General features: G+C 41.8%; 8 protein-coding genes across 8 annotated transcripts in view; 4 read left to right on the top strand and 4 right to left on the bottom strand.

The window, feature by feature from the left end:
- LOC310952004 (uncharacterized protein) overlaps positions 1 to 291 on the bottom strand; it is a gene marked incomplete at both ends in the record, with an annotated part of 1,077 nt that extends 786 nt beyond the window's left edge. Inside the window, one exon of the mRNA XM_083920491.1 lies at positions 1 to 291. This exon is cut by the window's left edge and continues 169 nt beyond it. Within this exon, the coding sequence (XP_083776617.1) occupies positions 1 to 291 (291 nt within the window).
- Positions 190 to 7,396, bottom strand: iqsec2b (IQ motif and Sec7 domain ArfGEF 2b). Its single transcript, XM_083920848.1, has 13 exons — positions 6,798 to 7,396; positions 6,324 to 6,621; positions 5,854 to 6,177; positions 4,536 to 5,578; positions 4,267 to 4,428; positions 3,754 to 3,876; positions 3,471 to 3,637; positions 1,907 to 2,046; positions 1,700 to 1,825; positions 1,508 to 1,607; positions 1,253 to 1,414; positions 893 to 1,084; positions 190 to 309 (listed from the first exon to the last, which is right to left on the bottom strand). Exons 1-13 carry the CDS (start codon positions 6,848 to 6,850, stop codon positions 296 to 298), a joined length of 2,904 nt encoding a protein of 967 aa, XP_083776974.1. The 5' UTR covers positions 6,851 to 7,396; the 3' UTR covers positions 190 to 295.
- Positions 7,397 to 33,231: 25,835 nt separating this feature from the next.
- On the bottom strand, positions 33,232 to 77,582 carry magixb (MAGI family member, X-linked b; the record flags this gene model as incomplete). Its single annotated transcript, XM_083920490.1, has 17 exons — positions 33,232 to 34,519; positions 35,488 to 35,626; positions 38,272 to 38,418; positions 38,548 to 38,624; positions 38,709 to 38,909; positions 44,903 to 45,313; positions 45,395 to 45,458; positions 45,796 to 46,372; positions 47,574 to 48,099; positions 49,934 to 50,095; positions 51,213 to 51,283; positions 52,227 to 52,425; positions 55,284 to 55,457; positions 56,668 to 56,787; positions 63,953 to 64,069; positions 66,870 to 67,159; positions 77,500 to 77,582. 17 exons carry the CDS (start codon positions 77,580 to 77,582, stop codon positions 33,351 to 33,353), a joined length of 4,527 nt encoding a protein of 1,508 aa, XP_083776616.1. The 3' UTR covers positions 33,232 to 33,350.
- A 1,799-nt stretch (positions 77,583 to 79,381) lies between these two features.
- On the top strand, positions 79,382 to 86,565 carry gpkow (G patch domain and KOW motifs). Its single transcript, XM_083919683.1, has 11 exons — positions 79,382 to 79,578; positions 81,088 to 81,266; positions 81,374 to 81,519; positions 83,246 to 83,352; positions 83,938 to 84,142; positions 84,272 to 84,404; positions 85,194 to 85,353; positions 85,467 to 85,587; positions 85,806 to 85,875; positions 86,203 to 86,288; positions 86,373 to 86,565. Exons 1-11 carry the CDS (start codon positions 79,385 to 79,387, stop codon positions 86,499 to 86,501), a joined length of 1,530 nt encoding a protein of 509 aa, XP_083775809.1. The 5' UTR covers positions 79,382 to 79,384; the 3' UTR covers positions 86,502 to 86,565.
- Positions 86,566 to 86,721: 156 nt separating this feature from the next.
- Positions 86,722 to 93,067, bottom strand: pqbp1 (polyglutamine binding protein 1). Its single transcript, XM_083919944.1, has 7 exons — positions 92,989 to 93,067; positions 90,735 to 90,802; positions 90,522 to 90,633; positions 89,737 to 89,837; positions 89,380 to 89,556; positions 89,240 to 89,297; positions 86,722 to 87,094 (listed from the first exon to the last, which is right to left on the bottom strand). The coding sequence occupies exons 2-7, from the start codon at positions 90,799 to 90,801 to the stop codon at positions 86,944 to 86,946; spliced, it is 666 nt and encodes a 221-aa protein (XP_083776070.1). The 5' UTR covers position 90,802; positions 92,989 to 93,067; the 3' UTR covers positions 86,722 to 86,943.
- Positions 93,068 to 93,112: 45 nt separating this feature from the next.
- timm17b (translocase of inner mitochondrial membrane 17 homolog B (yeast)) lies at positions 93,113 to 96,533 on the top strand (the record flags this gene model as incomplete). The annotated part of the gene is made up of 6 exons (XM_083919890.1): positions 93,113 to 93,138; positions 94,509 to 94,608; positions 94,709 to 94,772; positions 95,099 to 95,227; positions 95,311 to 95,421; positions 96,433 to 96,533. The coding sequence occupies 6 exons, from the start codon at positions 93,113 to 93,115 to the stop codon at positions 96,519 to 96,521; spliced, it is 519 nt and encodes a 172-aa protein (XP_083776016.1). The 3' UTR covers positions 96,522 to 96,533.
- A 3,203-nt stretch (positions 96,534 to 99,736) lies between these two features.
- cacna1fa (calcium channel, voltage-dependent, L type, alpha 1F subunit a) lies at positions 99,737 to 123,949 on the top strand (the record flags this gene model as incomplete). Its single annotated transcript, XM_083920489.1, has 47 exons — positions 99,737 to 99,755; positions 100,452 to 100,642; positions 100,786 to 100,890; positions 102,763 to 102,902; positions 102,997 to 103,142; positions 103,227 to 103,379; positions 103,469 to 103,665; positions 103,763 to 103,866; positions 103,957 to 104,099; positions 104,443 to 104,511; positions 104,592 to 104,658; positions 104,759 to 104,785; positions 104,895 to 105,055; positions 105,165 to 105,390; positions 105,511 to 105,718; positions 105,818 to 105,938; positions 106,058 to 106,130; positions 106,575 to 106,638; positions 106,729 to 106,786; positions 106,881 to 106,977; positions 107,083 to 107,212; positions 107,951 to 108,010; positions 108,110 to 108,216; positions 108,395 to 108,482; positions 108,661 to 108,768; positions 110,135 to 110,187; positions 110,292 to 110,438; positions 110,675 to 110,876; positions 111,867 to 112,025; positions 112,112 to 112,222; positions 112,318 to 112,401; positions 114,368 to 114,388; positions 114,490 to 114,618; positions 114,725 to 114,790; positions 114,993 to 115,084; positions 116,010 to 116,169; positions 117,308 to 117,435; positions 117,541 to 117,637; positions 117,728 to 117,830; positions 117,960 to 118,061; positions 118,242 to 118,366; positions 119,803 to 120,149; positions 120,249 to 120,464; positions 120,888 to 121,267; positions 122,471 to 122,583; positions 122,670 to 123,002; positions 123,743 to 123,949. 47 exons carry the CDS (start codon positions 99,737 to 99,739, stop codon positions 123,947 to 123,949), a joined length of 6,237 nt encoding a protein of 2,078 aa, XP_083776615.1.
- A 2,214-nt stretch (positions 123,950 to 126,163) lies between these two features.
- Positions 126,164 to 140,996, top strand: sypb (synaptophysin b). The gene is made up of 7 exons (XM_083919286.1): positions 126,164 to 126,185; positions 128,253 to 128,318; positions 136,371 to 136,495; positions 137,516 to 137,714; positions 137,822 to 138,013; positions 138,103 to 138,414; positions 140,882 to 140,996. Exons 1-6 carry the CDS (start codon positions 126,168 to 126,170, stop codon positions 138,382 to 138,384), a joined length of 882 nt encoding a protein of 293 aa, XP_083775412.1. The 5' UTR covers positions 126,164 to 126,167; the 3' UTR covers positions 138,385 to 138,414; positions 140,882 to 140,996.
- The last annotated feature ends 3,183 nt before the right edge of the window (positions 140,997 to 144,179 follow it).

Below are 144,179 nucleotides of genomic sequence, written 5' to 3'. Positions count from 1 at the left end.
TCCCGGTGGAATAAGGGGCCCTGGTGGTTTGGCGCGTTTGCTGCCGAATAGGGAGCCCAGGAAGGAGCCGCTGTTGTTGCTGCTGCTCCCCCCAGGGCCGCTCCCCGCTCCTGGTCTCTCTACACTGCTGGAGACTCCCCCAACTCCTGTCCCAGCAGTGGTATGTTGCTGCCCCGGCCCACCCCCCACCCCCGATCCGGGGCTCAGGATGGGGCGATGAGGCCGGAAGTCTTCTGTGCTGTAGCAGCCAGGTACCACGCCTGGCACTGTGTAGCGCTGGTGAGGCTGTGGGCTGCTAATGATGGAGCCCTGCGAGGATAAAGCATCATCATGGGTTAGAAAAGCACTCAAGGGATGCAATAATGACCCTGTTCCCACTTACATCATCACACACAGGACATATCTGTATCTGGAAGACATGACGCACACAGCCATGCAGAGGTTGTCAGTGCAAGACAGGTACATGTAGACACTAACATGCATGTATATGCGCACACCATCAATACGCACACTGTACACACACTGAGCGTGCTCGGGAAGATGAAGCACCAATGAGGGGAAACGTAGGTCTATCAAAGGTTACAGGTCAACATCTAGTCTTTGAGACTTACTTCCATGGTACTGTCCAGAGAACCAACACTGTTCCTGCGACCACGTTTCCCTGCACCCCACCAGGAAGAATGAGGTTAGCAAAGAGTGGAAGATTGGAAAGTTTGTTCACATGTGATTTTGAAAAAAAAAAAAAAGATAAGAACTGCATAAGCTGGAGGAACAGGGTGTAGTAATAGAGACAGAAAAGAAAATCACTTTAAAAGCTGTGCTACTCAGTTCACCCCCAGCTGACAGGAAGGAGATTGAATTGAAGCCCGTCATTGAGGTGCTGTTTCCTCACCTGCGTCTGATAGGTCCCTGAGAGAGGAGCTGAGCGCCGTGCGTTTGAGACCCTCACCCACTGAGCAGTTGTCATCGAAACTTGTCCTTCCCATGGTGCCATTCACAACATCGCTCTTCACACCTACGCCTCCAACCACACCTCCTGTGAGCAAGCTGGGCCGCATCACACCTTTCTGTTTCTCCAACTCCGCTGTAAATAAACATAAAGGCCACTAAAGAATTTAGTGACTGCAAGGAGAAGAAAAACAGGCATATAGCGGTACCGCCAGTACTCCATTTCTTTATCAAATGTGGCGTACAATTTTCTCACCCACTAAAGTTATAGTTCACAGTATTGGCCAGTAGATGGGGTACTTACATTCAACTCTGTATTTCTCCATCTCTTGCACCTCAGCAATACTCTCCCTGAGGTCGCTAACAAAGCGGGTGCGATCTTGCTGACTTGGTGCCATGAAGACGATAAGAACTTTCCTTTCCCCGCCCAGGACTGCTGAGGTCAGGCGGATACCATGAGGGTAGTCTAAGAGGTGCAAACAGAGAGAAATACTCAATAACCATATAGGGTAATTCAGAATAGCTGAAACGTACAAAAGGTAAAACAATGTCTTCTCACATGAGTTCTGGAACATGTGCACTTGCATCTCAACCAAAGGAAACGATTGTCTGAAACTATAAGTCACTGAGGTTTTCTTCTTCTGGAAGATTTTGGTCACCTGATGGGACAGATAGATTGGATTAAAAAAAAGAAAGAAAATGAAACAGATTTCTTATTTTTTATTTCCATGTCATAAAAAGTGTATCTTACCACGAGAAGGTCATTAAAGAGGAAGACCTCTCGTTGATGCACTCCTGTCCTCTGAGGTCTGTTGGGGTCAGGGACCTCATAGAGCTGGCAGCAACACACCAGCCTACGATGGGGAAGGGACAGCACCTATACAGACAAATACAGTACAAATGAATAAACCTTTAACAGGTAGTGACAAAATCTTACATAGTCCTGTATTTTGCTCACAGGCTTCTTGCCCACAATGACTCTCTCCACTGCCTGCACTTGGGACACGTGGTCATCGTTGGTCCGTAGCTCCCATTTCTGTATCCGCTGGTAGATCCCAACCAGCAGGTCCCTGGGTATATCCTGACCATTGTCTACGCCTTGAGTGGAGACAGGGAAAGGGAGGGTTTTAGGAAATGAGGTCACAAAAGTATAAAGTACAAAATGTCACACACACAAGAGGTATAGCAGGATGTATTTTTAAAGCTGACAAAAAAACTATAGAGTCCAACTGAAATGGAACTTTGTCAGCCATGTTTGTAGTCAGAGTGAGGACATAATCTTGACAACACTCTTTTTCATCTCGGCCAACAGATGGGGCGTATTGTTAGCTGTTTGTTGAGTGTTGATGTTGATACAAAGTAAATAAATGTACACTAGTGCCTACGTGTCGTATTCCTCGGTCAACATGGAAGACTTTGGTGTTAGGGCTCCAAAGCCTTTGGAATAGCATATCTAAGGAACTTTGTGAAGCACTTTGTAATGGTAGTTTTTAAAGTTGATAAATAAAGCCATTATTATTTTCATTACAGTCCTACAGTGTGTTGTTCTTGATATTGAAGAGAAAGGACCACAGCAGACCAGTCTGAGCATGCTGTTTAAAGGTGCTGTACTGGAAATATTGGAGAAAAAGTTGCCTTTCCAACCATTCCCACACACAGAGGAAGAGTGACTTAATTTTCTGCTCAGGACGCCATTGCTCCACTATATTTTTACACAGCAGATGATTGTTTGCTGCTACATTAATGTTATGAATATCGCGTACAGCCCCTTTAATGTGCTGCTGCTGAGCAGTTAATTAGCTATCTAGCGTGCACTTTTCAACAGCGAATGCTTGTTTGGAAGTCCTTCAACAAGCTAATGTGCAGGACAAGACGTGTGTTTATGATTCAATGGTTTTAACTCACACGTAATATGCATGTGTCTGTTTTAATTGTGTTTACTTATGATCTTTTTATTCACATAGTGTTTTTGGCTGATATGGTAGCTTATGCGTTCTGCAGCACATTGTGACTCTACCTGGAATGATATGTGTTATATAAATTAAGTTTTGCTTGTACCATATTTGTTACATCAGAACGAGACTGTAGCAGAAACAAGCTAATGGGGTTTGTTGTTCTGAGTCTGTGGCTCTCGTGTTGTGAAGCAAGCTGCTGTCTGGCTCAGCGTGACCGTCTGCTCTGCCTGGGAGTTCGCTGATGTTACTGCCTTATATGCAAGATTTGATTGGCTGTACCAAAACGAGGAATCCATCTCTGTAGATGGACACCGGATCTTTGAACATTCCGTCAAATTAATGCAAAATTAGTGGGCGCCATCATGAAAGAATCATTTGGGTTTTTTTTGGAAAAAACTGATTGCATTTCACTTCAGTTGGACTTTAAACACTTCTCACTAATTCATACTAACATGTTTAAAAGCTCCATTACATGGGTGCATAGTTGCTCGTAGTGTCCATAAAGACAACATGTTAAAAAGATGCCACTGCCTAATATGTGTTTTGGTCTTTTCTGTCGGGTAGCACCTCTTAAATTCTTGATGAAATCCTCCAGTTTCATCTTCCTTTCAGCTTTGACGTTGGGACTGTACATGTCGGTGTTGAGGAGGATGATGGCAAAGGCCAAGATGAAGATTGTGTCCGGGTTCTGGAACTGCCGAACCAGCGTTGGATTACACACACAGTATCTCTGACTGCATGAGAGACACACAAAAAACATTCAAATTCTGATAGCCACAGCTATTTAAATTGTGTGTATCGCACAGGCCTTCATGTATTGTAAAACCTGTTGTATCCAACACAGACAAACCTAAAAGCCTCTATGAGCCGCTCCACTTTTTGAGCTTCTCCTTGAACTTTAATCTGAGCTTGGAACTTCCTGAGAGCGTCATCCAGGTCCATTCCTGAGAAGTCCATCTCATCCACCACACAGCTGAAACACACAGCAAAGGTCACAGTCTAACCTCTCCTACTTTCATCATCATGTCATGTCACATTTTATAACACATTGTGTGTGTGTGTGTGTGTGTGTGTGTGTGTGTGTGTGTGTGTGTGTGTGTGTGTGTGTGTGTGTGTGTGTGTGTGTGTGTGTGTGTGTGTGTATGGGGAGGGGGTTTGGGTTTTTCCTCAAGGTTGCATCCACTCAGACTTGACAAGAAATATGTGAGCTGAAATATGCTGTGTACATTCTCCTGATCTGTGTTTGAACTAACTTTATTTTGTTCTCCCTTCTGAAGATACATATAAATATTCATTTTCTGATCTATTACAACTGTCCCTCTGAAAAAAAAACCTCATCTGTGCTTTCTATTCCCATACTCACTCTAAAACATCTTTGTTGAATTGTTTCTGTCGGTTTCCCAGGAACTCTCCAATCATCTGCCTGCTGAGGCCCTTCCTCTCCAGGATGAAGCGAGCAATCCCAACTGGAGTGTCCGATACAAAACCTCTCTCTATCAGGTACTGGATCCCTTTCTCTGGCTTCCTATAGTAAATGAAAAAGAACTTTCTCACTACAACTTCACCAGTTTATTCGCTAAAGAAATGTTCTCTTGTAGGCACTTCTGTATATTAGTACTACAAGCATCTTACTTGTTGAAGAGGTTGAGCCCTATGCGGTACTGGCGTCTCTGCACCACATCGCTATTAAAGGGTGGGGAGTCCCAGCTATGGCGACATTCCCTCTGGTAGGTCTGCTTCCCCAGAGGTGGTAGAGGCTCCCGCAGGCTGTCCTGAGACGAGGAGCCGGAGCTGCAGTTGACCGTCTCGTTGGAGTTGGTGGTGGAATTGAGTGAGTCATTGTCTCCGTCCGAGCAGCACGGCTGCTCAAGACCGCCAGGGGGCAGAGCTGTAGAGGAGGAGGAGGACAGCGGGGTGGTAGGGGGCTGCTGGGGGGAGGAGGAGGACGACGGTGTGTCAGGGTACTGATGGTGGTGGATAGGGTGGTGGTGATGGTGGTGGTGTGCCGCCACCTGGTGAGGGATGTGTGTGGGGATGGGTCTGCCAGGGGCCCGGGTCTGACCCTGGGCAGCTGCTGTGGAGGACGGGCGGGTGCCTGTGTTGGTGGAGTGTTTGAGGGTTCCCTGAGGGGAGCCAGCCCCTACCCCAGGCTCCTGCTCATAGACCAGCTGTCTGCTCAGAGACCCACGATCTGAGCGGTCACTCATGTCCACTGAGCTGTCACTGGGCGGCTCAATAGTGAGAAGAGGCAGATGTGCGCCCCTTAGACGATAGTCCCTGCACTCAGTACATGGGGTGCTGCGCCGACTGTTACTGCTGCCCCCTCCCTCAGTGTCCCTGCTGTCCTCACGCCCTCCGACACCACCACCGGGGCCCCAGTATTCTGTATCTGTGCTGCTGGGCGCCCGATCCAGGGACAGCGGGGATGACGGCATGCCATCATCCATGTAAAGGGTGACGTCACTGTATGAGGTGGCAGTACTGTCTCCATGCATACTGAGTCCTCCTCCGGCACCCCTGGCTCGTTCGCCCAAACCTCTTTGTGAGGAGGGGTTGCTGCTGCTGCTCCACACACATTCTCCAAAGTCTCCACCCTCCCTGCTGCCCTCCTGGGAGTCATCGCGACCCGCGCGGCAGGTAAGAGCATCGTCTATGGAGTCAGCTAAGGACTTGACCTGGAGAGGACACAACATGGGGTCGTTCAACATCCCTTATGTCAGAAAGTAAAACTTGTTATTATAGTACATTTTTTACCCGTCTTAAACATAAAACTCAGCATATACAGCATGCTTTGAGGGTCTGGTGGTGCCGAGTATGCCGAGCAAGATTAGATAAGTTTGCCATTTAGTTTTGAGTTTAGCTTTTCTTTCTATACCTTCCTCCTTTGTGTGTAAAGACCTTTGAGACTTTCATGTCATAAAGAGTAATATCAATAAATGAACACTGTTACCTGCTTGGAGAAGGAGTCCTCTAAGTGGGTGTAGTCTCCTGGGCGGTCTGGGTCGGGTGAATGAGGAGGCCCTATGGCCACATTGTGGGTGAAGTTGGTCTGTGTCTGGGCCTGCTGCTGCGGCTGCGGCTGTCGCTCATCAAATGAATACTGCAGTCTCATGTTGGACAGGATGATGCGGCGTGTCATGCGGCTCTCTGATGCGGAACTTCTGAGGCGCTCAAAGTTCTTGTTCATGCGATACTGTCTGAAGGCCGTCTGGATGGTCCTAGCTGCTCTGCGACTTACAAAGGAGCCACCATACTTTCTCTCCAGCATCTCCACCTGGCAAAACATGGGAGAAAAGAAGACAGATTACTGAAAAAGGAATCCAGTATCGGCATAATGCTCACAATTGCTCTTCATGGCTTCTACCGAAGAACAAAAACATTTGCAATACCTCTGACCAACCATATTCTCAGCATTGATACCTTTTTATCCTGCAGATCCGTTGAGAGTTCATAGCTGTCTGAAAGCGCCTTGCATCGCTTGTTCTCCTCTTCCTCTTGCTTGCGAAGGGCAAGACTCGCAGGTTGGTGGCGTGTTCGCAGTGCCCAGGCGAGGCTGGCTGAACTGGAGGCAGACACACATGAAGTGTCCCTGGATCCGCAGGGTGCACTGCTGCTGCTGCTGTCAATGAAGCGCTCTGAGCCGCGCAGGTAAGGTGCCTGGCTGAATGAGCTGTCTTTGTGGGTGCCCGTCTCTGGACACTGGGAATCCCCTTCCACACTACAGGAGAAAATGAGCGAGAAGCTTTTAGAATGAGTCATAAGTAGCTTGACAAAACATTACACCAAACACTTTGTGTGTCAAGTGCAAATTAGAGACTGAATGAATGATTGAATAAGCTTAGAGCCACTCAATTATACAGAATAGTACTGAAGAGCTCACTTAAAAAGACTTACATGTAAAGTTTAGAGCGGCGAGGAGATAACCATCTCTTAGAGGAACTCATCATAAATATCACTTGTATCCAAAAGCCTGAGATCGGACAACGTTCCTTGTCTACATTGTGAGTTGATGATCCAGTAGACTAAAAGGTCTCTGCCCTCTATCTCTTTCCTTTATTGGGTCAGGAGGACGAGTTAATAAACTACTATGTTAAGCCAAGCCTACTAGTGATTATGCATGGCCTTTGTCTGCTTCTCACTTTCTTTTTTCTCTTCTGTCTCTAAGTGAATCCTCGCCTGACAAACACAACGTAGCACATTTTGAAGAGTCATCAACCACCAAAACACACTCCTTCACTGTCACATACCAGCAACACCTACTACTGACAGGAAAGACCAGGTTGTTACGTTAGCAGCAGGTATAAAGCAGGCACTTTAGCTCCCCACGAGATGTCGTGAGACCAAACACACCTCCTCCCAGAGTCTAATACACAGAGGTAACAACAAGCAGTTAAGTTTTGCAACCAAATCACAAACAAAGTTTAGCTTGATTCAATTATAAACAATCCTATTCGCAGTCAGCAAAAATAACCAGAAAACTTATCAGGATTCAAGTCCAGAGATCCTCCGGGTTCCTGTTGTGCATGTTTGGTCAGACAAAAATCCGCCCCAAGTCAATTAGTCAGTCTGTGTTTGGGAGAACAACCACATTTCCTGCTTGAGTTAGCCGCACCCCCTTCTGTCAGCTGTCCCATAACAAGGCAGCAAGTAGAGAACCAGGGTCAGGGATGTGTTGAGCGTTACATTCTGCACATGAAATGAAAACACATGCTTGTGTGGTTTCTTGTTACCTAGTTTAGGCTCTGTATCACACATGAATGCAGATTACAAAAAAGGACTGAAATGGTGCCTTGTTGACTGCATTTTTGCTTTGAGAGGGTCAGCTAATCTCCTCCCTCCCTCATTGTGTTGTCACTGTTCCGCTGGATTGCAGAGACTTCCTGTGTTAGTGTTGGTAAAAACAGGACAAGAATGAAAGGGCTTCTGGGGGGGAGATAACTTGTAGGTATTTTCATTTGTTAGTTTTGATCTTGTAGGTGATGCTGGAATACAAACGTACACATGTCAGTTCCTATACCAAGACTCTTTGGAGCTGCAAGAGGGGAACATGTTGTACAGTGCAGCTGGGTCTTTCAGAAGGACATCCTGTGCCTTCAAGTGACACATGACCTGGCTAAATTAATGTTGAATCTAAAGCAAGAAACAGAGGACAACTCCATTATATTGCATAACACACGAGTCATACAAAGGCCCACAGAAACAATTCTGAGGCAATTCTGACATCTGCAGGAAAGCTCCTATCACCACAGCTAAGATGTAAATATTCAACAGCAACTCCACATATTTATATTGATAGTAAACAGAATAATTTGTCCCAACTGTCTAAAAAGTTGTGAGCAATTAGTCCATAAAGTTGCTGTTTTTTAATGTGAAATCATCCCAGATTTAAATGTATAAAGTAATCGCCACCTTGTTTCAACATGAAAGAACTACTATTGCTATTATCAGTGCATTAAAATCGCGAAGGAATACATTACAACTAAATTAAATGAAAACAAATGGATTAATGTAGGATTTGGATATTGGCCTAAACTGGAAATCATAAAAATCTTTGGGTGTAATTTTTGCCCCTCGATCAGATGTTTTCGAGGCATTCTGAGATTTCTTGGGGCATCTCTACCCGCTTAAGTTCTGACACTGAATTCATCACAACATTAACTCTGAGCCACAAGTTGTCCTCCTAAAAATGTTTTTTTCTCTCATTCTCTGTGCAGCATCATTTATCATTCCTCCTCCTCTGCTCCTTAAATAGAGAAACTGAGAAGCGGGAGGGGGTTGCCTGGTGACGGTTGCTCTGGGACCATTGTGGGCGGCGAGGCAGTTGTTAGGATGAGAAGCGTAGTTGCCATGACAATGTATTGACTGTAATCACCACTGAGGTGGGTGTTGAAGATGCTCCACAGGTTGTGAATGACAGTCTGTATAATAATTGTCTTGTAAACAGATACAATGAGAGAATGCATCAGTGCAGAGTGAAACATGCAGATACAGCATTGTCTAAACTTGTTAGTTTATTAAAAAATGGAAGCCTGAATTCATCATCTACCTTTAATACCTGTTTGCACATTGTCTAAACTGTGTGAACAGAAAATCCTTTAGAGCTGCTTAAAACTGCTCCTTTTAAGGAATGGAAACTAGCCACATGAGTGCCTGTGCACTGTGCCAACAGGTAGACACACTCAACTTCACTGTAACTTCCTGCCATGCACATCAGCAGCAGCAGATGGTATTTTTGTTCAACTGAGTCACAGAAACCTAAAATACATGCAACAGGGAGTCACAAGCCTGCTTATAAATTTTTCTCTGAATAATCACAGCTGTTCCTTGGATTGAGTTTATCCATCTTACAAACTTCAGCAGTCATCTGTTCACATCTCATAAAGAAGGAAATTAATACTTCAGATAGGAGTGATATATTCTGCTCTACTATCACTGAAGAAATCCACTGTACGGATTTTGTAACAGTATTCACCGTAGTGTCTATCAGATTTGAATTTCTTCCTCATGAGTTTATGGGTTGAAGGTTTAAAGTTGGGATGCGCCTTTTAAAACTCTCCAAGACTGGTGAAACATTTTAATTAAAATTAATTCTGTGTCAGCATTGATTTTTTTTTTCCTAATGCGAGGCCTTGCAAGCGTGCATGCATTAAACAAGGCTATCTATTGGTTTTGCCTGCAGCTAGAGCCAGGCGGGTAATATGCAGTGAGAGAAAAGACGAGGATGATATACGAGTAAAAAGTTTTGTTGTATAAAACATGAGTGTGGCCATATCGCAGCTGGCATCTGCACCTCATTACTTATGTAAGAAACCCTGTATTCCTGTTACAGTGCCAGGGGGAGGTTCTCTCCAGAGGCTCCCTCATAAAGACCAGCCCAGAGTTTCACTACCTACAACCGTTTAATTGGAGCAGAAGCAGATGGTTGAAATCTAATAAACAGGAAAGCAATCGCTGATAGTTTTATGAGAATAAAAAGAGGTGGGCAGAAATTGATAAGAGCTTCGGTGAGACAAATGGAAAAGTGAACGACGACAGTTAAATGCAATGTCAACTTCATGCACACCCCAGCCTCCTGTCCCTTGCTCATATAATATTGATGTGCTGACGGTGCGTGTGTGCGTGGGAGAGAGCGGCAGTAGGTGGTCTGACTGTGCCATCGAACCCGCAACAGGATAAGGAGGCTTGGGGGATTAACCTCTCCTGCTGCCTGCCATTGAGGAGCCAATATTTGCATCGATCGGTGTGTTGACCCATTTCCACTTGAGCATTGACTCAGTGTCGTTATCTCATAGTCTGTCTAATCTCTTCACCACCAACTTTTGTGTCAATTTTAGCAGTGTATCAGGTAATATAAGTAACACAAATGACTGAAGGAGCAGAAAGGCCCGCAGCAAGTTCTCGGCTAATTACCTATGGTATTTACCATCAATGTTCGGACTTAATGGTCTTATATTGTGAAAAGTGAGTTTTCCATGTCTATATTGAATTATAAAGCAGGTTGAGGTGCTATATTCATGTAAATACTGTAGTATCACAATGCTCAATCTACAGAAAAGTTCACAGAAATTCTGAAAATATCCCTTTAAATGAGCTGTCAGGAATTCTGTTCAGTTGTGAGGTAACAACGTTACGCTATATATATATAGGTAGAAAGTGACGCTACAGTCATTCCCTGGCTGCAATGACGGTGCAGAGACACTGAGAGCGCAGATGCAGAAGACCTGAAAATGTTGACCAATCAGAGCAGCCTGGGCTTTCAGGAGGGGGTCTCACACTGTCCATTCGTTCTGTGCCCCGTGCTTTAGGGTGATTTCGCCCCCCTTCCTTCCATCCACATTGCTCTGGGTCGCGGCTCGATTGCTCCTTGCTTATAAGTCACCCCCCCTCGGAAATGTAGTTTTGTGTGACTGTTTTTGAATATTTTCATCTGACCAAATCTGCAGTAAACAGTCCACCTCAGCATTAAACCACGGCAAACTGTTCGGTGGCGTCTTTTTAAAAGTAATTTGTGAATAGACATCAGGGCCGCCTACAATGCTTGCGTTTGTGCTCACATGTGCACGCTCGTGCCCGTACATTTGCATCCGTGCTTTACTAAAGCCCACCCCTCTTAACCGGCTGAGGCCGGCAAGCGTGCCGGGCCTGGGCGCAGTACAGTTGTACTCACACCGGTCAGACAAATTAGACTTTAGCCATGAAGCGTGTTTGGGCACGGTACGAATGAACAGTGTGAGAGAAAGGTGCTAAAACTAAGCATTTCAGACAGAAGGTGAATACAGGTATATTCAGTATTCAGACAGTATGAGGAAAAATAATGTGTTTTTTAAACATTAAAGCATGTAAACATGTTCCAGTAGAAACTCAAAATACAAGTATGAACCTGAAAATGAGCACAATATGGGACCTTTAAAGAGATTAAAACACAGTGTTTGTAATGTTTCTCGTCATGAAAATAAATTTAGCACAAGAACAATCTGTATTCTCTTTCTCACATGTGATCCCATTCTTTCAAACTGAAAAGAAACAATCAAATCATTCATGGGTCGGATCGGAGCATTCCTCCAACGCCAACACTGTCTCGCACACACACACACACACACACACACACACACACACACACACACACACACACACACACACACACACACACACACACACACACACACACACACACACACACACACACACACACACACACACACACACACACACACACACACACACACACACACACACACACACACACACACACACACACACATTTCTTTGAACAGACATTTCTGTGACACAGACCCTCCAGTTCAAAGCTCAAACAGGCTCAGTGGTTTTGTCAGTGGAGGATATCCCTTCATGTTGAATCCAGGTTGTGAATTAAGAGGCACAAAAAATCTTGTACAGCTGTATTGTTTGCAGAGTGATGCAGGAGGAAATTGACAGTGTTTCATAAGCATAAATGTATCAGATAATCTCTGGCAGATGAAACAAGAAAGAGTGAGGAGATAAGGCTTGTATAGACAGGCGGGTAGATGCAATTATGTAAACCTTCACTCGAAAATTACTTCTATTATCTCAGGGCACAGGTAGTTTGTCCGTATTCGACATCCACTATTTTAGGGAGTGTTCCCACTGCATAATTTTGATATTAAGCCAATTGGGAGCTTGAATGCAGACCTCTATTGTAGTTTATAAATCCTGCTAATAGACTATGACAACTCAAGAAGCAATTATGGTATTATGTCCAACTTCTGTACATGCATTAGAGTGACAGCTAAGACAGCCTGGACGATTATCCAGACTTTGTAAGACATCTGATCTGTCATCTGAACGACATGTACGCTCTGTCACACAGGTTATGAGTCAGTTTCTTCCCAAAACATTGCTTTCTTTTAAAAACATGACATGTTGTAGAAACCACCTTCATTAATCGTTAGTACCCAACAGACATTATTTACTGACTTTTGTAATAATATGTTTGTTGCTGTTCTTTGTCTTTACCTTCACAGACCGTTGATCTACAGCACAAACTGCATATCACAGGCACTACATGACTGCAGCGAAGCCCACCGTACAAACACACACTGGTGCCACGCTAAATGTCCTTTTGTGACTTTCACAAGTGAAATAAAAGTGGGGAAAAAACAGCTGAGTTCTTACCATGCTGCTACTGTCAGAGAAAGGTCCCACACTAACTGGAGCAGCGTAAATACAGTCCCTCTCTCTCTCTCTTTCTCTCTCTCATACACGAACACACACTTTCACGTTGGCTCTTGCTCGCCCTGCAAAGCTGTACAGGCTACATTCTTGACAGTCTTTTGACAGCTATGAGCTTCCCTCCACCCTGCCAGACTTTTTCCCCCTCCACCCCTCCTCCCTGCGCCAGATCACTGACACATGGCCAGTCACTCTATTACATAATAACACGGAACAAAAACACAGACCAAGAGACACATAGAAGAAGTGCATTCGTTTATTGAAAATAAGGGGGAAGGAGGAATATAAGAAATGTTTGGTCTTTTTGCTTTTATATCCCACTAGACTGTGACACATCAGTGGTTACCTTGATGTCTGTGCTGTCTGTACATGATTGCAGGTGAAAGCAAGAACTCATGGTGACACACGCGTGGGTGCTTTTCATTATGCTGAGTTGTGCTCCACTCGCCCTCTCTCTTCCTGTGACCCAGAAATGTCTCTCTTTCCCTCCGCCATCATGGAGGATCTTCCCGTTTTCAGGTTCATTCTTGTGTTTTGGATTTCTGTTAGAACATGTTTACATGCTTTAATGTTAAAAAAAACATATCATTTTTCTCATACTGTCCGTCTGTATACACCTTCTGTCTGAAACGCTCCGTTTTAGCACCTGTCTCTGAAAGCCCCCCTCCTGAGAAAGCCCAGTCTGCTCTGATTGGTCAGCGTTTTCAGGTCTTCTGCACCTGAGCTCTTGTGTCTCCACAGCGTCTTTGCAGCTGGGGAATGACTGTAACAGCACTGTAGCGCACTTTCAACCTATATATAGTATAGCTGTGACATCACAACCGTAAAGAAGCTCCGGCTCCTCCGTCCTCGGTGGGAGGAGCTAAGCCGTGAGTGAGGGAAGCGAGGACAGACGTTTGCATAATGAAAAGCACCCATAGTGTTGGAAAGCAGGTAAGATGGACGACACAGCTTTTAGTCTGAAAATGAGACATAATCAATGTGCAGGAAATCGCCTATGCAAGAAAATATTGTCAGATAAGATTTTTTTGGTAAAATTAAATGTTACAAAGTTAGTTATCATTAACTCTAGATGTAAGTGAATTATGAATATGGCTGCAGTGTACACAGATAATAAATGTCCTGAGAAACGACTACAAAAAGGTTTCATGATTTGCCTTCAAATACACACACAGACACGCACAAACACACTCCTGCACTATACTTTTAGAAATTGGTAAACCTTTTGGCTAAAAATACAATTTCCGGTTTTCATCCACTATAGCAATATGCTAATCCAGTTACAAACAATGATGTGGAACATACTGAGTGTTCTGCAGAGGAAAGCATTATCATTCAAGGACTGCGCACCAAACAATCAATATACAACTGAAAATAGAATTTCTATAATTCATTTTTGCCTGCAAACGAGCCCATTGTGCTCGAGGTGGAGATGAGTGAGTTGGGTGTGTGTATGAACAGCATTCCAGCATGACTGAAACAACAGCAATAACAGCAACAAATATTTCAACTTCAGGCATTTTGAAGGTCAAAAAATGAAGTGTCTTCAGGAACTAGATGTCTTTATTTTGTTCAGAATTAAACTAACAAGATAAATCTCTTCATGAATAAATATGAGAGTAGACAAGACACTTAGTAACAGTGATTATCAGATGTGTAGGAACAAACTGCATACAATTAATGTCTTCACATCACATAGGAGGCTAGCTTCTCTGACATTGTATAATGGGAGGTGACAGGACTTTAACGCTATTTGCACAGATAACAAATGGTGACTACTGAGCACATCCAAACTGACATGACTCAACTAGTGGATCCGAGATAAGCATGAGTGCAACAGTAATGAGCAGAAAATGGTAATGCGTACTGACAGCTTGTTATTGCTTCAAGAAAAGAAAAAGAACACAGAGCGAAGACAACATCAAGATTCCTTATAAATGTAGATTAATGCACAAACCAAAAGATAGCACATATACTGTCACAGTAACTACAAGTTGCATGCATTTTTATTTTGTCCTGCTAAAATGCAGCAGGACTTTGCCTTTTTTTGATGCACAGTGAGGTCTCCGTTTTCTGGCAGCATGAACTGTAATAGTCTTTTGACGGGTAAATGGGCGAATGAGTCGTTGTGCCGTCAGTCACACCTCAGCTCAGCGAGAGGAGGGGCTACTGCAGCCTGAGGCAGCACAACAGAACTGATGGGCACCCTCATCCTCAACCTCCTCTCTTGGAAAGAAACACGGGACGAGTCAAACACAGAAAGAAACACAAGGAAGGCGGACAGACAAGACAGAGAAAGAGAGAAAGAAAGAGGAGGACAGGGTGAAAAACAGCATGAGACATAAAAAAGCAGAAAGCAGGAACAGAAAAGTCTGAAGCAGGCTGCATTTGCATCTAAAACAGGGACATAATGTTAAAAACGGTGTTTACCATACACTGAGTATGTGCAGATCACAGCTGTGTAATGCCATTAGATGGCAGTGTTAGATCATCATGTGCTAATGTTTCTGAGAACAGCATCAGGTGGAGGAGAAATGAGGGGAAGGAGAGAAAAGAGGGTGAGAATTCACCACTTGTGACTCGGTCCACATCTGTGCCATAGCGTATCCCTTTAATGATCTCGCACATTTTTTTATTCACTATAGCGTATTGAAAAATGTGTTGAACCATCTCTACGGTTCAGTTAGGTATGTTATGCTAAAGAAATCCACTAGATGTTGCTGTGTCTTTGAAAAATCTTCAGCCAACCGGACCATCATCTGTTCTAACGCGTCTTTCTGTTAGTTTGAGGGTCAGTTTGATGCATCTCCAGCATTACTACAGAGCGGCGCCATTGCACCTACACATCCGTCAAGAATCAATGAAAAGGGGCACTTATTTCTATTTATATCTATTCATCATTCTATGGCCAATAAATATTCAAACAACAAGACTTGTGTGTACTTGCATGTCGTTGCGGTCAGGCGGAGACCTTGTATGTCCAAAACCATCATTTTTCAGGAATGCGAGGTTTTACTGACAGTTTGATGATCCAATGGTGTTACAGGATATAGTCACAAGCTCTTTTTAATACTGTTCATTAGTTAAAACGTCATAAAACCCCACACATACACGCAAAAAGTGACCAATAGCACTGATTTATGAAGAAACCTTTTGGAGATACAAGGTTTCCACCGGACAGCGATGATATTAAACACAGCCTTGAAGGTCAGACAGCGTCATACATGCTAATATGACTTCTTTCACCAGCAGCTCACATTTTAGCTTACTTGTTTTTTTATTACACAAATCCTGTCATATTCACTACTGTATACCACAGTGAAATGTCAGGACGGTATGTAAGTATGATAAAATTGATACCCCCCAAGCCTATCTAGTTCCATTTTATATTTAATCTAGAATCAATACGTGGAAATAACCCTAGTACTGGTAATACTACTAATTCCATGGTAACAACATTATACATTATTCATTATAACAGTACATGGTTTATACCTTTATGTCTACAAATGCCATAAAGCGACATCTCAACTGTTTGGTCGAAGCCTATATATTAAAAAAAAAACATGAATTGTTGTTATTTTTGCTTCATTGCTATTTTCTAAATGAGGACATAACTGATGATGTCCGCTATCCTCTCGTTCTCTGTGAGGAGCAGTTTGTTTTTAGAGCTGGGGCCTAATTCCAGCTGTTAGTCACTCCTGGGTGTGGTAGAGAGAAAGGGGTGGTGGTAGAAAGGTAAAGCAGGAAAGGATGGTGGATAGAAATTGAAGGTGACTTGGTGAGGGTTGGATCTGGAACTTGTTGCAGGTGACTTGCAAGGCGTCTTATGGAGGTTGAAGGTATTCTTTTTTTTAATTCTTATTGTGCCGTACTCACTGTACTCAGGCCCTTTGGTGGCCCTTACCTGTCCTCCTGCTGTAAGCTTTGGTCAGTGGAGGGGCAGCAGTACTGATGGAGACTGACGAAGCTGTGAACGGTCAGACTGGTGGGAAACTGAGCAGCATAGGCAGCACCGCCCGCTGCCGTGGGGGTGGTGGGGGCCGAGATGGGCTGCCCTGAGATAGACTGCGGCCGGACACTTGACAGGAAGGACCAGAGACGGACGACACACACATAGAGACACGGAGAAAGCAGAGAAACAGACACACAAACAGTCAGCGGCAAAGCAGAACGAGAGACAGAACAAGTGAGAGAAAAAGATTTGAAGCAGCACATTGACGGTGACAAATCGTACAGCGTTAATGGTAGTACGATGAATGACACATTTAAAAAGGACAAAAAAAGAGAGGTAGATGTGGGACAGACACCAAGGTGAGGAACATCATCATAACAGGTTTTGGTAAGATCAACTCCTGGCAGAAAGCCTACAGTTGTCTCATAGGATGAAGAATAGAGTACGAGGCTGAAGAAGGAAACATATAAAACTTCTCACAGCCTTAGTTATCAAACAAGACTTCTGTGAGAGAAACTTCCAACCACTCTGATGGATTATATAAAGCACCGGTCTACTGCGGGGTTCTTCTGAGGATCATCTTGTACGGAAATTGGAAACCACTTTCTGTAATGCATGCAAAAGTGCACATATAACACAAAAGCCTCTCTGCTACTGCTCTACTCTGGCAGGAATTAGAGATGCTTGTGAGCGAGCAGCTGAAGAGTGAGCAGTGGTTGAGATTAACATGTAAATGGTTGGTTTCTCACTGGGGCCAGCTGCTGTCAAGGACACGCAGTCCCTCTCATTTTAGCATGGAAACACTCAGAGACAAGATGCAGCAGAAGAGAGTGAGAGAGGAAGTGAGATACTGCAATACTTAAGCAGTCCGCCAGCTTGTTCCATGCCCAGCTGTGTAAGATGAGGCAACCAACTGAATTTCAGAATATGGTCTCCACTTGAAAAACAACAGATGCATCAAAGAATTGTATCAGAAGCTACAAGCAATGATGTTAAAAGGTAGGTTTGTTAAAATGCAAATGTCAAGACAAACCATCAGTCAATTTATCCTACTAACAAGTGCTGCCTGTCGAGCCAAAGTCCCCCGCAACTCACTTCCCTCTGTGCCAGAGGTCCATTGATGTCCAAAAACCATTTCACGCATATCAATGATCAAACTGGTAACATGTTGTTTCATCACTATGAACTTGGGCACTGTAGTTTATTTCGAGTCAAACCCACACACACCCTCCTGCTGACTTAAACACGCGCTAGTGCACCAAATCCACAGCTGAAAACAGCCCCCATCACAGTATTTACTCCAGTTTGAGTAACAACTGCTAGAAACTACAGTGCCCACCTTTTTACAGAAATGACTGAGCCTTTTTAAACTTAAAATATTTAAATTACTTATACTTCCACAAGAGCTACAAAGCAGCAATAGCGGTTGTTTCTGTCATGGAAAGAAACACTGTGTGTCTCTCGTGCAAGTAACGCAAATAAACACAAATTATCTCAATATGGTCCTGCAGAACAGGTGAACACACCATTACTGTTTCGGTTCACTCCCACCACTCTCAAAGTCATTTTCAGACTTAGCAGGCAGCTGTTTTCAGTGAAAAAGCTAAAACCAAACACTTTACATTTCCCGCTTAGCAACAGACAGACAGTCAGCAACTAATTAGTGAACACAGTGGAGCATTTAGCAGCTAAAGAGCCATATTAAAATAAATGATAATGTTGTGTTCAGCTGCCCCCAAGTCTGGCTGAAAGGTTAGTGTAGGTTTAAAGAAGACACAGGTCTGACAAACTGTTAAACTCTTGCTAACAAGAGTTTCTAAACAGTGGTAAAATGAGAGTGTAACGGTGTAATCATGTAGGCAGAGCGCTCGTTTGTTTAGCACAAATGATTAAAAAAAAAGTTCCAATTAAATGAGAATTAGCTGTCAGGGGCTATTTTAACTGCAGAGTGTGGAACAAGTGCACCCTGTTCGTTCCTATTTATAAAGATTGCACAGAGTAAGTTTCAGGCTTAATTTACAAGCACAGATTTTATATTGCTGTTTTATATTGCTGAATATCTGCAACACAGAGAAATGAAATATTCTGAAACAACTGAACCCGGTGACCCGCTAGGCTTTGGATGGAGATGTAAAGAAAGGCAGAGGCGCTGTTATGTGAGCCTGAGCCATGCTTGTACACACTGCGTTGTCTTGTACTGCCAAGATGTGTATTTTACTAGCGGTAACTACTGCCTCCTGTTAGAGTCTCCTTCCCCAGTGTGGAGAGTGTGGACAGGCTGATCCAAGATCTGATTTCTGCCTCATGAGAAGTTATGCCTGAATCCCTGAGTGCCATAAAAAAAAAAAACAGACACAATGTCCAAATTGCCCTCCTCCTACTTCTTCTGCTCCTCCATAGAAAAACAAAACTCACATACAACCCACACACACTCATGCATGCATACACCTCTCTTTCATGTCATTAGCATACAGCTAATAAGGAGAATGTATGATGTCAGGGAGGACACAAGAAGTCAAGGCCGAAAGAAAACAGTGGTACATTAGGAGAACGTTTGAGGTGGCGTGTATTTAAAGCTGGCAGGCTGGAGGCAGGAAGAAGAGTGGGAGGAGAGCGAGCTACGTGAGAGCGGGAGAGGTTGAATACGGAGGAGGGCAAGGGTGAAAATAATCAAGTGAGGTGGAACGGAGAGGGAAGTAGAACGGAGAGGAGAAGAAGAGGGGAGGAGGAACATGGAATGGAAACATGATGGGAGTGATGGCTGTTGCTGCAATCAGTGTTTCCTCGAACCTGTGCAGCGACATGGATGGGGGTGTCAGTGCGTAGGTGAGGTCTATGTATAGACGAGCGAGGAGAGTGGGAGCACGGCTCCCATGCTGCGATCACAGGGAGGCATCAGCTGCCCTGTCGTGGCAGGGTTTTTCTGTACGGTTACACACCACAACAAGTGTTTCGTAAAGCAGCCCGCAGTCAAGAGAGGATGACAGCCACGTGGCTTTTCTGGGGTATAATTTGAAAACATGTACATCTAATTCAGACATGGTACTACCCACTTCAAACTGTGCCTTCACCGTTTTTGTTTTTTTTGCCATAGTCTATGAAATAAGAGTGTGGGAGCGCACTGCGTCATCCCACCTCCAGCGCGTGACCCGCCTGACTCCTGCTGACAGAGACGTTTGATAACCACACATGCTGCGTTTGTAGCCTAAAGTTAAGTGTGTTTTTATACACCTCACCGTCCTTCTCCCCCTTCCCTTCAACTGTGAGCTTGAGTCTCCTGCTGCTTGGCAACAGTGTGGACTGCCTGTGTGGGCGTTTGGCGTTGAGCTCCAGGCGAAAGCACTGACGAGGAGGGGCGCAGTTACAGTTACGACTCGGCTACGCACGTCAGGCACCTGCTGAGCACTGTGTGTTGTATATGTGTGTTTGATTTCAGTTGGATATGATTCATCCAATGAAGAACAATTAGACTTAATTCAAATGTGGGATGGGAGACACAGAGTAACAGGAGTAATTCAAGAAAACGATACTGAAGTCTGAAACAGCTCTTGACCATAAAGCATAAATAACGGTCTGTGGTTGCAGGCCAGAGGACACACATCCCAACTTTTCAATGAAAGACCCCCTGTAACACGTAATAAATAAAACGCCGCAGCACTCATCTGTCTTCAATATGTCTCATCCATCGCCATCAAGCCGTCATTCAATCCTACTTCTGTCTTTCACCCTGCTCCCACTCCTACCCTCTCTCTTCTCTTCACTTCTCTCTCCATCTCTCTCTATTCTGTGTCTCTCGCCCACAGAGTTCTTCACAGAAGAGCTCACAGCGTTCCCACGGTAACCAGTCTCCCTATTCTGCTCCACCAGAACGTGCGCGTGAGTGTTTGACAAACATCCCGCCGCAAAAGTGCCACTTATCTGCATTTGAACCGGAAAGACAATAAATAAAAGTCGAAAGAGCTGGGAGAAGATGATGCAAACGCATCTGTGTTGATCAAATACTGTCTGCTAGAGGGAGCGTTACGATGTGGACACCTGGATTAGATCCACACGGATGTTTGACACACTGATGGTGGACAGAAGGCTTAGTGGACAGAACAGCCGTGGTACGTTAGCGCATAGATTAGCGGTCTTGCTTTGTTATTAGCGATAATAACAAAGCAAGACCGCTAATCTCTGCGCTAACGTACCACGGCTGTTGTTCGGACACAACTGTTATCTGTCCACAGCTGCCATTTTTAACAAAGCAAAAGATGGAGGGCAAAAGGGAAAAGGGGAAAGGGAGGGTGTCAGGATATTTAGTAGCTCCCCCTCACCCCCAAAAAACTGGATAGGTAAGTCGGAGGTGGAGGGGATGGAGGGTGGATGGAATTGCAATTTTGTGACTGCTGTGAGGGCAGCTTTACGGTTTCCACAGCAACTACACCTCTCCAATAATATTTCCACTTCCAGTGAATAACTTTACATCACAGCTATTCACTCTCCATACCACATCAAGAAAGTCTGATGTGATGGTATAGATGAAAGGGTGAAGTGAAAATAATTGTAGACTGGGAGGTATGGAAGATGAATGGCAGAGGCAAGGGCATGTAAAAATATGCGACCTGAGACTCTTAAGTTCCTATTGTAGGAGGTAAACCATACGTTTCTATTCTCAAAGAGCCCGTCTGTGTCTGCTGATGTAATATCTGCCACTGCTGTTGCCACAGTGATTTCTGTATAATGACGTACTGTATATGCTGCCATGAAGCGGTTCAAATAAGATTAAACATGACACCGATGTAGCATGTGAAATCCAACTGTAAAGCCTGAGAATCCTTCTGCCTTTACATGTAATATGTATGTTAATAAACGAAAATAGAATTTGGAAATCCTGTGCGCCTCATTGTGATGAATATGACCATCTGCAGGGAGAGCTGAGGCCATTGGTCAGTCTGGGGATGAGAGAGGCCGTTTCATATCTCCATAAGGATAGATATCACAATATAGCATGCTCTCTTGCAATTCAATAAAAAAAAGTCTACATGAAATAACCACATGGTAAAGCCTATTTTTCTTCTGTGTGAACCTCTTTTTTTTCATTGGACCACTGATAGTTGAAAATATGTATCCTCCAAGCCCCCACCACAGCCACTTCCTGGTTGATCCAATACGGAAGTGCCACAAACTGCAGTTCTCAGAGTGTCCAGTAAGAGTAGTGTGAAGAATAGAGCAGTTTCCATGTTAAACAGGCCGTTTTCACAGCATAATTAAACCTACTTAGGACTTTACAAAAAAACATTATAGTCTGTATGTTTAGGTCATATCTCCATGACAACACTGGGGGGGGGGGGGGGGGGGGGTGAATGGGAATGGTTTTCTCTTTGATCTGTACAACTGTACAAATAGATGGTTTAGGAACACAACATCAGCAGCACTTGCACCATGACTTGCAGTTCAGCCTGCTATCTATGGCACATACACTTGATGTTAATCTGGAGCACCGGGAGGATTCGGGCCGTGAGGGTCATTACACCCTGGTCCCGGAAATAAATCTCAACACTGACTTCCACTCCTGTTTATCTAGTAACGTGTTGTGTTAGCCTAGCTTCCGGGTGGTGGTACTAATGTTGCTAATTCAGTTAACGTCAGCCAGATGGATGGATCTCCCTCCCCCCATCAGCACATCAATGCCCTTTTTTGGTAAGAGGAAATAAGGCGGAGTCAAAGTCTGACAAGATGGCGGCTTCCAGAGGCGAATATGATTGGATCAAGTTACACAGCATGTTGAATTAAAGAACGCTTAAGGTGAGGCTGGGACCAAAACCACACAAATGACGTTACTTGGTAGTTGTTACTGGGTTATACCTTCAAGGTATCGAATATCGGTACACAGCCTTAATCCCCATGAAACCTGTGGAGCATGTGATTAAATATGATTTTTTTTTTCATTTGCACACACTGTTTGAAGCCATGAACACTCACTGCACTCAACAAGGAGAAGGCAAAAAAACACCACCCACGTACAGTTGCCTCCCACACACACATCCATCACTTAAATTAACATGAAGCTACACTCACTGCATCACAGTAATTATTATTATATACTGTTAGCGATACTCTAATTCTGGCCAAAATGAAACAATGTTTAATCTACTACGTATCCTGAAATAGAAAGTATGAAAAAAGGAGGGAAAGAGATCAGGTTCTTAAGAAAATGGCAGCTGCAGCTTTACTGTATTTCTTCTAGAAAGTCCTGGTGAGTGCAGAGAGGATGGATCCAATCACATCACACACTGTGATGTTCGGAGCAGGTCAGTACAGCTGAGCTTACCCACACACTTGCCTGGGGCCAGTATATCTCTAAAAAAGTTGCTTCTGCGCTATCTTAGCGACTATAGGAGGTTAACTGCTCGTTGAAATGAACACATATCTGGAGCTCTTTATTAACATGAATAAAGGAATATTCAATCAAGAACAGCGACTGCGCTTCAGTTGGCAGGAATAAGAGCGGGTGAGCAAGAGAAAGAGAAGAGCACAAAAGTAATTTCTGCAGCTTCTCTGAGTCATATCTGCAGCAGTGGGAAACAGAAACAGCGAGGGGGAGAGAGTGAGTGTGTGTACGTGGGTATGTGAGAGAGAGAGAGAGAGAGAGAGAGAGAGAGAGAGAGAAAGAGAGAGAGAGAGAGAGAGAGAGAAGGATGGGAGTGGGGGTTTCAAGGGTAATGGGGTTTTGTGTAGTAGAGCTACACAAAATTAGCAAATGAAGCCTCTACTCAAACATCTTCCATATTCCCCAAACAGAATTAATGTCAATTTCAGAGAGAAAGAGATGAGTCCACAATGCCCTGCGTGGAGAGGGAGGTGGATGGGGGGATGAGAGATGCACAAGCACCTTCATAGAGCTCTATGGAGCTTCTGAACACTCCCATTGTGACAGCGAGAGTGATGTGAAGAAGGGAAAAGATAGCCGGGGCCCTCTTCGGCATTATATGATAACACCACTCTGAGTATCAGCACCACGGGTGCTGTCACCAAGACCTCTAGCTGCCCCCGCCTCTCATCCGATGAGGACAGCTGCACGGACGTAGCACATAGTGACGGATACAATTTCTCTCCCATACAGCAAGGATTGTCACATCATTGCAACATGACTGCAGGATCACATTGGCTGTCTAATAACGGACATCCCAGGTGATGTCCTACAGTGCACTCACAATAAAAAAAGACACCGAAAGCGTGCTTAAATACACGGAGCAGTAATTATCACCGCCGGGGCCGTGGTAATTATACTCTGGTCACACTAATTAATCTCTCATGCACTCTGTGTGTTCCTCCCACCCTCGTTCACACATTATTGCACAAGCATATACATTATATAAAAGACACACAGGCTCATCCAAGAGATGCATCTTCCATGACCTCTCCGAAAATAACAGCAACAACAAAAAAAACATCTGCCGCGCTGCGATGCCCTCAACCCTGCTGCGTCTTGGAGGAGGGACTTGACTTTAAAAAAACAATCATTTCACCCAAAGGCCTTCTGACTCCACATTGTTCACACTGCCATTAACAGGAGGAGAGGAAAGAAGTAGGGTAGCATTTGGGACAGATGTTTACGGCGTGCCGCTGGGAGAAAGAAAAAGAGGAGGGGAGGGACTTTGTTTTGATGCAGTTGCTGCACGCATTGCTAAAAAAAAACAAAAAAAATGGGGACAGTTTCGTTGTCCGGAATGAAAATTGTGGGTTATTCGAGGAACGGAGAGCACAGGGGCAGAGATGAAGACTCCTGCTGGACGAACAGAAACTAATTGGACAGAAACAAAGGCAGCTCTCTGAGCCTTGCCTTCTCTGGCCCAGACTCCCCTCTCCTCTCTCCTCTCTCTCCAACGCACCCTGTTGACAGATGGCAAATCAGTGTGTGTGTTCCACCTTTTCTCTTTTAGACTGAGGCCCACTGAGTAAGGTCTCTCAGTCACTTTCCTCCCCCCGTCCCTCTCCCACATCTTCCTTCTGTCTCTCCCTCTAATCTGAGCCATATTTAGAGCGTCACAGGGCCTGATGATGAAGAAATTCGTGTTCGGATCTAATCTGTTATCACAGGAGAGGGTTATTGTCGCTGACCTAAGCTAATAGGCCAGTTTTTGGGTTAGGCCGAGTCACAGCCAGACAGGGACAATATGGCTCTGCTGTGCCGGTGACTCTTCAATAAATGTGACAGTACATATGATACGCTTGTCTGAGTCTGAATCCAAAGTACTACAGGCAGTTAATAACAAGGGAGGATCAGCCAGATCTACATTTACAATTCCTCCTTGCATTTAACACCTACATAAATAACTAATATGTACTTCTGTGTAATGACTAAGTCACCCCCTGGGATGATGGGAGGGGGCCGCGGAGGCAGACGGCTGAGGAACTGGAGTCGATAAGGGATTTGGTCAAGACTGAATCAATCAGACTAGAGGATTGGAGACCATAAGAAAACAGAGATCCAGTAATAATTGCCTGTAGAGAAGTGTTACCATTTGCACAGTGGTTTCTGTTGCTGAAGACTGATACAATATATTTCACTGAGCACTTTTTTCACATGAATTGCTGCCTACTCACAAAGCTTAATGCTTCCGGAAAAAGAGCGGACTCTTATCTGTGTGTATGTGTGTGCGTGTGTGCGTGTGTGTGTGTGTGTGTGTGTGTGTGTGTGTGTGTGTGTGTGTGTGTGTGTGTGTGTTTGCGTGGTTAAGTAAAAGCAAGGACAGATGCACTTGCTGTTTGCCAAAGCTGTGTTTGCAGCACTCTAACTTCAGGTTAGCCTTCACTCGGTGTGTGTGTGTGTGTGCGTGTGTGTGTGTGTGTGTGTGTGGGGGGGGGGGGGGCTCTCTTTTTAAAACCAATCAGCTTACAGTTCAGAGTGAAGAGGGAAAGAAGAAAGACAATTTTTTTTACAAATGGTGGGTGGATTTCTTTAAACAGAAGGTCTTGACTGGTCCAGAAAGTTCAGATCGCCATAAAAAAAAAGACCTACAAAACCTAATCGAGTTTTTTCTAAGCATACTACAATGCAACTCCTACGCACCTCACATAATAAGGCTGTGATCATTACACAAATCAAACCCTCTGCAGGGAAGAAAACGTAGCACTCTACCCATAATCCTCCAGCATATTTCCTCATGATGGTGTGCATTTAAAAAAATCCCTTCTTAGGTTTAGACCCATTACTGTGAGGATTATCTCTGATGTATAGAAAGGCTGCATGTTATTATGTGAGCATACACATGTTGTGCAGAGACACAGAATCAAAAGATCCCCTGACATTCCTGCAGCCACTCATCGATCATTTGTGGGAGACCAAACCAACCAGAGGAGACTTTGGTGTTAGAAAAAGAACTTACTTTCTCCGTATGGTGGAGCTGTTGTTGGTGTCTGTGCTGTCGGTTCGCTCGAGCCCGGCTCTCTCGGTGGTGGAGGAGCCACAGGAGAGACCTCGGGTCAGCCTGGTGTGGGTCCTCCTCTCCCTGCTGGGCCCTGGAGTTGTGGTTGATGCAGCTGTCGCCTGAGCCGTCGAGGTGCTACAGTTCCCGCTGCTGTTACCGCCGCCACCACCACTTTGATGGATGGTGAGAGACAAAGGCTGGCTGTTGTTGTGGTTCTGCTCAGGAGTGTCCGAACCAGGCGTCCGCGGGCTGCGATCCTGCCTCAGGTCCTGGTTCTCTTGACTGACTCGGTCCAGCTGGCCCTCCAGCTCCTCGATGCGCCGGCGCTGGGTCTCCAGGAGCTTGGACTGGCTCTCAATGATGTTGTTGAGCTCCAGGAGGTACTCCACTGCCCGGTTGGGGCTCTCTGGGCTGGTCTCCATGGTGGAAGGCCTGCCTCTGGGGGTATGACCACCACAGTTTCGACCCCTTGGGGGCCGAGATCCACCCCCCCCACCAGCCCCTGATGAGTGGGGGGGAGGGAGGGACAGACGAAAGGCTCTAGTGAAGATTAACCGATGGCTTTAGATGTTCAGAAAACAGGAAGTCACAGAGATTAAGAGGTTGAGGATTTCAGAACGACTACATATCCCCAAATCTGAGGGCAAAAATTAGCATTTAAAGCATCTTAGAAGCCTTCAAGAATATCGCAATGCAGAGAAGAGAGTTCAAAGGTCAAAAAGACGCCGCTGGATGTCTTCTTTCCTGAAGTCACAGTCATTTCGAAAGACCATGAAGCAGCATGGAGCGGGTCAGGAGTTTGGAGCGTCATGTTGAATATTAACTCAAAATATTTCAAAACATATTGGATGGGAGGGGGGGGGGGCAGTGACACAGGTAGGTATTGTCTAAACGAGGCTGATGAAATATCTAGAATGAAATCGCTTTAATTCAAAATAAAAGTACAGAGAGGAATAAGCAGAATATCTTCTTATCCACTCACCTGGAAGTTTAAGAGCAGCTCTTTATAAAGCATCTCACACACATCAAGCACTCTTCAGCCTCCTTGACAAACAGAGGAAATGGGGGATAGGGGGTAATGGAGGGGGGTGATGTTGTTTATGATCTAATACTAATTATGAGGCACTGTCAATCATTACATAACACAGAAAATGCTGCTCCCTCCCACGTTGAATATCCCCGCAGTCTATCATGGTCGCTTTCAACCCATGGCTCGATGTGTCTTTATGGCACAGAAAGTAAGCAGCGGTGGCTTACGGAGTTCATTCATTCCAGGTCCAGATCCTCCCCAGCTGGTCCGACAAAAACTACATCCTAGTGCTTTAAATTCAGATTAGTTCCCAAAAAGTCCACGAATAATGCAGAGTTTACGTCCACGTCACGCATTCATAGACGAGGTTAAAGATAATTCTATGATAATATTATTGACTGCACGAAAGTCTCTAAAGGTTGTGCCAACATCTTTGAGCTGTACTCTGGTGTTTGCCGGTCTTAAACGCACAGGTCGAGTTGTTTCCTACTTATCTGAGGCGAGTTTCAGCTGCAGCAGGTCGGTTAATCCACGCACGCGTCCAGCGGGGAATCTTCTTTGCGGCGGAGGCGCAGAAACACGCACAGAGGTTTCGCTCCTCGAGCGTCTGGACTGCAGAGATGCGTGCGTCTTTTTTCCTCCGAGCTCATTACTCCTGTCAAGGAAGTCACGGTGATTCATCAGACATCCGGCCAAGAGTTTCAAAATAAAAGCGTAAAACGGCACGCGTTGTTATGTAGCGTTGACTGCAGGTGAAAAAGAAAGAATGCATTTTACAGGAAGGAAGATCAGTCAACACCCAGATAGCGAATTAATTGATGAATAAATAGGTTTAAGTATTTTATTATGCATATAGCTTGCATTGTCTTACCACAATTGTTGTCAATTGTTCTTTTTATATTTGCTCCCCCACCCCTGAGGACATCATTTCGTGTCCTTCCATCTACCAACATGATCTGGCAATGACTATAAAACTTTTAGAATCTTGAATCTTGAACAATTTCATATCTTACCTACCCAGACCCAGAGTTACTGCTAATGCAGTGTATAATTGAAACAATATTTCTCCGCAACAAGAAGTACTTTAACAAGTAAAAAAAAACAAAAACTGTTCGCTCATGATATATACCACATTTATTTAATTTTTATTAGCACCAGGGGGAACTGGGTTTTGTTTTACCACCACAACAAAATCACTTATGTTGTGCCTCTGCTACACACACACTGCAGCGGCCCCTCAGCCAGCCTTAACCCCAGCAACGAGAGTCTTATCCCGGACCACCCGTGTCCATTTCCCTGTCCAGAGGCGCTGCATGCCAGCAGGAAAGGCAGGCGACTGCTTGGGGTCCCAGAGGGCTGACAACCTTTAAGTTACAGCAGTGACAATGCCCAAAGTTTGCAATGACAGTAAGAGACTGGCCCTAAGGACGTCCCACCTGACTCCACCCACTCCAGTTGCAAGTTTTTATTTTTGTTTTTACTCCCGTTGCAAGTTGCAAATTCCAAGTTGAATGATTCAGTTTAGACAAGCCTATAATGGTGATGTACAGTGGTTCGAGGGGCCTCCTGTGAATTTTTGCCTAGGGCCCTAACAGACTCTAGATTTGCCTCTGTCGGTCGGAGCAGCAAAGTAGTTACTGCCATTACCACACATAACAGAAACCTTAGGTCCATCTCCGGGCCACCGCTGCAGAATGCATAACGGAAAAACAGCATGCGGACTCTGCAGGTTATTTGTTGACAGTAGTGGACTTACAGTTGGCTGTAGAAGAGCTGAAGGGACTAACAAGCGCACAAAACATCACATCCTTTGCAGTTTCCGTCTCAAAAGCGTTTACATAGAAGTCGGTCCACCTCCACAGGTTGTTATAGACAACGAGACAATGAGAAAGTCAGTGAAGGTCTCAAATTGTAAGTTATATAACAGCCTTTTCACCCATTGGCAATAAAAAAGATGATTAGTAAAACATTACGCACAGGGCCTTTAAGATTTTTGTTGTTTTTATGTAGGCCACTGGTGCAAGAAAAGACAATAAAGTGCTATCCAGGGTGCCCTTCCAGAAGAAGAAACTTTAGGGATATCCTTCAACAAGTTAATTTTCATCCAAATTATTGGAGGTGGGGATTACTCTGTAGAATTAAGACTTTATGGTCGAGTCAATTCAATTAAATTTTATTTATAGTGCCAAATCATGCCAGGGGTTCCTGGTTTGAAACCAGTGCCCTGTGATAGACTTGCGTCCTACGTGTACCCCTCACGCCCAATGTCAGCTGGGATCAGCTCCAGCCCCCCACGAAGTTGTTAAAGAGTATGGATGGATGGTGCCAAATCATAACAAAGGTTACCTCAAGACACTTTAGAGCAGGTCAAGACCACACTCTATGACTTAGCTATTCATAATCAACAGAGAAGTCCACCATTCATTTTATTTTGAAGGACCAATCAGTGTCATTACGCATCTTTTGTTTGGGACTTTGCACACTTCAGGGACTCTGTTGAGCGCCTGAAACCGGAGTGCACATGTAAAAAACAATAATAAGTGCACACATTATGCTCCGTGCGACATCTCTCGATAATGTAGGCCCATATTAAAACCTTGAATTGAAGTCGTTTGAATAGTTGAGGAATACTTCTTTAATCTCTTCCTTGACTGACACCATTCACGTTAGTGCAGCTGAACTGGGAGCAGCGCTGTTATTACTGCGGTTTTTGAGCTTACATGAACAGAAGGATGCGGCTTAGGACAACACGGGAGAAAGGCAGCGCCTCGGAGCGATGGTATTTTTAGTGGCAGTACTTAAGTGCTCATATGTGAACTGAGACTATGAATTCACCCGCTTCTCTCTCTCTCTCTCTCTCTCTCTCTCTCTCTCTGTATAATAATAATAATGATAGCTCACACAGGTGAGGCTGCTCTGCTTGTACAGTATAGAAAACTAATATTAGACTGAGTGGTGAGCGTGCATGGGAAATGTAAAATCCATGTTCTCGCAAAAAGCAGGTTTAATAATTGATCTGTGGAAAATTGATCAGATTTGCTTTTTTTTTTACAAGGACATGGTTTTCAGTTTTTAATGTCTTGTTCTCAGGCAAACATCTCACAGCCTGTCTCGCACGCACGCACACACACACACACACACACACACACACACACACACACACACACACACACACACACACACACACACACACACACACACACACACACACACACACACACACACACACACACACACACACACACACACACACACACACACACACACACACACACACACACACACACACACACACACACACACACACACACACACACACACAATCTCCTAAATATACTAGCCTGTCATTTTGCTGCCATCTGCTGTCAGCTACTGTTTCTCTTCAGCTGAAGAAGCACTGAAAGAAAAAAGACATCCATGACCACCAAGGAAATGAGTTCAGCAGTTTATTTGCAGTTTTATTAGAATGTGTTTACAGTTCGGCCATATAATCCCCTTTAGGAAATGAAAGTCTAAAAAAAGAACATTAGCAAATGTTATAAAATAAGTCTTACATATAGGCTACCAAGCTATTCTGTATGTTCACTGGTTGGGGGATTACAGTATGTTGGTTCGCTCACTGTCCTACCATTTTCTGTGCAGCACAGCAATGCAAACACAGGGGTAGGGCACACTAAGTAATTCAGTTCAGTTCAGTGGTTTGGGTACAAATGACGGACTTCACTTATAGCATTAAACTTAATATAATTATGGGCTGGTGATAAACATCTGTAACAGTCTGCGTCTCCTAAATGCTGCCTTCCAACATAACATTTGAAGAATATGAATCCACTCCTTCTCTCTCTGTCATGGAAATGGTGCGAAGTCACTTTGTAGCTTTTTTTTCCTAATGGCTTATCTATAGAGCAACGTATCTGGAAAAAACCTGAGTATTTCAAAAAAGATAATTTCATAGAAAAATAACATCTCAAAGTATCCATTCAGTTTTTCTTCTTCTTCTTCTTCTTTTCCATAACATAATTTTTTTCATTTTAAAAAACGAGAGCAAAACAAAATGATGTGCGATTTTGCCATCTTAGAGCTCAGATTCTGCAGAGGTGGATGATTCTTATTCATTTGTGGATTTACACTAAGGGCCTTTTTTTGGCATGACTGAAATTACTCTACTTATTAGAGGTGTCAGAGCAAGGGTTTCACAGTAAGAAAAATCAGTGGTTAGGATAAAGTGGTTATGTTACCAAGGCAACTGTACGTGGCACAATGGGCACAGCACTCTCTAGTATCTAGATTGTGTTTTTTGTTCTGACCCCACATACACAATATTAACAGTACTTGAAATATGCACACCTGATGCATATTTTTGGCATCTTTGCTGACTTCTGAAGTAGGGTACAACATAGAGTATCCTAATTCACACTCAAGCAGTGTATTACAAAACATTCATTTATGATTAGGGCAGATAGAATATAATCTGTTTACATTTTGAGCCACCACAAAAGCTATATACCAATTTTCACGTAATTTCATCACACAATAATAAATATTATAGTAGCTGTTGTATGTAATATATAGATATACTGCATATATTTATATATAGACTTGATGTATTACAATACAGTAATACGACTCAGGGCCTGGCTCCAGTTAATATAGTATTAACAATAGGTTCTGCCATTTATTTCTCTATAAATATTTACAGAATATAGATTTCACACCTGCTGTCAAAAGGGATTTGCATTGTCACAATCAAATATTCAGTTATATGGAACAACATTACAAGTCGAGTCAAGTTTCCACACACAGAGAGGATGCAAACATCCCGCGCTGTTTCCTCTCCGACCAGATCGACGTGGTGCAGTGGGGATAGATGACTGACATCTCGACAGTCGCATTATTATTGCTCAGTGTCTTCATGAGGTATAAGTGAATGTCTATGCAGTGTTTGTACAGTAGGGGGAGTGAATTCAGAGAGGATTACTCTGGTAAAGTAGCGTGACAACAGAGATGCAGAGAGGTGAGTGAGAGATGGGAAGTAGGTTAAACCAATGGTTCCCAACCTTTTTTCCTTAAGGGACCCCTTTTCTATCATTGAGTAAACTGATGATCCATGGCTAAGTGACATATTTTATGGATATTTCATATCATATGCAATGCGTAACAATAACAGTACAGAACAACTGTTAAAGATGTACTCCGTTTTCATCTATTTAATTGTCTATTAAGTTACTATATATCAAAGAGCGAGTTAAAACAATGGTGATTGCATTCATTTGTAATAGGAAATTGGAAACTTCCAACTTCTGAGTCAGGCTTTTATTAAGGACAGAAGTATAATAGGAACATGTGTGTGTGCCAGAGGAAAAGACACTATAAAGCAGTCCATTTGGATGTGTGTGTGTGTGTGTGTGTGTGTGTGTGTGTGTATTTAAGAAGGTAACATGTATGTCAATAAAGTTTAAAGTTTACAAAAGAGCAGAAAAAAAAAGAAATTAAAAAAAATAGTCAACATACATAGTGACCATGAACGTGACGGAAAAAACAGGCTCGCCTGCAGTTACATAAGCCTGTGAATGTTCTCATTTGTCCAGGTCATCGTTATCCTCAAAGCAATTTCAGTCAAAAGCAACAAAAAACCAAGTCCAGTTGCTATTGACTGAAATTGCTTTGAGGGCTGCAGTAACATCTTACCACCACAGAGGCTGCTATAAACAATGTATCGCAATTTTTAAGGAGTACAACTTTAAATTGTACAGTTAACTTAAGGATGTTTGAGTAAAAGGAGCGATTTGGAGGATTTTTGTGTAGATTATTTCCTGTGAATATTGCACCAGAGAGGGAATATAGCTTGTGTTAAGGTCTTTATCATGCTCTTATAATTAAAGTTTATAAAATAATTCAATAAATGGGTCAACTATATATATATATATATATATATATATATATATAAGCCTTGCGACTCCTGTGGAGCTTTGGTCACCCCTGGTCGGGGTCAGGACACCCAGGTTGGGAACCAGTAGATTAAACCAATGTGTGAACGTAAAGAGTAGGGAAGCATAATGAGGGCAACGGTGCCTCAGAAAAAAGATTATGTTGATTCACCAGCAGAACAGACATGACTTTACCACGTTGGTGTCATTTACAAGTTGTGATAGACATTTAACATCAGCCAGAGGTCATCTGTAAAAGGCACAAAGAATATGACTTCACACTACTGTAGATATATAAGTGACTGAGAGAAGATGTTGGTAGTGTGGGTAGCTGCTGCAGAAAAACAAGTCACGGTCTAACGGTGTGAGACTGACAGAATCTGATACTGTATCATTCAGCGGCTGCATGCTCTACTTCCTGTTAAAAGTCAAGAGACGGTGCTTCTCCCTCCTCCCTGCACTGTCCGCTTCCCCGGGGCTCCTCTTCCCCTCCATGGCTTGAGCCACCCTCTGCTGGCTGGGTGTGAGCCAAGGACCCGGGAGCACCTTGACCCTGCGCCCGACCAGAGAGAGGCCTGAGATGCTGGCAGCAGAGACACTGCTGTCAGATTGGCTGCCTCCAGACTCTGACTCATTGTCCCCCAGCTGCTCTAAGGACAGTGTAGAGGTGAGGAAGGAGAAGGGCTTTCTCTGTGACACCGGATCTATCACAGCGTCGCTTGGTAAAGGCCTCTCAACGCGCCAGCTCTGTGCATCGTCGTCTTTCTGAACCTCATTCGGGTCTGTCTCTCTACTTTCACCCCTGTCATCATCCCAACGTCCGTCCTGCTCTTGATCCTGCTCCTCCTCTTTCCTCAGTTCCCTGTACTCTGCTGCCATGTCCCAGTTTTCATTGTACTCCACCTCCCAGTTTTGTTTGGGTCTGGGAAGCTTTTGGGTGGGACTTGGAATGGGTAAGATAACATCCTCTTCACTCTCTTCTCTCTCTAAACTGACTCTCTCCTCCACCCTTTCTTCCACGTTTTCCTCAACAGCAGGTACCTCTTGCTGTACTTCTACCACCTCAGGCTCTTCACCTTCTGCGTTCATTGCCCTCTCCTCACTTCTATTTTTCCTCTCTCTGCTTTCCACTGCCTCCTCAGGCTCTTCACCCTCTGACTTCTTCACCCTCTCCTCACTTCTGCTTTTCCTCTTCCTGCTTTTGCTCCTCCCTCTCTCCCTTTTCCTTCCTCTCACTGTCCCCATTTCTGTGTCACTATCATAATTCCTGAGGGCATCTCTGGGTAAACTCTGAGATTCTTTTTTTCTCCTCCTCCTCCTCTTCTTGTCCCTGGTTTCCCGAGACCTCTCTCCACGCTCAGAGATGGGGCTTTGTAAACCAGAGCGCCCCCCATACGAGCCATGTCTTCTTCTGCTTCTTCTCGTCTCTTTCTCTTTCTCTGTCTCGCGACCATCAGCAGACCTGCTTCTCCTCTTTTGCTTGGAGCCGTGCCCCTTCCGCCCGGTGGACTCTACTGCAGCCAAACCCTGCTCCTTGGGGTGATGCAGGAGGGAGGGGGGGATTTTTCTGTGCTCACGGCCTGGACACAAGTTACATGGAGAGAGGGAGGTGGAGAGAGAAGGAGAAAAACAGATTGAATAGGCAGGTAAAAGAGAGGAAAAGCAATCTCATGCAGAGAGCATTATTTAATCTTTTATCAAAGAGCTCTGGAATTCAGAAAGTGTTTCTCTTCTGTTATTTTTGTTAGTGCGTTAGATCAGCTTGTGTAGCAACAGCTGCTTTTTCTATTTCGTGCAATCATCAGATAACCCTTCAATAGAAATACAACACACATCTGATTAGAAATATACTCCAAAATAGTGTGTACCATTCTTTCTGTTAAATAATGCAGGGTGTTGACAAACAGCCTGTTCAGAAGTAGTTTCATGGAGAAACTACACTGAGCAAGAAATCAGTTTAATATTGTAAATGTCTACACCATTACTTAAGATGATAATAAAGATGATCTTATAATGGGAAGGTCCGACACACAGGCTGTAAGGTATCAGCAGTGGTGACTACGTAGAAGAATGTAGAGAGACAGAAAATGGGAGAACTAACAGGAACCATTACCAACCGCGTATTCTCTGTCCGTCCAATGACATAGAAGCAAGGCTCGCCTAGCTTGGAGTTGGTCATACATAGAGACAAACTGGAGAGCTCCACTGAGAGAGAGAAGGAACGAAGGGAGGTGAAGGAGAAAGGAGAGATGTTTGGAAGAAAAGGAAAACCAAATCCAGTGGGAAACATTCAAATTAAAAGGGATTTGATGGGTTAAAAGGTGGGAAACACCAAAATGGAAAAAAGAGTAAAAAGGTAGAAAGTATGTTAGTTAGAATCAGTCCCACAGGTAAAGAATAAGAAACACACCTGAGACAAATTCATCACATGCAAAAGACACGACATTGCACGTTTTTCAATTTCTTATATTCTAAGTCTCATATATTTCCATGTTGATCATTTTCCCTGTGAAGAAAACATCCCTGAAATATTCCTAAATCCTCTCACCATAGTCAGGCACGTAGCCGTTTCCCCTCTTGAGGACCAGGTGGATGCGGTGACCTCCTCTGCGGATCTGTTCCACCGCCTGGCTGTGGGTCATCCCCGCCGTACTGTCCCCGTTTATCTCCACAAGCTGATCACTGACCTGCAGCCACAAACACAACATCCACAACGTTACTTTTAACACCACATCTGTTATCTCATTAAAATAACAGAACATTCTGCGATTTAAATTAGGAAAAAGTAGCTGAGCTACAGCAAACAGTTTAACTTATCATGGCAGGAAAGCCAAAGGTGTTATTAATAACATTAACACCCCCATGACAGTGTGAGCCAGCATGCACAACACCGGGACCCTGAAACTGAGGCAGTACACTTGTAGATTGTGGTAAAATGAGATGGGAGCCATGTGAAGTAGAGCTTTGAGTCTCTCCCCAAACCCGATTGGGGCCTGACCTTACCTGCAGGGGGCAGGGTTTTTGAAAGAACTACTTATGGGCAAGAAAGCTTGCAAAATTGGCCAATTAATTTATGCCATTTTGAGATAATCAGTACCGTCTGATACCTGTGCTCACAAGGCTGATCAACAAAAAGCGCCTGCAGACTCTTCTGCATATATCAGCCATTAAAAAACCCATATTGGTCGACCACTAAGTGTTCAAACTTAAACAATACTTTTTGAAAATGATGAATAGAAATAGTCAACAGATGTTTTGGGTAAACCAAAATTAAATGATTGTCTGATTGTCGACACTTCCAATCAATTGCAGACGAGAATAGAAAATGTCACTTGTGTGATCTGGGAGAAGTCTAAACTATTACCGTTCTGTTGTTCAGTTTATTACAATATTAGACACAGGCTTTTCCTTCAAATGTCTGCAGGATGTCCTATTTATTTTCTGTTTCTATTTCTCTATGTTTTCTTGTATGAAGTAGTCGGGGAGCCAATGTCTCAAAAGCTGGATAAAATGGGTTGAACCAGACATAGTCTGCCATATTTTTTTATTTGTGTTTTTTCTGTTAAATTTGACCCTAAGAACCAATAAATGGAGGGTCTACTCTGCCAGAAATATTGTGGGAAAAAAGAATTGTGGCCGTAGTGTATGCACCCTTTATTTTTCTTAATCAGAAAATACTTTTTTCCTCAAATTGTCTGTGGGTTGGGTAGGCTGTCAATAACTGCATTCCAGACAACATTCACTGAAAAAACAACTCTTAAAAACACATTTCTACATGATTTTGCATTAATTTAATGCAAAATAAAGGTGCTTTCTTACTTTTTTCAAATAATATCATCTTTACTTAATTGGCAATCAACCCCCTTTTTTGAAAAAACTGGCATGGAGTACAGACAAAGTCAGTTTGTGTTGGATGCCTACATTAGCGTAGGAGGGCGCTTCATGTTTGATGTGTTAAAGGAACAGTCTGTGCTTCAGATGTGTTATGTTCTATAATGCTGAAGGAGGAGGACTCTGTTTATATTTGCTTTGAAATCGTTTGACTTTGTTTGACATACATGGAGGCCAGTTGGAGCTGCTGGTCTTTCATAAATGTGTTTGTTTATTTATATGTAAATTTCTACCCTTCATTCTTTTTCGAGAAAATGATCTGTGACCTTGTTTTCCAGGGGCTTGACCAGTGTCCTCTCAATGGCCAGCAGAGCTAGGCTGCTTAAACGGCCTTGGCCCAGCTGGAGCTGCTGCGCCAGGCTACCGTGAAGTGTGACCGCCTTTGATTGTGAGTGTGAGTGTGAGTGATGGGGGGAGAAGCTCCGCAGCTGCCACTGACAGAACAGAGTCTCCAAACAAGACAAAGTCTCTGGGGATCTGTAAAGTCTCCGGATCAGTCAGAACAACGGAATGAAAAACTGAAAATGCTACGGTGGATGTTTATTCTTCAAGATCGCTGATTCGTTCATTTAGCTGTCAATCAAAAAAGGATTCCGCCTCAGACAGCTCATCCAATCGTCATGCAGAAGCCAAGCGTCCGGGCCAGCCCACTGCCCCATAGACCCCCAGAGGCGCTGAGCGTCCGATGGGCGGGACAAAGCCCGGCATTTATCCAATGAGCGTCTAGTTTGGCTGCAGTAGAACAACCCCCTCTACTCTTCCCCACTAAAGTCAGTAGAAGCTGAGCTTCCCTTGCAGTCTTAGAGCAATCGCCGTTGAGGCATACTATATTTATTTCTTACATTCTCACCATGTTGTTCTTCTTTGTTATGTTTGTCGTGAGCAGCTTTTGGTGCATGATGCTTTAAGAAATAAATGACCAACTTATTAACTAAGACCTGTGCTCTTCCTACTGTGATATAGCCGACTGTATTGTGGTTACTTATGTAAATTACTTGATGTCATGCTGTGAGGCTGCACTAAATGTTAAATGCTCACACTAGCATGGCCCTATGATCATAATTACAATGCTAACATGCTGATGTTCAGCAGATATAATTTCGCCTCTGCTGCAAAGTCACTGTCGATATGATCAAACCACCATATGTAATGTTAGTGAGCAAAAGGTTTTCAGGGATTTCTGTTTTTTTCATAGTTTTGGTATTTTCTATAGTATTTACTATAAAATGTGAATATCGTATCATTTTAAACGTGCTATTGAGGAAGTATCAAAGTTTCGATACTTTTGACAACCTTAGTGCAAATAATAGTAAAAATAATAATAATAATAATAATATCGAGAAGATGGTACACTCAAAGAGACAGGATAGCAGTTAAAGAATAGAAAGAGTTTTATACACATGTAGACAAATCTTGAAACGTACACAGCAATCAGACACACCTGCATTTTCAGGCTCCGTGAAGCCGGCCCCCCCTCCATCAGTCCCAGCACATAGAGGCCCATGTTGTACTCGCTGCCCCCTCGGAGGCTGAAGCCGAAGCCTGAGTGGCCACGGTCAAGGTCTACGCTGTAATACCTGGAGTCACGCTGGGAGACGAGTGCAGGCAGAGCAGAGAGGGAGGACAGATTATCATCACAGCAGGGAATAATATACACAAGATGGGCCACAGCAAATGTCCCGTCAATTCACGTTATTAATCATGGTGCTGCCCTCACCTTTGGACGCGACCTCTGACCCTTTCTGCTTCTGTGACCGGGGTCATACTCAGTGGTTTCTGAAAGGCTTGAAGAATCTGAAAAAAGATGATGATTGAAGTTAGATGAGTCAAGAACCTGGCTGTAGGTTATATCCTGGATACTATAGTGTCTGTGCTCACAGGTGCTGGGACGGGGGACAATGGTGAGACGCAGAGTGTTTCCCGCTCGACGAAGGATCTGAGCAAGCTCCCGATGAGGCAGAGTCACCACCGATCGTCCCTCTACTGCCTCTAATCGATCTCCTGGCCGGATCTGACCACTCTTGGCTGCCGGGCTGCCTCGGCGGACCGTCACAAACCGGTGAGGGAGAAGTGAAGCCGCTGAAGGGAGGACAAAAAACATCACAGTTTCTACTCACTTACATGACTTTGTCGTTGCTTGAGGTTACAGTTGAAACACCATCAAAACTTTCCTTTTAACAGAAGGCGGTGAATAATAATAAGTGGGGTCAAATGTAGTTAAATTTAAAAGCAGGAAGATTTATTTCACCGCTGCATTTGCCAGAATTCCTAAAACAAGCCGTAATTAAGCTTTGGATCCGTTTTGGCAGGGGTGAACTTTATAAATGACTTCCCACAGAAGGCGTCCTTTACACCTCCCCCACTGTCTCCTTGAAACATTCTCCTCTGCTCCCTCATCTTCCCATCTATCAACCCATCTCTCCATCCGCTGACACACCAGGAACTGTGTTTCTCTGCTCAATGATTTGTCTTCCTCGTCAAGAACAAACTGTGATGGAGCACAAGCTTTCCAGCAATATTTTTTTATGTCCTGAATCTGTCAAACCGCTCATAACAACAGACTTTAGATATTTACACTTCGGTTTATAGAGCATCAGGGATCCTCAGCTCTTCTCAGATCCACAAGCTTGCAGTCTGTCTGCATTGATATGCCTCTGACATACAAAACGCATAAAAACAAACGCAGCAATATTTCGTTCTTTCAGCTGGTCTTTCTCCTCTGTGGGGGAAAACTCTGGCCTCTGTCTTGCAGTCCCTACGCTGCTCAAACTCACCACACAGGACTCCTGGAGAGTATTATACACAGGAGAGTGTAGCCGTGGTCGCATGGATTCAACTGAACCTCTGATTTAACGTAAACGTACAATGTGAGGAGGGACAATTAGCTGCATGTATCAGGAACTCAATTATTCTTATCTTCCGTACAAAGAGATCACTCCCAATTAAGCTCAACTCCGGTCAGCGTCTGAGGTTCATGAGAAAACTATTGAGCAGCTTGAAAATAAATTTGCTTTCATTAATCTCCTGCACTAACTAAAAAGCTTCTTACAGTTTTTATCTGGACTGTCCGTCTCTGTCTGCTAACTTCTAATTCTATCTTTCAGTATCGCGGTATTGCTCCCTCCCTGACCCCACTGTGAGGTTATGCTGCGCTTTGGTGACAGCTGGCACCTCTGGAGTCTTGCCAGTGGCCTTATGTAACCCATCAGGCAGCATAAACATTTTGAGAATCTCATTCAAGTGCATAACCACAGCCTTCGTCTACTAGGAATCTGGTATGAAGTGTATGTCACATTCGACCTACACTTGGATCCTGCTAAAAGGTACAGCCTATAATTCAGTCCAGTCCAGGGACACATCTCCAATCTGGGCCTAATCTGGGTGACCCAGGCAGAAACAGCAAATCAGGTCAAATCAAAGCCCAGGCAGCTTTGCAAATAGTCTTCTTATCGTGCATAATACATCGGTCCAACATCAGCCGTCGCCAAATGCATGAATACACATGCAACAGCCCCACGCTCACACACATACAGAGTGACTCACACTCTGAGGGATTGGGACAGATGTACACGTACACACACACACACACACACACACACACACACACACACACACACACACACACACACACACACACACACACACACACACACACACACACACACACACACACACACACACACACACACACACACACACACACACACACACACACACACACACACACACACACACACACACACACACACACACACACACACACACACACACACACACACACACACACACACACAGCTTTATAGTGTCTTTTCCTCTGGCTCTCTGTGTTCTCCTGTCCAGAGTAATCCCACTGCAGTATACCCAGCAGCCAGCCTCTGACGCTCTGCACTGATCACTGCTCAGGAGTGGGAGCAGCCCCCACCTCCCCGCCATCGTAAAAGTCCCCCTCTGCAGCTCAGATGCATCAGCCCGGTGCAGACATCCCCACAGCAGCCTGCAGATGCCCAGTAAACACCGGGAAACCGAGGAGAGCGCTGTTGATCTTTAGCAGCATCATTCATACAAGTAGTGTGTGTCTACAGGGGGGTTAATGGTGAACTCAGCACTGCTAATACCATCCGTTAAATCCAGTCATTTTGCTGTCCCTGTAGCTCACTAATGGCTCTAATGCACAGACCGTTACCGCATCACATCACATCATGCGCTGCTTTAAGCCTGGCTGGGTTAAAAAAACTGTAAATTCCCTTTTCATCTGTTGCGTCTGCTGCAATCATCATCTGTAAAATAACCACAATACATACTGCAACAGCATCAGTTTCATCAACTATCTAACATCCAGAACATGTGAGCCTGTGAATCTAACTTTCACACTGCCAAAGTCAACATCTGACGGTGCAAACTTTAGCGTGCAACACAGAATTATAACCTCTAGCTCTTGTACACAGCTGAATGTGAAACACTGCACCAAACCCTCCCTTTTTTCCTCTGAAGTAAACATGACAACAAGAAGTGGAGCGAATAATTACGTTTAGACTCCTTCACAGTTTTCAAAGCAGACTGTAGTCTCTCCAGCATGGCTCTTTGATTAGCATGCGCAGAAAACAAAAACAAACAAAAAAAATCCTAAATTCCTTGTTAGGCAGCTTGGAGGGGTTGAGATTCACATGTAACGGTCAACTAAGACACAGGTGTGATGTCCCCCTCTGTTGCTCCTCTGCGAGGGAAGTGTTCAGTGTGGCATTACTCTTGAGCATTCAGAGAGCGGAGGTGGGAGGAGGAGGGAGAGATAGATAGAGAGGAGGGGGGAGTTTTAATCTTTTGAAATACCAGACTGGACGCTTTTACTGCAGAGTAAAGGGGTGTGAGAGGGAGAGAGAGGGAGAGAGTGGGCGGGAGCCTATGAGGGAGATACAAACGATGGAGAGAAAGAGTAAGAGGAAGGAGGAAGAGAGAGATGGGAAGAGGAAATGATAGAGGATACAGTCAGCTTTGGAGAGACAGAGGGGACTTCTTTCTGTGACAGGAGTGAGAATGTGGACGCTGTGGAGGTTGAGGAGGGAGGGAGGGTCTCTATGCTGCAGAGACAGGTGCACCTGCAACCTTTATCTCACCATGAAAACATAAATGCGTTCGCTCGGGCCATAAAGCAAATTGAACTGCACCAAACCGGAACACAGGGCAGCAAACGCAACACAAGAGGAGAGCAAGGGTAATACATCATGGTGATGCTTCAGTTAACCATTTATTCATAAAGCACTATTCTAAAAGCTAATCATGGCAGGATATGTCCGCTGCAGACTGAACATACACAAGCCTCAATGTCCTGTCAGGTCACAGCAGATAGAGAAACACTGAGTGGGACACTAGTGAGGTGATACTTTTAACAAAAGGTCGTTTTGCTGCAGACAATTGAATTAGAAAGAGCACTGCTATCTGTAAATGTAAATAACCTGGTATCTTCTTAAGTGGGGACACGCTATTTTGCTAAAGTCCTTCATCAGACTAGTGGAAAGAAAACAACTAAAATGCATGGTGTTTATTTAACTAAACTTCTTCTATGTGGGTCTGTATGTTTCTCTGAAATTCATCTAAAGTTATCATTATATAATGCCTTAGTTGCACATTTAAACACAAACTGAACCTTGAATCTTTGAATCCTTGAACATTTCAGAAAACTTGTATCACAAAAATTATTTGTCTTAACGTAAGTAATGAACTGGGCAAGTTTCATGGTGAATACATATCTTTAAAATCATGAGTTTTTTCTCACTCTTGTGCCAGAAATATAAACTTCAGCAGCACTTACATAAACCAAACTTTCTGCTTATCTTTTATCCACAGAGGGGTTTGTTCATATATTATTCATAACCTGATTTATACAACATTTTAACCCTAAAACTTGACAAAAATTTATTTTTTTAAAAGGCTGTTGCCAGCATTTTCTGATTTATGGAGTGATATAAAGAGATATCCAAAATACCCCTCTGTAAAACCTGTTTCTGCCTCATTTGAATATATAAACATAGTTTTTCAGAAAACGTGTAATACAAAAGACATGTGTCATATGCCTAGTAATAACCTGGGGAAGTTTCATGGTGATATCTATTAGTTTAAAATGTTACCCTAATCACCTGTAGCGTCTACCCTTTAGGGAATCATTTTGACATTTGGGGAAATAAGCTTATTCAAGTTCTTGCTGACAGTTAGGTGAGTAGATCAATGTTAAAATGACAGATTGTAGTTTCATAGGGGGTTATGTGCTGGACTTTTTTCTTTTTTTGCCAGGAACATTGATTTTCTGGATTCTTGTTATACCGTGAGGTTACCAGGCAACAAGCTAAGACTTCAGGAAGGGACTGCCAAGTACATAACCCCCTGTAAAAATACCTAACATTTGCATTAAACTTTTCATGAAAATAGACAGAAAATACACACTTGAGTAATTATGTTTTCTGCTAGCTAGTGTATTGGCAGGTTTTAACCATAGACTATATAAAATATGGACGCAGCCTCTCGGCCTGGGTTGGTTCTCTCCACTTCGATCCAATCGTACTCGCCTACAGGAGTCGCCATCTTGTCAGACTTTGACTCTACCTAATTTCCGCTTACCAAAAAAGGGCATTGATGTGATGTTGGGGGGACAACGGACATAGGTCCATTTGGCTGACGTAATCCTCTGATGGGAAGTGAGGGCCAGCGGCTAACTGTCACTCAAGAGGCCACGCCCCTAATTATTCATAAACTTTAACCTCCAATAAAATGAAAACTAGACTGGTCCAAAAAAATTCACCCCCCTCAGTATTGTCATGGAGATATGACATAAACATACAGACTAGAATGTTTTTTTGTACCAGGCCTTAAACAGGTTTAATTATGCTGTGAAAACGGCCTGTTTAACACGGGGCTCAATGAGAAACTGCTCTATATTGGATCAACCAGGAAATCGCTGTAGCTGGGGTTTGGTTTTAACCTTTTAAGTTATTCAGCATCCTCTTTCCATGTGAAAGTGTTTAACTGCAGCTTTCCTGCTGTTGATGATGTTATTAGAAGCAAAGATGTGAGATTCAGCCTTTAACTCTTGATTCTCAGAACACAGAGGCATAGAGAGAATCTCTAGACATGAGGTTGAACATTGGCAGACGAAACACTGCAATTAAAATACACTTGCAAATGGTGAGAAGAAGGGATGTGTTATGACGCATGTAACTTCATGTACAATTCATAATCAATGAGTCATCTTTCTTTAGCCTAGCAAGCAGCGGGAAACGCATTTGCAGATGTAAAAGCTGTAAATTGCCAGATATTTTCTGTCAAGTCATGTTTTATATTTTATCAGGCTAAGAGGAAAGTTTCCACAACTTTAGCCAAAAAAGAACTTCAGTGATAAACCAGTCTGTGACAATAGTGGATGCCAAAACGGATTTCCTTCAACAATGCAAATAAGACGAAACCTGGGGAAAAAATACTTTAGATGAAAAGGGTTGTTGAAGCATCGTGACTCATCTGGTGGCATGTGGCCATGGTGACCAGTGTTTAATCTGTAATTACCTAATGGTGCATCTGTCCACAAGGGCATCCAAAATAAGTCTGTTTCCCCGGGCAGGTAACCAAATGTTTCTACTGGGCCAGAAAAGTCAGACTAAGGCTGCATAATGCCCGTCTACTTCTACTTCTTTATACAAAAAATACAGTTTTACAAACCAAAACATGTATTATCCTTAAAGGTAGAGTTCAGATCGTTTCAAGTGGGGTTGTATGAGGTACTTCTCCATAGTTAGTGTGTTGTGTTGTTAGATAAGTTCTTAACATCGCGTACACTTAAACATTTTTTTAGGTGTATGTATACAATTAACTGCTGCCCCCATCCACAACAGTACAATTCTTAGCTTCTGTGCCTCTCTTCCTGTCTGCCTCTCCAAACTGGGGCCTTCCACACAGCCAACTACAGCAGGAAATACACTGACTGTGGATAAGTAACTCATACAATCCCACTTGAAAAAATCTGAACTATCCCATTGAGCTTGATTTATATGATGCACAATATGATTTGTCACTATGTAGTTGGCTCTCACCTTTGCCGTTCTCCACATCCTGAGAGGCGATGACGAACCCGAAGCCCTCTCCTGGCTTTCTCCTCAGCTCCACATCGAACCCTCGGAGCGGCCGAGTTTGTTCCCCACCCTGCCCATCCAGACCCGAGTTGGGCCCCGTGACACCGTCTGCCTCATCCTCCAGGCCCGTGTTGATCCAGTCTTTGGGTTCCATGGTCAGGGTCACTGGAATCGACTCCAGGAAACTGGTGCTCTGGACCAGCGAGGAGCGCATCTGGGCTGGGGAGGGAGGGGTGCTGATGGAGGTACGGGGCACAGGCAGAGCTTCTGGGAGCACGGAGGAGTTGTCCGAACCAACAGGTGGTGGAGGGGGACGCAGCAGAGGCGGAGGGAGTCTCCGGGAGCCGGGAGAGATGGTTGAATGATAGATGCCTGATAATAAGAGAGAAAATGTGGGGTGAATTCAACCACAGTGAATATTTGTTGCTAAAATCACTGATGTGAAACATTTACCTCCTCTGTAAATCAACAAGATGACTTCTGCCTGTTTGGTGTGTTCCTGGAGAACTGTTTGTACCTGTCAACAAACATATTAATATATTATGACTTGCTCATTGGGCAGAGTCCACACCTTTTAAGGCGGTGTTCATCTCTTAGTCTGATTGATTCTTAAGTGGTCCTCAACGTAAGGACAGAGGGATGAATTATTATGAAGGAAATAAGAATAAAAGGAACTATTTTACTCAAAACTGTAATTATTTAATATGTAATTACCATCTGAGAGGGGGAAATCATGTTTTGAGTGAACTGATTACACCTCATGCACCCCATAACAAGAGGCAGGAAGCAGAAATTACTTTGTAGAAATCACTGTTTTAAGCCATCAGTTTTGAATGGTCTTTAGTTCACATTACCTGTGCAAAACTAAGACTCTGTACATCTGCTCCGTTGATTTTGACAATAGCATCCCCTGGCTGCAGGGAGTTGCACTGCTTCCTGTCCCAGACTCTTTTCACTATAGTCATCCTGCCTCCCGGGCCGCCAGCTGTCACGCTGAAGCCGAGTCCTCGCTCTCCTTCGGTCTGGGCCAAGGCCACCGGAACCAACTCCCCTCCGCTGAAGCTACCGAGTCCACTGCCTACACTCATCGCTCCAGGAGAGGACATGCTGCTGGGACTCGCAGTGGGGCTGGTGTTGCTATGGAAACCATTGAGGCCACGTTGGTTGTGGTGATGGTGGTGGTGGTTGGGGCTGTCAGGGCTGGGAGGAAATCTGAGGTGTTTGGGTTGTGGTCTGAAGAGGTGGGAGTGAGCGCTGTGGGGCCCGCCGGGGGAAGACGAGGGCCTCCTCGGTGACTGAGGCAGAGGCAGCCGAGACCCTGACAACGTGCAGGTGGAGAGGTCACTCTCAGACGATTTGGACGTGCCGTAATGATAAGGATGAGGGGGCGTTGAGAGGGAGTTATTGTTGTGGTTACGGATCATTGATGCCCTGAGGGAAAGGAATGTAAGGAGTCAAAATCAACGTAGGTCTTTGTTTAGACACATATTCTGGTTCTGAAATGTTCCGCACTGCAACTAATGATATTTCAATCATCAATAAATAGGCCAGTTACTTTCTTGATGAGTGGTTTTATTCCACAGGTTTTCTAACTGTTGCAGGTTAGTGAATAGAAGTGAGAATTATTACATTAGTTATCAAAGAAGATCACATAAAATTGCCTAAATGTCTGTGATTTAGTTAAAAAGATTCAGAGGTAGTTTAGGGGGAAATTTACTGTTTTTTTCCCTCCACTTTCCAAGCGTTAAAAACTAAGAAATACCTTAGGACAGACATTTTTTTTAAATGTATGAGGTGTCATCTAAAGTATGTCAAACAGTAGTATTAGGCTATCTTTGCTCAATTGTTAAGTGTCTGTGGGATCAGAGGACATAATCATGATCTCAGAGGCATCTAGGAATTGAGTGAAAATGTAAGTAAACACCCTTTTCCAAGCTTTCCCTAGGGGGGAAGCCCAATATGTCAAAAAAAAGGAAGATATTTCATTGATTATTGACTGACCAGAGGCAGGGTTAGGGCATGGCTACTTGGGCTCAAGCCCCGGATGTTTTTGCCAAAGCACAGTGATCATGATCAGTGATCAGTTTTAACACCTATTTTCTGTATCAGCAATACATTTTTTTAAAGAAAACAGAACTTTGCGCATTCGTCTTTCCTCCCTCTGGGCTAAGCATTGGATCTCCCATAATCCTAGATCCCCCCCTGTACACGACATAAAAGCATCACATCCTTACATCCTCACAAACGATTCATTAGTTATCAACATAACTAATAACTAATAAATTACTGTTGCAGGTCTAGAAAGGTTAAATTAATGGATGAACGTTCAAGCTTGATTAGATTCTTATGTACTTGACTTGCTACAACCACAGAAACCTTCAGTTGCTATTGTGTTAAATCTAATTTGAGTCTCAGAGCTCATTTCCTACACCCCTGGACCTCAGATAGATCCGTCTTACTTGGAAAAACTGAATTTGAAATTATAGGCATACATTTAAATTACACTTAAATTCAGTACCGTTCAAAATCTCTTTCAAATCACTACAATCAACAATCAATGAATCTCTTTAAAAAGGTGTTACAAATCCAAATGAATGCACTTCAAAAGTACAATCCCTGTGCAGATGTGTACCTGTGTGAACCGATGGCAGAAACAACTTCGCTATCACTCTGGCTGGCGAGCGTTGGGTCGAACGACTGCAGCCGGGCTAAACTTCTCAGTGAACGGGGAGGACGCACAGGAGGGGGAGAGGCAGCGTTGCTCATGCTGGAGCGCCTGTATGAGGGTGGCTGTCTGGTAGTGAAAGACATGGCGTTTCCATTGGCGTCTAGAGTCGCCCCTGGTTCCATGTAGCTCCCGTCACTGAGGACCCCGTTATAGTTAAAGTGCTGGGTGTGGGGAGGGGGTTTCTGGAGACGAGGTAGTTGGTGAAGAGGCTGAGGCTGGGTGGTGGTTGGTGGTAAGATGGGGTCCTCGCTGTCCAGTGGCCTTGGCGGGGGCTGCTTGGGACAACCGTCAGGGTTGTAGAGCATTGGATACCCTCTACTAACCTCAACATCCACACTGTGGCCCACAGGCACCGACTTGAGCATCTCTACCACCTCTTTGTGAGACACCCCCAACACACAGACGTCATTGATGTACACCAGGATGTCCGCTAATAAAGCACAAAAACAAAACATAGAGATATCATTATAATAGTTGCCTTTTTAATCACCTGCAGCCAAATCACACACATCTGTTTTTATGTTCCACTGCTTCAACTTTTCTTTTTCTTTTTTTTTACCATTTTCATATGCTTGAGTGTGCAGATAAATGTAGTAGTGCCAATGAAGCACTGTCTGTGTGTTTTGTGTGGGTGTGGACTAATCCAACCAACTAATCCCTCTAAACCTATTAACAGATATGAACTAGATCAGCCCCTGCTGAGGCAGCTTGTGCTGTGGCTTCCAAGAGTGGTAATATCTGCCTGTATGGACATTTGTGAGTGTGTTTGTGAAGTTAATGCGTATCGTTGCATATGCGTGTGTTATGATAGCTTGATTATTGTGTGCTAGCCCTGAGGATTAAGGACTGATTGTGGTATACACTTGCTCTGGGAGATCAGAGAATTCCAGAGGTATAATCCCAAAGAGTGTAGACGGAGAACTAGAGAGATGTTCTAACACGTCACTGATTCAAATATTTTCTGTTTCCACTCTTTGCAAGATTTCAGCAACCACAGTTACAGCTCTCAGTCTGCAGATATGTTGTACAAGGCAGACCGAGGATGGTTGTAACGGTTGTTGTCTCAGTACTTATAACTCGCAGATTTTTTGTGTTAGAGCTCTCAAATTGTTGACGCAAAGTGCCCGCATTTGTCTATACAAATAGCAATGTTTCCAACGTCTTCAGCTATATCACAAACTTCATTAATTGATGCCAAATACAAGGAGGTCGATTCTTACAACCTGCCCCACTAACAGTTACAGTAAGTTGTAACAATGACAGTAAATCATTAAAAATGGCACAATTACATCAAATACACATAAAAAGAAACACAATCTAAAATACAAGTCTGCAAGTTAAGTAACTAGTCAAGACACCTTCCTGCTGCGTATTAAAGACTTTTTGACTGCTTTGATGGCCCATGGAGGGCATTTCTTGCAGTATCTGCTCAACATCACATGACAGTGAGATTATTATTATTAAGTATCAATGCTTTGATACTTTCCAATTCTATGTGTTTCAAAATGATACAATATCCACATTTGATAGTATCAGATCAGTAGTAGATAGCATCAGACCTTCAATCCAAAGGCTGCACAGATGAAATAATGGGAAAGAAAATCTACTGTGTGATCAGTGACTTTTTCTGAACCAGCGCTGTTTGCAGGTTGTTAATAAAATAAGAAACAAATTTTGTTTAACCTATTTTGCATACCTAGTCCCTTTTTCATTTTGCCGTGGTATTAAAAGAGGTACGAGTATGGGTTTTTTATTAGCATTATACCAAATTTTTTAATTGTGGTATTGTGACAACCCTTGTTGGGGGACAGACCAGACTGTCTCTCCCTGTCTCGTCTCATATGATGCCGATTTTTGTACGTGTGTAACGCACTCCTATCTGTGTTTATCACCAACTGTCTTGGCATGCTGAACAAAGGAATAATAAAGATAGAATCCTCAACCTTGTCAGCCATTGTTCAGCTAGCTGTTGTATGGTGTTTTGAAATGAGCATTGATGAAATGCCTCACATTTTACCTGAGACTCTACATGCTCTATACAAGTTACATAATTCAAGCTTCAACAGCATCAGTCAATCTACTTATCAAAACATAGATTTTGGTTCTGCATGATTCTTCAAACAGCTTTGAAATTTCACATCCAAAATCAGGAAGGAAGTGGTCGCACAAGAAACGTAATCATCTCAGTCTCCTCTACTATTGCTTACATAATATGAATGTAGGTATTGTGTGCAGTAATCTTCCCTGGTTCATTGTATTTTTACCTGTCTTGAGTGCTGAGGGTCCACTTGCAGTCACACTGTAGACCTGGAGGAACTCTCTTGGCCTGCTGCCGCCGACAATATTGAAACCAAACCCTCTGGAGCCCTTGGTCAAGTGTGTGTGAACCGGGAAACCCCGGAGCTCCTCAGGCTGGTCCGTGAACCCTGGTAGCCACCAAAAATATACAGCGACAGAAAGACAGGATGAGATAATGATGATGCTTAGATCTAAGTCGTAAAAGTCTTCAAGGCAGCAAGGATAAAAAAATAAAAATAAAAATACCACCAGAGTAAAATCAGAGAAAGAGAGGAGTGATAACAGTTTCAGTCCTGTGTGTTTATACGATTAAATGGTTCAAACTGACAGGTTTTAGGAATGAGGGAAAAGAGAGGGAGAGACCTTGCACACCAATCGCCAGATGGCTTTTAACAAAAAATACTTATAAATAAATAGAATTGCATGCAAACTAAAGTGTTTTGTGGAAAGATTGCATTAAAAGCAGAATCCATTACAGTCTACCTCCTTAAAATCAGACATATAATCCATTAGACTGACTCAACTCAGCAGCACTGCAATCTGGGTCTTTTTATGTACTCTCACTTTGCATCAGTAAATTTACTACAGGTTTTATTTTTTTTCCTTCTTATTTTTAGCCCTTAGTGTAGCAGAAATCTTTTGCATAAATGTAAACACCCTAGTACATTATGACAGTGTCAGTTTGGATTCCATTTGTACCAGATTTTACAATAATCCTTTCACATGCAGGTAATTCTGGGTAATTCTGGCCATAGTGGAGATTATATCACCTTCTGCTGGTGATAGAAGTGTACTGCACTTTACTAGGACAAGCTGGAATCACAGCGCTATAACAGATGGCTCCCTTACAGCTTGCAATCAGCCGTGTCAGACAGACAGAAAAACAAGGACATAATCTACGTTTTGATAACAGTGAATCATGTGACCAAATTATGAAATTAAGTTGCCAGTCACATGCCATCCACGTGTCGACCCTGCCAGCCACAGCAGCGAGTCTGGCTCTTTGCCAGCATCCCCGAGCTTTAGGCCTTAATCACTTGCATGTCTCCGTTCAACTAAAATGCTCATTCCATCTCATTTAACTCAAACAAGCTGCCTCTGTCTGTTACTTCCGCTCTTGACAATTATGTATCTTCATTTAGGCGGTTCATCAGTTAAATGTATCACAAGTGTCGCAATAATTGCATCCAGAGAAGGAGAGCAAGAGAGAGACAGGAAGGGAAGGGAAGAAACAAAGAGGCTCACATTCATTTTTGTAGACCGTTTCCCTGCTTGAGGTTCGAGAGCTCTGCCAGTTAGTCCGCTTTGGGGTGCGACTTGGAGAGACAAAGCAAAAGAAAAGATTTCCTCTTCAGAAACATAATAGTGCTGGATATAATATGACCGCATGTGCATTGGATACACTCAGAACAGCAATGTCTACCATTGACAGACTTTGCATAGTGGCTTTGCTGTATTCAGAGAGTGTTTTAATGAATAGTTTAACATTTTGGGAAGCACACACATTCACTTTCCTGCAGACAGTTAGATGAGAGGATGGACACCACTCTCATAGTTATTAAAAATGAAGAGACAGTTAGATTAGCTTAGCATCTAGCCTGGGAGAGAGAGAGAGAGAGAGAGAGAGAGAGAGAGAGAGAGAGAGAGAGAGAGAGATGATTCAGTTGCGAAAATCCTGCAGAAAAAAAATTCTTGCTATTGCAGCAACAACTACCTATACTGCAAAAAAAGGAAGATGGACTTTTCAAAAAGTTAAATAAATGCAAAGAAAAGTGAGTCAATATTGGTGAAGCATTTTTTTCAAGTCACTTCTTAAAACTAATTTCTTAGACTTTCTTTTTATCATTTAATCTCATTGCTCTTTTTTCTTTGTAAGCACCTGAAATTGATTAACTAATAAGCTAATAATAATTTCCTTTGTCCTCTCATGCTGCTCCATCTCCCCCTTTTTTCTATACAATGATGTGTAAATATGGTTATGTTGTACCTTATTGTATTTTACTATTCTGATTATTTGTTTTGTTTATACTGTATATATGTGCGTATTGATATCCATATAACGGCATCAGGATAATTTAAATGAATGACTTGCACAGGTTACTGTATGAAGCAAGTGCCAGTGCTGGTCTGGTGGGAGGGGCTTATGACGGAGCAGGGAGAGCTGCAGGAGGAGGGCAGCTGCCCCCCCACCCCTCCCCCCACCCAGAAAACTGCCTACCTCAGCTTAAACAGGTTTGGAAAGAACAGGCAGACACTCACTCTGTGTAGTGAGACTCTCCGGGGTCACTGAAGGCCTGCTCCCAGTGGTCGGGCATCACGCCTCTCACCCTGGCGCCGCTTCTGCTGCCGATGATCCCGTTCTCTATGGTGCGACCATCCCCACCGCTGCTAGATGCTCGGGGCCGCCCGGGGGACCTATGGCTGGGAGGGACACTGCTGCTGACACCTGCAGAGCCTCCTGTAATTATAGAAAGAGTGTTAAAAATCTAAATTGAACTGTGATATATTATTTAGACAGGAGGTGAGAAAGTTTCTCCTGCAAACTGTAACGACCTGATGCTGGCAAAAAGACCTGATGTCAGCATCTCTCCCAGGAGGCAGTGTGTGTGTGTGACCATGCATGCTATACTACCCGCAGAAGAAAAATAAGCATATTTCTTTTTGCCTAGCTGTCCTTGTAGCTGTCCTTCAGCTGTGAGCCCCAGCGTGGATCTGAGAGATGTAGGACATGACATGGGGTGTCCTGAGTCCCGCTGTACTCGACAAGTGCTGCCGAACCCATCCACCCACACAGAGTCACTTCAGAAGATGACTCAGCAGAGGTCAGGGTGTTGGATGGCTCCCTCAGACTCCATCCTGCCTGTATCCTGCATTCACCCCCTGAATCCAGGCTGCCTGCTGCCCAATACCTGCCTGTTTGGAGCCCCTCTCTAACTATCTGGAGCTCTGCCTGCCTGCGTTTCTCACCTCCCGCTCTGCCTGCCTCTCTCTTATCTGCTGTACCATTCTGGCTCCCTGCCTCCACCTTTCCTAACACTCAGCCTCCCCACCTGCCTCCACCACCACCACCCTATGGCGCTGCCTTGCTCCCTTACCCTAACCATCTAATGTCATACTCGCCTTCTGTTCAGCTTGTTTGTTCTACTTTATTTTTGACCTCTCAACACTGCCTTCATGGTTTTACCTGCATGGATGATGTGATTAACAGTGGTGGAGTAAATTTTTGAGGTACTCGTACTGTACTGTAATTCTATGCAATGCCATTTAATGAAATAGTGTTCTTTTTTCTCCACTACATTTATTCAACTGCTATCATTTCTGCACACTTTGGAGATATTAAATGCAAACAAAATAACATAACCTTTTAAAATACCTTGCAGCAGTGTTGGGGCCCCTTTTTCCCATTTTAGATGTATTTTGGTTGTTTAATTTGAATCTAATACAGGAAGTGTTGAGTTTGTATTCTTAGGGTAAACAGGAGCAGATCAAGGGGTGGCTTCTTACTAAAATATGACTTATAGGCCTCTAATACAAGCCTGCTTCAAAAAACAGCCTGTTATATTTAGTAGTTGAGGCAAATAAAGGCCTCAGTCACTTTTTGAGAAAATACTATTTTATTTTGATACATTTAGTATATTTTGCAGATCATTTTACTTACTTTTTTGAGGAAGGAAATGCATTCAACCCATTTGTTAGAGCTCAAGGTTACACACAATTATTTTGGGCAAGTAACAGTGAAAGTAAACTTAACTTTTGTTTGTTTGCAAGAAAACACCACAGGGCTAACCTGACTCTCGCCAGATGAATTTCGTTCCTCATTGTTTCACTCATCCATCTGGGATTGCTCCATAGCAAAGTGATTTCAGGAGGCTGGACTTACAAAAATCCTTGCATATGATTGGATAAACCACTTGTCCGTCATCTTTATTGACGTGCTACTTCAACCACTCACATGGAAACCAACCCGTGACACTGATGAGTGACGCGGGGAAAAGCCAAACAGAACAGCCGACATCGCTTCCACCAACAAAAGCCTTCAGAGCCGTTCTCTGGTGTTCTTTTAAAGAAGAAATATTTGCTAGACTGGACAACACGGATTAAATAGCAGCAACTATGTTGACGCCTGCTTCCTCGATGTGTGTCGTTTCTCTGCTACGTCACATAAAAACCCCGCCTGGCGGCCCAGATTGGCCTGACCATTTTTTGCGTACCCTGAAATCCCTTTCCTATGGAGCGAATCCAGATGCTTGAGTGGAGCTAGGCATAGTCAAGACGGAAGCGAGGCGGAACAAAAGTCATCTGGCGAGAGTCAGGTTACCACAGGGCACATTTAAAATATAATTCCGGCGCAAAATCATCCCATTGTCTTTTTCGGCAATTATATACATCAAATAAGTCATTGTGACAGGGTTTTTTTAAACAGAGAAATGCGGCAGAGTCACTAACAGTCGGACGTGGCTAACACTGATTAGCTCGGGTAAGCAAAGTGAAGGCATTAAAACAGCTTTTTTAACCACCAATACTGCTCAAAATAACACCAAACCTCTGCAGCAGCACGAGAAGAGTCCCTACACATAAAACGAAGCACCAATGGGCTCCTTCCTTTTGGATTGACTTTGGTAATCCACTTGAATGGACTTTACGATGAGAGGAGCTGGTACCAGGGGCCAGTTGGTAAGTCTACAAACACACTCTTTAATAAACTCAGGGTTCACTAACTACATTGTTGGTGCTTCCTTTTATGTGTAGGGACTCTTCTCATGCTACTTTTACTTAAATAAAGTATGAGTACCACCACTGGGGATTAATAAGCCTTTTAAGCCTTCTAACGTAATAGACCATGTCTGGTTCAACGAGTCATTCATTACATCTAAGACAGAACAAGTTTTTGCCCCATAAGAGGAAAAAATGTATAATGGTCCTGTGCTGGCTATTCTAGAGTCAAACACTTTCTGCCTTCTTGTCCCATGACTTTCCCTCACCTATCTGCTTATCATCTAGCCTGCTCGACCTAAGGCAGCCTGACCTTCCTTTGGAAGTGATCCAGCAATCAATGAGGCCACAGCCCAACTGAGACTTTAGAGCATACTAATCGTGCTAATGATTGATTAATTTGGGACTGGAGCTATAGATAGAGGGACAATGCAGTATTTAGCTACTGGCGACTGTGTAGGGCTTAACAGATATGTTTTACACCGTCAATGTGTCTGAAAAACTTTTTTAAAGATAGGGGCCCCAGTGAATGTAATACTCATCTTTACATGCATGACCTTGCTCACACATACTGTCACATAGACCAGATTTAGCAACACTTGCCTGACAGGCCAGAGTCGTCCTCGCTGTTCTCTCCGTCCTCTGCAGCCTTCTCCAGGTTGCTGAGCGATTTGCTGCGTGTGCGGAAGTTTCTGAGCAGGTTGCGGTGCTCCTGGTAGGTGATGGGAGGGCTATCTGCACTGATGTGAACGGGCCGAGGTGTGCCGTAGTAATTCCCTGAGACAGAAAAGGACAGGAGAAAGGCGTTTTGACTTGGAAAACAGAATTGCAATGAAACTGTAAAATTGGGTGGGACTTCCCTGTGCTGTAAATTAAATCTACTGACAAGACATAAATCTTAAGGTAGTTCGTATCAGCACACAGTCTGCTTTAACATGTTACTGAGTTCCAATCCCATATGGAATAAAAGATTTCATATTCAGATATTTAGTAGCACACAAACGGCACATACATGCCTGTATGTATGTGCATTATGTCTCCCCTGAGATCATCTACTGTATGTATCCCATATTCTCAGCTCTAGCCATCTGCTCCAGCAGCTTTTTTTTACCTCCAACCCCTCCATTTGGCTCATGGAGATCCAAATGAGTTGAGGGGAAACATTAGATTACTGAACTCCACAACAAGGTCACCAGCCGGCACCATTTACTGCAGTTTCTGCAGGCTACAATGCTGATGATACACCTGATTGCTTTGCTGTAGCCATGTGTCTGTCAATGTCACACGGAAAGCAAGTGAGGTTGACATTTATAGCTCCCATTAAACTCTTATAAATTATGGATGCTAATGTATGGAGGCCTTTTAATCAGAGGCAGCACTCTGACCCTTACGGGGGGTTCTGCGGGTTAGATACGAGCCGAGCAACACATGATGGCATTAATATGCATAAAGAGACTGTAACTGACTGTCCTAATATGAACAATGTTAACCTCATTCCTCACAACAGCAAAACTGCCATTGAATTTCTTTACTTAGAACAGCTACATCGGCTCTGTCCAAATGTAAATCCACCTCCAATCACTGTCTTTTTAATCGCCCTGAGGTTGCCAGGCAACCAGTAGAGACTCCCAAGAAGTCACTGCCCTCGGCCAAGAAATAGAGCAGCAACTCTGAAACTCAAACTTGTCACTTTAGTTTTTTGTTCCGTGTCAAACAAAATAGATAAGAGATGTTTAACATGTCCATGAGTATCCTTCCTTCTGCGCTGTGATACGTTTGCAGGTGTAGTTAGTATCTTGAGTAACCTGGTCATGATGTCTGGAAAGAGACATTGCTCTTCCATCTTATCTCCAACTGGGCAACTCACAAAAACAACCTAGATTCACAAATAGCACTACAGGCAAGAGTAAAAAGATGTGTTTTTTAATTGGGGACAACTGTCTCATTAATTATTGAACCTTAGAGGCGCTGGTAGGGTCGACCTCACCTTTGAACTTTCCACTCTCAAGCAGTGCCCCCGACTCCTCCAAGGAGAAGAACTCCTCAATGGAGACGAAGTTGTAGTCTACGCCTGAGATCTCCCCATCTCTGGGCTGCCTGGTTGTACCTGGGAGAGGGAGACAACAGGAAATAGTCATACATCAAAGCCACACGGATAGAAATACTGCCAGATCTAACGTGGATGACACAACAATTAATCACAGCTTTTCCCTCTCATTGGGGGGTCATGAATCTTAGATTTAGTGTTTAAATAAAACAACTCAAACTATAAATAGACCAAGCATTACAGTTTGATAAATGATATAGAAATAGTCCAATGAAAGGTTACCTCGTGGGTCTATTCTGGTTGTATTTTAAGTTATAAACAGTCGTGGTAGAAGCACTATGATCTAAAAGTAGCAATACCAAGGAGTAGAAATACACTGTTTCAAGGAAAAGTCCTGCATTCAAAATCTTACAAGTGTTTAACATAGAAATATACTAAAAGTCCCATATTGTGCTCATACTTGCATTTTTGGTTTCTACTAGAACATGTTTACATGCTTTAATGTTGAAAAAACACATTTTTTTTCTCATACTGTCTGAATTTGCCTGCATCATCTTCTGTCTGAAACAGTTTTAGCGCCAGTCTTTTCCTGTCTAAGCCCAGTGTGCCCTGATTGGTCAGTGTTTCTGGGTCTTCTGTCTCTGCACATTCACTGCAGCCGGGGAGTGACTGTAACAGCACTGTAGCTGCACTTTCTACCTATATATAGTGTAGTTGTGACATCACAACCGTACAGAAGTCCTGACGGTTTCTGAATATGGGCTGTGTGCATTTCTGTGGATGGAGCATTATGATACTTACTGCAGTATTTATATACTATAGCACTTTGGCCTGTTTTATAATAATAACAAAAAGACATGTACATCTCACTTTTTACAATATGGGACCTTTAAAGTACCAAAAGTAAAAGTGTTCATTATGCAGAATGGCCTATGTTAGATATATTATAATGGGTTTTTTTCCCCCCAAATTTCTTTATTCAATTTTTGCAGACGGGCAAAAAAAAAGTACATCAGTTACATCCTGCGTCAGAGCGTCTGCTTAAAAGTAAAAAAAGCCCCAACATGAATCCCACTATCCCTCCCAACAACCCATGTCAGACATAGTCACAGTAAATAACTAGGTAATTAAATAACATATAACATAGGTAGACAATTAAGGTACAATGAGACAACATATAGTAAAAGCTGTAAATAATTGTAAATGAAGTAATTAAAGAAAAATGGGGGGGGGGGGGGGGGTTATTATAATGATATCTGCACTGTATGTGTTGCAGCTGATAAAGGTGGAGCTATTTGTATTACCTTATATACTACTGGCTAGCTTAATCTATAATAATACATCATCATTTACTAGTTCATTTTTGTTTTGTATTAATAATCTGACTAACTAAAGTTATCAAATAAATGTGGTGGAGAACCTCAAACAGTACTTTAGTGGACTTGGTTACAATCCACCACTAGTTATGTATAATCTTAAAAAGAGTTAACAGCTGTAATTCTAACATTAATTGATAATAGCTATTAACAAGTGACCTTTTCAGTTACAGTGTTACTTGATGTAAAGTCAGAGGCAGGTCAACAGAGCATCCACCCACAAACCAAAATGTGCCCTTCGGTATGAAGAGCACGATGAGACATTTAACCAGGCCCTCTTTCTTATGAACGGATCAATGAGGACAGAATGAAACATTAATGAGGCACTGTGAAAGTCTTAAAGTCTTTCTATCACCATTGTAAAGACGGAGCACTCAGATGATCAATGGTCTGCCATCATAATTGATTCACAGTGACCTTGGCAAGGAAACCATCATTACAGAATCACTGCTGAGTATTGACCCTTAAACACATGTGCGGGCATGTAGTGTGATCACATGCTTGTGTTACTCATTAAGTCAAATCTGATGGAATACTTCGAATTTGCAAATTGAACTACAAGGCAGCCATTCTGACCTTGAGAAAAGAAATTTCTTTCCCAAGACAAAATCACACCACCAAGCCCAAACTAAGGACAAATCTCTGTCCTTCTCCTGGAGGACCACATGTGATGTCAACGCGGGGCCGGCAGGAGGGAGTCACACCCAGCCACCCTATAAAACCCATGATTAATGCACCGCTGTCCTGGGAGCAGCCCTCCCAGCCACAATGACACATGCAGGACTGCACACAGCATGCACGCAAACACTCACACATGAACACATACACACACTACAGCCAACTCACATGTGTAGACACATACACTAGAGGCTCGTCTTCTCTTCTGTAGCACAAAATGTGTTTACTGCACAGTGTGTGTTCCGATCAGCCACAGAGGATGAGACACTCGGGTTTTATGCAAGAAGTTATATTTCACCTGCAAAAAGCATTTTTATGGCTTTGGATGGCAAAGGTATAGAGTCCTAAACACACTTCTGGCTCCCTTGTCTATGGGTTCTTTGAATGGGTTTTTGTTTAGATGCCTGAAATAAAGTCTGAGGTTAACACAGGCTTAAAAGATGTTCATGTTTTGTTCTATGACGTAAAGTATACATCAGTAAATATCCCACTAGGGAATTTTTTACCTTTTATGAGTCTTAAAAAGGGGAGTTGTTAACAAGTGGCTAAATGAGACTACAGAGGTCGGACACACAATATGAGTTGGAAGCTAGTGTTGGTGACGTTGAAGTCATGTGACCGTTGTGTAGTTGTTTATAGCTTAACGTTTGCTTTTTTCTTCCGGCGATTGCATTTATGCTGCAAAAAACCTGAAACTAGTAAGCACGTATAAAAGTTTATGATACGTGTACGTATGGTAAATCAAATCATCATTTGGTCTATTGTTCCAATAGATGTCATAGAAATTAGCCAGAAATGCAAATCACAATTTTGCTAGAAGCTGGAAACACTGAATGTTTTTGCATTTTTGCTTTGTAAAGAAAAAAAGCACATAAAAACAATTTATTTGTTCTACTAATCAACTGATTGCCTTGTACTTCCATACAAAGAGATGATGATGTTGTTTTTTTCCAAGAGACGTTTGACCCTCACTTCTCGACTCATTAGGAAACCGTCTGGTGCTTTGAAAGGGGACGAGAAGTGCTGATGTGATTGGACATCATTATAGCTCGCTCCTTCTCCACCTGCTCATACTGTATGTATTAAATCCACTTTGTGCCACGCTGCACCAAAGTTGTGTTTGCCCCACCAAAAACCACAAATATTAAAGGGAATTAGAAGTGTCTGCGTCTAATTAAAGATGTGGTAGCATCCTCATCCCCTCAGGACACACAGTATCTCTCCAGCTGATATGGTGCAAGACAGGGATTCATTAGCCATGCACCCTCCTAGGAAATATATATGACATGTCAGCGGGGGGCAGGATGGATTATTGACATCTTCCTCTTCCCCGCCTGTCCCTGTAGGCACCGCACACTGATCTCCTGGGAGAGGGGTGAGATAGGGATTGAAGAGGTAATTACACGGAACTCTGTATCAACACCCAGAGAGAGCTGTCTGTCAAGATCGTTGCACACAAGGAGCCGACAAAGAATCTAACAGTTGAAAAGGCCACAGACGGTCTGCCTGACAACGCTGGAGCGAACTTATTAGAATAACTAAATGATGTTTCTTATCTCTGACTCACGTCGAAGACAATTAGAAAAGTCTTTTATGGAGGAGACAGAAAGACACAGCCAGCAATGAAACGATGACATTGGCTCTGAATCATCCAAGGGCACGCACAAATGGTTAGTGCCATTATACAGAAAATGGACGGGAAAGTTCAGGAGGTTTAATGAAAGGTCTCGCACAAAGAAATTACATTAACGAGGAAACAAAAAGTTTGCACACTTGTGAAATAGGAAGCTGTGATATATAAATGAACTAGGCTGTTTGTCTACACATTTACCTGCTCCCCAAAGGCTTCACAGTAAGCGTCCTGCATGAGCACACAGAGCCATTAGACTGCAGTCAGCCCCTCCTCCACTTTGGCACTGATAGAAGACATTTGCTTTTAATTTAATTCTCCTCCTCTTTTGATACAGTAGCCTGCGTTAACTTAATTCTGTCATTCATTTCCATTTTTATGCACTGCCCTAACTGAGCCTTTGTAATGATATTTCTTGCATCAGTGCCAGCTGCAACATCAGAGAACATTGTCTCATCAAAAGGATTCAGGGACTGACACACTCTCTAAATAGCACCGCAGTGCTAAACCACGGATTCAGAAGAAGAGATAGCATATACAATTAAAAAAAACAAAAAACCTCATCATGCTAACTTTGCTTCCTTACAGTAAAAAAAACATTTACAGACGTATGCTTTGTGAGCTTCTGAGACGTATTCATCTTTATCTCAGGTAATTCAAACTTTCAGTAATCAACAGAATAAGACGCTACAGCAAAGAGTCTCCTGAAACAGGAGGAACATACATGATCCTGAAGGGGGCCACAATGAGCTGCTGGTGAAAACTCCTCAGCATTAAGCACAGCTGTCTCCTCGAAGGAACAGAAGGATAAAAAAGAAAATATCCTATATATCTATGTGTGGTCTTAAAAAAAGAGACGTGATGGTTTCCAAGCCGTCTCGGGATCAAGCCAGCATGCGTGTGCTGGTATCTGCATGAGAACAACAGCATCTTACTGTGACATCTCCAGCAGATCAGAGGATTACGCACCCGTGGGCTGAGCCTGCCTTGTTGTCACTCTCGCCAAAAGACAGCACTCAGAGATGGGAAGTTGTTTCCAAAGTTTGACACCACAGGCAGGGCAAGGCTGGACTGCATTGTCAGTGTTTTGCCAATAAATACAGTGTATATATTCCCCCTGACCAAAAATAAAATGATTAATTTATATGCCAATTGCCTTTCAGCCATCCCATTCTCTGAAATCGATGAAAGCACTGCTGTTTATTTGTGTATGCAGGGCTAAGAAATGATCTTGCTGTGAATAAAACTGCAATCATCCCATAATATGGATATTCATGCTGTATACAAAGAAAGACGGTTTTATCTTTCCTGGGAGTTTTGACCTGTGCCTTGTTATGGCAGCGAGTCAGTTGTGTGGCGTGGTGGCAGACTGTCCCACATGACCTACTTCCTGGACTAAAGGAGAGATTAGCAGCGACTCCACACTGCCATGGGGAAGGTTAAGACTACGGACACACTCTGTCTCTTCCACTACTACCACCTGAACAAGACAAAAAGCTAAATAGACCAACGCAAGTCAGAAAATGGCATCAGATCTTTCTCAGAAAAATCCTGCACGGCTGCTATATCCTCTCGCCCTATCCGATGACGTCATGTTATAGAGGATTAAGATAGCAACAGATGCACTGCAACTAGCTGCCTTTGGCTGCCATTGTGCTTGATTCATAAGCATCAAAATGATGAAACTGCTTATGTAGACTATGAGCCTCTTTTTCAGGGATGATTCAAAAGCTGCACTTTTAAAAAAAAAAATCTGTCAAACACAACTGCCATCACATTTAATACCATCCTACCACCTAAACAAGGTACTAGCCTAGAGCACAGGGGTAAAGATTATAAGGGGGAGACAGCTACTGAGGATGACCCTAGTGTTGTAACAATACAGACTTTTGCCATTGGAATGGCCAAACAGATTTATTTCTCTGTCTCGCTCAAATTTTACATTTTAGTCTTATTACCAGACTCTTTTAATGTGTCAAGTTTTTCCCCCTCTCATCAGTTCTGATGCATTCACTAACACAAGGGAGTGTGGAAAACAGTTCTGTAGGCTAAAACACCAATTAACACCAAGGTATTCACATGTTGGCAACCACGAGGTGATATCAATATATTAATGCGATCCGTAACTTAAGAGATGCTGTGATAGATTGATATCATGAGCATAGTCAAAATGTAGTTAAAGCAATTCTTACCTTTCTGGCATTTTTACACGTTTCTTTTGTAATCATAAAATGCTCCTAATAAGTGTCTGGCACACTTAAATGTGAAAATCAGGAAGGAAATCCACCAGGTGGTAAAACTCATCAATTTTCAATTTTCATATTTCTGATAAAAATCTGAATAAATCCGAATAAAATTACTTGCTGAGCTTCCTGCCTGTCATCGGTTGCTCCGCTTCACTTGCGCTGTTCATGCTGTATTCAAGTGCAATTGGAAGTTTGAAGTTCTAAACTTTCTACTAGCGGATTCGGGTTAGGTCGATCTCCACTGAATTTGCCTGTAGGCGGTTCCACTTTGACAGGCATTCCAGTGCACTTTGCCTAGTTGGAGGTCCGAAACTTTGGACTGCCCATTGCACTTCAACGCAGCATTTCAGAGGCAAGCCCCCACCACAGTGACTTCCTGGTTGATCCAATACGAAGTGCCAAAAATTGCAGTTCTCTGAGTGTCCACTAGGAGTAGTTTGCTCAATAGAGTAGTTTCTCATTGACCACCATGTTAAACAGGCCGTTTTCACAGCATCATTAAACCTACTTGTTTACAAAAAAACATTCTCGTCTGTATGTTTAGGTCATATCTCCATGACAACACTTATTAGGGTGAATTGTTTTATAACAGGCAACAGGCTAGTTTTTATTTTATTGGAGATTAAAGTTTATAGATCATAAATGCTGGCTGCCTGCACTTCTGTCCCGGAGCTGGTGTAATCTCCGCTAGAGACACAAGACTCCCACTCCCGTTTATCTAGTAACGTGTTCTGTTAGCCTAGCTCCTGGGCGGTGGAGTTAATGTGGCTAAGTCTGTAAACGTCACCCAGACGGCCGTATCTCCCTCCCCCCAACATCAGATCAATGCCCTTTTTTGGTAAGAGTAAATGAGGAGGAGTCAAAGTCTGACAAGATGGCGGCTCCCAGAGGCAACTATGATTGGAACGTGTTGAGAGAACGGGCCCAGGTGGAGAGGCTACGTCCATTTTTATACAGTCTATGGTCAAAGGTCAGGCAGGGGGAAGAGGGTGGGACTTTGGAGGGATCACTGTGAGGCATGAAAGGTAAGAATTGCTTTAAAGGAATAGTTCTCATTTTTTAAGTCTGACTGTATGAGGTTCTTATTCAGAGTACGTGTGTTACCTACAGTAGATGATGGTCGTCATTCCTGTAGTTTGGAGAATCAGGGAGGAATCACAACACTGAAGCTAAGAAATGTGCTGCTGTGGATCGGGGCTTAAAAGGCATAATGGTACACAAAATATAAAAAAACAAGGTATAAAGATAGAGATATACAGTATGTTGAACGCAAGAAGAGAAGCACGAAGACTCACAAGGTACAGCTCGGAGGTAGAGGTTCTCTCGGATGACCTGCTGAAGTTGGCTGTCCACTGAGCCGGGGGTGAAACACTTGCTCAGATACAACCTGAGATCCTTGCACAATGTGGAGCCTGAGGGAAGGGCAAATATACAAGTGTGGCAGGGAGAGAAGGAAGAAGCACGAGAGAATAAGAGAGAGAGAGAGAGAGAGAGAGAGAGAGAGAGAGAGAGAGAGAGAGAGAGAGAGAGAGAGAGAGAGAGAGAGAGAGAGAGAGAGAGAGAGAGAGAGAGAGAGAGAGAGAGAGAGAGACATTAAGAAATCAGCTCAGTAAGCACAAACACACAGATGCAGTTTATTATCTCTAAGATTTGTTTGAAGCCCGTCAAAGAGAAATGTATTTAAATCTTTACCACTGCCAGGCTTGATTTAACACATTTTACAAACTAGATTTTCACGTTCACACCTGCTGATCTCTCTATATCGCCTCACATACATCCTGAGTATCAAATGTGATTTCCCGTCTCCCTCATGCATATATAACCGCTAACTGAGGTTAATTGCTTCAGACACAACAGATGAGGCTGGGAGAGGCAGAGACGATCGTCACGGCTCAGCTTCCTTTATCTGATCTCTTAATATCATCTCAAGTGCTTTACAGCCTGTGATGACAGGTCACTCGCTGTTATGGATTGGCTGAGAGCATCTCTAGCTTGTCACTCTGACAGACGACCACTTTGATGGTGCTTCCCTTACAGGCTGCCCACATCACCCCTCCTACCTCCACCGTCTATTAAAAAAAACAACGTGAGTGGTATAACTTTATTACTGGAGGAAGTCATCTGCACATACATACGCAGATGGCCACATATGGCAGCTGCCTTTTAGGGAAAATGATGAGCTTTTGTTCATCATGTTATGAAACAGCTGCCGCTGAAGAGCACAATTTAGATCTCAACATCAGTTCTCTGGAATTGAAAGAGCAGATTACGCTTGGATGTTGAATATTTAATTTGTGCAAACATGTCACACATGAGCCACCATCAAAGCAAGGCAAGTCAGATGTCAAGGTTAATAATACAAAGAAGAGCTAACCAGGGCTTTGCTGTCAAAAAACACTGGAAGATAATTAAAATTTGGGAACATTTGATTTAAACATCAGATCTGTTGCTGGGCAATATGGCCTGTTCTGGGTCATTTCATATTTCAATAATGATAACATCCCAATATAGCATGTTTTCTGGTAATTCCAGGGGTCAAAGCAATAAATGATTCGTGAGCTTTTTTCTACTACTCTATGCCTGAAATCAGAGGTGATGCCTGAGAACTTCAAGCCCTGTAATTCAATAAATAAATAATTTGTATGACTTAACCACATGGTACAGTAAAGCCTAGTTGTGTATTCTCCTGAGTGAAGTAAAAAATGAAAAGAACTCTGGTGCACAATGAACATAATATGCATGGATCAGAACATATACATATGATAGACATTTATATATTGTTTTAGTGATATAAATTGGCGTATGGCTTTACGATATGAGGAAATATGGGATAACGTTGTTGATTATCGCAATAACAATATAACTTGCGATAAAAAGAATGATGTAGCTGATCTTCCTGCAGCTGTCCCTCTCGAGTAGATTCTCTAAACCTGAAGACAGCCAAAAGGAGGTGCAGAAGTTTTGTTTTCTCACAGAACACTTGAATTACAAAATGATGAAAGATTATTATTGATTTCTTGTCCAACAACGCTAAAAATAAACGGCCTAACGCCAGGTTTTAAGTGTACCGTTTTTCTGCTGCTTTCAGTAGACTGCTAAAATACAAAAAAAAACATTTTCAACAACAAATTGAACATTGAACTAAACACAAAAGGCACCATTAACGGAAATAATTATAGTTGAAGTTAATCAGAAGAAAACTGCACTGTAAAACATAACTAACTAAAAAAATACCTGAGTGTCCTTTGTTTATTGTGATAAAAAAAAAAAAAGATTTATTGTGTAGCCCTAAGCCTCACATCGGCCAGCCTTAGACAGATCATATCACTGCTTTTTGTTTTTTGTCCACAGAGCACCTGTATTAGTGCTAAAACCTTTAAAATGTTGGCTGCCTGTGGGGAATGTAGCATAGTGTCCTGTATTTGAGAGGCTGGAGCAGAGGGAGTTGTAGTCGGAATAGGAGTAGGAGGAGGTGTGATACAGCAACCCGGTGCATAAGCTTATCCATCACTGTCCACACTACACGCAGTCAAGCTGCCTAGGGAGAGCTGGCGCTGACTTCAGAAATGATAATGGATCTACCAGCAGTGGAGGGACCAGGAGCAAAGGTCCCCATTTACACCCCTGCGGCCAAATCAGCTATCAATCTGGAGGGCAAGGCCATCAGGAGCGGCGGTCAGGTGACACTCCAGTGACATACTGCTCTGTTCAGAGCCAACAAAGACATCCGTTACCCCCTGCCCCCCTGCTCTAAACATCAAGGCCTCTTGCGGGTGACAGACAACTATATCGCCACACTCTTGTCATGTGCCGCCAGCAAATTTGACCTCCTACCAACATGTTGACAGATGGCCTTGACATATCCAGACTAATTGACGAGTGCAAATCAGCATCAGAAAGCTACAGGCTGCAGATTTGACTTGTGAGAGTCGGCTGAGGGTGATTGAGCAACATTATTATGGATGACAGCTTGGTCTCCAGTGGAACAGACTGTGTGTGTGTAGTCCGATGAAGTAAACTCAATGGTGTGCAACGTAAACAGCAACAAGTTAAGCTGTCTCCAGTGTTAGGGAGTGAACTAAAAATTTAATGCATTATTATGAGTTATGAGCCATCAGCAGAGCGAGAGGCTGTGCAGTTATGTTCACACCTTTCCCTGACTGTGTGGAGATTGATCAAAACAATGGGCTGCTGATTCATGTTGAGTCATACCTGGTGACACTGTCTTGATGCGGATCGGGTGGGGGCAGGAGTTGAGGACACCACGGACGTCTCCTAATGTCATCCCTAATACTGGTGTCCCCCCAATCTCTAGGATGACATCACCCACTGTGAGTCCGCCCCCGGGAGCTGACGTGACAAAAGGAAACTCTCCATAATCTGCTCCTCCGCCAATCGCGATCCCCAGCTCCCCCGATGAGCCTAGCAACGGGACGAAGCTGTCCAGCACCTTGGAACGCCAGTGCAGCTTCTTCGCCGCTGTCTTAGACATGGGAAATGTGCTGGAGAGGAAAGGAAACAGGATTGGAGGGTGAGCAGAAGGTGTGAGACAGCAAAATAGGGAGAGAAAAGTGTCAGTTACATAACAAGGCAGGGAAAGATGGTGTGACTCCAGGCACAGGGTTGTTTTGTTGGTTAACCTTTGTCAGCTGTCCACGTCAGAGGTCTGGGGAGTTGCAGTGTTCAGAATGGGCAAAAGTCATGAATTATTCCATCTTAATGGGTTAGGATGTTTTCTCAGCAAAAACACAACACATAGGAACTGTGTCTGTGTTTTATGCAAACATACAACAGCACAGTACATGACTTTCCAACGAAAAGAAACAGAGATACATTCCCTCATGTTCAATGCGCTTTCTGCAGGCTGACGTTATGTTTTCATGTAAACACACCACATAGTAGTTAGTGCACATTCCAGCACATCCTCAGTCACATGGGAAAATCAGTTTTGAATTCGATTAAGCCACCGGTTACTGAATACACACACATTTGGACATGTAAGCAAAGAACCTGCAGCTGCAGTCGAAACATGAAGGAAGGAAGAATCGTTTCTGTATCTACACTGATGCATTATACTTATAGATTTTTCTGGACAATGAAGAATTACCCTTTTTGTTTGTATTCTCCATATTGTCTGCTCAGTGTGTTTTGCTGCAAGTGTTTCCCGGGGAGCAGCTGTGTGTAAGTGTGCGTGTGTGTGCTGAAGACGTAAGTGGCATGGTGAAGATTTGTGTGACAGTGGCTTGACAGCGGTGATGTCTGGAGAGAGCTGACAATGTTCCTCTGACATTATCGGAGCGGCACTGTCACCTTGGCACACACAGGACATCAGAGACACACAGGTGAGGTAAAATAATCCAAAAGGCAAACATGTGGATGATATGAGAAGGCTCATTATCAAAGGAATAGTTTGACATTTTTGGGAAATATGATAATTTCTTGCTCTTCTTGAGTTAGATGACAAGCTCGATGACACCCTCATGTCTGTGCATTAAATAAAGCTGGAGCTGGGAAACAGCTACAGTACCCTGGCTCTGCCTGCCTACCAGAACCTCTAAAGCCCATTAGTGCAACTACCAATTATTGACCATTGTTGATTATTTTGTTGATAAATCAATTAGTTGTTAGGTCTCTAAAATGTGAGAAAATGGTGAGAAATGTGGATCAGCAATGTCTCGTTTGGTCCACAACCCAAAGATATTCAGTTTACTGTCACAGAGGAGGAAAGAAACCAGAAAATATTCACATTTAAGAAGCCAAAATCAGAGAATTTTGAAAACTTTAAAAAATAACTCAAACCGATTAATGATTTATCAAAGTAGGTGGCAATTCATTTAATAGTTGACAACTAATCGCCAGTATCGCAGAATCGATCTTTTCGTCTAAATGTGAAGAATGCAAATAAGCGTATTTGCCCAACTATTCCTTTAAACTTCAGAACAACTACATTAATACAAGCTTGCTCAAATATAACATGCCTAATGGACAATCCTGATCTCTATTGTGGTCAGGAGATTAGCAATTACACTTCACCAAGATCCAATCCTCTTAAAGGACTGTGTGACTATGACCGCCCTCGACTGGGTGGGGATAACACGCCCAGGGCTTCCCTGAGTGCAACACCCAGCCCGGCCCTAGCAGGGGCACCCTGGGTCCTTTGGTCCAGCAGGCCCTAATGAGGCTGCTTTAACGAGTGAGAGAAGGACAGGATATTACTAATCCTTTCCAGTCGAATGGTCATTCAACTGGCAGATCTGACAGGGATCCTCTTCTTCTTACTACACAGCCAGAAGAGGAGGTCCCTGGGGGCATTTATATATACAGAGAGGGCCGGATAAGGAAGAGGAAGGCAAGGAGTGGAGAGGGATTAGAAGATAAAAAGAAGAAATTGGGGAGAATGAAATGTGTGACTATGAAATACAGATGATTGGATGTGTTTTTGTCCCTCAGTAATTGGAGAAAAAAGAGAAGTGCAGAGGTCAGATAGAGATGGAGAGGCGCCACACACCCTGAGGTTGGCATAGGACTTGTTTGCCCTTGCAGGACTTCAGCTCAGGCGACATGAGTCAGAGTTTGGGAAACGGTTGAGCTGGTTCATCGAGAACTCAAAAACAACACAACTTGCATTTCAGTCTTGGGTCAAAGCCAAACGCTGTCACTGTTGTTCTCGCACATCTGAATAAAACACGATCAAACAAGTGCTGTTTACGCCCGCATGTTTCTACCCAAAATTATGCTTATCACTTCATCCTTGCCAAACAGTGCCCCCAGTCCCTCTCTCTCCCTCTGCCCCACTGTGAAACCTTCTGCAGCAACATTGGCGACCTGCTTCTTCAAAAGCCAGCCAGCCATCCACCCACATATAAAACATAGCATTAAAGCTTGCATTAAGTGTGTCGTGAGAAGAGAATAAAAAAAAACGAAAGCATCAACTTTTTCCATCTAATCATACACATTCCCATGTCCATCAATCGGGAACAGTAATTCTATAAGCCGTTAGTCTCTTCATGCTTTATCTAAATATTTCTCAGAATTCCTCAGCAGTTGGCGATAATGATTAAAACGCTAAAAATAAAATAGGTCCGGGGGTATTATCCTATCCTGTTGGGCCCACGCAGTCACAGTGTGTGTCTACATTATACAGACGGAGGCAGAGTGTGTCGCCCGAGCTGTAGCTGTCTTGACCTCCTGCGTCTGATGGGGGTTTAATAAGCCACAGCCTGTCAGGTTCACTGAAGCCTGGACTTGTCCCGCCGCAGACACACCCTGACACTGCTCTGCTCTCGCTCTGCTGTTGGTGTTGATGCTACAAACGGACCCGGCCTGCTCATCTTACTGTGTGCACTTAAAACACAGTACATTAATTGACATTGAGGCAGGAGAGGAACATATTGCTTGTGACAAAGTGTTCTCATCGAGTTAGACATGTAATTCTGTTTAGCGGATTATCAAAGGGGACATGTTACGCTCATTGTCAGGTCCGTGCTTGTATTTTGGGGGTTCTACTACCCTGGGAAACCAGACGAATCTGCCAAGCTCTTGTTGCATGTGCTCTTACATGTACGACTAGCCCATCTCACATTCAGCCAAATTTCCAGCCAGCAAGATCCTGGGGTTGCCAATCACAAGTGTTTATCTCACTTGGGGCGGGTTTAAGACGATGAATGACAGAAGAGCGTCACCCTCCAGTCTGCAGGTCCGTTCAGTGCAGTTTACCAGGCTCATGAGACTCAGATCAAACTAAAACTATGCAGCACTGATCGAAATTTAATCAAGACTCTGAATGTATTGCCTATTTCAAACAAAGCATTTTTTTCCAGAAACATATTTTAGTGCACTGTTTAGCTGTAATTTGGGAAAGTTTGCGACCCAACATGTGAGCATGCTTTAGTGTTCAAAAAACCCCTTATTGTTCTCCTACTGTCTGTCTGAATATACCTGTATTCACCCTCTGTCTGAAATGCTCTGTCTTTTGCGTCTCTTTAAGACCCCCTCCTGCATTTCAGGTCTTCTGCATCTGTGCTCTCAGCATCTCTGCACCGTCACTGCAACCGGGGAATGACTGTAACAGCACTGTAGCGTTTTGATACTTACTAAGTATTTATAAAGCACCTCAACCTGCTTTATAATAAAAAAAGGACATCTTGCTTTTTACGATATGGGGCCTTTAAGTAATCAGTAGTTAGAAATATATACAGTTTTCAGTGTAATTACCTTCAAACACAATGGGTTTGCTTTAAGAACAGTGTAGGCTGGCATACTTTATTTCAAAATGGCATTATGTGACAGCAAACTGATGAGAAGGTAGATTTATGACTATGTCTATTTCGATTCATTTAAAAGAAGATTTTATTATCGTGAGTTGAAGGGGATATGGATGTTTAAATCAAATGCCATGACAATCTATATATTTCATTAAAAACTATGTCAACCTTGTGGTGACACTACAGGAAATGTAACGATCCATTGTCTGGGAACTACGAATGTCATGGCAATCCATCAAATAGTTAGATATAGTAAATATAATCCCAAAGTAGTGGATGTACCGTTGTTGCCATGATCCCTAGAGCCGTGCCAATAACATGGCTAAAAACACAGCGAATATACTCCAGAAGGATTATAGAGAGCCAACAATAAAACTCGATATAGAGGACAAGAGTGTTTTCAAGGATATCTAGCCCCTATAAAAAGAATTCTCCATTGAGATTTCTGACCTTTAGGTCAGGAAAGAGCTGACCAAAACATATCTTGTTTCACTGACTTCCTCTCCACCAGCGACCTGCCCAGGATCTTTACAGCCTGCAGCCCCGGCCTTACCATGTAATTTCAAACCACAGCAATCTGTCAATGGCAAACACACATCCTCTTGACTTTGAGACTATTCTTAGGGGTTGTTTTTTTACTACACTCAACATATTTGTTTAAATCTGAAAGAATAAAGCAAATGCTCAAGGCTGCTGTGATTTGGTGTATAGTTTAAACAGCTGTGCCACACAGTGTTTTTACGTGTGAAACATGCCTTTTAGCCCTGAATTGCATACATACTTGGGCTTGTACTATCCAGAGAACAGTCATTGTTCTTAGCTAATTAACCACAATAATTACATTTACCACTGAAAGACAGACAAACAGCAATTTATGCGTCATCTTTACAAACTTAACATCCCAATTGTTGTACTGTAATAATACCCTATGGTGCAGCAGTGTTAATGCTAAAGTGTCAGGTCCTACTGTGTGCTATTTAAAAAAGAAGCCGGGGCCATTTTACCTCTGGCAGCTCGTAGTAATGTGCAAAACCTCTTTAATACAGGGCAAATTACAGTAACCAAAGCAGTTATTTCAGGTTGGATCTCAAGGGTGTTAATTTATTAAAGTTACACAGATGAGCTTTGCCACGGAGCTCAATAATTCAAAGTCAACTTAGCAACGGATCAAGGACTTAAGGGAATAGCACTTGACATTGGGGACGGAGAGCGTCTTGAAAGACCTTGAGGAAAAAAGGGCGTAGGCAAAAACACATCAATTAAGATGGGTGAATAATTGAATTGCTCTGTAGAAAGACGCTCTGGCAAAGCGAAGAAGAAAACAATTTGTTTTGACAGATTTATCAAGCAGGGTCAAGTCCAAAGCGCACACGTTTCCATTTGAAACTGTACTTCCACACGACTTCATCAACAACACAACTGCGTGACTTTCACCTTCATTGTGGCAGCCAACACTTATTCTAACACCCCTCCTGCATCATTAGTGAGGCTTTATGGTGGAAGCAGTGACTGTCAGCTCTTGTGATTCTCCCCTTGTTCCTGATGTCTATCTAGACGCCGGCCCTCATCCCCATCAAAGCCGTCTCTCGGCCGGTAGATCGCTCTCTGACATAATCGGCTTTGACCACGGCAGAGTTTGTTAAAGTTCTGCAAAGATGGGAAACTTTTCACACAATCGGCTCGTGCCGTAAGATGTTGCTCTAACTCTGCTCTCGGTGTGATTGTCTACCCCTAAATGTCCATGTCACTGAACAGCTTTTCTGCACTGTAGAGTTTGAGCTCATAAAAGCTTCTGTTGGTTTGACGCTCGCTCTGTTTACCACATTCTGTTTCCGCTCCAAATGACATCCACCATAATGAAATTAGCCTGTTCAATTAGCTCAGCTAGAATGCTTTATGAATTGTTGTGAGTTTATTTGGTATTTTATGCATGCTCACTCAGGATCCAGACGGCAAATTGTTGTCTTTCCTAACTGTGAATTTCTGGAGAATATTGATAGACCGACTGTGTGTTTTGTCAGCTAGAATGTGACCAGCATGTCTAACAGCTCCATTTGTTGGTCTCTCTGAAAGGGCCCGCAGTGAATAAACAACCACAAAGACCCGTGGTTCTCCGTGAGTCTGCATTAGTCAGACCAAAGTCAGCATCACTGGTGGCTAAAGTGACCACATGCAATATCACTGCATACCCAATTTTGATAATCAAGTCATCATTCATCAAGAGAATATACCAATTACTGTCTGGTTCACGTTTCTGCTTTTCTGTCTTGATATCATTGTAAATCCAACTATTGATTAATCACATTATCAATTCATTATTTATTTATTTTTTCAATGAATCAATGTCATTGTTAGGTCTGTATATAAAATGCCATCACAGCTTCTCAGAGAGCAAGTGATGTCTTTAAATATCTTGTTTGATCCAACAAGAACAAGTTTAGAACCCAAAAATATTCAATTAATTATCATAGATGACAAATCCTCACATTTGACAGGCTGGAAGCTGCAGCTGTTTGGAATTTTGTACTTGAAAAATGACTGAAATAATGAATTGATGATCAAAATTGTTGCTACTTAGCTTAGCTTTTCTTTTGATCGACTAATATTAGCTCAGAATTGGATGTTTTGGGCTTTCAGCAAGTTGATCGAATGAAAGATAGATAGATAGATAGATACCTTTATTTATCCCTGAGGGGAAATTAGGTCATCGTAGCAGCGGTACAAAACAATCAGAAGTACAAAAAAAAAATACAATATAAAATACAAAATATGACCTACAAACAAGATAATGTTTCCTTGAGCCCTCAGAACTTGTGTTGGGCTTTTTATCACTATTTTTACTACAACCTATAGACATAACAATCGATTACTTGAATCAATGGATTGTTCCAGGCTTCAAATAAATAGTACATTTTGATTTAAAGACTTTTCTGAATAATTGATTGAGCTAAAACATAAAGATGTCCATTGTGAATTTTTAACGCCCAAAGTGATGTATTCAAATGTTTAGTTTTGTCCAAAACCTCAAAGAAAACCAACAAATCCTCATAACTGAGAAGCTACAACCAGTGAAGGTGAAACACTTCTGCTTGAAAGATGACTTAAACAATTAATAAATTATCAGAATAGTTGCGGATAAATTTTAAATAAGCTTAACTTCATCAAACTTTCAAGCATCTCCACCCAATATTAGAAACAAGGATTGCATAACGGAAATCTTGACCTGTCTGAGTTAGCTCTCCAGTTACAAAGGTGTTTAAGTTCAGAGGTGAGGAAAACAAACAGTTAACTTGAACCCATCGAACACAAAAGTGAACACCAAATTGAAGCATCCTCCCGTGGGTGTTGTTGGAGGTCAGACAAGTAAGGCGTCTTAAATAACCAGTGACCTTAAACGACTAGTCTGGTGGAGCAGCAGACAGACGTTAAATGTACAAGAAATCTCACAGCTCCGACTTTGCCGTCTTATCTGACATCCGCGCCCTGACCTCTCCTGCCGAACATTTTCACCAAACTGTGCGAGCACCGTGGGGTGCACCAAAGCATCCTGATGCTCACTCACTTTCAAATCTAGGGCACAAGAGTGGTCGACACAAAACAGACATCAGTGGCAGATTTAAAAATAAAAGATTAAATGCTTGTGGGTTGAAAAAAAAACACACAAAATATCTCCCTCTGTCATACAACGGTGGCGTATACACGCACGGAAACAATTCTCCCTCGATATAAACTCAATACATGAAAAAGCTGATAAGAATACGGGGAATGAAAAGTACATTCGCCATTCTCTGCACGCCATCAATAAATCCACAATCTATTCTAGTGTGTGATTTTTATTAAAGCTGCTCTTGTATTGACTGCATACAAAGGGACTTAGTGCATGATTAAAACATTGTTTGAGTCACACACACACACACACACACACACACACACACACACACACACACACACACACACACACACACACACACACACACACACACACACACACACACACACACACACACACACACACACACACACACACACACACACACACACACACACACACACACACACACACACACACACACACACACACACACACACACACACACACACACACACACACACACCTGATAGGATAGCAGTGACGTTCTCTTTGGGGACATCAAACAGTATCTTATAACGTCACAGGATCAAGGTCAGGCCAGGGGGCACATTAGCAGGCCGTGTTTTGTACACAGTGCTCTTCTGAGGAATACCACTGTAACAACAGGTCCTCTTACTCAATCTGCCAGGAAGCATTACATCCCTCACTGCCATCAGAGACGGGCTCTCATCAGCAAGAGACAGAGAAAGAGAGAGAGTGAGGAGAGAGAGCAGTTTAATTAAACAGAGCGAATCAACTTCTCAACAGCGATTATGGATAAGAGAGAGAAATGGGGAAATTAGGGAAATTTAAAAAGATACAGGAATTAGAGCCAGCGGCAGCTTTGAAGGGGGATAAAATAGTAGAATCAACACAGAGGAAGGTGCGGTACCCTTATGAAAGACTCGCGGAAATCATAAAAACAAAATGAATTATTCATGAGGAAATGAAGGGGAGGTTCGGTTCACTGTAATGGGCATTTTTGTGAGGTCGCAGTTGGTAACCTAAGCAGGCCTCCAAGTGTGTGTATGTATGTGTGTGTGTGTGTGTGTAAGAGGGATTCTGCTGATTCAGTAGGGATGGGTGAAGGTGACCCTCGCCTGCTCCTGCTGCCTGTCTCACCACCTGATATTGATCCCAGTTGTCCAACTCAGACCTGACTCAAGGATACATGGATTCATTGCCTCCTTGACATTTCAAATATGGCACTGTGTAAATTGTAACCCCACACACTATCATTGATTAGTTATTGATTGGCCACCTCAGTCAGAGTCTAACCACTTAACGCGGCTTATCCAATCCAAATTGAATCTCGATGCACAGAGGCAGGGACACGAGTGGCGGTTCCAGCATGGGAATATTGTTGTTGTTTCATATCAGACTCTTCATGAACAATTGAGAACTAAGAATAGAGCAGGCTACAACTGCAGAATCTAAATGCAGTGGCTGGGAGCAAAGGTTTGGACCACAGATGGGAGAGTGTGTCTGCGTAGCCCTGCCCTGTCAAGGGTAAACTGCCTTCAGCTCACACACACACACGCACAAATGCACACGCACACACGCACACATGCATGATTTGTTTTCACCACACCTTAAAACAGCAGCATTAATATGCATGATGCCGAAAGACACAGGAGGTACATAATTAGACAATCAACAACTCCCAGATGACACGCAAATACGACAGGAGGAGAAATGCACCTCACTTCATCCTCCCCTCTCGTTAGCAGTGAGAGTGTGGAGTCGCGAGAGTGTGGAGTCGTGTTCGTACGCGACATGCATTTCCACTTACTGGTGGATCAAACTTGGGCTGAGAACTGGAATCAAAGGAGGATGAAGATGCAGGATGACACCGAAAAGGTTTTGCTTAGTTAATTGTGCAAAACAGGTGCCTTGCGGAGGAAAACGCAAATAGTGTGAGGACCAGAGCAGTGTGTGTGTATGTGTGTGTGTGTGTGTGTGTGTGGACAGTGACACCACATGTCTCCCCCTTTCTTCTACCAAATTACTGATTCATTATTACAGCATAACCTTGACTGTGCTCTCCAAATCCACAGCAATGCACACTATTAAGTCAGGGTCAAACATCCATCACTTTAAAACGAGCTCCCTGTAGCGAGCATGGACACACCCTAAACAAACAGCAACAGCGAACACACACACACACACACGCACTTGCACATGCGCACACACACACACACACACACACACACAGACACACACACACACCCCTGTAATTATATAATTGTGAGGACCATCAGTGACACAGTGCATTTCCTAGCCCCTTCCTAGCCCCCGAACCACGACCCTTTATCTTACCATAACCATCCAAATAAATGCCTACGACAACCCGTTTTCGTAACTAACCTGCACCTAACTCTATCTACACTAAACCTTAAAACCAAGTAACCCTCACACAGGCCAAAATGTCTTCACTTTCCAAAAATGTAATTGGTTCTCATGAAGCTGGATGTGCAACCACACACACGTATATACAGAGCAACAAGGCACACTACACACATGCTTGCACACACACCTGGCCATGAACTACAGAGATCATTTTGTCTATTTCTTATGGCAAAATGGGCTCAGGTGCAGCGAACACAGGCTTGTGTTACCTTTTTTTTTAAAACAAAAAACCCCATTATAGATTAACAAAAAAAAGGTCTAAAACTTCTCAAACCTAATCATGAGTTCATGCAACAAACATGCACGGGCACCTGCTGCTAAAGGAGGCAAAGTTCATGTCAAAACCACCCTCTTATCCCTGTATGATCTATGCGCCACCATCATCACAAACCCACATTCTTCATTCTCTCCTACACACTGACTAGTTTACATGAACACTCACTCACCCTGTCTCTCACACACCCTGTCTCTCTCACACACACACTTGGGTTACACACAACAGATTCTCATATTTCTTCTATTTAGGGAAAATACTGACCTGCCTTGGCGCTGACACACACACATTCTTTTCAAGCAGTTCAGCCTTTCAAAGAGGATCCGTTTGAACGCGTCTATATACATCGACCCGACTGAGGTTAAATAAAAATGCCTGAGGTCAAATAAATACGAGTTGTTATGACGAGCAGCAGGTGCAGGTGCAGCAGCCTGGTGTGTGATAAGAAAAAGCAGTGTGTGTGGATGCAGTGATGAGTCTATGGGACCACCGTATCCCAGAGAAAGTCAGGCGATGCGCACGGCTGACGGGATATTTGGACAGTGATGCTCAGAGAGCCGCGTCGATCTTGTAGAGAGAGGAGAGAGAGAGGGGGGAAATACTCTCTCTCTCTCACACACACACACACGCACAAACACACACACACACGCACTATCTGGCAAATCTGACAGCGGCCGCTTATAAATTTAGCAGCTGCTGCACTACTATAGGCAAATCAACGTGGAGGGTGGATCCAAACGTGTTTAACTTGTGGGGAGTAACAAACCAACAATTAGTGCAGGACTTTCATTTGACTATGGGAAGGATGTCTTACCTTCATGTTCGCTTCCCCCCTTGTCAAATCCTTCCCTTAGAGTCTTCCTTCGGCGGATCGTGCAGGTTAATTGATGAATTAATTACGGAAGCATGTCTTGGTTCTGTTCCAGCAGTCGAGATAAGAGACAAGCGTCGCTGCTGTGACCGGGGAGAGGTGTCATTGAACTGCAGGCGCAGTGCTTTCAGGGCGCGGAGCGTCAATTGGAGAACATCAGATCGGATTTGATAAAGGCTGCTGTCCAGTATAGGAAGTGTGTTCAAGGTGATGATCCTGCTCCCCTAATAGGCACTTTTGAAGCAATGAAACGTTATAATAAAAGGCGAAGGAGAATGTTATCTCGGGAAGTTAAGGAGCACAAAGGGGAGGGAATAAAAAGAGTTAAAAGCACCGCCCCTTATTATTCCCACCCTGTAGCCTACCTGCATCAGCAGCAGCACTTTTCGCTTACGAGTTATAATAAGCATTCAAAGGCGTGAGAACCAACTTAAAACGTGGGTTTTTCTAGACTCATTTGCACTGTTTGTACAGATGCGGCGAGTGAATTTAAAGCGTTAATGACGCACATGGGGCAATTGTTCACTATGTAACAAGTGATATGGACACATGAGCCTGAACACCCCAATAATTCCTACTCTTCAAAAATCTGGAATTATTTGCAAAGAATAGTAGGAACACTAGGCTAAATTATGCAAGTGTCTAAAATAAATTAATGAAATTTTCAGTTCTGTAACAAATGATCACATTAACCTGTAAATTTGCAACCGCTGTTTTGACAATTGAAACCACATAAATACTTAATTATTTATTTATACTTAAATTATTGGATATTATCAAGAAAACACATACTATCCTGTTTTATTTGTAAATATAAGTGAAGTGTATTTCTTTCTGTGGATTATAATCACATTTATTTTATCAAATCCATACTGTACTTATGGGGGCCTAAACATAACTTAAGTCTCAATGAGTAAATGCATTAATACATTTATAAATAAATACATAAATAAATAAATAAATAAATACAGAAATAAATGCTTTAAGAATGTATTTATTTCTGTAGGTCTATTTCTACAGTATGTCCACATGCAATGAGGTAGGGGTCCCATTTATTCATGCATTTATTTATTCATTCATTTCAGAATTTATTTATTTATACATTGAGACTTGTTTAGTCCTCCACATATACTAACTATAATGTGTCGTTTTACCCTTAAAACTGATGCATGACGGGATTTGTGGTACGTTGTGAAGACTGGAACAAAGCCAGCTTAGCTGATAAAACTACAACTACCAGAATGCAATTCAAACTACTTCTGTGGGTTCCAAACAACAATGGCGTCGCACGGAGAAGATACAGGTTCCCCGAAATCTGTGGTTTCTGGGGACCAAGTGGAGAGAAAAAACACGGCGGTGTCGTTTGGTTTTACTAAAACAGTTAGCAAATTTAAACCTTCGACAGGCGACGCTGGACTCAAGAAAGATGAGAGAGATTACTTGACCGGAATTGACAGAAAAGAGCTGCAAAGGTAACCTTAGGCTTCGGATGCTAATGCTAACATACCGGCCGGGGCATCATATGTATAAATTAGTTTAAGTGACATTCCATTGGTTATCATTAGCGTAACGGCTACCTTTCCAGGTAACTGACATCCCATTGGTTATCATTAGCGTAACGGCTACTTTTCCAGGCAACTGACATTCCATTGGTTATCATTAGCGTAACGGCTACTTTTCCAGCTAAATGACATTCCATTGGTTATCATTAGCGTAACGGCTACCTTTCCAGGTAACTGACATTCCATTGGTTATCATTAGCGTAACGGCTACCTTTCCAGGTAACTGACATTACATTGGTTATCATTAGCCTAACGGCTACCTTTCCAGGTAACTGACATTCCATTGGTTATCATTAGCGTAACGGCTACTTTTCCAGCTAACTGACATTCCATTGGTTATCATTAGCATAACTGCTACTTTTCCAGCTAACTGACATTCCATTGGTTATCATTAGCGTAACGGCTACCTTTCCAGGTAACTGACATTCCATTGGTTATCATTAGCGTAACGGCTACTTTTCCAGCTAACTGACATTCCGTTGGTTATCATTAGCGTAACGGCTACTTTTCCAGCTTAACGTCACATAACGTCACTTCCCAGCTGACTTACGTAAACATACCGGCGCTACGTAAGAAGTCTGTTCCTATTTATTACCTGAACCCGAACCAAACTTTATCCATAATCCCAACCAGTTGTCTTTCACGATGCTTCACAGCGTCTTCAACGTTTTTTAGGCCAAGAAGGACCCCATAGCTGAAAGAGATACGAAGCAGGCTGTGTAAATGTATATGTTTATTTATTTCACAAACTTATATTTGCTAATAATACGTTGCATTCATGTTAATTTATATTTTCAGAAAAAAAGGCAAAACAATACAGCCGGGGAATACTAGATGCATTAGTGGAAGAAATTAGAACAAGGGCAAGTATAAGTCTCCCAAAAATCTTATATGCCTAAGTAAACCCTTGCTGACCACAAACTCAGGCTATCGTCACCCAGGAGGAGGAAGGCCCTGGTGATATTGTATGGATGGTAGATCATGGTTTTCCTCTCATCAGAACCACCATAAAGGGCCTTTCCTTGGAAATAATCAAGGAAATCAGCTGGAAGACTGGTCAATCTCTACAGGAGCTGGGCGATAACTGGTGGATCTGCTTTAAAGCCTGACCACCCGGACACCAGGCCCCTTTGATCGTCCCTGATGGTGGCTGTGTTTCAAATGTAGTGTCACTGTGAGAGACAGATTTCATTAGTGTTAGTTACATTACACTCAAACACAGATTAAATAGATCTGATTCGGGAACAGACTTTGACACAACCACTTAGGTTAACATAAGCGCAACGGTTAGTTTTCCATTCTGATCTAAATAGCTAACAGTTCAATTATTACACGTTGTTAGCCATTTAGCCACAGTAAGTAAATCTTGTTTTGAAGCAGCACTGAGTGCCACCTTGCTAACTTCCCTCTGTTTTGCAGTACAAAACCATCCGATAAGCCCAAAGAGCTCATCATCCCCCTGATCCAGAAGAATCGCTGGCACAAGGTGGACCGAGCGGGCCAGACCGCAGAGTGTAACAATAGTGGAGGAAAAACACAAGAAACAACCGAAGACAATGACTCTGTGGAGTCACAGGCTGTCAAAGAACTCATTGAAGGTGTGCACATTAAGAAGATGTGGTTTAGTGTGTGTGTGTGCGTGCTTGTTGGAAAGGCTGTTGTTATCATAACTTCTCCTTCACACATCTCTAATTTGTGCTTGTAGATTCCCGGAGACAGCTTGAGCAGTGGCAGAATGGCTCTCAGTCAGAAATCAACCCAAACCTCGCCATCCCCCTGTTGATGCAAAATAAAGTACCTGACGGCTTTGAGGATGGAGATCATGTAAAGGTGGATCTACGGCCTGAATCTGTAAGTATGGACATCAGTTATGTGACAGACACACTCTCTAATCTCAAGCAAAGTTACACAACAAAGCACATGAACTTGTTGCTACATTGGGCTCTTTCTAATATGCTGTTTGTAGTATTTGGTGATTTTTTATTCTCTTGACTTCACATCAAGATGAAAAATTAGAAAAAGTTTTCCAACTCCAATATTTTTTTTATTCTGTTCATGTGAAATAGACACACACACACACACACACACACACACACACACACACACACACACACACACACACACACACACACACACACACACACACACACACACACACACCTGGGAGTCGCTTTTATGCTTTTTACTTAGTACGCTCTCTGTTGTTCCCAGCTTGGGTTGGCTGCCTTGCTCAAGAGCATTTGTATAACAGTTTGAGGAGTGAATGGCTCTCAGGCCCTTAGTTAACTGTCAATTTCTTTAAATGGTGTCAGATTTGAAGATCACAATATAATCTGCTAGAGAGGCATGCCAGTGAAAATATGAAAATACCTGACAGTACAAAAAAATCTGGTAGATGGGCTACTTTGACGCTGATTGAAATTTGAGTGTGTGAAAGTGCTGACGGTCCACTGAGTAGAATAACACCCCTGTGTGCATACACAGTTGTGTGCATGCGTATGGGTGCAGATGCCTTTGTCAGTCCAGTAAGGCTTGGGTGGCAGACAGGCGTCAACAGTCTCCCCAGAGACATGCAGGTCACCAATCAGATGTCCGTTCTTTTCTTCAGAGGCCTCACGCCTCGTCAATGTCATCCCGTATCTGCTCTAACTGCAGATGTGACTGTCAGAACATGAGAGTCAGTGGAAACTTGCTCGCGGTGCCCCAGAGCTGATTTTAATGCAGCTCTGCTCTGATACAGTGGGCTCCCAGCTTCCCTCAGAGGAAAGCCTTCTGCGGAGGAGACAGAGATGGGCAGGTCCATCGCTCTGATGAGGGTTGCTGTGGCTGCTGTCTGGTGACTTCAGTCCGACCGGGCTGAGTTTGTTTACATAATGCTAGATGCACCCGCTTCCCTTAAAAATACATCCGGCGCTTGTATTGACGCAATGATTTGTTAGAAAATTCCACTGTAGTGTCCGAAATCTCGTTTGGTCATTCCCTATATAGTGCACTATTTAGTAAACACTATATAGGGAATAGTGAGTGAGTGAATGAAGGAATGATTTCGATCCCAGCTTGTGTTTTGTTTAGGCAAGGGGTGTCTCCTGGGTAGAGTGTGCAGGAGGCAGGACGTGGTTGGGATTACACCTCGGTCACATAGCAGGTTTATAATTTGGTCATAAACAACAGAGTCTCTTGCCATTCTCTGAATTTGTCAGGCGATTTTGGAGTCGACGCACTCCGACAGACCTTCACAAATCTCGTTGTGTCTCCAGTTAGACATTTTCGTTGCTGTCTTTGCTTAGATCACGCACCTTCTTCACCCTCTGGTGTTTGTTTCCTTCCAAGCCACTTTGAATTCAGCACACAATGAGCTGCTCTATTCACACATGGGCTCAGACATTACACAGACGTTGTAATAGGGAGCAGGCAGTGTAAACACTGTTTGATGTCCGACCGATTCCAACATCTGCGTTCTCACATACAGCATTGCAGTAAAGGTAATGTCTAGATCATTTCAGGTTTGCAGTGCATGTGTAAAGGAGGCTTATGTCTCTTGATTTTCAAAAATATAATATCACTGTATGTTTGTCAGTCGACAGAGGCAGATTATGAGAGCGTTCCTGTTGACGCTTATGGACTCGCTATGCTTAAAGGAATGGGCTGGAATAAAGAGGAAGGCATTGGACGCACCTTTAAACAGTAAGTAACAAACTGGCCCTTAGCGTTACCATTTTCTCTTTTAATTTAACATTATGCTTAACATGCACCGCTGCGGTGTTTGAATTTGAGCTGAAACAACTGATTGGTCAACTGACTGATTAGTCCCAGCTTTTCTAATGTGAGGATTTTCTACTTTTCTAATTTTTATACCTCTTTATACAGAATATCTTTAGGTTTCTGACTGTTAGTCGACTCAAACAAGATATTTCAAATGTGGGCTTGTGCTCTCCAAATGTTTGAAGAGCATTTCTCGCTACTTTTTTTAAATATTTAATTTACAAATGATTACTTATATAACAATCAGCAGTCTAATCTATAACGAATGGTATCATTAGTTGCCACACTAGATTGAAAACCAGTTACATTTCTGAACATTCAATGTAATTCCTTTTTCCATAAGGAGAAGCAATTGACAGGATCACACTTATATCTGTTCTCAAGAAGCTGAGTAGCTTGTTTCTAAAAACATGTTTGTCTCAAACTGCATCCACCTCCTGCCTCCTTTACATCCTGTCCATCTCTTTGTTTATTGATTTAATTCTTGTTTTTCTCTTGTCTGCTCAGACATGTGAAGCCAATCGAACACCAGCTGCGCCCTAAAGGTTTGGGTCTTGGAGCGGATCGTTCAGCAATAAAGGATCTAGAGCCCACCAGACATAAGCGTCCCCCCAAGCCAGGTGAGGAGCGAGAGAAGGAGGAGGAACTAGTGATGGGTCCAGGCGGCTGTGTGCTGGTGGAGTCAGGGGCACATAAAGACCTGTATGGCAAGGTAGGGTTGATCTGAAAAGTGTTTAATTTAATAATCATCTGTTGACATGCATTTATCTCATATCACACAGTTTTTATAGGTATTGTTTTCTCTGAATAGCTTGTCATGACTTTCATTTATGTACTGCAGATTGAAGGGGTTGATGCAGACAACGCTCGAGTTGTGGTGAAGCTAGCTATCGGGGGCAGGTCTGCGACAATCAGCCAGTATGCTATTAAACTAGTTGGACGCAAGGAGTACGACAAGAACAGCAAAGACCTCAGTGAGTAACTCTCAACAAAGGAAATAGAAAAAGTTTGAAATGTGTGGGAAATGATCTGGATGCTGATGGATACCAAATGAGATGATATTTCACCCCTTTTTTGTAACATTTAGGGGGCATGAAATGCCAAAATTCAGTTTGCCCTGACACTCATTTTTACTCATCATGATGTGTATTATTTGACGCATGTAAAACAGTTATATGTAATGACAAAGGCAATATGACACAAACTTTTAGTTCCACATTACGATGGCTGTCGGAAGTTTCCAGTTAAAGGAACAATTCTGAAGCCGACTGCTGTTTGTACAGCTAAATTGATTTAGTGATTTACAGAAATTTAGTTTGCAACACTTCATAATTCATTATTTAACTTATTTTCAACATGAATATTTATGAACCCTTCTATGTTAGTTAATTTAGTATTGCTTGTTTTTTGGAGTGTTGTTTAGACAAAACAATCAACTTGGGCTTTTTGAAACCACGAGAGGCCTTTCCTGACATTTTAGGAACAAAACAATAATGGAGAAGATAACTGGCAGATGCCTCTATGAGGTCAATAATTGTTAGTTGAAGCATTAGTTGTGCAAGGCTAAACAGTCTTTGTCTCAAGTCTCCTGACATTTCAGCATCTGTGTGGGGGGAAGAAAAAACAACAAACTTTATTTTCAGTAATAAGAGAGTAGAAATAAAAACACCACTTGGACACTGACACACAACACTACAGTGTCCATGTTTTGGGTGCCATATTTTACTTTACACCATGTTAATCAGGTTTTTCCTGGTAACCAGGCCGCCTCAGTAGAGCCCACAAAGAGAAGGAGAAAGAGCAACAGAGACGGGAGGAGAAAGAGAAGCGAAGTAATGGCGACGAGGTAAAACACAAGTCTTCCGAAAGAGATGGAGGAAAAGATGAGAGGAAGAGGAAATACAGAGAATCCAGTCAAGACGGGTATACGCTTAAATTGTACTATTTTATAAATGCTAACACACTGCTATAGTTCTCATTTCCATTTATGAGTGAGTGAGTACTGTACGTTTGTGTTTCTTACGTTTCCTCTGTAGAGAAAAGCCTGCAGTGAAAGAGGCAAGGCGGCCACCGGCTCCCCCCTCCTGGCTCCAGAGAGACTTGAAAGTTCGCTTCATAGACAAAGCTTTCAAAGGGGGCAGATACTACAACTCAAAGGTAAACATTGTGTTAAATCGTTTTGGATTTGTTACATTACCACCCAAATAGGAGCAGTTAAAAAAGATACCCTTAAAAAGGCTGCAAAAGTGCTGCCCAGACCCGAAAACATATGAAATATTGCACCATATATTAAACTCAGTGAAACTAAGTGTTTTAATAATTAGAAATGTTGGGTGTCTGTCAAAGTTTTTAAGATCAGCCATGTTTTCTTCTAGATGTGTGTGGAGGATGTCCTCACACCGACTACCTGTGTGTGTCGAACTGAAGAGGGAAGACTGTTAGACGGTGAGTCATTAGTGCTGTTTCAGTCAAAACGTTTCTACAGCTTTTAAGAGTCAAATTCAAGCGCTTTTTGTAGCACTTTCAAGGCACCTAAACAAAAATAACCAGACTATCATCACATCTAAGTTACTATAAATGCAATCATGAAACAGTCTTTGTAAACAGAATTTGTTTATATTTGAACTCAAGCATATTCCTAACCTTGAAAACACATCAGTTAAAATTAAACATTTTCCTTTGTATGAACCCTGTTATTCGTGAATAGGTAATCACTTTATCCCTGAGTGTTGCCATAGTAACTTAAGAAAATGCTTCCTCTTTCCGTGGCAGATGTGAGGCAGGACATGCTGGAAACCATTATTCCAAAAAGTGAACATGATTCTATAATGGTTGTACTGGGTGAGCAGAGAGGACAGGTAAGCAAAGGATCCCCTTTCCTGCAGCATGTGTGTACCTGTTTGTACTGTAACTAAACACAGCGCGTACATTTGTCTGCACAGGTCGGCCGTATTCTCCAGCGGGACAAGAATAAGTGCAGAGCGATGGTCCAGCTCGACCGACATGATGAGAAAGTGTTCACGCTGGATTATGACACCATTTGTCAATATGTAGGAGCAACAGACCACTGATCCACACTCTCCCTGTCCTGTTTCATCCCATCTTAAATGTTGTTTTTGTGATTAAAAAAAAAAAAAAGGATTTTAAAGCATTGCAATTTTGTAATAAAACATTGTCAAGAATTTATTTGTACAGATCTTTCTTTCCAAGATTTACCACAGCCCCATAAAGAAAAGTTGCAGTGAGTCGTTTTCACAGTAATCTTTCCATTTATTAGAAAATGAAGTCCACTAATGGCTTTAGTAACAACAAGAATGTCAATCTTTACGTCATATAAAAACATATTTACAACTGTTCTACATGGTTGAGTATGAATGCACTGGTGGTGTTAAAGCTCAGCACTCAATTTCTGCAGACATGTTTCAGAATGAAAAACACAAGCTATGTCTAATGACACATGTTAACCTTTGAGCAAAGGGAAGACAACTGTACAGCTGCGTCGGGGAGCTCAGCTTACTCCTTGGGTATCTGGTTCGCAGCATTAGCCCGAAGCACGGCTCCTGGACTCGGGTACGGCCGCTGCTGGAACAGCGGCCCAGCCGCTGTGGTATCTGCACCCGTCTTTGCTTCATTACGCTTGGGCAAGCCACTTGACCACGTTCCCCTGTAAAAGATGAATGTTTTTTATGCAGTCAGCTCACAAGGATCACTCCACCAATTCAACACATTAAATTAGTTATGGGGACATGTTTAGGAGCCTAGAAAGCTCACGTTTCATTTGCTCATGCAGGTACGTCTGGACCCTCTTCCATTCACTCAAATTTCCAGCAGCTTTAGATCTGACTGACCAATAAAGCCGTTTATCTGTTTTTGTATGGCGGGTTTAAGCCGATCACTGACAGGGGAGCATCATAGTCACTTATATTATTGCCGTTGTTAGATCCAACTCAGCTTACCAGGCAGATGGAACTGTCAAACTAGTTGGCGCTCATCGAAGATTAAGCAGGATTCTGTTCCTCTATTGCCAATTTTTACTGTTTAGCTGTAATGTGAGGAAGTTTGTGACTCGGCCGCATCGTTTCATTCAGGGTTCCTACGCAGTCTGTAAAAGTATGGAGTTCAATTTGAGTCATTTCCAGGTCTGGATAGGTTTGGAAAAATGTTTGTGTTGTTTCCAGACTTTTATCTCACTTTCTAAAATAAAATATATGAATCTATACAAATTAAACAAGTTTACTAACGCAGCACAGCCGACCTGTGGATGATATGAAACTAATCAAGCTGGCTGTAGAATGGGGTCGGGTTACCATGGTTACTGTTTACAATGCGTCTGCGATTGTCATTTATTGATTTTTTTTCCATATGTGTCATCTACATTTTATTTCTGATTTATTTTTATTAGTTTTTATTTACAGTATGTTTACTCCGTCTAAAGCCAATGAAGCACAGACTTTTGTTTTCTTCTGTAGTTCCTGGTTAATGTTTATCTCTACTGTTCCTGTCTGTAGAGTTACAGGTTCACTTATTCATTTAATTATCATCTCTACTGTTCCTGTCTGTAGAGTTACAGGTTCATTTATTCATTTAATTATCATCTCTACGGTTCCTGTCTGTAGAGTTACAGGTTCACTTATTCATTTAATTATCATCTCTACGGTTCCTGTCTGTAGAGTTACAGGTTCACTTATTCATTTAATTATCATCTCTACGGTTCCTGTCTGTAGAGTTACAGGTTCACTTATTCATTTAATTATCATCTCTACTGTTCCTGTCTGTAGAGTTACAGGTTCACTTATTCATTTAATTATCATCTCTACTGTTCCTGTCTGTAGAGTTACAGGTTCACTTATTCATTTAATTATCATCTCTACGGTTCCTGTCTGTAGAGTTACAGGTTCACTTATTCATTTAATTATCATCTCTACTGTTCCTGTCTGTAGAGTTACAGGTTCACTTATTCATTTAATTATCATCTCTACTGTTCCTGTCTGTAGAGTTACAGGTTCACTTATTCATTTAATTATCATCTCTACTGTTCCTGTCTGTAGAGTTACAGGTTCACTTATTCATTTAATTATCATCTCTACTGTTCCTGTCTGTAGAGTTACAGGTTCACTTATTCATTTAATTATTTTAGCATTTAGCTTGAATAAAATGCTGTGCATTGAACATGTCTCGGTTTGGAGTTCATTCACTTATATGAGCTACAGTACGTAGGTAAAAAATGTCTTACATGGTCAGAATTTAACATACGTGTTAAAAGTTGGATTTTAAAAACATTCATGACATAAGCATCTAACGATTCAGATGTTAAATATTGACCGAAAAATCCTCCGCGAAGTCTGGAAATGTCCTGAATTTTGAAATGGAAACTGTGTGGGAACCCTGTTCATTGCTCTAAATGGTTGTAGGTCTATCCAATTGCATTACAGAGGCCCATTGATACTTCCCATTGGAAAACGAAAAAGAACAGAGAGGTGATGCCAGGCTACATATTTAGTACTTCTCAGACTATATAATGTCTTCTGTGGCTTTGGAGAAGCTTTGTCATGTCAGAGAAAAATAATTGCATCTTGGAGCTTTCTTATTTATAACAGAGCCTGCGTCACAAACAGGGTTGTGGAGTTTAAATGACGTGGCTGTTTCTAGACAGGGAGGGGTCTAATGGACATTATGGGAATTGTAAGCTTGACCCATGCTGGGGATTGAAAGTCAGACTATTTGGGCCTCTAATGCTTTTATTTTGTTCCGTCTGTCTCTTCTGACTTCATACTGCGTACATTTGATTACCATGACTGTCATACTGTACCTTGGAGCATCAGAATAAGCACTTGGATCCATGGGGTCCATCTCATCATCTTTTCTCCCTGAAAGAAAAACAAATATGTAACATCCATTCATGTAAACAGCAAAATGTTAGTGTCATGTGATGCAGATGTAAAACATTACCTCTTTTGCTTTTACTGTATGGTGCTATGTCCTCTCTCCTCGGCTTTCTTCTGTCTCTGTCCCTCACCTCATCCCTCTCTCGCTCTCTGTCCCGTTCTCTTTCCCGGTCTTTGTCTCTTTCTCGCTCTCTGTCCGGCTTCTCAAACGGCCTCTCGACTCTTTCTTCTCCTCCCTCAGCTGTAAAATTTAAAAAAAATAAAGGCAACAGTCACAAAATACATCAAAACAAACTGCATTCTGAGTTTTATAGCGAAATGATGATCAGACTGGCAATCATCTGTGAGTCGAACATGACTGCAATGATCGATCATGTCGTCATTAAAAATGTTACCTTATGGAGGCTTTTTAATGTCATACCTCGAATTTTCTTGGCAGGTTTTGTCACCACTGCAGTTGGGTCATTTGGGGACAGCCAGGCCACCAGATCAGTCTCTGCATTCCAGTAATAAGGAAGACCACTGGAGCGTGAAGGGAAAAAATATGCAGAAATAACTTATTTAGTAATCAATAATGAATAATGTCAATGGAAAATTGATTAAACTAAGTTGATTATTAAAAATACACTACAAACTCTGCACAGTAGTACTTCAATCATTAATGGATACAAACACCAAAAGGCAGTATGACTTACTTAACATGCTACATAATATAATAACTATATACACATACATTAACAGAGTGGCTTCAACAATGTCTCGAGACACAAGTGCTCAATATCAAATAAATAAGAGATGATAAAATAACCATGAAATAATCACATGTTTTAAAACTCATTATGAAATGTTTAATCCAACGGTGAAAGTGTAGTGACTACCTCTTACCCTATTTCTTTAGGTAAATCGTCATTTTCCCAAATGACAATTTAGTTTTATAATGTTGCTCATTATATAAATCATGCTTCATGTTTCTGAGAAAAGTACCAACCCAGTGTGACCTTTTGAAATTATCTATTTCAGTGCCAGACTGACGTTGGGCTTCCTGCGTAATTCTACAGTTTGACCCCATAATAAACATATTTGAGCAAAATAAAACACTATTTTATGTGATTTTAACAATCTAGGAACTCTTTAAAAAAATGCTTGTGTGTGTAAAAGTCTGTCAGTCAACAGTAACAACTTATTGCAGAACTCACGCTTACGTACCAAGCAGGGTCGAACACTTTATACCAGTTTGGTGGTAGATTCTCCACTCTGGTGGATTCATAATCTACGTTGTTGTCATCATAATCTTCAGCAATAATCTCCTCATCTACCTCTGGATGAATTGAAGGGGAAAAGTTGTTAATGACACAAGAAAATAAAAACATGTATGAATGCTATGCACATAGGGTTTTCTTGTAAAAGGTTTTTCACTACCTTGGTCTGATGGTTTAACAATCCCTCTCTTGGCCAAGCGAGCCAGCAGTGCCGCGGGTAAAGGCATCCTGCAACAGAAAGAAGGGAGGATTAACTCATGAGGAGGAGGAGGATGATGATGATGATGAGGCCACCAGGATGGCAAACCTTCATCCACCATCTTTAGCAGCTGGAAGCAGGGATACACAAATGTGGCTCAATTATACTTACCCAATCATCCAAATATAATGAAATCAATAAGGAAATATACAGCCTATTTTCCAGTTTTTTATTGTTTCATTGTTATGTGCTTTGGTGTTCTCTGTTCCCTGTGGCTGTCCTACAATATGGGACAATAAAGTGAATCTTGAATCTAACTCAAAACGTAAAAATATATGTAACATTGGTAGTTTTTGGTGATGTGGACAGCAAAACTACACATATGGCAACATTAAAATAACAGTTTAAATTCCCAGCAGCACTTCAAAACTACTTCTGTGACTGTATTTTTGAATGTTAAAGTTGTGATTTATTAATTGTTCTGTTCAAAGTTATAACCGTTAAGAAGAGTATACAGTTAATAGGGGTCCTCTGTTAAAAACTCACAGCTTGTCCTGACCGTAGTGCTCTTCAGGGCGAACAACATTAGATATTTTGCTGCCTGTTTAAGACTCACAGCAATGGTTTCAGCAAGGCACCGGTATCATGATATATGGGGAAAAAATCAGTATCCTTCCGAGCACTTGTGCGTTCCCACACTCCATGCCACCCCTCAATAAGTCAGTGCCCCACTTGGGCCAGCCCAGTCAAAACGCCTGGAAACTATGGTGGACTAAACATGACTCAAGTATGAATAAATAATGCATAAATAAATGTATAAATAAATACAGGAATAAATAAATAAATGCATAAATAGATAAAAACTGAAATAAATTAATAAATAATGCATAAATAAATGTATAAATAAATACAGGAATAAATAAATAAATGCATAAATAGATAAAAACTTAAATAAATTAATAAATAATGCATAAATAAATGTATAAATAAATACAGGAATAAATAAATAAATGCATAAATAGATAAAAACTGAAATAAATTAATAAATAATGCATAAATAAATGTATAAATAAATACAGGAATAAATAAATAAATGCATAAATAGATAAAAACTGAAATAAATTTATAAATAATGCATAAATTAATGTATAAATAAATACAGGAATAAATAAATAAATGCATAAATAGATAAAAACTGAAATAAATTAATAAATAATGCATCAATAAATGTAGGAATAAATAAATAAATGCATAAATAGATAAAAACTGAAATAAATTAATAAATAATGCATAAATAAATGTATAAATAAATACAGGAATAAATAAATAAATGCATAAATAGATAAAAACTGAAATAAATTAATAAATAATGCATAAATTAATGTATAAATAAATACAGGAATAAATAAATAAATGCAGAAATAAATAAAAACTGAAATAAATAAATAAATGCGTAAATAAATAATAAATGCATGACTTAATAAATAAATAAAAACAGAAATAAGAAATGAATGCATGAATAAAAATAATAATACATGAATAAATGCTTTAAATTTATTTCCTCCTTTTTTGTTCACCTGCATTTCCATCCATTTCTGTATTTCGGGCCCCGTTTATTTATTTATTCATTCATTTATTTCAGAATGTATTTATTCCTCTATTTATTTATACAATATTTATTCATTTATTGAGAACTAGGTCATGTTTAGTCTTCCACCTAAAGCAACAGGGCTGAACGTGAATGCAGCAGAGCCGTTACGGTCCGACAGTAACATTGCTGTGAGTCTGCTGTTAGTGATCCTGATGTGTAAGAAACCCTGAAGCACGACTGAGAAGAATTCAGTGATGGTAATAAAATGGGTCATTTCAGCTCGGTCATTCCTCCCCTCCGCATGCTTTTGTACTTCTCTGGCTCAGTGTGAAACGTTTGCTTCTGTTGCTGGGCTACTTTTAGTTGCTCGGGCTTGAACAAAATCTTCTTTATGAATAATAGGGCCATTCCGCATTTCTAAATATACCTTTTAATGCACGGTAAACACGTTTATTTCCATTCAATGACTGCACCGCCCGCTTGGTGGCTGCAGCGGCAGCAGCTGGGTTTTCAAAAGCAACGCACACACCCGTAAATACCGCTAAACTAACACTTACACTCAAACACTAAAAACACCTACACCTATATAGAAAATTAAATTAATTAACATCAAGTCAACCTTACCTATTTCTTTAAGGAAGTCGCCTCTCTGATCTTCGAGGAGAGAAGACACCAACAACTTCCCTAAAACGGCACACGGCGCGCACAGTGATGACGTAGCACCGTTCTCTTGACGACAGCAACAAACATGGAGGAGTATGCCCGTGAACCTTGGTGAGATTTAAACATTTCCCTTTCGTTGGTTCTTCTACAGACATGATTTTGTCTTTTTTTTAATGTCATACTGAAGTTGTAGTGCGAGTGAAGCTTATTGAAGGACATAAAGAGATAAAGCTGTAAGTTACACAGTCTGAACCCTTTACTTACTAATAATATGTAGTTTTAGGTTTGGTAAACAGCTAAATACATCCTTAAATACAATTCACACGTGCCTCTTGTAATATTGTATGTTAGTGTTGTTTATTTATTTATTTCGATTTTTATTTATTCTTTCTTAATTTCCTTTTTTTCACTCTGGTTTTATTTTATAATAATATAATAATATAATAATATTATTTGTTATGTGTTGTTATTTATATATTTATTTGTATTAATTTATATTTTGGATACTAAAATATATCAATAAGATAAATAATAATCATTTTTGATCAAATAAAATAAATTATAATATATATTCCATAGGAATATATGAGAAATAAATTGTATCTGTTAGATACTTGTTAAGTACAGTTAGAACAAAATTTAAGTCTGGAAAAAATAAATAATAATAAAGAAATAAAAATAAATGTATGACGAAAAAGCTGTAACTAACTAACTAACAGTGAATTATGGAGATGGGGTGGGATTAAATAAATGTATACATGTCAAAAATAAAAGTATTTTTAAGTATTTGTTATTCATGTATCACTATGCTTTTTATTTGTCTAATATTGTGAAATTTTCAGTTTTTTTTACACGTTTGAAATAAAAAAAATCTAACCAAAATCAAATGTTGCTCAGTTTAAATGTGTGAATTTAAGCAAGCCTTCAATACTGTCAATTAAAGATAAATCAGGAGTGTGACTGTGATGTTAGTGTGATATCGTTACATACAGTGGTTGGGACAGAATCCCTGGATGAAACAAGCCTTTATTGATCCCCAGAGGTCTTGCAACAGCACAATGACATAAATAAGTACAGTCAAAAAGTAATAAATGAATATGATGGTAAATAAAACTACAATAAGAATAGAAGTAAAATATGAACTAAATGTGACAAGGTGAGTTCATTTATTCAGTACATTTCAGACACAAAGCCAATTCAAAAGTGCTTTACATAAGCACAAACATACAAAACAAATAAAACTGAAAATAAGACGCTTCATACATAAATATAAATATGGAATATGTAAAGGTTTTATGAGGTGCAGAAGAAGGTTACGGCTTTAAATGACCCCCAGGAAAAACAGAAACTATTTTGAATGGCTTAGTGGTACAGATGTGTGCTTTTGGTGTTCGACAAAGTTAAAGAACGTCTAATTTTTTGACATCACCCACTTTATCTTATCTTTAACTCTCTTCCTCCTTCTTAATGTGTCCCTGCAGTCCCTGGAGGGTAGTGGATGACTGTGGGGGTGCTTTCACCATGGGTGCAATAGGGGGAGGGGTGTTCCAGGCGATAAAGGGCTTTCGTAATGCCCCTGCAGTGAGTTCACCACATAATTCTAATAATAATCATTATCATTATTTGCTCCAACTCCCACCAAGTGTTAAAGACAGAATCCAACAGTGCTCTAATGTTTCAGGGTGTCGGCCACAGACTGAGAGGAAGTGCAAACGCAGTGAGAGTAAGAGCTCCACAGATTGGAGGTGGGGAGGTATTCTTTTACTATTTTTTTATTTTCCAATGCTTTAAATGTTTTATGTAAAACACTTTGAATTACCTTTATGTAAAACACTTTGAATTACCTAGTTGTTGAATTGTGCTATACAAATAAAAGCTTTCTTTCCTGTAGCTCTTTTGAGTCTTTATATGCTTATGGCACATGTTGGAGTTAAATGGTATCATTCCTGTGTACGTTAAATGATTTAACTATAAAAGGGTTTGTTATATTTGACTGGCTTGAGCCCAGTTATTGCATTTTCTTTGCTTTAAAACCAAAATCATACCGTGTCTCTTTTTGGTGGTTTTGCAGGTAGCTTTGCTGTATGGGGGGGACTCTTCTCCACAATCGACTGTGGTTTAGTTCGCCTCAGAGGGAAAGAGGATCCATGGAACTCTATAACAAGCGGTGCACTGACTGGGGCCATCTTGGCAGCGCGCAGTAAGAGGAAGTCCGTACATCACAATGAAATGACCACATCAACTCCATTTGTGTAATTTAGTGGATTTTGTGTTTCTCTCCAGGTGGGCCGTTAACTATGATGGGCTCTGCCATGATGGGGGGGATTTTGCTCGCTCTCATTGAGGGTTTTGGGATCCTCCTAACCAGATATACAGCGCAGCAGTTTCAGAACCGTGAGTGAAGCTGATTGAGTTTTTGCAAATTGTATTTTAAGCAGCTGTAGTCACTGTTTTTATTAATATTGGATCACATGATTGCTTGTGTTCAAATGACTCCACAACTTTATTGTTTTGCTTCACTATCACTGCTCTCACTCCCTCTCTCTCTTTCAGAAAAAAAACCCTCTTAAACAAACCATACGCTACTTGCAGAGCACCAAACAGCAGACAGACACGTTTGGACTCTCGCTGATAAACATTGTGAAACAATTTGCAGCTAAAGAGACTCATACTTCCCTCAGAAACCAAAGCAGTGGACAGAAACGTGACACCACATCGGTTAGATGTGTAAATAGGCAACTTCGCCACATTATCTTAAAATGTTTTAACATGTCAGTGTTTCCACTGCCCCCCTAACAGTTATTGCAGCTTTACATGAACAAGAGGAAAGCCATGAAGTTCCTCTTACAGTGTGCAGTAATTAGAGTCTCATCTTTCATCTGTACCTCCTGAACAGTAGTTTCACTGCATTATTGCTAATAACCCACTTGTTCAAAGTAATAACCATTAATGAAAGACCATAATATGCAACTAATAGCCCACTGTGGCAACACTGTGAGAAAGGCCCCTTTAAGCCTTCAACAATTTGCAACATTTTCTCTGAGACTTTTGACGTTTGACTCGTTGTAGGAGAAGCAAAGGTGTTACTGATAATGTTAACGACAGTGTGCACAATACCAGGACCACCAAACTAAAGGATTCGATTAACAAGTTCAATTAATTATTTACATCAGTGCTTCTCCTACTATGACACGTCAAAATGTCTTCTGTAAAATGTAGGAAGTCACTATAAATAAGTGTGAGGCAGATTAAGGGAAAGTGGGTACACCAAACAGGTTAGCTGAGCAGCAGAAATGTTAAGAGCGCATGTATTGTATCCTGTTTTTTATTAATACCACTGATGAGGTACTGCCTAAGAAACCTGAGAAATGAACTGTACTGTGTCTTCCTTCTTGTTTTCCTCAGCAATTCCCTTTGCAGAGGACCCCAGTCAGTTACCTCCAAAGGATGGAGGACAGCAGCAGCAGCAGGGGGCAAAGGGGCAGTTTCAGTAGAGACAACAAGGCGTGAGACCAGTTGTAAACACAGTGAGTCAGACCAGACAGTAGGGGGGGGGGCGCCAGAGGCTGACCAGGAGTTGGTGGAGATACTGGTCCCTAAAGGTGTCAAGTTGCACTATGTTCTTATATCTCAGGGCAAATTACTGTGAGTTTTAGTTATTTATTTATAATGTTTTTGACAAACCTCATGTTTATACCTCTGGTATCTCATGCACCACTTTCTGTTTTAATAGTTACTCTAGTCCCTTCCACACATGCACTGCAAACCTGAGATGATCTAGGAATTACCTGGCGGAGCTGCATGTGAGAATGCAAATGTCCTAATTAGTTGGATAAATGGACTTCACCCTGCAAGCTCCCTGATGCAAAGTCTGTGTAATCTCCAACTGCACCCAAAGTGTAAGAATTCACAGTAAGCAAGTGGACGCGTTGATGACATTTCTATCATGCAGCACGCTCAGAACCGGAAGAAAACAAACATCTGAGAGTGAAGAAGAAGGGTCATTTACGCAAAGACAGCCATGAAAATGTCTAACCAGAGCGACAACATGATTTGGGAACTTTTTGAAAATTGTCTGACAAATTCAAGAAACGGCAAGAAACTTGGATGTTTATGAGCAAACTAGAAACCGGCTTTGTTACCACGGTGTAATCCACATCATGTTCTGCCTCCTACACTCTCTACCCAGGCACCCCTACATGTGTGTAAGGGAAACTCAATTTCTGGAGTTCATATGAGGGAAATGTCTTTTGTCTTCACTGGGAGATTTTGGGATTAATGCAATTGTGAAATGCATATACGTATAGGATCAATTTGATTATTCAACGTATGGGCAACGTCTATATATTAAAGGAATAGTGCATTTCGGAAAATATGTTGTTTTGCATAGAGTTAGATGAGAAGATCAACCACAGCTCACACCTTTTAGCTTAGCATAAAGACTGGAAAAGGGGAAACAGCTCACCTGGCTCCGTCCAAAGGTAACGCATTACATCTATCAGCACCTCTAAATCACAATAATTAACATGTTATACAGTCGTTATATAGTCGTACAAAAATTAAAGTGTGAAATAGTTGATTTGTTTTCTACCGCAGGGTCTCTTGCCGGACTGTTTATTGACCGAGAGCAGAAACTTTTGGGGTTTAAATTGGCTTCAATCTTCTCATGTAACTTTCAGCAAAAAAGCAAATACGTGTATTTTCCAAAACATTAAAATATTCCTTTAAGCCTCCAAAGATACTAAACTTGTATGCACAGATTAAGTAAACAGTGAAACCAGTGTTTAATGGCTAGGCAGAAAGACCAGTGAGGTTTTGTTCTGTGAGTAGTCTGGAGTCTTAAATGATCTGTTAGCTGTCACATCAATGCAAAGAGGTTTTTAAATGATGTCTGTGTGCTTAAGAAGTGTCTATAGGCTCAACAAAATCTCATTCTTTGGTTGTAATTTATCCTGATAAGCTTCTGCCTCACCCGGCAGCTTTTGTCATTTTGAATCTTTGTTGAATTATTATCATCTTCCATTTAAGAAGGACAAGAAATGATGGCTTGAATTGCTTATTCATGCACCCTTAGTCACTTTAATCGCTGCGTTGTCTATCAAGCAGCGGAGCACTTTTAGAATAATATGGCTCTTTTTTCTTAAAATTGTAGCATCTGCCACAGGTGGAGCTGGCTCTAGGGATGGGAATCGGTTCTTAATTTTATAATCTGTCAGCACTGTATGCCTCCAAGCTTATTCAAATCAGTTCCTTTTATCTATATCAGCATGTTTTCCTGACAGTCGCACTTTGAAAAGCAATGATGTCAAACTCAGTCGTCTACATCGCTGGAAACGTGCAACATGATTGGGTCATGAGAGGAAGAAACGGTCCAAAGCGTAGCTTCATTTCCTGGAGACAGATGACAACATTGCTGCTAGCTTGAAATGTCTGTTAAAAAAATAAGTTCAAGTACTGTGAGGGTGGAAACACCAGCAATTAAGCTGAAGCATCTCTCTGCACCACATGGGCTTTAATCCCAGGACTTTGAGACTCTACACACGAGTGCCACTGCTTCCCAACTAAGCAGCACGTCTGTTAAATGAAACTAAATACGCAGGCAGGCTCAGCAGATTTTTTCTCCTAAATGAAAACTAACACTGTACAAATAACAAATGTTCTCTCATTCCATCCACACTGGGTTCAAACAGCTGCTGATGCTGCTGTGTAGGCGTCCTTTTTTTCCACACAGAAAATTGATCTGGGTATCGACAAAGAAGCAGACTGATGAGCAGAGTCGATACCTGCATCGGCATCAATATAATTGGATCAATTCCCATCCCTAGATAGTGTAGTGTGATCCTGTGTTTTGCTGTTAAACTCTGTATAGAGGGAATGATTATTCTATGTATTGTCTTACTATATTTATCTTGCAAAAGCTTAGAAAAAGCAATAAAGGCATCAGATGTTCTTGAAGAGACGGTGTTGTTTTTTTCACATGGCTCTATAGCTTTAGAAAGCCTAAAATTTTGCAGTGATGTAAGATTGTAAAAAGATTATTGCACCTGGGCTCAATCACACCGTCTCTCTATTTACTGTGAATGGACGCCCCCTGTCGCCTCTGCGCCGGTACTGCACCCACCGGCTGCTTCTCTCCAAGGTCCTGAAATATTTGCAGCGAAGCCTCCTAATTTTTTATATCCTGACCATCCTTCTTATTGTACCTCTGCTCTGTTAACTTTACCTGTGCAACAAAGCCCCAGGGAGCCGCAGAGTTTCTCCTGAGTTTGCCTCCACCTGCCCCAGGACAGATTTCCACTGTCATCCTTTTAAACGGCTCAACTAGTTTAATCCTGCAGGCTGACCACCGCGGATACCTGGACGCGTTAGTTTTAATATCCCTCTCACCGTTATGTGCCTGCGCGGATAAAAGCAAATTGCATTTTTTATATTTTACACGCGCAATAAATTACTAGAAACCTTCTTTAACTGGATTTCTAGGCTCCCAGCAGGCGGTGAGCAGGATGGCCCACAGCCTCTCAGCTGCACCTGCGTTTTGCGTGAGGATATGAAATGACAGGCAGCAGATGGTGCTTTTTTTATTTTTACCCCGAGAAAGTTGTGTCTTTTTGGGCCCGAATTCATATCTATGATCCGATACGCTTCGCAGATCCCCTGAGGAGTTGATGGTGGGTTTTCCGAAGTGATTTCGTGGTGTTAAACTGCGGACATGGACGGGGCAAAGAAAGGTAGGAACTCCGAGGTCACAGCAGAGAATAGTAAGCATATGTAGGTGTAGGTGCACGATCTGAAATCCTACTTTGATTAAATTGATGAAACATCCTGATAGTAAAGCATATTTGCCTCGATTACAATCAAAGCATATGAAATCAGACAATTGGCATCTTATTCAACATTTCCACAATAACCAAGTCTGTACTAGCTCTTAACTGTCCGCATTTCTTGCTGTTTTTTCCATGGGTGAGATAATAGTTGTACCTGCAGGCTTAGTCTTTGTGCAGGACCTTCTCAACAGGTGATCATGGGCCTGCTAGGGGATAGTGCTGGGCTAAGTGCCACGCTGCTCCTAATAAAGAAGTAGGTCACATCTGGTCTTATAATATGAGGCCTTCAGGACAGAATACCTGTCTGCTGCTACAGCCAGTGTCAAAGCCGTCCCTCATTATGTTGGATAATAAACTGGGGGTTGATATCAGTAATGAAATAATTGCGTGGTGTGAGAGTTGTACAACAACAATAACTGGGCACATAGTTTTCTTGTTTAATCTTTGAATAAATGCATCCAGACCTACTTCTCTATTAGCAAAGAACATTTTCACTCAATTCATTCCTTTTCCACTGGTCATGTAATACCCATATTTCACTTCCTACTACTTCCGGATGTGTGAAAAACAGAATAACATACTGTTTGTGTTTTTTGACAGATGCCCCCCCTGGGGGGGACGCAGGAAAGTCAGACACCCTCGGGTCGACTGGCTCGGCCAGGAAAAGAGGAGGGGGGGCCAAGAAGGCGATACAGGCGAACAAGTCTGCCCTCAGGGCCCCCCGAGCCCTCTGCTGCCTCACCCTCAGCAACCCCATCCGCATGGCCGCGCTGGCCCTAGTAGAGTGGAAATATCCTTCTCTGATTTGGTGCACAGTGGTTTATGTATGTTTATACAGTCCTGCATATGACGCAACTATATAATGTGTTCATGAGAGTTTGTTGGGCTGTTGAAACTTTATTATGCTGTTGCGCCCTTAACTGAAATCCTCAAGCCCTTTGATATTTTCATTCTACTCGCCATTTTCGCCAACTGTGTGGCCATGGGAGTCACCAAGCCGTACCCTGATGATGACTCCAACGCTACCAATCACCAACTGGTGAGTTTCCAGTAGAGAGATGCAGCAGCTTAACCTCACCTGTTTCTTTGACTCATCGTGATAGTTCATGGTACGCTGATCAGATAAGTCAGACTCAAACAGAAGTTTATGTGCTGCGATATCACATGGAAGAGATTAATGGCCCGATTTTAATCACAGTATTACATAATAAGGAGAAATGTTTAATAACACTTACTGTTAGCTGGAAAAATCTTTATGTCACCCATGTGTTCTGCCTGTATACTCTACAAGAAGGCTGTATCTTTGTCAGTTATCCGGTGAGAACTAGACAGGTATATGACCAGCTTCTAAAGGATGCTGCACCTCTAACAGATAAACAACATAAACAACAACCCACAAAACTCATCACACAGTCACAGAATACGTCCCAATAACTAAGCTTAAACCAAGGTCTAAATCCCTCCTACATAGAAAAGAAAGAAAGGAACTGAAAGTCTAAATTCAATAGTGCTTTCCATTCTGAACCGACTGAAGCACGCACACATGCCATTCATACCGTGCTGAAGTGATGCATGGACCCACAGATACCAGGATCAATCAGTCAGAGGACGTGTGAGAGAGCAAACACATTTGAAGAGAGATTTTAGAGCGAGAATATCACATGAAGAATAAACTTCAAACAGAGGCTGGAGCTTTGATCGTCATCAGAAGAAGCAGTGCTGCTGATAGCATAAAAGTTTTGATCCTTTTAAGGGGAAGGAATGAAGCTGTCGAGGTGAACTATGTCTATGTGTCAGCTTCTTTTACACCCGAGGCTTGACTCTCATCTCATGTGGTTTCTCTTGAGATTTTTCTTCTCTCGTCCTCCGAGTCATTTGAGGACACTGATAGATGTTTGTGTGATTCGTTCAGTTTTACACTATCAGTAGCTGTTTTGCTGAAGGTAGCAACAATTTTAAAGAAGGTAAGCATGTTCTGTTGGATGGTAATGGTGTTAGAGGGGGGAAAAGTTGCGGTGTGACCTCATTGAGGTGACCCTGTCAGGGATCATTACTGACTTAAACACCAGCCATCTGCCTCATTTGTCTCTTCTGTCTTTGTCTCTCTCTTTCTGATCATTTTTCCAATATAAATTACAAATTACACAGCGCTCAAACTGAAAACGAGCCTGTGTTTCTTTGGCATATTGGACATATGAGCCAATGTGATGCACAAACAGCTTTATATATTTGCAAAAAAAAGTCCCTTTGTTGGTATTGCATTGTTGGAAACCGTACCTTGTTTGCAGAGATCGAAAGCGTTCAAATATTTGAATTTGATCTTATGTAATTCTGGTAAAAAAAAAAGGGTGGCAGACACACACGCCTACCGTTGCAGTAGGATAGATGTTAGTAGATCCCTTTATTGGATTGCACAAAAGAGGTAAGCTGACAGTTTGGAATACACTTCCCTTTAGGGACTTACAGTACTGTCAGTTAAAGTCCTCATTGTTTTTGCATCACGTTTTGGTGAATGTTGCTCATTTTTTGTGAATTCCAGTCATCTTACATTAAACCACAGTATGCCTGGATTATTGCGTCAGCCTGAGTTAAGAGCCCAGTGACAGTGGTAGCAGTGATTAGAAGCATTAAGCTGAAGGTTACAGAAAAGGGATCTGGTGGCAGGCTTAAAATATGTGTTAGGCAGTGGGTTAAGAGGTTAGAAAGCTACTGCAGTCAGCCTTTAATGACAACACACATGGTTTAAAGACAGATGCACAAAAAAGTCAGTTAATGCCACTTATTGCTGTATGTGGCGAGGAGAAATGAGTTTCTAAATGTCTTTATTTTACTGTGACATTTTCATCACTCTTTCAATTCAATTCTTCTCAGACGCACTCACAGACTTGTTGTCTGTTCTTTTGTTTTTCAGGAACAAGTTGAGTACGTCTTCCTCGTCATCTTCACCATCGAGACCTTCACTAAAATTCTTGCCTATGGCTTAGTCATGCACCCGAGCGCCTACATACGCAGCGGATGGAACTTGCTCGATTTCGTTATCGTCATCGTCGGGTATTTTGGTGCTTCATGTAGTCACGATTTGCATCTTCAAACTTCCCATCACTACTATTGAGAAATAAACAACAGCTATTACGTGTGTGTGCAGGCTGTTCAGTGTAATAGCAGAGGGCATGACAGATCACAAGCCAGGAGAGGCCCATCATGCTGCAGGAAAACCTGGAGGCCTGGATGTCAAAGCTCTCAGAGCATTCAGGGTGTTACGACCGCTTCGGCTCGTATCTGGAGTGCCAAGTGCGTTTATCATTTACTGCAGTTTGTTTGCATGTGTGTTTCATCCCACACGAACCACTGAAAAGTGTGTGTTTGCCTTGTCAGGTTTACAGATCGTGTTGAACTCCATCATGAAAGCCATGGTCCCCCTTCTGCACATCGGTATGTTGGTCATGTTTGTCATCATCATCTACGCCATCATCGGCTTGGAGCTTTTTATCGGCAGGATGCACAAGACGTGCTACTCAACCGTCACAGGTCAGCGCTCTCTGAACTGAAATAGATTTTTTTTTTTCAGTTTCTACATTTCATGCATGTGTGAGCTTAGCGCTGTTTTTCCACTCCAGGTCTCATGGAGGAAGATGATGCGTCACCCTGTGCGTTTGCCGGGAGCGGGCGATTTTGTGTCGGGAACGGGACTGAGTGCAGGGGCAAGTGGGAGGGCCCCAACGGTGGCATCACAAACTTTGACAACATTTTCTTTGCCATGCTGACAGTTTTCCAGTGCATTACTATGGAGGGTTGGACAGATGTGCTCTACTGGGTACACACACATGCTCCTGGATCCTCCACAGTTTTACATTTGTTTGTTGTATTTGAAAATACTTACCTCTACTTTGTGTCTCTGTCCGTCTGCACAGATGAATGATGCCATCGGCATGGAGATTCCATGGGTTTACTTTGTTTCTCTGGTCATCTTTGGATCCTTTTTCATTATCAACCTTGTATTGGGTGTGTTGAGCGGGTAGGTGTCTGTGGCGAAACAAAACAAATCTTTACGTCTGTCTTCAACGTGTCTTCTGAGTTTCTTGAGTTTTTGGTTGTCTGTGCGCAGAGAGTTCTCCAAGGAAAGAGAAAAGGCCGTGGCGCGTGGCGAGCTGCAGATGGCGCAGGAGAGCAAACAGATGGAGGAGGACATGATAGGCTACATGGACTGGCTCATAGAGGCCGAGGATGTGGACGAAGAAGGAAACAAACGTTAGTTTAATGTTTATTTATCTATACAAAATCTACACATACCTTTATTTGTGTAGAATAGAGTAGAATGGGAAGCACAGAAATACCCACAGTCGACAATACGGGTTCAAACATAATAAGTAAAATAAATAAATCCAATATAATTTTGCACTGGAGTAAAAGTAAACATTTCACTGCTTTGAATGTAATTTTTGCATGACCATAAATTAAATTGTTGTGCACCATCCAGTAGATTTACCCTTGAAAGACAGTCAACATATTACCTGTGAATGGTCATTTAATGCTTGTTCTTAACTCTTCTTAAATATAAATCAACATAATCTGCCTTTATCTGACCTCAAAGGTGCTGCGATTGCAAAGAAAAAGATGATGAAGAAGTTTGGCTGGTACAAAGTCAATGAGGATGGTGGAGGTATGTCAGCGGTCACTGTCTGTTATCATGTTTGTTTTACGTGATTCTCTCTAACAGCCGGTGCTTATCTCCACCTGCAGCGGAGTCAGACTCGGATGACGATATAGCGTACCTCGATGATGACAGCGGCTTCTGTGCTTCGCTCATGTAAGGGAACTGAGAGAAAAAACAACATTTTTGATTCTTCGCTGGCACGCAGGCATTAATGAAGTCAATTCATGATCTGCTCATTTTCTTGTTTTCTCAGGGCAAAGATGATGGCCAACAGCTTCTGGTAAGATGAGAAAATTAAAAAAGCGCTCATTCCAAGGCACTTTATTAGTTGTTACACCTTCGTCAAAATGCACACCTTATTCAAAATACTATTCCCACTCTTTTTTTAGCGACCAATTGTGCCAGTTGAATCATACAATGAGGAAGAACTGCCGTGTGGCCGCCAAGACCACTAACTTCTACTGGTTGGTGCTGGTGCTGGTGTTTCTCAACACAGTGGCCAGCGCCTCTGAGCATTACGGACAGCCAAAGTGGCTCACAGAAATGCAAGGTAAAAAAACCCTTCCTGCTTCTATTTTAACCTTTGAGCTGTGTGTCAACTCTGCAGTCACTGGAAACAAAACACGATTGCACGCCGTCTTCTCCGTTTTTTCCCTCAGAGCGAGCCAACAAGATCCTGCTGCTGCTGTTCACTCTGGAGATGTTGATGAAGATGTACGCCTTTGGCCTGCAGATCTATTTCATGGCCCTGTTCAACCGCTTTGATTGCTTCGTGGTGTGTGGTGGCATCCTCGAGACACTGCTCGTAGAGTTGGAATTCATCCCGCCTATCGGCATCTCTGTGCTGCGCTGCATCCGACTGCTCAGGATATTTAAGATGACTCGGTAAATTGGTGCCAGAGTTTAGTGGTAGAACATCTGGAGCTTTTCAGCTGCATAAGGAGGGAACCAGTGATGTAGATCTCTCTGCAGTGACCTTTACCCTCTTTGATTGTTTTTTTCCAGGCACTGGGCTGCTTTGTCCGACCTTGTCAACTCACTGCTCAACTCCATGAAAGCTATCTGCTCTCTACTGCTCTTGCTCTTCCTCTTCCTCATTATCTTCGCCTTGCTGGGCATGCAGTTGTTCGGAGGCAAATTCAACTTTGATGAAACTCAGATGAAGAGAAGCACTTTTGACTCCTTCCCTCAGGCCCTGCTCACTTGTTTCCAGGTGATTTACGTCTCCTCTATCTCTCATCGCGTCACTACCCTCTCTACTCTGCTACTGTTGTGGTATTAATTTCACTGTCTGTCGTCTGTGTCCATGCAGATCCTCACCGGAGAGGACTGGAACGCTGTGATGTACGACGGCATTATGGCGTATGGAGGGCCAATCTTCCCCAACATGGTTGTGTGCATTTACTTTGTTATTCTCTTCGTCTGTGGTAATTGTATCCTTTTTCCCAGTGTTTGTGCACTTACTGTCTGATTCCTATTTAAGTATGAACATCGAATTATTGCTCTTTTATTCCAAATGGAACGGCTCAGGCTCCTTAATTTAAGTGTTCAGACATCCTGCTCAATGTCTTCTTGGCTATCGCTGTGGACAACTTGGCAGGAGGCAGCGGAAAGACCCAAGTCGAGTAAGTTTGACATGAGACAAGATGAAAATTAGCAGTGGACACATTTATAAATTACTCATCCTTCCCTGTTTCCCTTACACTTACCAGTATAAGCACATACAAATATATATATATATATATATATATATATATATATATATATATATATTATCTAACGCTAACTTTTGGTGAATTTTGGAGAAATCTACAGGCACAAATACACAAAGTGTAGTAAAGTAAATGCAAATGACGTTAGATGATAATTGAAGTTTTTCTGCCTGCCACCTGTGTGCTCCATCATACTTTAGATATCATCTCCTAAGTCTCTCCTGTTACAGTATTTCTCTGTTGTGTGAGAACAGGATGATGGGTATATTACCTCCTCTATCTCTCATTTCATATGAAATTACAATGTTTTTCCCTGTAGTGTCTCGCCCTTAATTGCATTTTTTTTGTTTATTTCAGGGAGAAAAAGGATGATGAAGAAGAGTGGGATGAGGATGAAGAGAAAGAGGATGAAGATGCAGGGGTAGATAATGTTTTTATCTTTTTACTGCACCATATTGTTAGTTAAAAAACAGTGAAATTCCCAAAAGCTAATCTTTTGTCTCGTGTGTAGAACGAAGAGGATGACTGGCAGGAAAACGAGGAGCTGAGGGCCATCGAGGGACTGGAGGGTTAGTCTGACCCGCACCACGCCCTGCAGGAGAAACAGCAGATTAAAAACTGCCTCTCTTATACCTGTCTTGTTTGCTCTTTATGTCATTGTAGGAGTTGCCCCATTAAAGCCGGAGTTCTCAGGGCCCAAAGAGAAGATCGTCCCTATCCCTGATGGAAGCTCCTTCTTCATTCTTGGAAAGAAAAACTGGTGATCTAAGATTAAATTAGCCTAATTGTGCTGTGTTTCTATAACAATAAGAAATGAAATGCTTTGCCATTGGTAAAATAATTCACTTTTACCTCCAATTCTCAGTTTGCGAGTCGCCTGCCACAACCTCATCCATCACCCCTACTTCACCAACTTCATTCTCATCTTCATCATCCTCAGTAGTATTTCCCTGGCTGCCGAGGATCCCATCAAATCCCATTCATTCAGGAACATCGTAAGAGCGACCACATCAGCGCTTCACACACATGGGTGCAGATCCCAGGGGCGACGGGGGTGGGGGGGACTCCAATTTCTGAAAAACATGAATTGTCCTCCCCAATGAAAAATACCCTAAATTATTCCAAATCCAACAAATGTATTTTCAGACTTCACATTCTTCCCATTTTAGATTCACATCTCCAAAGAAATGATTGAAATGGTGGAAAAAACAACGTTTGACAAATATATTTCTGACTCCACATCCATCTCTGCTTAATGAACGGGTGGTTTCTTACACAGCATGATGATCAGCAGGCTTTATAAAGAAAGAGGTTCATATTTTTATATTCGCCCATATCAATTAATCAGGCATAAAGTAGTCCCGTACCATGGGAGAAAAGGAAGCTGGTGAGAAGAACTGGGGGTGAGGACATTACATGCCTGAGAACCTTAAAATGGTGATTTACTAACATAACAGTTAAGTAAGCAGTGATACGCTGTTGGTTGTTTAGGACAAATAAACAAGAAAGGTAAGCACAGTAAAAGATGCCCTGTGCAGTACTTTTTGAATAATATGCCGAGCCTCTACCAATTTATGGTGGCATGGTATGAGTTGCATACAGGCAACAAAAAAAAAATCACTTTTGTGTCCGCCCGACTCCTGACATCGGATCTGCACCCCTGCACAGGCAGATCATGTCTCACCTGCTCACAATAAAGAAAATACTGAATACTGATGTTTTCTCCCCCTCAGGTGCTCGGTTATGCTGATTATGTTTTCACCTCAGTTTTCACAGTGGAGATCGTACTAAAGGTAACAGCAGGTGGCTGAAATGTGTGTGAATGGCAATTTGTTCAACATGAGAGGGAAGAGTTTTTTACTTTGTTTCTCCGCTCCGTCGTTTGTTTCTAGATAGTAGTCTACGGAGCTTTTCTGCACTCCGGCTCCTTCTGTAGGAACGCTTTCAACCTTCTGGACCTGCTGGTCGTCAGTGTGTCGCTCACGTCTTTCTTTTTACAGTGAGTAGAAAACCACCTCACACCAAAATGCACACAGTTGTATTCTGACAGAGAAATCACTGATGTGTGGAAGCGGTGATGTCTCTTTAAACTGTCGAGGTTTGAGGGTGTCGTTTTAGACTTTATACTCTCTATTTCTTGCCCCAGTCTGCCTTCATTTTTCATTTTTTGCTCTCAGTTCAAGTGCAATTTCTGTGGTCAAGATTCTCCGAGTGCTGCGAGTGCTCAGGCCTCTTCGAGCCATTAACAGAGCCAAGGGACTAAAGGTAACTAGCTCTCTCATTCAAATTCTTCCCTAATTATATTGGGAAAGTTGGTGTTTATTGCTTTCTTTGTGCAGGAGTTGCAATTTTTCTAAAGTATATTTGCAATTTATTTTGTATACATGAAGTATAGTTAGTTGCTATATAAAGCTAACACATGTCTGTCCGCTGTCCTTCACAGAATGTTGTGCAGTGTGTGTTTGTGGCGATCCGCACCATCGGCAACATCTTAATTGTCACAACTCTCCTTCAGTTCATGTTCGCCTGCATTGGAGTGCAGCTCTTCAAGGTACATGTTCACACTTACCCCTTTTTGGACCAAGACATTTTGAGGGCCAATTTAGAGCCATTGCCTAATCTGGAACCAGTTCTTCCTGTTTCGACAGCCAAAGAACCGGCTCTGGGTCAGGAAAACTGGTTCCAGAGCAGCACCAACTCTTTGCTGGTCTTAAACCGGCACCACAAAGTCTTGCATTCTTTAAAAAATGTTGTGATTTTATAATTTGTGTATTTGATTGTTGTTTTTTTGCACAAAATTAAGAACTTTTCTGAAGAGCCATGTCTTCTTTAGTGTGCTTAATCAACAGAGAAACACGGTTTAAGTTAAGTTTTTAAAAATAATGATTATTCACAGTTATGCACAATAATTATACACAGTTCCTTTCAGAATATCAAAGAACTATTAACAACTCGGAAAGCAAACATAAAGATGTACATGTCTGGTGTAATGGCAGTTTTCATTGAACACAACTCGCGCTAACGTTAGCTTCCAACAGAGGCTGACATTAACATCTTAAATTCAGTGTTTATAAGAATCATAACATGTTAAATAATAACCTTTCTTCTCAAACGAAATCTCCATCATTTGACTGGAAGAACATATTTTTTCATGCACTGGTCAATTTTTAGATTCTTCACGTCTATTGGAAAGAAAACATCCAAAATACACATTTAGGTGTTATTTGACTGCACTTTGTCTATTTGAGTCTGTAGATTTCTTCTAAATTCACCAACAGTTGCATTAGATAATGCCTCATTTGCATATAAAAACATAATGTTACAGAACATTTCTAATATGAAAAATATTTGTCTTAACCGAAGCAATCGATTGGTGAAGTTTCATGGTGATATCTATTAGTTAAAAATGTTACCCTTCACCTGTAGTGTCTCGGGCTGTTGGCAGTATTTTCTGATTCATAGAGCGATAAAAGAGAGATCCTTATTCCCCGCTGTGGAAACCTTTGACTCTAAAGTGTCAACAAAATTAAACAGTTTTGTTCTGGAATGTAAATGAGCACAAATTTAATAAGATTATGCCAGATTTTCATATTTAACCATAAAGTTTCAGGAAAGTTGTTATGCAGAAGGTAATTGTCTTAATGTAATTAACCCACTGTGGAAATTTCATGATGATATATATTTGTTTCTCCTATTCAACTGTTGTAGTGTCTTCCTTTAAACATATCATTTAATTCACACATTTCCAACAGTGTCACCGGAACATATTGAGCTTTGTAAATGTACTTGTTATGTCGGAGCTGTTGGATTAGAGTGGACAGGTGTACCTAATAATGTGGCCAATGTATGGTGTATTTTCCTCAGACTCACAGGAGTTTTTTTTACGTTTTTAAAATATCCTGTGTTTAACGTTGCAGGGCAGATTCTACAGCTGCACAGACGAAGCCAAACACACTCCGGTGGAGTGCAGGTCACTTTTCTTTTTCTTCATTTCTCCACACAACAAACACTCACACAGTCAACAACAACAACACAGTCTCTTAACCTTATGTTAATGCGTGTGTTCGGTTCTAGGGGGACGTTTGTGGTCTATAAAGACGGGGATATGAACCACCCCATGGTGAAAGAGAGGATTTGGGAAAACAGCGATTTCAACTTTGACAATGTGCTGATGGGCATGCTGGCTTTATTCACCGTGTCGACATTTGAGGGCTGGCCACAGTGAGTTGTAACTGTACATCATGTCAAGCAAAGGATAAGGATGGCATTATTTTATTATTGTACTGAAAAGAAAAAACTATTCATTCTTGTTTTTCTGTATTTTCATCTGGTTTGTTGACAATAAGAAAAAAAACAGAATATCAATGGCCTTCAACGCTTTACGCTCTATATTCTTTAAATCAGTGTAGTTTGGTTATGAAATGTATCCTCATTGTTGTTGTTTTTTTTACATAAAGGATCCTTTACCGGGCCGTGGACGCCAACGCCATCAACCGAGGGCCCATTTACAACTACCGAGTAGAAATCTCCATCTTTTTCATCATCTACATCATCATCATCGCCTTCTTCATGATGAACATCTTCGTGGGTTTCGTCATCATCACATTTCGAGAGCAAGGAGAGGCCGAATTCAAGAACTGTGAACTCAACAAAAATCAAGTTAGTTCCTTTTCCAAAACTTCAGAAACAGTTTCAGTTATACAGGTAGAAAGTGCCGCCACAGTGCCTGGCTGCGATGAGGGTGCAGAGACGTAGAGAGCGTAGATGAGGAAGACCTGTAAACATGGACCAATCAGAGCAGACTGGGCTTTTTCAAAAGGGGTCTTAAAGAGACAGGCGCTAAAACAGAGCATTTCAGACAGAAGGTGAAGTATGAGACAGTATGAGAAAAATAATGTGTTTTTTTGAACATTTAAGAATTTAAAAACGATCCAGTAGAAACACAAGATACAAGTGTGAACCTGAAAGTGAGCATAATGTGGGACCTTTAAAGCAACAACATGTAGGATTTGCTCTCAATCTCCAGCTATAATTGGGGAACAGTATTTTCTTGGACTAAAAGTGCTTAGTAGTAACAGCAAGAGAGCCAAGTCACCATCGGTGGAGAGTCCCTCTTTTTCCTTTAACTCACGCCAGCGAGTGAACGCTGGGCCAATATGGATCCTCGTCCGCCCTCGGATTCTGTCACTATGCCTTTTTCTTTTCTTGGTCTCCTCCGACAAAAACTTTGCTTTTTTGGTTTAATTTCATATTAAGCCATGACATCAACACAGTACACACAGTACACACAGTCTACACATGCTGTACCAGCCAACAGACAGGCCTACACAAGATACTCCAGACAGCTGGGCGCTGGCATCCAAATTTGAGAAAACGGAGGGGGTGACGTATGCCGTAAAGCAGTCAATTTTTTTGTAGTTTTTTTGTGAACAGGCGTCGACCCGAAATCCGAAGTTGCACTGTGCGATACAGACTCCGTCAGGATACGACAGATGTGTCATTAAACTTATTGCAAGTTGATGTAACATCACAAGGGTCGTGGAAATATATTATGAGGGTTGAAAAACTACATGTCGTTGATTTAAATTATTCTTCGTGTGTAAAACATTTGTTTCATTTTTAAAGTGAATAATGTTTTTCCCTGTGCAGCGCCAGTGTGTGTACTACGCTCTGAAAGCTCAACCTATAAAGATCTACATTCCTAAAAACCCGTCCCAGCTCAAATTCTGGAAAATCATCAACTCCAGCCAGTTTGAATACATCATGTTTGTGCTGATTCTGGGGAACACCCTCACTCTGGCTGTTCAGGTATCATTTCACACAACTCTGTTAATGGAATAAAGAGATGTTTGATTATTTCAGTGTTGTTGACGTGAAGCTCTGTGCCGTCGCAGCATTACGAGCAGTCGAAAATGTTCACCTCCATCATGGACATCCTCAACATGATCTTCACGGTGGTTTTCACCATAGAGATGGTCATCAAGTTACTGGCTCTGCGGGCTCATGTGAGGTTCCACTCTCTTACCTTTTTGGAAACAACATTCAAACGTCAACGCTTCCTGTTTTTCACTCTCACTTTGTTTATTCTTTCCTTTCACAGCACTATTTCATCGACCCGTGGAATTCATTTGACGCTTTGATTGTGGTGGGGAGCGTGCTGGACATTGCGGTCTCAGAGTTAAGTGTAAGTTTGTTACGTGACCTGACAAAAGAGTGCATGTTTCTTGTGCAGACACATTTCTTTAAAAGCTCATGTATGACACAGTGTTTCCTCTCAGGCTTTGAAAGAAATATCAATCTGAGAATTACATATTTTTAAATCAAGCAAACAAAAAATCCAGTGTCATAATGTATTAAAGGTTTGTAGCAGCACTTTTTTTCCATTAAAGTTAAAAGAGTTTGACACAAAATTAATCTTCTGAAGCCTGTCACTCAATTTCAGACTTTTACTTTGAAAAATGAAAAGTTAAAAGATCCATTCATTACCGTCTCGTCTCGGATGATGAAAAATCCAATTAACTCTAACGTAGAGCTACTTTGACATAAACCGACACAGTCAGTTTATGTTTAGATCAGAAAACATAGGATTCAACAAGAAACACAACAAGAAATTTGGATTTGGCTCCTCTTCCTGTGTCACATGCAGGCTCATTAGAAACGATGTCCATTATCAGCATCTCCTTTGCAAAAGTGCGCCATATTCTTCTCACAGACCAATCAGTGCAGACTGGGCTTTTCAGAAAGGGGGCTTAAAGAGACAGAAGATGGATGAGTATGAGAACAATAATGTGAACATGTTCTAGTAGAAACCCAATATACAAGTATGAACCTGAAACTCAGCATGACATGTCTCTCTCTCTCTCTCTCTCTCTCTCTCTCTTTAATAGTAAAATAACTTGAAAAAGAGCCATTTGTGCACCATAACAGGTTCTGATTCAGGTTACTTTATTTGTACCTGTAGGTAAATTGTTGTGTGTTTATTCATTTTCAGACTAAATAATCACACTAAAACAAGATAGAATACAGATGCAAAACAAAACTATCACAATAAGGCTCATCTTAAATGAGATAAACATCGCAGGGCAGTGGCATGTGTTATTCTGCACAGTCCAAAACGTAAATAATCCATCAAATCCCTTAAAAAAAAGCATTTCAAATAAAAAATAAAAAGAGTGAAATACAAACAAACAAGCATATGTATAGTAAATACATGGTAATTTCATTTGTTGATGGTTAACATACAGGGGGGACATGCCTATCTCCACATACTGTCAAAAATTAGATATTTACCCTTTAACGTGAAGGTGAGTTTTTCCAGTGCCAAAGAATCTGATAGTCTTGCAACGAGGACACTAATACTTTAGAAGTGGATTTCCAGGATTTGGTTATAGTGTATTTGTAGCATTCAAAAAATAATCATAGATTGATTTGCCTTGCTAAGGTTATGGTTTATCGGAACAAGGATACATGTTTAAATGTGTTGCGCAGTTAAAACGTGCAGGGCATCCATGACACAGTGTCAGAAACCGCAATAACATACTATGGGACAATAAATAAAACATGAAAAAAATAAAATAAAATACAAAAAAAAAACACTTCCTGACCATCATAAAATACATAAAAATCACAAATTAGTAAATAATTCAAACACAAATATAGGCTTCAGTGAGATTTTGTGCAAACTGGGCCATTTTTCTTACAGCTTGTTCAGCAGTGTGCAGCTGGAACAAAGCTGTTTTTATACCATTTGGTTTTACACCTTGGATCTAAAAAACTCTTTCCAGAGGGAGAAGCTGAAGCTCCTTGTGCAAACTGTCTTTTAAAATAAAATTGGTTATCTGCTGTACCTGTCTAGTGTAAAGGGACGCCAGGTTTAAACAAGCAGCTAGTCTAATACTGCGCAGAAAAGCAGAAGAGTTACCAAAACGTCATCAACATTTCTTCACCAGAACTGTTTTCCTAGCATTGTGGATACACCTTTAAAACAATAGTATATGATGGAACAGTTAACTGAATAAATCCAAATAATCATTCATTGAAATGTATTTTTTACCAGATGTTTTCCTCTGAAAATGCAACTGTTGGTGTTTGATCTCGATGGCTTTTTAACCTCTCTCTTGTGTTGATCTGTTGCTGACACATGGATGCAGGGAGGAGGCGGCCATGGTGAGGTGAGACGAGCTGCAACAACTGCAACGCCAAATTTGTTTGATTTCATACTTCAAGATAGTATATGTTCGAGCGCTGTAACACACTTTTTTTTTCGTTTTAGGGTAAAGGAGAGAGTGGAAAAGTGTCCATCACGTTCTTCCGTTTATTCCGAGTCTTGAGGTTGGTGAAACTGCTGAGCAAAGGAGAGGGCATCCGAACGCTCCTCTGGACTTTTGTCAAGTCGCTCCAGGTCAGTGAATAATTTACACCTCACAAAGCGCTGACTACAATGTGTTGTCTTGACACTTCTAAACCCTTTTATTTTGTAATCGTGCCTTTGACTTTGCTGTGCTCAGGCCCTGCCTTATGTCGGTCTGCTCATCGCCATGATCTTCTTCATCTATGCTGTGATCGGCATGCAGGTGAGTTTACCAAACAAGGCTTTCAAACTGTCTTGTTTTCACCAACTAAAATTCATCAATTAACTAATTAATTTTAAAAAAAAAAGACTGTTTACACCGTCAAAGAAAATCTGACCCCTATGTTACTAAATGTTTATTGGTAGTTTCAACATTATGACTGCAGCAGTTTGTTTCTTACGAGTGCACTGTTTTCTCCTTTCAGACATTTGGGAAAATTGCCATCGATGATGACACACACATCAACAGAAACTGCAACTTCCAGACTTTCTTCATGGCTGTTCTGGTGCTCTTCAGGTGAGCCATTTTAGCCAGAAAGAGAGTTTTTAACACATTACTTGCAGACAATTGTTAGTGTAAATTATGCTCCAACACAATATTTCAAAAACCATGTGATTTAATTTCCCTCCTTTAAAGCAAGATAAAGACTGCATAGTTCAACTTATGAAACTTATTAAACACTTGCAATTGTCACATCTGAACTTAACTTGAATGGAAATCAACTATAATAAAATACTGCTGCTAGGAAACTAGAACATTGGATCATATTACGCCTTACACAGAGATTGCATCATCTTACCTATCACCTCTAGTCACTCGTCATCTACCAGCTGCAGCTCTATAATCTCAAAATGCCGGTGTCTTGACCAATCCTAAAATAAATAAAACATCAGTAGGTGGTAAAGCCTTCTCTCACAAAGCTCCCCTTCCGTTTTCCAGCTTATACTCATTCTTTGTGCAAATGGTTTTATATATGTACTGTATGTTACACATTTTTGTATATACAATACGTGTGTGTGTGTGTGTGTGTGTTGTCTCATTTCTGTAGATTTTGTATATTTCCTAAATGCTTTTTACTACTGTCTGTTTGTAATTCTTTGTACCGTATGTAGTTTAGTGTTTTGCTAATGTACAGCCCTTTGAGGTGATAATAAACTATGACTTAACCTGACTAAAAGATCTTAGTGTATAAGTAGATGTTAAATGCTGCCCTGTCTCTACCTGGGCTGCCTCTCTCTGAGCGTCTGTGGCTCAGGAGGTAGACTGTGTCGTCCACTTATCGGAAAATCCGCGCTTCGATCCCCAACTCCTCCCGTCGAAGACTGTGCCACCGGTCTGTGATTGTGCGTCTGAATGATTAGAGTAGATCCTTTAGGAAGACTATAACGGTGCCACATAAGTACAAGCCCATTTACCATTTACCGTCTCTGTGTCCTTGTAGGTGTGCCACTGGAGAGCAGTGGCAGGAGATTATGTTGGCTGCTCTGCCCGGTAGACGCTGTGACCCAGAATCTGACACTGAGCCCGGTGAAGAGTTCAGCTGCGGCAGCAACTTGTCCTACATCTACTTCATCAGCTTCTTCATGCTCTGTGCTTACCTGGTGAGCCAAGCTGAGGAGGATTAAGGATGTGATGTGTTTTTTTTAATCACTCAGTTCTCTGTTCATTTGTAGTGAAACACTTTCCCTCCTTATGATATAACTTAAAACAGCCTCCTGACTTCAAATTAAATGTAGGCATAATTAATTCAGACTTGTGTTTTACAGGCAGCCAGGTCAAGTGGGATCAAAGTTAGATGAAAGCAGAGAGGATAATGTTACAGCAACTGAGCAGTAGTCAGTTTTAAAAAGCCAACCCTGTCTTCCCCAGCTCTGCAGAGAACTCCCACATGCGTGGATTTCGTTAATCCAGACAGCAGAGGCAAATCACAAAATCCTGATTTCAAAGGGTGCAAATATTTTGGTAACATTTCCATAAACTCAGAGCTATTTTAAGAACTTAAACAGGTTAAATGAAGGTGACTTAAAGCCTGCAAGAATGTACGCGAACAGGGTCTAATCTGACGGCTACTCTTTTCTAGCTGTTGCAGACCCGTTCACAGTTTACCTGCTTTAACTCATCCTCAGTGCCATCTTATAATAATGTAATTCTATGTGGAGCTCAGGATCTTAAATTCACTTAAAGTATAAACAAGTTCCACTAAGTTACCACGCTGAAATGTCTTCGCATGGGCTAAATTTAAGACGGTGGATTTGCACAGAGGCCAATGGTAAACCTGTTCCCCATGCAACTAGACACATTGAATGCACTCCATGTATTTCAAAATGTCAAGCTGAGACCATCATTGACCTTCATCTGCTCCTTGCTTCGACCGTTTTCTCAGTCTCAGCCCTTTCCTTGTTTCCTTGAAGCCAGATTTACAACCACAGCGTCCAGGTTCATGTTCGGCCCCCGTCTCTTCGTGTGTGTCTCGCATTCCTTCTGTGGTTTCTTCTCTTTCAGACAGCTGGCGTCCATCAGTCTGTGTGTGGTCCCCCTGGGTCCCTCCCTGGCTGCTAAAATAGACCCCGACCCCCTTTGTCATGCTGGTTTTTGCGAAATTCTCAGAACCGCATGGATTGACATGAAAAACCACTCTGTTAATCACATGCATGTAGAGACAAACAGCTACACACAGAAGAAAATCATCTTGTTTTGTGAGTGATATGTTGTGATATTTCCGTCCTTCTCTTTATTAAGATCATCAACCTGTTCATTGCCGTCATCATGGACAACTTTGAATACCTGACACGTGACTGGACTGTGCTCGGCACGCACCACCTGGACGAGTTTAAGAGAGTTTGGTCCGACTACGATCCAGAGGCCACGTAAGACTTGTTTCTCTATAACCCTCTGCTCTTCTGTCTGTCCCTTCTAACTGTTCCATAATATTCCTGCCTGTCAGTAAATGTCTGTTTTCCTGCCTCTCCCAGCGGCCGAATAAAACACATTGACGTCGTCACGATGCTGCGCAGGATTCAGCCGCCTCTTGGTTTTGGAAAGCTGTGTCCTCATCGTGTTGCTTGCAAGGTAAGTCAGCAGAAAAATACAATGCTGCACACTTGATGCAAAAGACACAAACAGATCTCACTCCTTTGCCTCGTCCTCTTGTCCTATCAGAGACTGGTTGCTATGAACGTCCCGCTGCACGCCGATGGGACAGTCACCTTCAGTGCTACTCTGTTCGCTCTCGTGCGAACTTCGCTCAAGATTAAGACCGAAGGTTAGATCTCGTTGACATTCACAGGCAGAATCTAATGCATTGCACCTGTATGAGTCTGCCTCACCTCAGTGTTGTTACCATGGTGTCTCCTGTCTCCGTTGAAGGATTTGTGTCTGTTGTCCCCCTCAGGCCCCATCGACCAGCAGAATGAAGAGCTGAAGATTATCATTAAGAAGCTCTGGAAGCGCACCAAACCCAAGCTCATTGATGAAGTCATTCCTCCCCCTAGAGGTAAAATGAGGATGTACATTAGCTCTCAGCCATGATGAAACAGTTGTGACAGCAGAAATCACTACAAATATCGACAAATCTGTATTGGAACGAAAGTTCTTTCTTGAAAATATACTGCATGCTGTCCAGTTGGCTCTCCATATTGTCATCACTGACTTCTTTCTTTTTGTCCCTTCTCAGGGGATGAGGTGACTTGCGGGAAGTTTTATGCCAGCTTCTTGATTCAGGACTATTTTAAAAAGTTCCGCAAGAGAAAGGAGAGGGAGAGGAAATCCAAAAGGAAGGACAGGGCGGCTTCTCTGCAGGTGATTTTAACTAAAACTTTCACTTTAAAGATCCCTTACGGACATTTGAAAGTACTCTACTTTGAGTAATAATTTGTCTCTACTAGTGGTTGACCCATTTGCGTTTTTCAATGTGCCGATGCAGATTCCGATATTTAGATAGCTGATATATATTGGGTTTTTTTTGCCATCCAACAAAAATAGAACTTAGTAACAACAACAAATGAACCAAAGAAATGCTGAACTTAAATATTATTTTTTAAACTGTCTGCATTGTTTTTGTTTAGTCTGTGTTTAGTTGTAGGCTCTAAAGTCAGCAGGTTTCTAAAGATTATTTTAGGGCTTAATTCTTTTTTATTAGAGCATTTATAAAGTGACAGGAAACTGTAAAGCCGCTGCAAAGGACTGAGCCTTTATGATCCGTTCACTCTATCAGTTGAGCTAGAAGCCACCTACTTTAGCACTCTTATCCATCCATCATCTTCAACCGATTGTCCCTCACGGGGTCGCGGGGTCTGGAGTCGATCCCAGCTGACATTTGGCGCGAGGCGGGGTACACAGAGACAGACAACCATTCAAACTCACTAGAGTCATCAATTAACCTAACACCTGCTTGTCTTTGGACTGTGGGAGGAAGTTGAAAAACCCAGCGAGAACCCACGCAGACAAGGGGAGAACATGCAAACTCCACACAGAAGGGCCCCAGCCGGGATTCAAACCAGGAACCCTCATGCTGTGAGGCAACAGTGCTAACCACCGCCCACTGTGCCTTTAGCACTTTTAAATAAAAATGGCTTCACTGGCTTACTGCCCCACAAGCATCAACTAATAAATAACGATGTATTATTATTATTTAATCTACCCACCAGTGTATCAAGTAATACTAACCAGATGCTAACAACCAGTGATATACAATACATTAAAGCCCCTGCACACCCACAGGTGTTTTCAGTTAATCCGTTGATCAGACCTCTTCTCAGGACTGTGTGGGTGTGTCTACTGTGAATGGTTGACATCTTCCTGAGTCTCCTGTTAGCTTTGTTTCACCTGTTAAAGCAGGACAAAGTTCCCCCTTTATCCTTCTTATTGGTAGATGGACATTTATGACCTCATAAATTCCCATCAAACTCTCATCAAAGCTCCGCCCACCTTCAACCCAAGCAGAGGTCTAATGTGGTGTTCAGGGGCTTTAATGCATCATTGACTATAATTCAGTAATGTAATATATATGAATCTGAAATGGGCCATTCTGCATTATTCATAATTATATTCATAATAAATATATTTCGATGTTAATACTTTTTTACTTTTACTTGATTTTGAGTATTTTTTACAATGTAGTATTGCTACTTTTACTTAAGTCAATAAATATTTCTTCCTATATATTTCCTCGATGGTCACTATGAATTGGCGTGCACACTGTATATTATTATTTAGAAGTGTATTTGTGTTCTCAGCTAGGGCTGCGGACGCTGCAGGACCTGGCTCCAGAGATGCGTCTGGCGATGGCCTGTGACCTGGAAGAAGAGGAGGGTGCAGAAGGAGAAATGGCCGGTGATGAAATATTCGGCAGCGAGGCCGGAACCTCGGTGAACACCACGCCTGCAACCACGCCACTGCCGCCTTTAGAAACCCTGGTAGAGCAGATAACTGTGCTCATGGAGCCTGAGCCCAACGCAGCTGATGAGGGCGTGATCACAGAGCAGGTGATGGGTCTGCAGGAGCACCAGAGGCCAGGATCAGAGCTGGCAGGAGTCAGCGTTGTAACAGAGCAGCCTTTGAGGTCTCGTCCCCCGCCCATCAGGTGTGTTTCTCTCACTTTACACAAAGCATTAAAATGCTCACTTTGATGCTGTACTTTTTATTTAGGAAGTGATAATGAGTTGTTTCTTCTCCTGTTCAGGGTGGAATCCATCAGCGAGTTGCCTCCTCCTCCTTCTCCTCTTCCTCCTCCCTCTCCTCTTCCTCCCACACAGACACCAAGTATCGTAGTTGAAGAACCGGTTGTAATTGAAGAACCGGTTGTAGTTGAAGAACCGGTTGTAGCGGCTACAACCGGAGTGGCTGAGCAGGTTTATATCATCGAAGGGGATGCTACAAGTTTAGCATCAGTGGACGGGTAAGAAACAAACAAGACAGCGATGAGAGAGAGAGAGAGAGACAGAATATATGTAATAAATTAATAAATGAATGAAAATTGAAAATGCACTTATTGGCGTGCTTTCCAAGAGTTAAATGAGAAGACCAATACCTGTCTCACATCAGTCAATTGAATATGAAACAAGTCAGCAGGCGGTCGACTTTTTAAGTGTTAAATGGTTATCTTTAGAGAGATAGTTCAGAACAGTCCCTTTACAGGAGCTGGTAGGTGAATGTTTGTACCAGTCAGGCTAGCTGTTTCTTACAGCTTCATATTTAATGGCAGGCATCATTAATATCAATCTTTTCATCTAACTCTTGACAGGAAGGCAAATAAGTGTATTTGCAAAATGTTGAACTGTTCCTTTTTATCAATTATGCTTTTTTATTTTTGATCCCACAGGTTTGTGTATCCAGAAGCCGCCTCTCCTTTACCAACTGAGACCGTCTACATGGAGCAGAGCCTGGAAAGAGCCGGCAGCATTGGGGAGACAGCTTATGATACTCATGATGCCAGCTTTGATAGCAACGGTTATAACACCAACATGAATGGAGGGAGTGTTACTGCAAGCCCCACCCCCTACGCCACAAATGGATATAATGGAAACGGATACACAGGCTATAACGACAACGGCAGTGTGATAAGCGTCAACGGTAACGGAAGCACAATGAATGGCAATGAAAACGGCAGCATGTTCAGTGGTTACACTGGGAACGGCTACAATGGAAATGAGAACGGCGGACAGTTTGTCAGGAGACGACTGCTTCCTCCCTTACCAAAAGGTATAAAACAGACATTTTCTTTTTCCTGTTTTCTTAATTCAATTCAATTCAATTCAAAAAACTTTATTTGTCCCCGGGGGGGCAATTCAGGGCACACAGAGCAGCAAATAACGACAGTGCAACTATACAAAAACATTTTAACCTAACAACAAGAATAAAGTGTAAGAGAAGAGTAAGTGTCAGGATGTCAGTGTGTTAGTACAGGTTAGATACGGAGAACAACGTCGGCGTGAGAAGGGGGCAGTGTTGGGAGTTTAATATTGTACATTACACACATATGTACAACATAAAAACAGACATAATTACTCAGTTTTTACAACTAACATGTCATTAGAGCTGCAACAGAAAATGTATCTGACTATTTCAATAATCAATCAATTGTTTTAGTTATTTGTAACGTTTTTTGGTTCCAGGATGTCAAATATGAGGATTTGATTGTTTTTATTGTTTTACATTCTAGTGAATTGAATGTCAAAATAAGATATTTTATTTTGTCACCTTGGGATCTAGGAAATTCTGACGTGCATTTTTCCACTTTTTTATGATGTTTTTTAGTACAAAAAATTCATCGGTTCATCAGTAATGAAAGAATCGTCAGTTGCAGCCCTACATGACATTAACTGATCCGTTTGTACTACAGTGCTTCTCTAATAATCTGGCTTATAATTTATTCCATCTAGAGTGTTTTTTTTAATGAACTAAAACCATCTGTAAATGAATCAAAAGGATGATCACTGAGAAACAACAGGTTATTTCGGATGGTACCTATATTGTGGAATAATCAGAAATGAATTATAGGATTGGAGTGACAGACTTTCACACCAGGTAAAAGCGGCGACTGCCTCAGAGATTAAATGACCCCCCACAGATTTATCTGGTGCATAAATTTATCTTCTTATTGAGATTTTTTTTTTCTTTATTCTGACAGTCGACAGGACAGGTTGACAGGAAATGGGAGAGAGAGAAAAGGGAGCAACTTGCAGCAAAGTCGAACCTGCAGCCAGGACCTTTAGTCTGTGTGTGTGGGTCGCCTGCTCTAACCACTGAGCCACCCAGCACCCCCATAAATTTAGAGCCAGCTCATTTTTGCCCTAAAACCCCTTATTGGGCTAACCCGACCATGCTAATGCTAAATCCATCCTCACAGGGTTATAGTAGTGCATCCTGGACCGTTTCCGAACACTTCACTGCTTATTGTTTCAGGTCGCAAGCCGTCCTTTAACTTACAGTGTCTGAGGCCACAGAGCAGTGTGGACGAACTCACCATCCAAGGGAACTACCGTAGAACCGCATCCCCGTCCACATCCCGTCTACAGGTAAAGCAACGGCACACACACATTCTTAAAGTGTGTGTGAGTGTCTTATCTTGTTTCACCGGTCTCCTCCTGCTCTCTCGTGTCAGACGCAGCACAGCCTGGACTCCCGGCCCAGCAGCGTGTCCTCGATGTCATCCGCCTCCTGGCTGAACACGACAGCAGCAGGCACCACTCCTCTTCCAGGAATAATCGCCCCCTCAGCACGCAGGGGCAAGCTCATCTACAGCCCGATGATCCTGGTGGACGAAGCCACCGGCAAAAGTCAGCCGCTGTGGAGCGACGGCTCCGCCAGCCTTCCTGCAGGAAACAGGGCACCTGGCTGGTACCCGGGTCAGACGAGGACGTTCACCAGCATGAGGATGCCACCAGTCAACCAGGGCATCATAGACAAAGGCAGCGCGGACAGTCTGGTCGAGTCGGTGAGTAATAATGCAGCAGGGGATATTTGTAAATGAGAAACCCATAGAAACCAGCATGTACAGCACATAAACAAACACACAAGTTTTTAAACTAAAACTCTATGGAAGGATAGAATCATACATTTTCAAGTCTATGTTAAAACAAAAATCAACAGAGGAAATATTGTACTAAAAGACAGTAAATTTGGGAGATAATTTAACTGCTAAAACATCATATAATCTTTGGAATATACTTTTGCGCAGACTATGAATTTTGTCCACTATTACTTTCATTGACGCATGTTAGGATTGTGTCTCTTAATGGCCAGAATGTAAAAACTATGATATTGATTTGAATGTGAAGTGTATATAACAGACAAATATTTTCTCCTTCTTCCTGTAAACCCAAGTCCATTTGCTGTCACTGTTTACGTTTGGATAAGTGACTTGTTCAGCTGTACAATTCTCTGTGCAGCGGACATCATGATAATCAGATAGACATGCATGTTTATGTTTGCATGTTAAAGAGAATGAGTGGCTTAAAACATAATCCCTGTCTTACATCACTGTGAAACAGTGTGGGAAGCCTCAGGCTGAAACATGTCTGTTTCCTTCTGCTGCTGCGCATCATTAAAAGAATTGTATGCTTATATGCGAGTGCTGACGACTTCCATTGCTAATGAGTTTTCCAGTTTCCACCCATTCCAGATTTGAGTTCTTTTGTGTGCATCATTGTTCTTCTGCTTTTTTCCCCGTGTCAGATCCTGATCTCCGAGGGTCTCGGCATCTATGCCAGGGACCCGAAGTTTGTGAGCTTTGCTAAGCGGGAGATAGCTGAAGCCTGTCACATGAGCATGGACGACATGGAGAACGCTGCTGCCGACCTCATAGCTCGCGGAGCCAGTCAGTCGATTTCTCGCTTTGAGGACGAACTGGCCGATGAAATGAACTGCGTGATTTCTTACTGAGATCAGCAAAAGTGAAATCGCTGTGTGAGAAAGTGAAGTTTGTGAGGGGGAAAAGAAAGTGTGTTTCAAATCTCTGGAGAAAACAGGAAGTGGACGGCACAAGTGTAAGAATGATGTGATACAGATGGGACAATTTTGTCGACTTTGTTTTGTCCCAAAATGTTGCGTTGGTAAGATATACTTTTATTTGTAAATGCCAAAACACAAACACACACACACACACACACACACACACACACACACACACACACACACACACACACACACACACACACACACACGGAACACACAAGGGATGCAGCAGTTCAAAAAGCCCACGGTTCGGTTTATATCGTGGTTGAATTTTCTTCAAATTTTGGCACAAATGTCACTATGACCTCACAAAAATGCATTTTTTGCCATAACTGAAGAATTTATTTTCTAATTTTGACAACATTGTGAAATAAAATAAAATGATGAAGTGATGACATTTTATATCCCAAAGGTCAACCATACTGTGAGATCATAATGTTCATCAAAAATGCTTTTCTGGCCGTTAAGACACTAATCTCGTGGTGATTTTATAGATCTTCTGTGCAGCCGGGTTGAAGATGTGTGTGAAGCATCCACGTCTTTACTGAATAAACTTAATAACTTTTACTAAAGTCTTCAATATATATATTAAATAAGAATGGACAAAAACTTGACTGTTTGGCGGAGGCGTACAAACGCAAGGTGGTAATTCTAGTTCAATCAGTTGCAAGAATAACATTTTTCTTCCAGCCAGAGATTGGATAACATATGAATTCAACAATTTTCTTTCAAAAGAAAAAGTGTTACTCGCCCTGTTTAAACCTGACTTAAAAGATGAAGGTTCCTCCTTAAACGTCACATTTCTGCCTCCACATGTCATATCTTAGCTTCTGTCAGGGGAAAGAGGAGGAAGAATCCAGCACACAACCAAACGTTTGTTTCCTTATGGAGCTGAAGAATTGCAGAGCATGTGTGCAAACAGGAGCCACAGTTTGTTTGGTGAACTGTTTTTAAAATAAATGTTTTTTTGCATCCCTAACGCACACACACACACACACACACACACTGATTTGAAGAGCACATGTCAGTATATGGCAGGACTCAACAACAATTCCTATGAACACTATTACTGCAGTGTTTTGCAGAAGACAGTGGGTCTTAGCATTATTATGACAAAGGGCCATTTTTTGCATTGTATTCTCATTTTATACTGTATTTAAATTGTTACTTTATACACGTGTATAAATTGTAAAAAAAAAAAATATTAAACTATTAGACCAATAAGAATTTATACTTTGTAACATAAATGATTGATATGAGTGCCCAACAGCTTTCACTATTTTAGAGAAATATTTAAATATACTAAATATTGAATATCCTCTAATATGCAACATGAGAACTAAATAAAGCATTGTTTTCTCAAATGTTTGTTTTGTTATTAAGTTATTACTTGTGTGCAGTAATAACACACCATTGCAAACAGTGTACTTAAGATGAAAGCCTTTTGCTGTATTTTTTCCACAGCAGCGCTATAATGGAGGTTGAAACCCGCAGCAGAAACACAAAAGAGTGAATTATATAATCAGCCATTAATGCACGGCAGATGGACAACATCTGGGTTTCTACTTCCCCTTTAGATAAAAAAAAGAATCATGCAAAACAGTATGTTGTTGAGTGCTAAACATTAATATATTCAGCCTTTTATCTGTATAGTGTTTGAATGAATGTAGAAAAACCTGAACTCTTCCTGAACTTTATACAACTTGTTATGCGCAGAATGAGGAAGAAGAGCAAATATATTCTTCTAAAAATACAATCAGCTGACATTTGATGATGTGGAGTTGCCTGTTAATGACCAGCAGCAGCTCACGAACCTTCACCGACCTCTTTTATTCCCCCTTTACATCCCTCCTTCCGTCTACTAAAGCGTGAACAGCCTCCTCTGCTGTTATAAGCCCCGGGGCGAACCTTAGAATAAAGCTGCGCTGTGATTGGACAGACGGCTCGGCTCCATTTCCACTCCACGTCCAGTGATCTTACGTCACGACGCTTCACGGCGGATACAAACGGCTTCCCACGTCCTCGCCCAGCTCGTGACGCAGTCCTGCTCTTCCTCCTGGGCGTCTTCCTCCCCTGGGCTGTTCCGGATGAGACGCCTCCCTCCCCCCGCCCCTCTGATCCTCTTATCAGCGAGTAAGCGGCCAAGATGGATGTTGTAAACCAGGTAAGGCTTTGGGGAGAAAATCATCTATTTCATTGCTGTTTTCTTCGCTCGATGATGTTACATTCAGTTTGGTTCGTTATCCTTTAGTCGTGCGCTCAAATGAAAATGATTTTTTTGCAGCAGATCCGCCGACTCTAAGATTTATTTTTTTTAATGCAGCGCTTGTCGATTACTACCTTGGAGTCAAAATTGTGATTTATGCATGTATCTAAACAAACGCACTGGTGTTGAGGCACGACAGAGCGCGATTTAATTGGACAGTTCTCCACCACTGATGCTGCAGTCGATATGATGGAGCGGCCCGCTGACAGAAAAAAAAAATATGTGTAGGAAGATTTCTGCAGCACTGACATTTAGCAGAGGAAGGAGAGGCCTTTTATCTCCGGGGATTCTGCTAATTGATTTAGTCCGCTCACGTCTCAATTAACCTGCTGTCGCCATAGATAACAAAACATGATTCATTTGCACGGTGAGCTCGGACATAGCCGCAGTAGGCCCCGGCACCGAGGAGGACGCGCTCCTGCATCTTTATGGACACGAACATGGCTCATCTCTACCGGAGCTGTGCGCGCGTCTAAGCCCAGGGAGGCTTTCCTCTATGGACATGGTACAAGAATCAAACCGCTCTCGACATGGATTCTGTCAGAACACGCGTCATCTGTTTAATATGGATGGTGAGAGGAACAATGAAGGGTGAAAGAAAACCCCACAGCCAAAAAGATAAAGAGAGAGAGAGAGAGAGAGAGAGAAGAAACATCCCTGCTGCCGCTTATTTCCAGTGCGGCCATTTATTGATGCACACAATCAGGGACACACCGCCTTCTTTGCGGTGTCGCATTCACCTGCGCACAAATGCTTCCTCCTTTTTTTCCCTTTTTTTTATTGCAGCCCTCAATTGCACAGATTTCGCGAGATTTGCGCACAAATGAATAATACAAAAGAAGTGTGCCGCGAGAGCGCAGAGAAAACAGTCGGTTAATCAGCTTTGGTGTAATTGTAATGCTGGCAGGAGCTCGCTCTCACCCACCCACACACACACATACACACACACACACACACACACACACACACACACACACACACACACACACACACACACACACACACACACACACACACACACACACACACTAACGATATCCGTTTATCCCCATATAGGAAATCTCATATCTCAATAACAATATATATCACGATATAGCATTTTTACCTGTTCTTGGATAAATAAATAATCTGCGTGAAATAACCACTTTGCAAAGCCTATTTTCGGATACTCCTCCTGTATGATTTAAATACTTACAAATGAAATGCACTGAGTATTTTCTCACACTTAAGTGCAAAATGAACATAACATGCAGTGATCAGAATGCAAGGCGGCGTCCAAACGATGTAAATATTGGGGATTTTTCAACATGGCGATAGAAAATATTTCGAAAAAATATGAACAATACCCATTTTTATACCGTTTAGACAATATATAGTTTCACATCGCCCCGCCCACACACTAGGACTGCCATCCCTTGGTTGATTTTTATTCAGTTATCATACACAATAAGTATAAACAATATATAGAGAAGAGGTGCCCAATCCTGCTCCTGGTGAGCCACTGCCCTGCATGTTTTAGGTTTCTCCCTGCTCCAACACACCTGACTTATTAGGCTTTGGTGTGTTAGAGCAGAGAGAAACCTAAAACATGCAGGGCAGTAGCTCTCCAGGAGCAGGATTGGGCACCCCTGATACAGAATAGTAAACAAAGCAGTCTACACAGTATAAACAGAGTAATTAAAAGTAAAGTCATGACTGAAAAGGCACTGACAGAAGCATTGTGTTTATATAAGCCTTAATAATAGCATCTAAAGTCAATATTAAAATGACTGTATTGTAGTAGTGCAGCATCTTTTAGGCCCACAAAGATGCCAGCTATGATATTTATCATGTAACAAACACCTGCAGGTGCCAGCAGTAGACCAGGCCTGTTGGCTTATATGAGGTAATGAGGTTCATGTGAAAGTGTCAGTGTGGTTAAAAAAAAAAAACTCTGCTTATTGATGATTTTTCTCCTTCTGGCAGTTGGTGGCCCAAGGGCAGTTCACGGTACTCAAACAACCGTTGGGATTTATCAAAATTCTTCAGTGGGTAAGTTCTCCATTTTACATGTTTATTGCATCAATTCTCCATTTCAATAAAAACAAATATCCCAGGATAGAATATCTTCATAGATAAACCTCTTAGAGCTTGTTGTGTGTGCAGTTAATAATGTTATGTCCTTAACTGACAGATTTGTGACCTTCTGTCGCACAGAGGTCATGAAGCTGCATGGGGCTTAATAATGGATGTGACTCTTCACTCTCAGAAATTAAAAAAAAAGCTCACAGTTGAACACTCTCTCATGAAGGTTTAGCATCAGACATTGGTTTTTCTTTTGTCTACACACACTCCTCCACCCAAACTCTTGTGAATATATTCAAATAATGAGCTTGGTATTGAGGAGTGTGTTGTTTCCTGATGATGTGATACTGCCCCGGCAGGACTGAGCAGGAGACACCAGCACGATGTGTTACGTCACTATTGTAGTGACACAAGGGAATATAATGACAATTTGTCAAATCCTTCTCGGAGGACGTGACCTCTGCATGCAAGAGCAGTTCATTACCTGGATTTCATGTGTTTAGTCTCCACCAGATGATGGACCAAGCAAACTATTCATTTATGAGTTTATCTATGAAGAGAGCAGCACAAATAGATTAACCGAATCACTTAGTTTAGCTCAAATCGTAAAAAATCAGTTTTTGTTGTTTATTTTTTGGGTAAATATCTTTAAACAGGATCAACCTTAACATGAGATTTCCACGTCTTTTTTGATTATAGAGCAGTTTGAGGTGCTATATAAATGCTGTGAAAGTATCAGAACGCTCACAGCCCGTATTCAGAGACTGTCTTTAAAAAAGCCGTCAGGACTTCCGTACGGTTGTGATGTCACAACTATACTATATAGAGGTAGAAAGTGCAGCTACAGTGCCGTTAAAGTCATTCCCCGGCTGCAGTGACGGCGCAGAGACGCCAAGAGAGCAGATGCGGAAGACATCGCTGATCAATCCGAGCAAACTTTCGGGGGGGCTTAAAGAGACAGGTGTAAAAAAAGAGCGCTTGAGACAGAGCTTGAATACACGTGTGTTCAAACAGTATGAGACAGTTAATGTGGCTTTTGAACATTGAAGCATGTAAACATGTTCTAGTATGAAGTATGAACCTGAAAATAAGCGTAATGTGAAACCTTTAAGACACTGTACTGCGTCTCTAAAATGGGTCGAACCTCTCCAATGTGAGGATTTACTGCTTGTCTTTCGTCTCATACGAAAGCTGATTATTTTTGGTGTTTTGGTCTGTTGATCGCACAAAACAACCACCAACTTGGGCTTTACTTAACTGTGATGGGCATTATTTACATTATTCTGACATATTGTAGCCCAAAGGATCCACAGATTAAACCCGAACATGATCATTCCCTTTATTCATGTTGATCTACCCGGAGCCTTTACAGACATTTTTAGAATATTAGACATAAAGGATCTTGTCCCACAGTCACAGATATCCTCGTACAACAGAGCATGCTCGTACTGAAGAGGCTGCAGGCTTAACAGTGGTGCTTCTTGATTGCAGTTTTTTTCTCTCTACAGCTGGGGCACCACAGTGGTGGGAATAGTGGTACTAATTACTCACAGGCCCCGCAGCCAGGCGAGGGCCTCTAAAATGTTTCTTTGCTTGCCTTATGTCATGTTAAAACCAGATGTGATGATGGTTGTGGTTCTAGTTACGTAAAAAAAGATGCCCATCTTTCATTCTTCAGATGTGAGGATCTGATGGTTTTTGTTGTCATAGATGATAGTAGATTGAATTTCTTGCTATAGCAAAACAAAACAATCCTTACTGTATGAGGAGGTCACCTTGGGCTTTTTTTCACTATGTTCTAGCAAAACATTGAATAGATTAATCAAGAAAACAGCTTGAGATGCAGCCTTAATCATTTGTATAACTATGTCCCTCATTACATACTGTATGTGCATGCACTGTAATTATGTATATATTTTGGGAGTGTAGATGAGAAGGAAATTGAGGAGGGGGTGCCCTTCCTGCACATGGGTCCCATTATTGTTAGCTACACCCCTGATTCTCAGTATGAGAACACAACCAAGATGAAGATGTGCGTGCCAAAGTGACAGGGTCCCACAGTGTAATGGGCTCTGTAGATTCTCCAGAGAACAGTCAGAGGCATGCATGACTCTGTAGTCCTTCCCTGGAGCTGTGTGAGTGTGCCAGCACCTCATCCCTGCCTCCCTGGGTCACAGCAAGCCAACCACCAATCAGGAGCCCCGCTCAGGAGGCCAGGGCCCGTGAATCATCTGTCAGACTAGGGAGAGGAGGAGCTGCTGCTCTCTCTGGATTAATATGGGCATACACAACCAGCAACACATTGTTTGTTTTTGAGGAGGGGAGAGAGGAGCCCCCTTCAGTGGAAGCACGCAGCAATTAAAAAGATGCTTCTGTAGAGTAGAATCAAACCTTTTGTTTTTTTTTTGTTGTGGTCAGTATTGGCTGATATGCTTTGTTTCCACCTGTCAGTGGGTGTTCATATTCATATATTTGAATTAGAGAGATGAGAGCAAGTGGATTGGATCCCGCTCTTGTCTATATTTGATGATGGAATGTGTGAGATTTAAACAGCGTTCAGTATGTGTGACTCATGTAGCTTTGCCCACCCCGCCCTCTCTGTCTCTCTCTCTCTTTCTCTCTCTCTATCTCTTTCTCTCTCTCTCTCTCTCTCTCTTCTCTCTCTCTCTCTCTCTCTCTCTCTCTCTCTCTCTCTCTCTCTCTCTCTCTCTCTCTCTCTCTCTCTCTCTCTCTCTCTCTCTCTCTCTCTCTCTCTCTCTCTCTCTCTCTCTGGGGAATAGTGCTGACAAAGCTGAGATTTGATGGATGTTGGAAGACATTGAGTTCCCAAATAAAGCTGATGTGGAGCTCAACCACCGAGTATACGCAAACAGCAAACTCCTGCCTCCACCCCTACAGAATGGCCCCGCTATGTTGAATTTCATCTGCATGATAATGCTTCTTTCTGACTCTGAAAAAAGCTGTTTGTGAGAACATGAAGCAAGAGCCTTTGCTGTAGTCCCTAATGTGTAATGAATGCTGTTGATTTTGTCGTAGCTCAGGGGGCTTTTGCTGTTCAGATGCTTGGTGACTGGTTATTACTCCAGGGTCTCTGGTGACGGGCTCACACAGCTTGTGTTTATTTCTGGGCTTTACTGCTGCTAACACTGGTAGTATGAGCGTCAACATTTTAGTTGTATATGAACCAGGAAATTTTTTTACACGTTTGCAAGGTATATATATATATATACTTATAGCTGATATAAGTTCATTGCAGATATACAGTATTTGTTTATATGGTGGACAAAAACTTGCAGTACAGAAATACCAATGATAATAAGGTAATACTTGATACATGCCATTTACCAGTGGCTTATCAGCAGGAAAATTAGTAACATTTTTCCTCTTTATTAGTCATTACAAAACACTTATTAATGCTTTATTCTGCATGATGACCATATTGTACGACTACATTACGGCCTATGTATTGTTCAGTATGGACCTTATAAACTGGTAGTAGCCTACCACAAGAGTTATCTCCATTAAAAAGTCTCCCTTAATAACATTTGGTTCATTGTTATGTAACACAACATAAAACTATTAAAGAGCCAATATGCTATTAAAATGCTAATAAGAAACTAGTTAATGGTGAATATGTGTACCTCAATATAAATGGTTGCTTATGATAAAGGATCTAAATGCCCAAAGTATCGTTAATGGCTTCTTGTACCTTTCAGATATAATTCAGCTCTACAGTTGCTACTGTCTTTGATCTGAGAATCAGTTTTTACAGAGAGGGACAGACAGAGAGCGTGAACAAAAGCTGTAGCAGACGGATCGTTCGTGCCTTACGTGTGTTAGATTGTGGTATCTTCTCAGCACAGAAGAGCTGACAACCATCCAGCATACCAGGAGGGGTAGAAACCAGCCTCTGCCTCCTCACTGTGTGATGCTGCCAATAGTGTTACCATGGCACCTAACACTCAGTGGGCCACCATTTCTTTTTTCAGTCTGGCAGGCTCTCTTCTTCCTCCTCCATCACTCCTCCTCCATCACCGTAAACTCTTAATTTATGCTTTGGTGCCTCTCGTTTAGATTTACTTTACTTACTGCTGGTTTTTAGGGGTGGCGATGTCTGTTGGTCTATCGTCTTAGCTTCGGACCGGAATATCTCAACAGTTATTGGAGGGATTGTTGTCATTTTTTGTACACCTTTCATGTCTTATAACAGCTTTGGTGACCCTTTAAGATTTATCTAGTGCCATCAAAACTGGTTCACAGTGTCCAATATTACAATCAAATAACTGTAAAACTAATGACCCTCCCATTAGCCTCAGTGTTAAGAACTGATGAGCAAATATTAGCATGCTAATGCGCTAAACTAACATGGTAAATAGTATAGTATTTATACCATAATAGTATATCCACTTCACATCAACATGTTAGCATTGTCAGTGTGAGCGTGTTAGCATGGTGATGTTAGCATTCAGCTCAAAGCATTGCTGTGCATACGGTCCAACAGAGCTTTGAACATGGTTGCAGACTCACTTGTTCAATTGAATTACAATACACAGATTTTACAGCCCACATGACAATTTTTACATTTAAAACATCACAGGAATGTATGTAGAATTTATATATTTACATTTATCTACATGTAAATATGTTTCTCATTCAATGAATTTATCATCTCAGATCTGTTGACTCATAATCATTGTAGAGTTCACTGAAAGAGGCAGCTGAAGCAGCAGTGTGGCTTCTGACAGAGATAATCTCTTGACTCATTAGTGGTTTAAAGGTCCGATATTATGCTAATCTTCAGGTTCGTTTCACTTGTATATCTTTGTGTCTCTGCACCATCATTGCAGCCGGAGAGTGACTGTAACAGCACTGCAGCGGCACTTTCTACCTATATATAGTGTAGTTGTGACATCACAACTGTACATAAGTCCTGACGGCTCGCTCAAAGGCATAGTTTTGTGAACGCAGGCTGTGTGCATTTCTCTGTGGATTGAGCGCTTTGATATTTTCACAGTATTTATATATCACCCCGACCTGCTTTATAATAAAAAGCGGAAATCTCACTTTTTACAGTATGGAACCTTTAACTTTCTCCCAAATGTCTCTGAACACGAAGAACACAGCTGGGCCACAAAACTTTGGTCTCTATATTGATTCTTCTCATGAAATCGTGACTTAACTGACTCTGAGGGATAGTGAGAGAATGAATAGGACACTGGAGCTCTAAAACCTATGAACAGCCTTTAAAATGAAAACAGCCTCTGTAGTGCCATAAGGCAGGTATTCTAAAAAGTATAAGATGGATGATATGAAATATTTTAGGATAAGATATGCATTGTGTAAAGGATTGTGCTGACATTGCAGTTGTGAAACGCTACCCTGCTGTAGGTTGATTAATTGCACAGCTGCTGCAGCATTACATCCAATTATTCTGTTTGGAGTTTTAAAGGGAAAGTTCTATGTAAAACACAACTCACATTATGCAGGTTTTTTCAACAAACAATAGCACGTGACACCAAAATTTGTCATCATCCAAGGTGAATTTAGAACACTAGTTCAGACATCTAGGCACACGCATGTATTGAAGCTCAGGTATTGCTACGATTTCCAAGATCAGTTCATACCTAAGTAATATTGTAATAATATTTTTTTATTGTTCAAAATTTGATATCTGCTGTGGTTATTCCACTGCTGTAGTAGCATGTTCTTTTAAATAACCAAGGCACTTCAACAAAAACCTTTATTTTGTGAACAGTAACCATCTGGACTCTGGGCTGAACATTTCATTGTTTCAAGGAACTGCTTCACCTGTTTCACAGTGAGACAGGGGACATTGTCTTAAATGAAAATTGCAGCTGATTGGGAGACAACTGCAGTGAAGGTGTTGCATGTTGCTGAAGGAGGTTCACATAAACATTTGCATTCCTGACAAGGAAGTGGACAACAGGCCCAACTCCTGCTGCAGAAAACAGCCCCAAACCATGACATGACATTGCTTAAGTTCAATTTATTTGGGTCTGATGGGAAACATTATGTTTGGCGGTGGACTGGGAACAACTGTCTAAAGAAGTCAGTTAAATTTGGAGGAGGAAGTGTCAGAGTCCAGATCTAAAGCCCCATAGAGAATCTCTGGAAAATCCTTGACAACCAAGTAATGACTAAGAAACCCACTACAGTTACTGAACTGTGGAAGAGACTGAAGAAGAAATGGACCAAGATCAAACCAGAGCAGTGAGAGAAACTAGTGATGTCCTGTGGGTGCAGATGTGCTGAAGTCATTCAAAGAAAGGGCCTCTACACTTCCTGTTCATTTTTGAATCTTATAGCTCTAAGAAAACATTGTTTACATCTTCTCTTCTGACACAATGGTTACTGCTCTCTGTTTTTTCACAAAAACAAAGGTTTTTGATGAAGTGCCTTGGTTATTTAAAAAAAAAACATGCTAGTACAGCAGTGGTATAGCCACAGTTGATATTCTATCAAATTCTGGAGACTAAAAAATAACAGTATTTCAGAATAAATCAAGTATTTATTATTTGTTCTCTAATTTTAATCTCCGGTAGATATATACTGTATACAGTATGTGTGCGCGTGTGTGTGTGTGTGTGTGTGTGTGTGTGTGTGTGTGTGTGTGTGTGTGTGTGTGTGTGTGTGTGTGTGTGTGTGTGTGTGTGTGTGTGTGTGTGTGTGTGTTTATCAGCTCTCCCCCTCTCTCACACATTTCCATCACATCTACAGTCATTTTGCATTGGTTATTAAAACCTGTTAATTAGCTCTCTTCCAACAACAGGGGAGAAAGTGTTTGAGATATTGGAAGAAGACATTGGAAAAATCTAAATAAAAAAAAGAACCCTGCAGGAACAGATGAGGATCAGTAAAACGATCCCAATGAGGCTCGCTTTAGGCAGCCTGTGTGTAAATCTAACAAACAAGCTTCTGACTCACATTAGCTAAAATATGTACTGTAAATAGTTCAGTGTGTTGATGCCAGCAGCAGGAGGACAGTGCAACTAGACGTCCCTTTGTGTGTGTGTGCGTGTGTGTGTGTGCGTGTGTGTGTGTGTGTGTGTGTGTGTGTGTGTGTGTGTGTGTGTGTGTGTGTGTGTGTGTGTGTGTGTGTGTGTGTGTGTGTGTGTGTGTGTGTGTGCGTGTGTGTATATATATAAGCTCACGTGTCGGGGTGTGGCTTTGTGTGTGTTTTGGCAGTCTTTACAGTAGCTTGTTGTTGAGTACTTGGTGACAGATGGTAGAGCACCTCAGTCAGATTAATAGCTGGATTTTCTACCCAATCGGATCTGGCCCACAGTGTAGGGAGGGTGTAGTAAAAATAGTCTGACGTGTCTAATCTCATGCTATGTGTGTGTGTGTGTGTGTGTGTGTGTGTGTGTGTGTGTGTGTGTGTGTGAGAGTGAGAGAGAGAGAGAGAGAGAGAGAGAGAGAGAGAGAGAGAGAGAGAGAGAGAGAGAGAGAGAGAGAGAGAGAGAGAGAGAGAGAGAGAGAGAGAGAGAGAGAGAGAGAGAGAGAGAGTTTATCTGCACCCATGTCTGTTTGTGCCGTTTACGTTGATGGATAAAACTGAGCTGTGTGCACGTGAAGTGAAAGACCCTGAACAAAATGCACAATCACTGAAAGCACTAGAAAAAACCCCACAGAAAACCAATTGTAGTGGTAACCATGGCAACAGGCGCAGCCCTGGCTGTGTAACCTGGCGATAACGCTGCATTGATTTGCACTCTGTGTGCATTTTGCAGCAACTCTCTATGAGAGGCGGAGCATCAATCTGCTCAAGACGCTGCAGGTGGTGAAAGAAGCCATCTGCAGCTTTCAAATGGAGCTGCCACCTGTTTTACAGAGATCTTTGTGGAAATGATGTATCCAAACTAAACTGGAGTGCTGTTCAAATATGTGAAGATCAGCCAGAAGTCTGCTTTAAAATGATCATTTTGTGTATTCTGTGTTTCTTTAGTTCGTCTGTCTCATTTTCACCATGTCTCTTTTTCTTCCTCTTTTCTCCCGCAGATCTTTGCAATCTTCGCCTTCTCGACATGTGGCAGTTACTCTGGCATGTTCAAGATGAGCGTGGAGTGTAAAAACCGGTCGGAGAGTGACCTAGGCATAGAAGTAGAATTTGAATACCCGTTCAGGTACGTCTCATTCACAAGTCACTGTCACTGTCGTAGAGACATGAACAAGAATTCACCTGTAGGCTCCATATAAACTGTAACACATTAAGCATGCATTTCAGAATATGACTGTTTCTTGAGCTAAATTATGTTTTTACAATTAAATAAATATGAGGTGTTAGTTTGTGAGCTTTAGAAGTGCCAGTAGGTGTATTTTGTTACCTTTGAACAGAGACAGGCTAGCTGTTTCCCCATGTCCCAGTCGTTATGCTAAGCTAACTTCCCTTGGCTGTAGCTTCATATCTAATTAACATGAGAGGGATTTTCTCATCTAACTCTTGGCAAGAAAGTGAATTAGTTAGAATTAGATTTACAACAATGTCAAACTACATCACTATAATCAGCAATAATTTTCAATTAAACATTTTAACTGGATCAATAGCCATTTTCTTGTATGAACTCTAAACAATGTCTGACAATTCAGGTCCAGAGATAGTCTGAAGTTTCACATTTGCAGCACACAACAGTAGATTTACGCATTTACTGGGTATACTCAGTTTAGTTTAGACGTGGGGTGGCGCCTGGGCAGAGCGTGCAGGAAGCAGGATATCTTCATAAACAACAGAGTCTTTTGCCATTCCTTGAATTTGTCTGGCGAGTTCTGCCCTAACCAAAGGAAGTTCCCGAATCTTGTCTTCTCTACAATTTCTTTGCCGTCTTTGTGTAACTAACACTTCTTCCTCTTCACCATCTGATGTTTGTTTTCTTCCGGTTTTCCACAAGCCGCATGATAGAAATGTCGTCAACACGCCCACTTGCTTGCTGTTAAATTTTCACACATGGGCTCAATCCGACATTACACTGACTTCCCACCACCGATTCTAATATATGCTTTCTCACGTCTGCAGTACATGTCTGAAAGGGACTAATGAAAACTTAAAAAATCGCAGACACTGATCAGGGATATCACCAAGTGTTTTACATTTAAGCTCTTCTAGCACTTTCTCATTTCTCTCTCTGCCTTTATGTCACTGTTCTCAGGCTCCATCAGGTTTACTTTGATGCCCCCACCTGTAAGGGAGGGAACCCTGAGCGTCTGTTCCTGGTCGGGGACTACTCCTCCTCAGCTGAGTTCTTTGTCACCATCGGTGTCTTCTCCTTCCTCTACGCTATGGCAGCCCTCTCTGCATACTGTTTCGTACTGGAGAAGTACCGTGAAAACGGCAAGGGGGCCCAGATTGTGAGTTAGTTTATGCCTCATACATACGATACAAGCCCTTCTAGTCATTACTATCTAGTCGTTGCTGTTGGTATTAAAAGTATTCCTGTTGTCTTGCTGATCCCCAGGACTTTGTTGTGTCTGCGGTATTTGCCTTCATGTGGCTGGTGTCCTCATGTGCTTGGGCTAAAGGCCTGTCAGATGTGAAAACAGCCACTGATCCAGAGAGGGTCATCACTCTCATTACAGCCTGTGACGAAGAAGAGAATCGCTGCCGTGAAATCTACGACCCCAAGGTCTCCGGCCTCAACACCTCTGTGGTAGGTCCCAGATGATGAAACTATATAAAGAGTCGATATGAGAATGGAAATATTGATATCTAATCTCCAAACACCTCTCTGCTCCGCAGGCTTTTGGCTTCATCAACCTGATCCTGTGGATAGGAAACCTGTGGTTTGTGTTCAAGGAGACCGGCTGGATGGCTGCCTTCTCTGGAACATACGTCCCATCACAGGAAAAGCAGCCCGCCCCCGATTCCTTTGCCCAGGGAGGCTACGCTCAGCCGGACCCCTACGCCGGCTCCCAGGGAGGGTACCAGCCCGAGTACGGCCAGCAGGGAGGCTACAATGAGGAAGGAGGATACAGCCAGGGCTATGAGCAGCAGCCCACCTCCTACTCTAATCAGATGTGAGCCTGTGCAGCCAAACACAGCTGCAGGATGGTGAGTGTAAACATATGTGGAACGTACGGACGGGTTAGAACAGGTTGGGTTTAGGAATATTAAAAAATTCGGATAATCGTTTGTCGGGTAGGTATTCAGTAAATGAATTTGGGATTCGGATATATATGTATCAATATTTATTTATTTAAATATCCTTTCCTTTCCTTAAAATGGATGCCTGTAATCAAACTGTCAGACGTGTTAAAGCACAGTGTTTCCGTTTCAGCTCAGTCTGAGATTCTTTACTGTCGCGTGTCTCTTCTTTGATAAATAAGAGAAATAAAGGTGCATTGACAGCACTAAATGCAGTCCACTAACTTGTTGCTCTTGCTACCAATATTAAGTTCTCTGTTTGAACAATGTTAGGCTAAAAAAAAAAGCCGGCAGGCTAATTTATAGTGTAAACACTGAACACTGCAGTACGATGGCATCTATCTCAGCTGGGAACAGCGGACTATCTGGCTGAGTCACATTGTAACCGAGCAGTCTGACATGTGTAGAGATGAGTAAGCATTAAACTGTACAGTAGCAGCTTGCTGTCGTATTGAGGCGATTTAATGAAGGTCAGTACAGTGTGTAATTAAAAAACTAATAATTTAAACCTTTATTTAATCAGGTAAATTCAATTGAGCTCAAGATCTCATTTTCAAGAGAGACCATAGTATATAAAAACAAAAAAAACAAAAACAAAGAGCAACAATTTTAAATGTACAACACCACTCTTAGCTACAATAATACATTTGAATATAACTAATATAACACAATAATAAGTCAATTAAAACAAGTTATAAACAGTCACATCTAAAAATCAACCTGGATTTTGACTAGATTTTTGAATTGACCCGTTGGAACCAAAGTGTCCAGCTTCAATTTAAATTGCATAGATAGATAAATACTTACTCAGTGTTTGTCTGTTTTAGTATAATAGAATATAGTGCAAGAATCAATGGGACGCACTGACATAAAACTGTATATATGGTACATTAAGGGGATTAGTATAGTATAGGAGTTCTATAGTATAGAATAATGTAATAATCAGTCATAGTCACTAATGCAGTGGTTACTGAATATAATTCAGGAGGAGCAACTTCCAAAAGCATTTCAAAAGTGTCCATGTCAGCTTTCCACATTTCTTAGCTTTGTTTATATGTTCAACATGTAATTGAAGCTGAAGCTGGCAACTTTCCATGAAAAATATATTTTTTTCACATTTGTTGAAACTGTCTACTACATCCGGCAGCAGAATGCGAGAGACGATCTGTGGAAAAGTAATGTATCTTCACCTCCATCTTCTCTGCTCCCAGAGCCTTTTCTCTGTGCTCTTAAAGTGTCACTTCACCCTGAACCTAACTCCACCCACTGCATCATTTGAAAAAATGCAACAAAAGAAGGCATTGACATTTTTTGATTTGACGACATATAGACGTCCCAACCTATCGACTCTGCCTTATCATTTGACTTGCAGGGTTAGGGCTTGATTTAAAACAGTGGGGGGCGTGGTGAGCCATTTTCGACTCATTAAATGTTTTTTTTTAAACATTTGGTGGGGAAAAAAGGCAATATTAACACTGGTATTGATGTGTTTCATGACAGTACAGTCATATAGTTTATTGCACAGCTCAAAAACATGTTTAAGTGTGCAGCACCTCTTTAATGGCATCTGCTGGCTTCCACCGCGCCCGAACATAGAGCTGAGAAATCTCTGTTCTGAGCTCCAATCAGACTGTGAAACTATGCAGCGCTGATCAAACGTGACTCGATATTCTGTGGCCATATTGCATATTTCACACGGAAATTGTTTCAGAAACATATTTTAGTGTACTCTTTAGCTGTAAAATGAGAAACGGCAGGACAAACATTATCATTTTACTGCCAAATGGTACACTTAAATGTTTTTCTGAAAACACATTATGCAATACAGTCACAGAATATCTAGTAATATTTGATCAACGCTGTCGAGTTTCACAGTTTGATCCAAGTTCATGAGCAGCCATCGGCGCAGCGTCAGAGACTCCTCAGCACTGATTGGTTGTCGGCCGGGTGCAGTGGATCTAGCAGATGGCATTAGGAGCACACAGAAGTAAAGATATAATACTATTTCACAGATAGTCTATCTCATTGTGCTGTCCGAATATAGTGACAGTTTAAAAATTAAAAACATTACCAACTATACTGTAGTAACTATATAAGCCTAAAAATTAGCTTTAAAGTTTGTTTACTGTCCCAACTAATGAATATTTGCCACATCGATGATATAGTATGGTTTACTAATTTACCACTTAATCGTTTTTATCCAAATCAGTCCTAATCTCCATACTTTAAGGCATGAAACTGTGCAGAAATTATGTTATTACTGTTATTACTTACACTGTAGGGCAGTATAGCTTCAAAGAGATGTTACGTTTGCTGTGTGTTTAACATTTTCCTTCCCTCGATCTCTTTTCTCCACCTTTTCTCCTCCACCCAGGGTGACGTTGTGAATTTGGAGTGTGGCGTTCGACCACCACCTGCATTTCCACACTCCTCTGTTTGTCTGTTTGTGTATCTGTGAGTTGACAGGCGGAGGGAGGGAGGCATTAAGGGCAGAAACTGGTGGGGCCTGGGGAGGGGGACACCACTGGGGGAAAAGGGTCTTTGCTGTAACATGATGTTTATTCTCGTGATGTATTTAACTGTAGAAGACAACAGAGGATTGTCTGTTTGGTTATACGAGAAAAACTTGAATACAAATACCAAAACATTCGTTGACGAACATTTAAGAGAAATCTTGTAATGGAAAAGACTTACATTTATGGAGAAAAAAAAATTGTAGTAATATCTAACTTGGGAGAATGTATTTGTCTGTGCTGTGTAAATATCAACATGCTGATATATATATGATTATATGTACACGGTTGAATAATTGTGCACTCCATACAAGTTGTTATACAACAAATGTTGAGCACAGAGTTATTCAATTGCATTTACTTTGGTTCTGTTTAGGAGCTCACATAGTTTAGCCTTTGCCCTTCAATCCCCTTAAATCATGCATACCATTATATTTTAATTTATTCATTTCAGAATCTATGAACTTTTTTTTTAATGTTTTTTTTAAATTTATTTAATTATCAGCATTAGTGATAGGATTTAATAAAGGGGTGAAAATATGGTGGCAAATTAAAGAAAAGCAGAATTATGAGCGTCAAACGTGAGCAGAGTAAGAGTGATTTATGGTAATAACAGTGAATAGATGATAGATGTGGGTTTTTAAGTAGGTTGCTCCAACTTGATTTACGTTTTTATATATATTTTTCCATCAGAAATCACTATCAAGGGAGGATGAACTCTTGTGAAACACAGAACATTTGAAAAATCCTGACGTATAAGATCATAAAATCTCATAGGGTTAATAAAATTAGTGAGCATGGTGGCATCTCATATTTGCTGTGCTGTTTCAGAAACTGCTATTGTGTGCTATCAGTATGAAAATTGTGAAATGGGGTGGGGGGGGGGCAGTGAACAACAGGTTTAGTGTGCGTGTTTGTTTATTTGTTTGGATTTATGTAATGGCATCAAACTAATTTTGTCAATGAAACCCCTCGTCCTGTTTTGATTGCCTGTTATGTGGTCTGGGAAGTTGTAAGAGAGTCATATAGTTTTTTAACCGGTGTTTCTATCACAGTGGCGTACATTAACTCACGTTGACATTAACTGTAGGCAAATGAGAATATATTAAAGACTAAACACGTGTTTATTATGAGGCGGTCTGAACAATATGTCTCCATATATACTTCTCCTGCATCCTCAATCCTTCTTTATCTCTTCTCTTTCTGAAGGTGAATTTACTGCATGCATCCTTATATCCTAAAGCATCCCTAAACGTATGTGAGAGGCTGAGGCTTAAAGCTGCAGGAAAAGTTAGACTGCACAGTAATACCGTGGTATGTTTGATCCATCATAGTGGTTACTGCACAGCACATACAGTACAGCAGCTCTGCTATAGTCTACTCAAAGCACAAAGTAAGTGCTGCAATAATTCCTTCGTTCCAGATATAAATACATGTCCTCTACTGCCAATCCTCTTGTTTGGATGTGCAAGATCGTGTTTGCCAAATGGTAAGAGATGTGTGTCGATTGGTAGTTTTGCTTCAACTCATCAGAATGAATTGTTATTGAATATATCGATCCATTGCACAGCTTGATCCAGGCGGTGTAGAAGCACTTGGCGTTCTCTCTTCCTCTAGTCCCACCTTTGTTTTCTTTCTCTCTGTCTTTCTCTCTCTTTCACTGTAGCTCTTATAAATATGCTGAAATGAAATATACTCTGTTGTTAGTGGTGAATGATGTCTTGTGATACTCTCTCTACGCCTTTGGATAGTGCTGTGTTTATTGTGTATGATGTATTCATATTAGTATTTATGATAATGATAAGTCAGAGAAAAAAAAATATCCAAGACTCTCCAGAATTCTGCTGTATTCTTATTATATGGGATCCATGTGAAACAAAAATGAAATAAACTTGAAATTATTCTGTTGAAGGTTAAAATGTGTTATTCTGTTGATAGGCTGGTTGTCTGTTTGTTTACGTGGTTGAGTTGGATTTATTTTTTAAAGAAAGTCTCTGTTCACCTGATTACATGTCAAGACGCTTCGGAGGAAAGCGTAATCTTGAAAAAACATGAGAAACGCTCTCGCAAACTGTCTGCGTATACAGCTAGAAATCTTTATGAATAATACAACATTTCAATCTTTACGACCTCCCACTGCCATCTGTGTGAATGGGTGAATGTGACCAATAGCGTAAAAGCACCTTGAGTAGTCAGAAGACTAGAAAGGCGCCATATAAGTACAAGTCCATTATATTCTATATATATTCTATATATATATATATATATATAGAATATATATATGTATGTATATATACATAGATATTTCACAAGTCAGTCAATAACAGTAAAAAAAGTTTATTCAATTTGATGAAAGCTACAAGTTGGGTTTACTTAAAGTATGTTTCAAAGTGTTATTAATCAGTTTTGTGAGTAAATTGAAAGTATAAACATAACCATAATAAACCATAATAAACTCTGTTCAAGACATAGCAAAGCAACACGGACAGAAGAGAACATTTAGTGAGTGTTACCCACAATTTCACAGAAAATGCAGCTGGTGTTTAAATGTTTCTGTAGCTGGCCTATATTTGACTACAGCAGGCATTTAAACACCATTTTAGGCAGGATGTGGGCCAGTATGCAGGTTTTTGGAAGGGAATCAATTGAAGAGGATTCCTCCCCTTCAATTTTTTTATGAAATCTGAGAATTTATTTCACATTTTTAAAGATTTGTCCATGTCAATAATTCAAGGAAAACCAATATTTAAGAGAGAGACAGAGCATATTATAATTGCAACATGGATTGTAGACACAGTAGTGGTCCAAAAGTCATTATAAATCCATAAATTAGTACCTTTGTCCGTTTACAGTAATGGTACATTCAAATTAAAGTCTAAAAATAATTATATCTATAATAATAAATAATTGCACTTCTGTATATGATCAGTCTACCTCATTCTCCATTTGCACCTTGTTTAACATGCCTTACCTTTAATTACCCCCTGGAGATAAATAAAGTTTGTCTTGAATCTTGAAAAAATGTAACATTTAAGGCTAATAGTAATGATGATGTTGTGGATATCTGAAAAGACAGTTGTGGACAGGAAGAATGTCATTGTGGACATCTTTAATCATCATTGTCACTAGTAAGAATATAATTTTGACTAGGATAAATGG

The sequence above is a fragment of the Echiichthys vipera genome (genome assembly GCF_963691815.1).
Source record: "Echiichthys vipera genome assembly, chromosome: 9".
NCBI lineage: Eukaryota > Metazoa > Chordata > Actinopteri > Perciformes > Trachinidae > Echiichthys > Echiichthys vipera.
The sequence above is the reverse complement of the archived record's forward strand: the minus strand, read 5'-3'. Positions and strand labels throughout refer to the sequence as shown.

Bases quoted from the DNA above. Each gene is read 5' to 3' on its own strand.
- sypb (XM_083919286.1), top strand. The intron at 128,319-136,370 runs GTAAGTTCTCCA...TTTCTCCCGCAG, and splicing joins TTATCAAAATTCTTCAGTGG to ATCTTTGCAATCTTCGCCTT. The intron at 138,014-138,102 runs GTAGGTCCCAGA...TCTGCTCCGCAG, and splicing joins CCGGCCTCAACACCTCTGTG to GCTTTTGGCTTCATCAACCT.
- pqbp1 (XM_083919944.1), bottom strand. From the start codon at position 90,801: ATGCCTTTACCCGCGGCACTGCTGGCTCGCTTGGCCAAGAGAGGGATT. The intron at 89,557-89,736 runs GTATGACATTAA...TAAATTTTACAG, and splicing joins ACCTGCCAAGAAAATTCGAG to CTGAGGGAGGAGAAGAAAGA. The intron at 89,298-89,379 runs GTAATGTTTTAC...TTTTTCTTTCAG, and splicing joins ATACAGTAAAAGCAAAAGAG to GGAGAAAAGATGATGAGATG.
- gpkow (XM_083919683.1), top strand. From the start codon at position 79,385: ATGGCGTCGCACGGAGAAGATACAGGTTCCCCGAAATCTGTGGTTTCT. The intron at 81,520-83,245 runs GTAAGTATGGAC...TATGTTTGTCAG, and splicing joins TGGATCTACGGCCTGAATCT to TCGACAGAGGCAGATTATGA. The intron at 84,405-85,193 runs GTGAGTAACTCT...CCTGGTAACCAG, and splicing joins CAAGAACAGCAAAGACCTCA to GCCGCCTCAGTAGAGCCCAC.
- iqsec2b (XM_083920848.1), bottom strand. From the start codon at position 6,850: ATGATGAGTTCCTCTAAGAGATGGTTATCTCCTCGCCGCTCTAAACTT. The intron at 5,579-5,853 runs GTAACAGTGTTC...TGTCCTCTCCAG, and splicing joins AGGACTCCTTCTCCAAGCAG to GTCAAGTCCTTAGCTGACTC. The intron at 1,608-1,699 runs GTAAGATACACT...CTGTCCCATCAG, and splicing joins TCTTTAATGACCTTCTCGTG to GTGACCAAAATCTTCCAGAA.